Source organism: Taudactylus pleione, unplaced genomic scaffold (assembly GCF_031769625.1).
Source record: "Taudactylus pleione unplaced genomic scaffold, aTauple2 ptg000393l, whole genome shotgun sequence".
In the NCBI taxonomy this organism is placed as follows: domain Eukaryota; kingdom Metazoa; phylum Chordata; class Amphibia; order Anura; family Myobatrachidae; genus Taudactylus; species Taudactylus pleione.
Genome location: NW_028284794.1, coordinates 1278981 through 1423159, shown reverse-complemented (window position 1 = coordinate 1423159; position 144179 = coordinate 1278981). Strand labels below are relative to the sequence as shown.

Here is a 144179-nt window from a genome sequence, read left to right as displayed (position 1 = left end):
AGATAAACAAAAAATTGGCAATATGCCATTCACTACACTAAGTGGCAAGGAAAGGATAAGGCCTTGGCCCTACTTTATGAATACTGCTGTTTCTGATTCTGATAGCCATTTTGAAAAAAACCTGTGTGCCCTGAGAAATCAAAATCACAAATCCCCGAGGAGAGTGCGTGTGTCCACGGTTGCCATATGTGAGCCAGACCTAAATACTAGTGTACTGGAGGATCCTCCAAGTTCCAACATTTGTGTGCCCTCTGTAAATGTGGGGAAGGGCAGTACACATCTTGCAGACGTAGTCATCGAGAATGCTACTATGGAATTGCACATGGAGGAGGAATATATTTTGGGGTAGTTGAAGGTTCTAAGGATGATGAGGATGTTGGATGAAGAAGATGTTGGTGATGAGGATGTTGATGCTGAAGATGTCCTTTGTGTAAGTAAGGCAACAGCTGTTGCAGATGGATTGAAAAAGCCAAAGCCCATTGTTGTCATGCCAGGACAAAAGACAAAAAAATCCACTTCTCACGTGTGGAATTATTTCCACCCCGAAATGAACAACAGTTGTCAAGCCATATGTGCGCGTTGCCAAGCAAGAGTGTGTAGAGAGAGGGACCTAAACCACCTAGGAACCTCCTCCTTGTTACGTCACTTGGAGAGCATTCATCAAATATCAAAGTGTATGTCGCCAAGTTCCAAAACTCAAAACGTGATAAGTTCAGTGTCAACTTCCTGCTCCCTCTCTGTGAGATCCAAGCGCCTTCGATCTCCAACACCAACACCTGCATCATCAACATCCTCATTCATTATTGGGAGTAGTCCTGCTGCATCCAATGTTGGTATTTGAAGCATGATTGACTCCTCCCCTATCCATTATTCCTCAGAAGGATCATTGATGACTATGCCTGTTGCTGCTACTGTTGCTGTGAGTGGATCTTCATCCCAGAAGGGGACCAGGAGGAAGACTACTTGTAGCATATCCTCTGTAAAACAATAAACTGTTAAAGAATTGTTTGCAAGGGCATGCAAGTATGACAGCAATCACCCACTTGCACAGCAGATTACTAATGCCATAACAGTATGCTGGTATTAGATGTGGGTCCAGTATCCGCCATTACTGCAGTGGGTTTTCAACAGTTAATTAAGGTCCTGTGTCCTTGCTACCAGATCCCTTCTAGATTCCACTTCGCTAGAACAGCAATTCCAAGTCTGTACAAGGACATTAAAAAAAACCTTATAAATGTCCTCAGAAATGTTGTACCCATTGCCTACAATAGTAACAGCATCAGCAACATCTACCAAAAGACAGATGACACAGAGGCAGGCTACTCTTTGTATAACTGGTTTCACTAAGAGGCATACCACTGAGAACCTGTTAGAAAAACTCAGGGAAATCATTGCTAAATGGCTTACCCCACTTGGACTCTCCTCGGGATTTGTGATTTCGGACAATGCCACCAATATTGTGAGACCATTACATGTGGGTGAATTCCAACATGTCCCATGTTTAGCTCATACAATTAATTTGGTGGTGCAACATTTTTTTAAAAACTGACACGGTCCTGCAGGAGATGCTGGCCCGTAAAATATCCAGACATTTTAGTCGAAGATTGCCTGACCAGCAGGTACTGTTAAATTTGCTCTGCCATCAGCTGAAGCAAGAGGTAGTAACTCGGTGGAATTCTACCCTCTATATGCTTCAGCGGATGGAGGAACAGCAAAAGGCCATCCAGGGCTATACAATGGCCTATGACATAGACCATGGAGGGGGAATGCACCTTACTCAAGCGCATTGAAGAATAATTTCCATGTTGTGCAAGGTTCTCAAACCCTTTGAACTTGTCACGCGTGAAGTTAGTTCAGACACTGACAGCTTGAGTAATGTCATTCCCCTCATCAGACTTTTGCAAAAACAGCTGGAGAAACTGAAGGAGAAGGTGAAATGGAGCGATTGCGCAAAGTATGTCGAACTGGTGGATCAAGCCCTTGATTCACTTCACCAGGATCCAAGAGTCGTCAATCTATTGAAATCTGAAAAATATATTTTGGCGACCATTCTGGATCCTAGGTTTAAGTCCTACCTTGTGAGTTTTTTTCCAACAAACACAAATCTAAAACTGTGCAAAGAGCTGTTGGTAAAAAAATTGTCAGCTGCAGCCGCATGTGAAATGCCATCATCTCCTCCTTCAGGTTCTGCAGCTGCCAGGAAAAAACTAAACTTTCCATACAGAATGCCTGCTGGTCACTGGTGATATCAGTAGGGCCGCCCACAAATGGCAGGCGTTCCTTCAGGAATGCCTCCGTTTGTCCAGCCACCCCCCCACCCAGCCTATAAAATGGGGCGAGCTGTTGATCAGTGCTGGTGGCAACCTTGTCAGTGATCAGCGTAGGAGGGTACTACCTCAAAATGTGGAAAAGATGATGTTCATTAAAATTTATTACAAATTCCACGAGGGAAGACATCTACCAACAATTACATGAAAAAATTACAGAGGCACCTATGGTGGATTCCAGTGGGGATGAATTAATAGTGTGTGAAGGAGAGGATGTACACACTGATGGGGATGATGAGGACGATGACAACTTGTAATGTAAAGCCAGTTTGTGTATGGGATCATTTTCATTTCCATGTCCAATGCACATTGGCAGCTTGTTTTATGGGGGTCCAAACAAACTAATCATTTCAGCTACAATTGGCAGTCCTTGTCGCTGAAATGATTGGTTTGTTAAACTGTCCTGATTCGTGTACAACATAAGGGTGGGTGGGAGGGCCCAAGGACTATTCCATCTTGCACCTTTTTCTTTTCCATTATGTGCTGGTTGGGGTATTGCTGCCTGACATTTTAAATTAATGTTATGGTTGGTTTAGGATAGGAACCAATGATTTATTTTTAAATTAATTTGTTATCAATTTTACAGCCAGGGGCAGTACCAATTAATTGCTTTTTATTAATTATTCAGCCAGGGGTTGCACCCAATGAATAGTTTTTTAATTAATTTATTATCAATTTTATAGCCATGCACTGCAACAACTATCAACTATAAATTCTTTAATCCCCTGGCTCACGGTGAAATACAGATGCAACTGACAGGCCAGTGACTGGCCCGGCGGGGGCCTCACTGCCACAAGCGCACTGTGTCTGCCCGTGCCCACTACTGTCTCCTCGGCTGGGCCCCGCCGCAAAATAGAGTAAGTGACTCGTGAGTCACATTTCACACAGCCGCCCTCCCGCTCCGCCTCCTGGCTACAGCGTTGGTCAGGGACGGCATTCCCTCTGTAAAGTTTTTTTATTTGACCGCAGAAGCCAGCACGTCGTGACATCATGACATCACACCGCACTGCTGAATGACAGAGGAGCCGGCGGCGGGCGGGTGATGCAAGGAGTTGCCAGAAGCAGACTGACAGACAGACAGAAGAAGGAAGAAGCGAACTAGCAAGCAAGCAAGCGAGGTAAGTTAAGTGTGTCACTCACTCACTTACTATTTGTCTTTTCTCCCAGAGTCCCAGACCCAGGCTATTGATTTAGTTTTGATTTCAGGCTGTCCCTGCTCCTGGTGCTCCATGAAATTCTCCCCGTGCTGCCAGGCTATTTTTAATTTACTTTGCTGGAATATATATAGTATTCTGAAAAAAATATTAAGAATAACTGGTTTGTTATATTGCTAAAACCTGCAGATACATCATATATCCAAAGGTAGGATATCTGCAGAAAGTTTATGTATATATTTTTTAAATGTTTTATCTTCCTTACCAGTTGATTACGGATTATATTATATGTACTGTTGATTTTGAACTAGATATGCGGAGTGTGAAGAGTAGCTCAGCTGCACTTCTCCCACATACATAAAAACAGGAGACACACTATAGGCTCGATTCAATTCAAAGCAAATTGAATAACGTCGGGAAGGAGCTGCCGTAGCTATTCAACTCTGCGCGCAGTTACTTCGGGGAATGCCCATTCTCCCACCCCTCACGCCTTAAACAGGGTGTTTAGTCGCGAGAACGGGCATTCTCCGACTAAACTTCACGGCACGATGCTGTTTCCGCCACGCTAAGGGCAGAAAACGGCATCGTGCCTGGACTTTTATCGGATTTCTGTGAGAAGAAATCCTTAGTCGGGCTTAGCAGAGCACTGAATTGAATAGCTGCAGGAGCTCATTCCCAGCGCTATTCAATTTGCGTTGAATTGAATTGATCCCTATATGCTGGAATTTCCAGGAATTTACTGAATAGGCACAAACCATGATAGGAGGGATTAAAAATATTCCTGGTCTCTTGACAATAATAATAGGAATTTTAGTATGTGGATTTTAGATATTTTCACGATGCTCATATATTAGTACCGACACAAATAATTCACCAAACTTAGGGTTACTGGTAATTTGAACTATACAATGTGGGGTACAATATCTGTTGTAGGAGCCATGAGTATTATTTAAGGGATATTTTCCATGATTTTATACGTAATATTGTTATATGTATATATTATGTAGTGTATCACATTTTGAGGGTGACATTTATTTTATTCATCACAATAAAGGTTATGTTTTAGTTTTTTTTTCATAATTCATATAAAAGAGTGCACCAGAAAGCGAGCGTTTTATTTTGCTGGACCGGTGGTGGGGTCCCTCACATTTTTTGTTTAGTTATTTTTGAGAATAAGGTAGCGGGAGTTGTGGGGGGGCCCTGCCTATTTTGCCAGTCCTGGGCCCCACAATCTCTGATGGCAGCCCTGGCTGTATGGGGCACACTGCGCAGGTTACAGCTGGCACTGTGTCCAATAATTAAAGAGAAGCTGAATACAAAAGCATAAAATGGCAGTGGTGATAGCATTATGAAAACTACTGTAAAGATAATCAGTAATTAAAAATAGTGAAGTAAACTGCAACAAGACGCGTGACTTAGCCTGTGCCATGCATCTCTTTTGCTCAAGTGTGTGGTCTTGTCATATCCAGCAGTTTGTTGAGTGTGATTGAGACTGCCTCCAAACCCAGTATCAGGTGGAGTGCAATGGAGGGCGGAGTGGTAACATTCCCGAGCTACAGTGTTTAGAAATTGACAAGCATGACAGAACAGTGTTTATCTTTGACCAATGAGTTTCATCTTTAAATCACTTTAAGAATCTGGATCCCACAGACCCAAGGCCTTTCCTCATGGCAACAAAATGTGGGGGTCCTTATCAATAAGATATACTGGCAATGTTATTAAAAAGTAGGGCTGAGCGGGATCAGATTTACTCGGATTTACTTGGTTCTCAAAATGGCATTTTATTGGCTATAGGCTATCACGTGTTTTGGATAGCCAATAAAATAACTCCGAAATAATCCAAACTTGAGGTAAAGTGGCGAAAAGAACCGAGTAAATCCGAACCCGCTCATCCCTATTAAAAAGTCAAATAAGTAGATACTCCAAGTACTACAACTGTCTTAAGTACACTGTAGTGCCCCCAGTACACATTATGCTACACAGAAACCCCAGTTCACATTATGGCACAATGCACCCCACATTGTTGATGTAGCTCTGTGTGTGTGGGTCTACATCCTAGATGCCCTGTTGTTAAAGGCTAATGTTTCAGTATCCTCAACAGAAATATGTGCACCTGCAGCACATAGTGATTGGGTGATTGAGCGGGAAGGGTAATGTACCATTTTACCTGTGTAGCAATTTAAACATCAAGAACAATAATAATATTATAAATACATAGCTCTACCTTCATTTACACTACAACAGCATTTTAAATGCTGATTGTAGCAAAAAGGGGACATTATCATGTTGAAAAAACTAATGTTGTATATATGTACTGTATGCATTAATTATTGAATTTGTTACATTGTGTATTAGTAAAGTATATAAGAAGTATAATTTATATTATGATTTCATAAAACAAAGAATTGGTCATAATTGATCATCTTAGTTACAAACCATATCTCTCTTGACGTTCACCCCAAGTGTGAAATATTTTATAGTCAGAATATCTGCACATAAAATGCTTAATGGCCAAGTATTGCATTTGAAACAACTGTTGGTTTCCATCTAATACTGTTTAGTTAATTAATTAATTCATTATTTATTTACTGAAACCTTCTAAAACCTTCCAAACTTTAAAATATAATAATAATAATAATAATCATAATAATCATAATAAAAATCATCATCAGCAGAATATGTATAATTACATTATTATTATTATTATTATTATTATTATTATTATTATTATTATTATTATATATAACACTATTTTATTATCATATGACATTTTGAGAGTCTATAGTTATTGTTTTATAGAGTAATGATAAAAAAATATGGGGTCAGTGGAGGTAAAATACTGTAGAGGGCTACTAAAATGGCATATAGGCTATAAAACAGAACCTACAGTATAAGGAAAGAATAACGTTAACGTGTTGTCTAGATGAGGGAGGGGATGAAGACAATAATTTACAGTAGATAGAGCAAAATAAGGATATAAACATAATTCAAGAATGCAGAAAATATAAAAAATAATAGAATTTGAGGAACACAGGGGTCTAGATTATCTAAAGGCTCTTTGCTATTTATCCAATACTACTGCTACCCGTGGTTACGGGCAAGTATCGGGAATGTGTTTCCACTGCAGTGTGTGACCTAGATCATGCATGCGTAGATGGGGGCTCTGACTGCCTGGTGATATGATCAGTCTCTGCCAGTATCACCAGGCAGCGGAGCATTGTTGAGCTGCCCGAGCGATTTATTCAATGATAACTCAAATTTATATTGTTGAGCAATAAAGAGGCACCATAGAGTGAGATACAGATGTGTCCCTATGCAATGAGCACCATAGAACGTGAGACGTCCAGCCCAAGTGAGATGCTCATATAGGTGTAGCATACTGCATTTTTCTGTACACATTGCACCAGAGATGCTGAGCTGTGATAATTACTGAGCAAGAAATGGTTTTGCTCACCTAAAAAGTCACAGATGAAGCAGAACAGAAGTCGGCGTGAGGAAAAGCCGCGGCAGCCGCATCGGAGCGCTTCTTACACAGATTCAGACTCAGATGCTCACAGATGTACCAATGTCTCCCATCACACAGATAAATGTAAGCTATACAGTACATGTAGTTTTGTTGCTTCTACAGTACAGTAAGTGTATTTATATTTGCGAATGAGGAAGATGCTATAGAGGGGCTATTTGCCATGACTGACGCAACAGTAGGAAAGGTCAGATCTGTCATGCTAGTTAGCAAACTCCCATGTAAAGTAGGCACTGAAATAAACATATTAGACTGACCAATCAGTTCTCTTCTGCCATGAACTTCTATGTTTCTATGGAGAATACATGTTGCCATTTGAATCAGGAGGCAGATACAGTACTGTATATAATTAAATAAATCTGTAATATTGCATATGATAAACAGAACATCAAATGTAATAGATACCGAGATAAACACATGACCCTGCACTCATTGAACATTATTTGGTCACATTAAATATTATCTCTTACACTATCTCTATGTTCAGTAGACATCTATGTTTAAGATCAAACTTAAAATAAGGTCATTGGCCATAACGCTCATTTTGGGATTACATACAGGCACAGAATTGGCATCTAGGTTACCACTGGCACATACAAATGCCCAGTATACAGGACTGGCATGCTATAGTAAGAAACATATTAGAAAAGGAAAACATCTATTTTATTTTCCATAACATCTGAAATCCATTCCTCAATCATCTATAATTATTATTATTATTATTATTATTATTATTATTACTACAGGTTGAGTCTCCCATATCCAAATGGCATGACTGAGATAGTGAAACCTTTGGTTTCTGATGGTTCAATGTACACAAACTTTGTTTAAGGCACAAAATTATTAAAAATATAATATAAAATTACCTTCAGGCTGTGTGTATAAGGTGTATATAGAACATAAAAGCATTCTAAGTTTATATTGGGGTCCCATTCCCAAGATATTTCATTATGGTATGCAAATATTCCAAAATACGGAATATTCTGATATCCAAAATACCCCTGGTCCCAAGCATTTTTGATATGGGGTATTTGGATTTGGGCTAATTATCTGTGTAATAATTATATGTATACAGTACTGATTATATGTATACTAATTATGTGTACTGATTATATGTATACAGTACTGATTATATGTATATGTATACTGATTATGTGTACTGATTATATTTATACTGAATATATATATATATATATATATATATATATAAAGCGGAATGGAATGGGCACTCACCAATCAGTAAAAAGATGCTTTTAATTACTCACAAGTCACATAGTCGTGACAGAGCTGGCTGTTTTGCATCCAGTATTGCTTGGCAACATCCCACGTGATCCTTTTAGTTGGGTCTGCCCCGTCACTTCCAGGTTGCGGTGCATTCCACACTGTGGAACGCATGGCATTTCCGGGCTGTGACGCTGCAGCGGTCTTCTTGGTAAGTACCTTGTCGTGGTCTTTTAGATGTTAGTAGAGTCAGCGTGCCACTTTCCCATGACAAGCCCATGAAGATATACACCCGGGATTGTCAATCTTGGCACCGCATATGATATGTGGTTTGGTTCCTACTTCACTATTTCCGGGTTGGCCTAGTGGTTGTGGCTTAGTTTATTGATGTGGCTATAGAGTTGGGATTAAATGGGGCATGGATCTCTCTGGTGGTAGTGTGGTGGTCTTCCTGTCTTGACAAAGGTCTGATTTTGACCGAAACATCGACTACGATTATGTGACTTGTGAGTATGTAAAAGCATCTTTTTACTGATTGGAGAGTGCCCATTCCAATCTGCTTTATATTTGGACTTGATTGTCTTTAATGGAACACCCTGAATTAACTGCTCTGAAAGTGTGAGTGCAGCTTGCTAGATTGATTATATAAATATATCCAAATACGACCCAGCACTCACCAGTCCTTTGAGCTGTAAATGGCTCCGGTGTCCTCCAAAGGGCTACTGCTCCCCCAAATTAGTACACCAAAAATAAAGGCGGCACTCAGAGGCTTCAGTATCAGGTGAACCAAACACCCACTGTGGGGTGACTTTAATGAGACATCAGACAAGGGTCAACGTTTCGGGGACCATATCCCCGAAACGTTGACCTTTGTCTGATGTCACATTAAAGTGGGTGTTTGGTTCACCTGATACTGAAGCCTCTGAGTGCCGCCTTTATTTTTGGTATATATATATATATATATATGTGTATATATATACATTGTGATAGGATCACTGGTAAAGTGGTCTGTGGCAGGTACATTTGTCCCAGATTCCAGTCTTATGTGTTTTAAATCCCCAGGAGAAAGTCTGATGTGTAGCAGGCTTGAGTCTCGGCTTTTTGAAAAGCCGGTTTGGGACCTGGGGGTTGTGGGTGAGAGGAGAGGGAGGGCTCCACCCACGGCCACTCCAGGTTTTGGTTCTCTTAGCCTGGTAACAGGCTTGTTAGGGTTTCCACCTGAGAGTGGCCAATATAAGCCTAGTGTGTTTAGGGCTGAGTGTCTCACCTGGGAGAGCAGGCAGGGAGTTTGCTCAGAGACACTTGAAAACCTAACTGTGAGTGTTGTGCTGTGCCTTTGTTGCTGGTGAGGGCATTAGGCCCTGCCAGGATCTGGTAGTGAGGGAACCACCTGTGAAGTTAGTGCCCCGACAGGGCTAGGATTTATGTTTATGTTTTCTTTGTTATTTCTGTTTTGCACAATAAAGACTGGCGCCGACCAGCTTGTACTCGAATCCAGTCTGGCGTACTGTTTCCCGGCTGCTGTGTGTGTAAGGAAGGAGTCCTCTACCCAGGAGAGGGACCACTAATCTGACTGTGTCACAATATGGTGGAGAATGCGGGCAACCACACACACTGAAGTTGCAGCAAGAGGAAAACTTTCCATTTAAAAATTAAAGGGACAGACACCCAATTTGTGAGTGTGGAAATAGTGGGTGAGTGTCCTTGGAGTCCCATAGAGGAGGCGTCAGCCAATGCTCAGAGAGGCAAGGTTCAGTTTCCAACCTACACCCCAGGACAAAATGGAGGAAATTATTAAGGCCTTGCTCCAAGCTACAGCAGCTCAGCAGGAGACTAACAAACTTCAACAGGTCTCCATCGAGGAAAACAGACAGGCCATAAAAGAGGTGTTACAGCACCTGGTCGCCCAACCCAGAGATGTTAATACTGGTCCTCCCACCACCACTCACTCCGTACGAGCCAGTCACTTCCTCCAAAAGATGACTTCGGGCGATGATGTGGAGGCCTATCTCGCCGCATTTGAAAGAACGGCCGAAAGGGAGAGTTGGCCCAAGGAGCAGTGGGCAAGTCTGGTGGCACCTTTTTTGTCTGGGGAGCCACAAAAAGCATATTTCGACTTATGCCTGGCTGATGTCAAGGACTATAAAAAACTAAAACAGGAGATCCTAACTCGCTTGGGAGTCACCACCTTTGTTCGTGCCCAACGGGTCCACCGCTGGGAGTTCCATATGGACAAGCCTCCACGTTCACAGATGCATGACCTCATTCATCTGTCCTCAAAATGGCTACAGCCCGAGACGCTGACAGGAACACAGATCATGGAAAGGGTGGTGATGGACCGGTACCTGCGATCATTACCTGTGACTCTGCGCAAGTGGGTGAGCCATGCAGACCTTAATTCCATGGACCAGTTGGTTGAGCTGGTGGAGAGGTACATGGTGGCTGATGAGCTGATGAGTATGCCCCACCGAGCCCCGATGGTGCACCGGCAAACTCCCACAGACACTGGTAAAACTGTTCCAGGGGAGAAGGGTGCTGGGCGGTGGAATGTACCTAAGATTTAGGGTGTAGAACCTGGAGACAGGCCTACCAGGCCAGGAAGGTTCTTGCCCCGTAAACGAATAGACATTAATATGACTCAGTGTTTCTGATGTGGTGACTTCGGCCATATTGCTGCTAATTGTTCACTTACAACTGAACCTATGCAATGTGATACTGCTCGTGTCTACCGCAGGGCGTCTTTCTTTGCACAGACAGCCTGTACGGCTGACCGGCAGGCTGAGACTGATAAGCACATGTATGTACTCACTGTAGATGGCAACCGAGTAGAGGCACTGTTAGACTCTGGTAGCTTGGTGACACTTATGAAAGCTGAGCTGGTGAACCCCTTGAGGCATAAGGGGAAAACTGTTGGTGTGACCTGCATACATGGGGATACTCGATATTATGTTACTGCTGAGGTGAACATCGAGACACCCTGTGGCTCTGCTATAGTTTCTGTGGGTTTGGTGCATGGTCTGATGTACGATGCAATATTGGGGAGAGACTTTGCTCACTTCTGGAAGTTGTGGGAAAGCCGTTTTGTTCCAGAAGTGAACAACCCCGGTCCATTTGAGAAGGTTGTCGATGTAGTGGAGGAGGGAGTTTCTTATGAGTCAGAGTTATTCCCTTTTTCTACTATGATTGGCAAACTAGAGAATGCGGAGCGTGACGGTGGCCCGCCAACTGATGTGCCTCCCATTGAGGTGGGAAGTGTTGTTGGGACAGTGGATCGTCTGCCTGATTTAGAGGTCAGAAGAGAGGTCTTTGCCGTGGAGCAGTTGAATGACCCTACTTTGGTAAAAGCCAGGGAGAATGTAAAAGTAGTTGATGGTAAACCCATAGACTCTGATAGTCCTTTGTCCTATCCCCACATGGCAATGTGTCAGGGTTTGTTGTATCAGGTGACTAAGAAGGGGGAAGATACTGTGGAACAACTAATAGTTCCCAAAGCCTACAGAAGAACAGTGTTGGATCTGGCCCATGGTCATATAACGGCAGGCCATCTAGGGGTAGAGAAAGCCACTGAGCAAATAATGCAGAGGTTTTTCTGGCCCGGGCTCCGTAAAGAGGTATCTGACCTTTGTGCATCCTGCCCTGAGTGTCAGTATCATGCTCCCAGACCACATTTTAAGGGTCCACTAGTTCCATTGCCTATTATAGAAGTGCCGATAGTGAGAGAGCACCTGGAACAGGCTCAACAGGCACAGCAGAGGGTATACAACCGCAATGCTCGGTTACGCAGCTTTGCTCCTGGGGACAGAGTGTTAGTGTTGGTTCCCACTGTGGAAAATAAACTTTTGGCTAAATGGCAAGGCCCCTTTGAAATCTTAGAAAGAGTGGGACAGGTCAATTACAAAGTTTACCAGCCGGGGAAAAGAAAGCCGGAACAGAAATACCATATAAATCTGTTAAAGCACTGGAAAGATAGAACGGTACTGTCGGCCGTCCGAGCCCCTCCAGTAAAACCAGGGCCCTTAGTTCCCGAAGTGACAGTGGCAAAAACCCTGTCGGCAATTCAACAACGAGAGGTCAAGGAGTTTCTGATCAGAAATAGGGTGCTGTTCTCTGACATACCTGGGAAAACCTCGGTCATTAAACATGACATAATCACTGACCCAGGGGTTAAAGTTAATCTAAAGCCCTATAGGTTACCAGTAGCACAAAGAGAATCGGTGTCGAAAGAAATTAAAAATATGCTAGAGTTAGGGGTTATTGAAGAATCACATAGTGAATGGTCAAGTCCCATTGTGTTGATTCCAAAGCCCGACGGGAGTGTGCGTTTCTGCAATGACTTCCGAAAGTTGAACAGTGTTTCAAAATTCGATGCCTACCCGATGCCACAGTGGAGAAGGAGGCGTTGGCCATAAAGTGGGCGTTAGAGGCACTCAGGTACTACTTGGTTGGAAGAAAGTTCAAATTGATCACTGATCATGCCCCTTTGAAGTGGATGTCTGAAAATAAGGACAGTAATGCGAGAATTACGAGATGGTTCTTGGCGTTACAAACTTTTACATTTTCAGTGGAACACAGGCCAGGAAGCCAGCTGGCCAATGCTGACGTGTTGTCACGCGTTCATTGTTTGGGGGCTTCAGTTGTTCCGCCCCACAGGTCGAAACAAAGGGGGGGGATATGTGATAGGATCACTGGTAAAGTGGTCTGTGGCAGGTACATTTGTCCCAGATTCCTGTCTTATGTGTTTTAAATCCCCAGGAGAAAGACTGCAGTGTAGCAGGCTTGAGTCTCGAATTTTTGGAAAGCCGGTTTGGGACCTGGGGGTTGTGGGTGAGAGGAGAGGGAGGGCTCCACCCATGGCCACTCCAGGTTTTGGTTCTCGCAGCCTGGTAACAGGCTTGTTAGGGTTTCCACCTGAGAGTGGCCAATATAAGCCTAGTGTGTTTAGGGCTGAGTGTCTCACCTGGGAGAGCAGGCAGGGAGTTTGCTCAGAGACACTTGAAAACCTAACTGTGAGTGTTGTGCTGTGCCTTTGTTGCTGGTGAGGGCATTAGGCCCTGCCAGGATCTGGTAGAGAGGGAACCACCTGTGAGGTTAGTGCCCCGACAGGGCTAGGATTTATGTTTATGTTTTCTTTATGTTATTTCTGTTTTGCACAATAAAGACTGGCACCGACCAGCTTGTACTCGAATCCAGCCTGGTGTACTGTTTCCCGGCAGCTGTGTGTGTAAGGAAGGAGTCCTCTACCCAGGAGAGGGACCCCTAATCTGACTGTGTCACAATATATATATATATATATATATATATATACACAGTATATATATATATACATATACTGATCATATGTATACTTATTATATGTATAATGATTTTATGTGTATTGATTGTATACATACTGATTATATTTATACTAATTATATATACTGATTATATGTATACTGATTTCTCAGTCTACTGTATACAGGATAGTTATCTCTGAATATATTATTTACTACTTAAAGCCGAAAGTAGGTTCAGGAGAAACGTACCTTATTCTAATAGTATAGAATAATTAATATAATTAATAAAATACCATATTAATTTAATTTAAGTAGTGGCCGCTATAACTAGATTTTATTTTGGGCCATTGGAACTGAGCTGATAGATTAGGATAGAGGAGGATGGAAGCAGCAGCTCACACACAGTAACTACATGATACATCTCCCAGTTCTACAGTCTGATTTACTCTCTGCCCTCTATAGCTGTACCTGGAAATAAAGAAGGATATTCTATATAAAACATAAAGACCCCCATTTACCATATCACCAAAACGAGTGATAGACAGAGCAGGAAGCTCTCCTCTGACATCACTGGTGATGTCAGTGGTGCTTCCCACAAACGGCAGGCGTTCCTTCGGGAACGCCTCCATTTGTGTAGCCACCCCCCCTCCCCGCCTACAAAACGGGGCGAGCTTTTGATCAACATCGACAGCCATCCCTTTTGTAGTGAGTCCTGGAGCGAGAGAATTTCTCTCTCGCTCCGGGGCTTGCACATGCGCATGGCGCGCGCCACGCGTGCGCAGTACCCCACCATCGTCCCGCTTGCGAGCACTATGCGCTCGTGAATGGATCTGAATCAGGCCCTGTGTGTGAATTGTTACTTGTGCTCTGTTTATAATTTGGTTACTGTATTGTAATGTAATGTTCTGTTTACCCTTTACTGTATGTATGTCACCGCGGACCACTTGTGGCATCCTATAAATAAAATGTAATAATAATAATAATAATAATAATAATACTAATAAAAATAATAATAATAATATTTACTTTAAATAGGGCTTATCTCCAGCTGGACTCAAAGTCAAAAGCATCAAAAGCATAGCACAGAGGTTTTAGTATTACAGCAAGAAGAAAACAAACTGAAAAACAGTGAACATAGGGCCTGATTCAGACTCAATCGCAAGCGCTGAGCACTCACAACCGGGCCGATGGTGGCCCACAGCGCATGCGCATGACGGAGACGGCTCAGTCAAGCGCATGCGTGAGACCCGACTAGCGACGGGCAATCCATCGCAATCCATCAGTGGGAAAGCTTTCGGCTCTGTTTGAGCCAAAAGCTTTCTGGGGCTTGCAGCCACGAGACCCTACCACAAGGGTCTCGTCGCAAGCCCGATGGTCGCGATGGTCTTGACCATCGCGACCATCATCCTGGCCGCTCGCATTAGCTGTGGGTGGCCGCTCCAAAAAAAAAAAAGCCCGGCCCTGATTCAGAGCGAGCGCTCTGTCAGAGCGAGCAGCCCATAGGCCCTGAACCAGTGGCGCTCGCAAAAGGTGAGTGCTCGCTCTGAATCAGGGCGGCCACTATTTATTTTAAAACCGGCCTCCTGGCCGCTCGCTAAGGTGTGGGTGACCACCCACACCTTTTGCGAGCGGCCAGGTGATGGTAGGCTTGCGATGGTAGGGTCTTTGTGGTAGGGTCTTGTCCACCGCAAGCCCCAGTGAACTTCCTGCTCTAATAGACCAGGAAGTTCACTACTGACATCATGTGTGATGTCAGTATGGCCACCCCCAAATGGCAGGTGTTCCTTCGGGAATGCGTCCACTTGGCCAGCCACCCCTCCGAACCCGCCTACAAAATGAGGCGAGCTGTCGATTAACATCAACAGCTGCCCTGATTGTAGCGAGCCCCGGAGCGAGTGAATTTCTCACTTGCTCCAGGGCTCACGCACACGCATTGCGCATGCCGCGCATGCACAGTGCCCCACCATCGACCCGCTAGCGAATGTCTGAATGAGGCCCATAGTGAATAAGGAAAATTAACTTCATGCAGTGTTAGTGCTGCCATTTTGGGTAATAAATTCGACAGGTTACATAACCCATCCATGTAAGGTACCAGGTGAGGCAGCCATTTTGGGTACGCTACATAGGTTACCCTGGGTGCAATAAACAACATCTAAAAGAGATGACACAAAATGGGGAAGTTGCAGTGTACTAAAGTTAGAAACAGAACCCTTACAGAAAACAGAAAAGCAGAAAAACAAACAGCAGCCATCTTGGTTAGGTATTATGCTTCAACAAAATAGCATTCATGGAGTCATTGTGGTAGCACACTCCATATTTCAACAAGAATGACTGCAAGGTTCAGCAAGCCTTCCTCCTTCAACTGGGTCCATGCAGGTCCCATGGATGTGTGCAAGCTTATAGCAGAATGACAGTGATGTAGTACCTCCACCTTGCTGGCAGAACTAGGCTAGGAACTACTACAGCATTGACACAAGCCTGGATGTGATACACAGGAGTCGCCAATGACAGACCAGTATAATGATGTACATGTGGCTGTTATTGTACATTTAATGCAGTATGACTTTGCTAGCCCTCACCTAAAAGCACTATAATTGCTATTAGGGATGAGCGGTTTGGATTCTGTGAAATCCAAATTGCTCCGAACATCGGCAATCCGAGCACATCGCGCCATGCATGGTATGAGTCGTACACCCGCTATTGGGTACATACACTGCATTTACACCCGCATCTCCATAGGACTGCATGGTGCTGACGCAGCACTTGGTATGGTGTACCGTGGTGCATGTGGCCACGGCTAATTGCGTGGCCCAATGCGTGTGCACATTTGCAGCATGAGCAGCGAAGATACAAGAGGCGACATCTGTATATGTAGATACTGAATTGATGCTTGAGTACCTTTAAGTGGACAGCTGTATTCATCATCAAGATACAGTATGCCTAGCTGGCATAGCCTACAGTTCCTTCTTTATACTCACAAATCCTCCTGAAGACACTTTGCAGATGTATGAATGCTTACAGTTGTTTTGTCCAGTTACACCCACTCAGCCTCAAGGGAAGATATGGCTGAGTTGTGTATCACTCTGAATTGACCATAATTGCTCTTAGCTTGCTATCTTGTCTTGGATGGAAGCGCAGCGTGAAAAAATCACAGGAACTGGTCTTATGTGCAAATCTGAATCAGACCCAGGATATTTAACAGCTGCTTCTAATCACTGAACACCACTTCTCACCACTGTCTACTGCAGGTCATCTCTGAACACCACTTCTCACCACTGTCTACTGCAGGTCATCTCTGAACACCACTTCTCACCACTGTCTACTGCAGGTCATCTCTGAACACTACTTCTCACCACTGTCTACTGCAGGTCATCTCTGAACATCACTTCTCACCACTGTCTACTGCTGGTCATCTCTGAACACCACCGTATACTGCAGGTCATCTCTGAACACCACCGTATACTGCAGGTCATCTCTGATCACCACTTCTCACCACTGTCTGCTGCAGGTCATCTCTGATCACCACTTCTCACCACTGTCTACTACATATCTTCTCTGAACACCACTTCTCACCACTGTCTACTGCAGGTCATCTCTGATCACCACTTCTCACCACTGTCTACTACATATCTTCTCTGAACACCACTTTTCACTACTGTCTCCTGCAGGTCTACTCTGAATACAATTTCTAACCACTGTCTACTGCAGTTCATCTCTGACCACCACTTCTCACCACTGCCTACTGCAGGTTATCTCTGAAGACAACTTCTCACCACTGTCTACGGCAGGCTATCTGTGATAAGACGCCAGTTATTCATCCCCTGTTGGGATTGCACAGTCGGGAAGCTGAGGGTTGTAATTTCGACCTTCGGCTTTCTAACTGCATAACCTATGAACACGACTTCTCACCACTGTCTACTGCAGGTCATCTCTGAATACAACTTCTCACTACTGTCTACTGCAGATCTACTTTGAACACCATTTATCACCACTGTCTGCTGCAGGTTATCTCTGACAAGATGCCAATTATTCGTCCCCTGTTGGGATTGCACAGTCGGGAAGCCGGGGGTCGTAATTTTGACCATCGGCTTCCTGACTGCATACCCTCTGAACACCACTTCTCACCACTGATTACGGCATATCGTTATTGAAGAAAGGTTTATTAAACTCGTCGCTATTTAACATTGGTTACTTGGATATTTCTATGTAATAAACCATCCTAGAGTAGTTATTGGCAAACAGCAGTGAGCAGCTATATTGTTTACAACTTAGTAAGAGGACAACAAAAATATATACAGTAATTTATGTTATTTACATTATTTGAAGAAGAACCAGTTTATAACATATATTCGATTATATACAGTTTTGTTTAATTACTTTTTCTTTATGTAGATTGAAGCCACTACTAACAGTAAAAGGAGAATGAAGAATTTGATCCCAACATAAATGGCAATTATTGCAAATTGTGAAAGTTGAAATGAGTTAGTCGGAGTTGGATCTGTAAAATAAGAGAAGGAAACAGTAGTTAGGGAACAGGCATAATTCAGTATGTCACACAAACATATTAACCTCAGAATGGGTTCTTCTCAGAAAGCTGCTATACCCCACTTACAGTATTTAACATTGTAACTGCCTAATATTAAGAAAAAATTATCTGAAAATTGTTATTTTATATATATCACAGTGACTTTTTTTTAAACTGTATAAAACGACTTCTTGTAGGACTTCACAGCCAGCAGTAGGGAGGTCATACTTGAAGATCGCCTATCTCTGCTGATGAGCTTCTTGGAAGACAATGTAGACTGGCGGAAAGTGCAACTGCAACAGGGAGCTCACACTGTGGGTGATCTTGGACAACTTATTGGTTGAAGGATGACCAATATCTGGGAAGTTGACTGTGACCCAAGTCAGAGGTGCGTAATCTAACACACCGGTGGTTTCCCCAGTGAACCCTGCAATGGGATTTGGGCTTGGCTACGCCCGATCTGCATGTCACTTTCCCCTGCTTGGGTTTCCCTATCCTAGGTTGAGGTAATGAGAACACTCTGGCTATAGCTGTATGTTTGTGGATGGTAATGGAACTGAATAGGATTCAACAGGATAGGACCAGACTAGATACACCGGAATAGGACCAGACTGTATACTGGAATGGAACCAGATGGATGCACCAGGATTGGACCAGTTTGGTAACACTGGAATGGAAGTGGACTGGATGCACAAGAAAAGAATCAGGTGGGATTACCAAAATGGAACTGGACAGGATTACCAGAATTAAACTGGATAGCAACTGGAGCCAGTGTTGCAATCTGCGCTGAGTAATGGAGAATTTCTGCTGGAACTGAGATGGAACCTCTTAGCCAGACTGAAAACAAAATTGCACTGACAACTTGCAAAGTGCTGGGAACTTCCTTAATACCCTGAGTTAGCCAGGGATGGGGTAATGGAGGCAGGTGATAGCAGACTTGGATTCCATTGGCTGCGAGTTATTCACCTAATTAGGAACAACATGGCTGCACCCAGCAGCAGGAGCCGGCGTGATTGAATCCTTGTGGGACACTGGGGATGTTGTAGTATGGCTGCCTGTGGAGTGAAGCAGGACGCGGTCAGTGGGAGAACAGAGAACAGTGCTCAGACTTGCCGCTGCTCTGGCTGGTGACGGTCAGAAGTTCATCCGCTGTGGCTGTGGATGATGAATGGAGATGCTGAGATCTTCTGTCACACCAGCACATACTCCTGACAGGCAAGTGGTGGGGTCTGGTTTTGGGATCTCAGACAAGGTTCATGACAGTTTCTATGTTCTATTGAATATTTCTTTATAACAGTTCAATGTCATGATATAGCCTATAATGACACACATGTTCCAAAGTGGGCTCCTCAGTAATCACAATTGTGTAAGCAATTATAAGCTGTTGACTTTTATAAGAGGCATGAAGGAAGGAGAAGTCTAATGAGCATTACTTGAAACACATGAAATCAGGGCATGTAAGAGGTGGTCTAATTGACATAAAATTACATATATAGAAGTCTGAAGCATGTGAGGGGATCTGATGGGCATCATAAAGGGTCATTAAGGAGGTCTGAGGGCATGTGAGGGGATCTGATGGGCATCATAAAGGGTCAGTAAGGAGGTCTGAGGGCATGTGAGGGGTCTGATGGGCATATAAATGTGGGGGAACTTTTGCCGTAGGAGTGCCATGAGAATCTAGGGTGTACCAATCTGAGAAAGATTGGGAACTACTGAAGTAGAACAACTGCTATCTGTCAATATTCTGGTTAATTGCCATTGGGTGTAAGTGATATAAGCCTAAATAGTGGATTCCACAATTTTGTGTCCATAAAGGGCATAATTTGGGGACTATTGTTATATTTTATTTGGCATCCTCCTTATGCCCCTCAAAATAGACTTTTTTATTTTAGTACATATTCTCATTTCCCAGGAGAGAACGTTGGTAGCTGTGCTGAATTTCATTATTTTGATTATTGCCATTGACATCAGGTTGCTGTGACTGCACAAACATAACCTTCATGATACACGTACTTTTCTCACTGTATTATTGACTGAAGAGTTTGTGTGTTTCTACTTATTCCTTGATGTATATCAGAATGGGGATGTAGTTATGAGATCAGCAGCTGTATGGCCACCGCTCTCAATCCCTACACTGTAATCCCAGCAAGGAATTTAACATACGCATCAAAATACTTTTTAAAATGGGTCAGTGATTAATGAATACACCTGTGACCTGGAAAACGTGAACTGTGTGGGGTCCTAAGGACCGAGTTTGAGAACCACAGAGATAGGTGAATGGAGGTGACTAGTTTTGCGAACAATGCGGTAATCGGATTTGACTTTATGGAATAAGAGCATTTTATTGCAGTTCCCTGCACTGCAGAAAGACATAAGCTCCGTACACATGGAGTGATCAGACAATGATCAGATATCATTATCTGATCATCCAGCATGTGCTGGATGTTTGATATCAATGCACATGCATCAACCCCCAAAAGACTATAACGACATACGACCAATGATTGTGGGTCCCTATAGTAACCAGCCAATCTGGGGGGAGTGGGTACTAATTACCCGGCCTTGCTGGAGGGACCCGGCGGGGGCCCGGGTCCAGCAACGCTTCCCCTCCCTCTTACGTCACAGCAGCCCAGCACATGCTGCTGTGTGCTGGGCTGCACTGGTAGACTGCTCGCTGCTGCTAAAGCAGCAGCCGGAGCAGTCTCCTATGCCTATGGGGGGAGTGATCATGCTGATCGTGCCCCCCATTGGCCGTGCTGCTATCTATCATGTTTATGTAATAGTAGAGATGAGCGGTTCGGATTCTGTGGAATCCGAACCGCTCCGAACATTGGGGATCCGAGTCCACCCGAACTCTGTTCAGGTGTTCACCGCCTGACTCGGATCCCCATTCACTAGAGAATCTGACATCAGGGCTCCTATTGTGTAGGGCAGAGCGCTGTGATAGCGCTCTGCCCTACACAGACACAAACACACTGCCGCCAGCGGCAGCTGTGTGTTTGTTACAGCAGCCAATGAGTGTCACACAGACTCTCATTGGCTGCTGCACGGAGGGAGCCGGCTGGAGCTCACACATGAGCTCTGTCTTCCGGCTCCCTCCTCAGCATGAGACAGCAGAGCGGACGGTGCTGGAGCGGGGATACAGGTAAGTTTTTATTTTTATTTTTTTTACTTGTGTAAGGGCCAGGGGTGCTACTTGGGGGGTCTGCTACTGGGGGTGCCTGCTACTGAGGGTATTACTGGTAGGGGCCTGTTACTGGGGGGGTCTGCTACTGGGGGGCCATACTACTGAGGGGCCTGCTACTGGGGGGGCCATACTACTGGGGGGGGCATATTACTGGGGGGGCTTGCTACTGGGGGGGCCTACTACTGGGGGGGAGCTGCTACTGGGGCAGCCTACTACTGGGGGGGGGCTGCTACTGGGGGGGCTACTACTGGAGGGGGCCTGCTACTGGGGGAGCCCTACTACTGGGGGGCCATACTGCTGGGCGGGCTACTACTGGGGCAGCCTACTACTGGGGGGGGCATACTGGGGCAGCCTACTACTGGGGGGGCCATACTACTGGGGGGGGGCATACTACTGGGGGAGGCCATACTACTTGGGTGGCCATACTACAGGGGGGGCTACTACTGGGGCAGCCTACTACTGGGGGGGCCTGCTACTGGTGGGCATACTACTGGGGGCATTCTACTGGGGGCACTGCATAGGGGACCCTTCTACTAAGGGGACTGCATAGGGGGCACCACTGCTGGGGGCTTGTGTAAGGGACACCAGTATGGTGGGCATTGTGTAAAAGGGGCACTACTGTGGGCATTGTGTAAAAGGGTCACTATTGTGGGCATTGTGTAAAAGGGGCACTACTGTGGGCATTGTGTAAAAGGGTCACTACTGTGGGCATTGTGTAAAAGGGGCACTACTGTGTGTCATAACATAAATAAGAGACACTACTTTATGGTGTAATGTGAATGAGGCTCTATGTGCGGTGTAATGTGAATAAGATTGTGCACTGTGACTCCTTGGGCCATAGCCCACTATGTAAACTAGTACTGTGACTCTGCTGGCCGTACCCCACTGGGTGGGTGCACTACTTTTCATTTCTGCCACTGCTGTGAGGCAATGTGTCATAGATGTGCTTTATACTGTGGTGTCTGTGTCGTTGTGCCGCTGCTTTGTCGCTTGGTAACCAGTCAGCTCACTGCAACCTTTGGCCAATAATGGTGTAAACATATTATAAGCTGTGAGGTGGTCTAAATTGACTGGAAATTAATGTTATTTAGGTTAATAATACTCTAGGAAGAAAAAAAAGACCAATTTATGTGATTTTAGCTTTTTTTGTCAATTTTTGTAAAAAAAAATCCAAATCCAAATCCAAAGCCAGTCACCGCAGTTTGGCAAATCCAAATCCAAATCCAAAGCCGGACGACGAATTAGAACCAAATCCAAATCCAAATCCGGCAAAAATGGTCCGGCGCACATCCCATGTAATAGTAATTTTAGATTTTTTTCCTTTTATATTCCTGGGGTTTTCGTGCAATGGAGTTATGGCTTTATGTCTGGACACTTTGAGAATTGTATCAATGGACTGTCATCCGGAGCATTGTACTAATAATGTTCCAAGCGTTTTGTATTTATATCACGTGACCGCAGCAAGGAGAGCGAGTGGAATGCAGCACATGACTTCCGGGTAGCGTGGAATGCACCCATACATCCGGCAAGAGACGTGACAGTGTAGTTAGAGGAAGCAGTATGAATAGGGTATATTAGGAGTGACTGATTTGAGCCCAACATGCTTCTGACGAAGGACCGCAGTGTCTGAAACGCGTTAAGCTTGGCTCATTGTTTCTTGGACTCCTGGTGGAAACAGTGCAGGTGGTGTAATCCCTAAAGGTGGACCTGGATATCCGGTCCTGGGACCACACCTACCCTTGAGTCATCTGGGACTGGGGACTAGCACCCGTTTGATGCCTGTTGCTGTACTTGACCAGTGGAGATCTGTTACATGCTATTATTTGTCTTTGTCCTGTAAGTGCAATCTGTGATTAATACTGTCAAATTTTAAAGCGATCTGCAATATCTTTCCTCTATTTTTTATGTATCTTCCAATACCCCAATTTTTCGCGTTGAGAATATAAGGGCTGGAAGGCACAATTATATTACAGATATACACCATTAGGAATGGAAGAAGTACCCTGGAGGGAACTTGGACTGTGCCTTGTTTGAATATAGAGGACACATGTGAATGTATGATTTACTTCCCAGACTGGGAAAAAAAAGGATTTTTTGATCCAAGGTTCTAGAGTGATTATTTGTCATTACTAGATGTGACACACACCTTGGTGACTATTATGTAAATATGGTACTTTGAGAGCGCTTGGTACATACTTTTTTCATTGTTGACACTTGTGATTCCCCAAGTGCCATTTTGTCCTGGTAGACTTGCTGGGACCAGTTGTCCTCCTGTAAAGAACAATATTGTTACTACTATTAATTATTACCTCTGTACCCACCAGCCTAGGGTATGGAGAATCTGGTTGTCCTTATGGAGGGGTAACCCCATGCTGCATGTCTCTCTGCTATAGGTCCCAGCTGATTTAGCCTAGTCCTGGTTATTGAAGGTTTGAGGGGCTCTATGCCATTTCAACTGTGATTTTTCCATTATCAGCTTAGGCTTAAAAACATAAGTCTCTCTATAAATTTGTGGGGATCCCTGACCTGTTTTTTTTATTATTATTTTGCAGTTTTTTCATATTTATTTGTAACAAATGCTCTACAAAGATCCTATGGATCTGTGTAGAGCTTGAAGATTGTAGTGGATTTATGGTGTATTCTTATCAGTTTCTCAGTAGGATTATGTTGGAATAGAGTCTTAGAAACCGATGGGCATCAATGGTGGTTTTAAATATAAAGTCAAAACCAAGTCTTAGTAAATGCTGTATTTCCAAGCTCAAAGTTGCAAGCGGTGCTCTTTGAATTTGAATTGACAGCAAAACAGATGCTTAGTAAATTTACCCCAAGGACACTAATTTTGATTGCAAACACTTGTGATATTCAGTACATCCCTACATCTCGGATCTCCTGTTTATTACATCAAATGCCCATGATTTCTTCACAGCCTGCTGCTATCTGATGTTCATCACCAGTGGCTCTGAATTTAGAGGACGATCAGCAATGGACAATACAATGTGGCCACGGATACAGAGAACCTTCCAGCATTCTATAGGGCCTATTTATTATCAGGATTTAATAATAATTTAATAATCCAATAATTATAATTTATTTTCGCCACTATTCCCTGAAATAAGAAGTATTAATAATCATATGCATGGTCAGATAGGAGCCCATCCTTACAAAGGGTAAAGTGATCATGGGTGCAATCACTTTACTTTGTGCTGCAGAGCCCCCGGGGCAATACTGCACATATGTAGTCATCAGACTAACACCGGGAGGGGTAATGATCTGATGACCATTAATGTGAAAGGAAAGTTGGCTTCTACTTTGTTGGAGGGACTCAATAGTTCTGTAAGCTGTACACTTCCGGTCTAAAGCTTTACAACACCCTAAATTTTTTTAAGTTTTTATTGCAATTTAAGCAATTAAAGTCCTGAAAATAGCCTGAAATAGTAAGCTAAGGTGTAAGCTGTTAGAACTTATTTAAAAAGAAGTTTACGTTAGTAAAAAAATGAAAAAAGGCTTTTTTTGGGGAACAAGTAATGGGTTAGGTAATTACAGCTGTTCTGCAGTAATGAATGAAAGGCTTGTCTTGGACATTAAGGCCCTCATTCAGAGCCGCTCGCTAGCGGCCATACGCTCGTTCCGAGCGATGTTCGCACATCTGTGCATGCGTACGGTTTTTAGTACGCATGCGCGAACCAGTCAGTGCGGCCGAAAATCGTTTGTACGCTATATAGCGAGTGCCTGCTATTTTGAGTGACAGAATGAGGCGTATGTGGGTGGTAACAGGGGAAGGTGCTTGTAAACGGGTGAGTGGAATTCGAACGCAGGCGTGCTTAAAGGTCAAAACGGGCGTTTTAAGGGTGTGCATAATTATTACAGCAGCGTCATTGACCACGTCACTTGGTTTTTTTAAACTCAGAACTGCTCGCAAAATAGCGGTTGAAAAAACCAACCACAAGAATAGCGAGCAGTTCATACGCTGGTCGATGTACTCGATTAATCTAATAAATAGCGGACATGACGTATGGTGCGAGCGGCCAGGGGGCGTTTTTAACAAATAAACGAGAGTATGTTTTGCACGCTCGTTCAGACTTAGAGGTGTGAACAGACTGCAATTTGCGAACGGATCATTTGAATAGCCACCCCTTGTTTTTGAACGAACGACCGCAAATAGCGAACGGCTCTGAATCAGGCCCTAAGCTCCATCAGTGGACTACTGAAGTCTGGAAGAAGGTGTTATGGACCGAAGAATCAAAATGTGAAATCTTTGGTCCATCATACAGGGATTTTGTACAATGTTGAGTAGGCTAAAGGATGGTTTACCAGTGTTTGGGGTTTATTTACTATTAAAAGCATTGCTCTTTTAAATGTTGGGCATAAACACACTGGAAAGCGTTGATTTTTAAAAGCTGCCACTTAGTGTATAAACAGGGGGGAGGAGGAAGAGTAACAGAGAAGCTGTGACATGGCCTAGCTGTCTCCCATGTATTTGCAAATGCATGCAACTAATATCTCTGAATTTCTATGACCATATGTCTTCATATATTGTTGCAGGTATTATTCAGTGTTCTGAGGTACAATAGGGGGTTAAATCCCCCTCCCTTTTTCTACTTAGTATGACCCTTCCCTTTCCTGCACCTGATTAGTACTGCTATATTGATTGAGCAGCTGCCATTTTTGTTTGATCCTCACAGAATCACAAGTTAAATAATTAGCTCCACCTGTGGATCTTTAAGATGTGTCAGTGAATAATGAGTACACCTGTGCACCTGCTGGGTGACCTGGAAAACGTGACCTATGTGGGGTCCTGAGGACCGAGTTTGAGAACCACTGCCTTAGAGTATCAGCATTGTTTTAACGGCACCGCTAAGCCAAAAATGTGTTATTTGGAAAAAAATGTAGTAAAGTAAATTGTGTTTACCTGTCACCCTTAGTTCAGTTATGTGGTGGTGGACAGGTTTGTGCTTCTGTTTGTCCACATATTTACATTACATTGACCATAAATAATTTGATTTAGTGCTGGACCACAAACCTGAGGCACCCCTGCAAGTGTCCTGAGGCATCCCAGAGTGCCACGGCGCACAGTTTGGGAACCACTGCACTATACGATAAACTGAACGATATGGGCAATAACTATATAGTTATTGTTCATAGCATTCATATCGTCCAGTGTGTATGCACGATATCATTAATGATGCGCGCTCCCTTGATTTGCCTGAACTTGCAGGTCAACCTCATGATATCATCAGGCACTGCATGTTTGGTGAATGGCAGGATGACGTCACTGAATGATATCGTTACCGATATCTGCAATTCTGGGTGCTGGCGGCCCCACCCACTATGTGCAACATCATACGCAAATAAATAGGGGCGGCACCGGGCAATTAAGCCCTGTTACGGCCCTGGGGATATTCTACTATAAGCACTTTATTCTATTGCTCAGCTCCTTGTGAATTTTTTATTGATAAATAGCCCTGGAAATTATTTGTGTCGGTTCTTGTACGGTTGTGTAAGGCCTCTAGAGCCAAGGAGAGTATCTTCCACCAATAACAGCCACCCATTGTTCCCTTAGTGATTCATACTCACAGCAGTACTTAGGTGGCTGCCTGGATTTAAACCTCCAGCCGTAGAGGCTTACACAACTGATGAGAGACCGCAGGACTGCTGACAAGAAACAATGCATCTGAGTGGCAATCCTTCCATTACTGGTACTAGCTGGAGTGAGGATGCAGGTGAATGGTACTAGAACAGGTGTGATGGACAGGGTACTCTAGCAGCGACATATGATTGGGTCTCAGGAACATCTAGGGACTATAGTGCAGCTGGGTTGTCAGGCAAGGAGTGACTAGACAAACAATACAGGCTGCACAGCAGGAGTGACCTGGACTGTGATATTGCAGCATTTCATACAAAGATTAAAAAGGCAAGATAACGGACAAGGACTGGACAGACCAATAACAGACATGAACTAGACATACAAATAACAAACAAGGACTAGACAGGCCACGCACAATAATGGGGCAATGGCTCTGGCTGAAGTAGCAGACAAGGATCAAGGTACGGACTTGTGGGTTGACATGCGACAGTAACCACATAGAGTGGCCTTGAGGGCCAAGGAGCAGCCTTGGGGGCCGAGGTGTGACTAAAACAACACAGAGTGGCCTCGAGAGCTGAGGTGCAGCTTTGAGGTATGACAGGAACAAGACAAAGAAGCCATGAGGGTCAAGGTGTGACAGGAACAAGATGGACAGCCTTGAGGGCTAAGGTGCTGCTGGATCAACACAATGTGGCCTTGAGGGCAGGGATGAAACATGAACAACACAGAGCGGCCTTGAGGGCTGAGGTGTGACAGGAACAAGACAGAGTGGCCTTGAGGTCTGGGGTGCAACTGTTACAACAAGATGCAGCCTTGAGGGCCAAGGTGTGGTCTTGAGGGCCAAGGTGTTACAGGAACAACATGATGCAGCCTTGAGGGCTGAGGTGTGGCCGTGAGGGCTGAAGTGTGGTAAGAATGAGATGGAGCAGCCTTGAGTGCCAAGGTGCAACTAAAACAACATGATGCGGCTTGAGGGCAGAGGTGCATCCTTGAGGGCTAGGTGTAACTGGAACATCAAGGCAGACAGGTGCACTCAGGCATGGCATGAACACAGGCTAGATGAAGCGAGGTTGAGAACACTGCAGGCTTGTATCGGCTGGAACAGACTGACGTAACTTGACTGGACTGTGGTATGTAAATGCCATGGGAAGCAGAAAGGAAGCCCGCCATTGCAGAAGTTACTGCCCTGGGAAGTCCAAACAGCAAGGATGTGAACAGATGGAACTATGGCAGAAGACACAGAGGCGAATACAGATCAAGTAAACAGGTACTGGACAGGAACTGCAGAACTAGGTAAGACTCAGGCTTCTGAGGACAGGATAACATACATAGGATGTCAGACAATATCACCGGCATGGAGTGTAGGGCTGGCTGTAACTTATCAGATGCAGGGTCTATTCAGAGCAATACCTGCAGAGAGCCTCCCTAATGACAAGCTAGTGTGCAGCTGGGTTCTGCACACAAACAGATAGGCAGGAATACAGCAATGAGCTGCACATAGACAAGACAGGATTTCCGCTGTCTGCAAAAGCCGGAACATGGAGCAAGACATGATGAAGTGTCCCAGTCGCCTATTATGGATAGGGCCACCAAGATTATCCGCTGCCATGGATCCTAACAATTTGATTGAATTGCTAAATAGCTTCCTTAATGAGTAAAGAAGAGTAGCAGCGGTGTATAATACCGGAGAGATAGCTGTATACAAACAGAATGGATATGTTGCACTATATTGTTACAGATGTCTGATTATTTTAGTTCTGATAAGTTACTTTTTATGTAATTCTATATCAATAGTTCTGGTTTTACCTGTGTTCAGTGTTGTTTGGTTCCCATATTGGATTACTGAGCTGATACTGTTTAGCTCATCACAGAATTTGAGCACCACAAAGCAGTAATAAGTATTATTGTCTGTTTCTCTGACCCCCTTTATATGGAGATCAGCCAGTCCTCTCAGCTCTGTCCTTCCTTTGTACCTGGGATGAACCATCTCTTTGGAGGGGTGGTAGGCATACACATCACTTGGGCTACCGACTCTCCAGTAGATTCCAATCCACATAGGGTCTCTGTCTGGTGGTAGGGAGTATGAGCAGTTGAGGGTGACAGAGTATTCTGTGCTCCCTGATGGCTCAAACTGGAAGATTTTTACATCATGATCAAAGTTAGAGGCTGAAAACATAATATGAGCCATTAATTATTCCATAAATTATAATTGTTAATTTGTTATTATCACTATTGAATATACACAATTTTTACACTGAAATAGCATTATAATGGGTTGTTAGATCATGGGAGAGTTATTTTACAACATTGTATTCTTTAACATTAATCAGTGATGGACAATCTCATGGATGTTGGGGGTCTCAGTATATTTAAGCTGCATTCACTGCATGTGTGTATTCCAGCAGGGAATGTTATTTGCAGGAAATGGGAATGTCTAGATAATCCAATCAGCACATGCCTAATTCCTGTACTCTGCACAAACCATAGCAATCTAAAAATACAATTTTACAATTTCACTAAATAAATAATATTTAACTCAGCACCATGTGGAGTTGTATATAAGGGGTCACCATGGGGAGCTGTATGCTAAGGGGTCACTGTGGGGAGCTGTATGCTAAGGGGTCACCGTGGGGAGCTGTATGCTAAGGGGTCACCGTGGGGAGCTGTATGCTAAGGGGTCAACATGGGGAGATGTATGCTATGGGGTCAACATGGGGAGATGTATGCTAAGGGGTCAACATGGGGAGCTGTATGCTAAGGGGTCAACATGGGGAGCTGTATGCTAAGGGGTCACCATGGGGAGCTGTATGCTAAGGGGTCATCGTGGGGAGCTGTATGCTAAGTGGTCAACATGGGGAGCTGTATGCTAAGGGGTCAACATGGGGAGATGTATGCTAAGGGGTCACTATGGGGAACTGTGTGCTAAGGGATTACCATGGGGAGCAGTATGCTAAGGGTTCATCATGGGGAGTAGTATTCTAAGGGGTCACAATGGGGAGCTGTGTGCTATAGGGTTACAACAGAAAACTGCATGCCAATGGGTCAGCATACTAAACTGCAAGCATACTAAACTGCAAGCTAAACTGCAAGCTTGTGGGACAATACTGAGAGATAATTGCTTAGGGCACATCAAGAGCAGTTGTATGCTAAGAGGTCACAATGAGAAACTATATTTAAAGTGGTCACCAAGGAGACCTGTATACTAGAATATGACCACAGGAAGCTATAAGGTAAGGGGTGACCATGGGGAGCTGTATGGTAAGAGGTGACCATGGGGAGCTGTATGGTAAGGTGTGATGGTGGGGAGCTGTATGGTAAGGGGTTACGGTGGGAAGCTGTATGGTAAGAGGTGACTATGAGAAGCTGTGTGGTAAGAGGTGACCATGGGGAGCTGTATGCTAAGGGGTGACCATGGGGAGCTGTATGGTAAGGGGTGACCATGGGAAGCTATATGGTAAGAGGTGACCATGGGGAGCTGTATGGTAAGGGGTGACGGTGGGGAGCTGTATGGTAAGAGGTGACCATGGGAAGCTGTATGGTAAGAGGTGACCATGGGGAGCTGTATGGTAAGAGGTGACTATGGGAAGCTGTATGGTAAGAGGTGACCATGGGGACCTGTATGGTAATGGGTGATGGTGGGGGGCTGTATGGTAAGGGGTGACCATGGGAAGCTGTATGGTAAGAGATGACCATGGGGAGCTGTATGGTAAGGGGTGACAGTGGGGAGCTGTATGGTAAGAGGTGACCATGGGAAGCTGTATGGTAAGAGGTGACCATGGGGAGCTGTATGGTAAGGAGTGACAGTGGGGAGCTGTATGGTAAGGGGTTACGGTGGGGAGCTGTATGCTAACGTGTCACCATGGGGAGCTGTATGCTAAGTGGTCACCATGGGATGCTGTGTGCTATGGGGTTACAACAGAAAACTGCATGCCAATGGGTCAGCATACTAAACTGCAAGCTATTAAGTTACCTTGTAGGACAACACTGAGAGATAATTGATTAGGGCGCATCAAGAGCAGTTGTATGCTAAGAGGTCACAATGAGAAACTTTATTTAAAGTGGTCAACAAGGAGACCTATATACTAGAACATGACCACAGGAAGCTATATGGTAAGGGGTGACCATGGGGAGCTGTATGGTAAGAGGTGACCATGGGGAGATGTATGGTAAGGGGTGACGGTGGGGAGCTGTTTGGTAAGAGGTGACCATGGGAAGCTGTATGGTAAGAGGTGATGGTGGAGAGCTTTATGGTAAGGGGTGACAGTGGGGAACTGTATGGTAAGGGGTTACGGTGGGGAGCTGTATGGTAAGAGGTGACCATGGGAAGCTGTATGGTAAGAGGTGACCATGGGAGCTGTATGGTAAGGGGTGACAGTAGGGAACTATATGGTAAGGGGTGACCATGGGAGCTTTATGGTAAGGGGTGACAGTGGGGAGCTGTATGATAATAGGTGACCATGGGGAGCTGTATGGTAAGAGCTGACCATGGGGAGCTGTATGGTAAGGGGTTATGGTGGGGAGCTTTATTGTAAGGGGTTACGGTGGGGAGCTGTATGGTAAGAGGTAACCATGGGAAGCTGTATGGTAAGAGGTGACCATGTGGAGCTGTATGGTAAAGTGTGATGGTGGGGAGCTGCATGGTAAGGGGTGACCATGGGAAGCTGTATGGTAAGAGGTGACCATGGGGAGCTGTATGGTAAGGGGTGACGGTGGGGATCTCTATGGCAAGAGGTGACCATGGGAAGCTGTATGGTAAGAGGTGACCATGGGGAGCTGTATGGTAAGAGGTGACCATGGGGAGCTGTATGGTAAGGGCTGACAGTGGGGAGCTGTATGGTAAGGGGTTACGGTGGGGAGCTGTATGGTAAGAGGTGACCATGGGGAGCTGTATGGTAAGGGGTGATGGTGGGGAGCTGTATGGTAAGGGGTGATGGTGGGGAGCTGTATGGTAAGGGGTGATGGTTGGGAGCTGTATGTTATGTGGTCAGATTTTGGATCTGTATGCTACAAAGAGGTCACCACAGGGAGCTGTGTACTAGGGGGTCACCAGCTATATGCAAAAGGTAAAGCATGGGGAGCCATATGCTCTATGGGAGCTGTATGCTGAGGGATCTCTATGGGTATCTGTATACTAAGGGGTAACAATGGGGATATTTTTGCTAAGAGGACACATTATAGATCTGTATATTAATAGGTCGCCATGCTAAGGGTTTACCATGAAGAAAAGTATGAAATGGGATCGCCAGAGGGTGCTGTATGTTAAAAAGGTAACCATTGGGAACTGTATGCCAAGGGGGCACAACAGGTAGCTGCAGGTTACGGGGTCACCAAGTGGAGATGTATGGTAATGGGTCACCATGAAAAACTGTATGCTAAGGGGTCACCATGAAGAACTGTATGCTAAGGGGTCACCATAGGGAGAAGTATGCTAATGGGTCTCTACAAGCAGCTGTATGCTAAAGGGACACAATGGGAAATAAATATGCTAAGGGAGCAATATCCTGAGCTACATACTAAGGGGACACCTCAATAGCGGATTCAGGGAGGTGCGATTGGAGCGATCGCCTCCCCTAGCACAGCCAGTCCTTGATCATCTTTCTCCTCCTGCACTGAACACAGGCTGTGTGCCCGCCCCTCCCCCTAACTGTACACTGCTTCTACGAGTCAGCCTGCTGTGTGCATGTGCTGTGATCGGAGATGGGGGAAGAAGTGCGAGAGCTGTAGGATACTGTAAGTCATTTCTGTGTGAAGCCGGCTCCCAGCCTATGGTCAAAGGGCACATACTATAGCTCTTACACAGTGTGGGTGGGCTTTTCCAGGGGGTGGGATTGGGTCAGGTGACAGGGCAGGCTACTGAAAGTTTCATTCACGGAGAGGGTCAGCTGCAGATGGCAGAGACTGTGGGACAAATTGGGAATGTACAGTAGTAGCAGGCAGCCAGCAGCAGCATCCTGTCCTCTCTCTCCCTCCCTTCACACTACCCTGTATCTCTGCACAGTGCACACCCAGCAGCATGTACTCTCAGACTACTTTTAGCAGGGCATGTAGTTATGAGACTGGCGGCCACATGGCCTCCAGTCTCAATCCCAACAGCATAATCCCAGCAAGGGATTTAACATAGGCATCGAAAAACCAATGCCTATGTTCAGTGGCGTCACAAGTGGTGTGCGTGCCGTATCCGGGTGTTACCAGCCGAGGGGTGACACCAAGGTGCAGGCTCCCCCTCAGCATTAAGTGCAGCACTTGGCTCCTGTCACAGTGAGGGAGCCTGCACGGCCCGCACCTCCGGCACCCCCCACCACTCCATAAATATACCCTTAGCCCAGGGATGGGGGGTTAGGTTTGGGGACCCCCAGGGGGATTTAGGGTTATGCACCCCCCCTGGGAAGGTTAGGTTTATGGTGCAGGGAGGGGGTGTTAGATTTAGGCACCCATGGGGGGAAGGTTAGGGTTAGGCACTAGAGGGGAGGTTAGTGTTAGGCACCCCTAAAGGAGGATTAGAGTTAGGGGGGAGAGTGTTAGGGTTATCTTTAAACCTTACCTTGTCAGCATCTTCATCTTCTGCCTTCTGGCATCGGTGTTAGGATCCGCAGGTAGCGAATCATCTTGGTGGCAGGTCCCAGCCATAGTTGCGACTGGGATACTGCATCTAATCTTGTCTTGTCTGTGTATGGCTGGGTACAAACTTAAAGATTTTCTATCCAACCATCCAACTAGTTGATTGGTTGGAATGAAAATCTGGTAACGTATGGGGATAAATGATGATCAGCAATTTGCTCCTAAATTGCCAAAAGTGCAAACTAAGCTTTGACCTGGAACTCCTACATTCAGCTATTGTCGGTTCTCTGAGAACCGGACTCGCACATCTCTAATCATTATGTGTTGCTGTATGCTAAGGGGTCACTAATGGGATCTGTATGCTAAGGGGTCACTAATGGGATCTGTATGCTAAGGGGTCACTACTGGGATCTGTATGCTAAGGGATTACTTCTGGGATCTGTATGTTAAGGGATTACTTCTGGGATCTGTATGATAAGGGATTACTACTGGGATCTGTATGATAAGGGATTACTACTGGGATCAGTATGTTAAGGGATTACTACTGGGATCTGTATGTTAAGGGATTACTACTGGGATCTGTATGATAAGGGATTACTTCTGGGATCTGTATGTTAAGGGATTACTACTGGGATCTGTATGATAAGGGATTACTACTGGGATCTGTATGTTAAGGGATTACTACTGGGATCTGTATGTTAAGGGATTACTACTGGGATCTGTATGATAAGGGATTACTACTGGGATCTGTATGCTAAGAGATTACTACTGGGATCAGTATGCTAAGGAATTACTACTGGGATCTGTATGATAAGGGATTACTACTGGGATCTGTATGATAAGGGATTACTACTGGGATCTGTATGATAAGAGATTACTACTGTTATCTGTATGCTAAGCGATTACTACTGGGATCTGTATGATAATGGATTACTACTAGATCTGTATGTTAAGGGATTACTACGGGAATCTATATGATAAGGGATTACTACTGGGATCTGTATGATAATGGATTACACTACTGGATCTGAATGTTAAGGGATTACTACAGGAATCTGTATAATAAGGAATTACTACTGGGATCTGTATGTTAATGGATTACTACTGGGATCTGTCTGTTAAGGGATTACTACAGGAATCTGTATGATAAGAGATTACTACTGGGATCTGTATGATAAAGGATTACTACTGGGATCAGTATGCTAAGGGATTACTACTGGGATATGTATGATAAGGGATTACTACTGGGATTTGTATGATAAGGGATTACTACTCGGATCTGTAACATAAGGATTAATACTGGGATTTGTATGATAAAGGATTACTACTGGGATCTGTTTGCTAAGGGATTACTACTAGGATCTGTATGTTAAGGGATTACTACAGGAATCTGTTTGATAAGAGATTACTACTGGGATCTGTATGATAAGGGATTACTACTGGGATCTGTATGTTAAGGGATTACAACAGGAATCTGTATCATAAGGGATTACTACTGGGTTCTGTATGATAAGGGATTACTACTGGGATCTGTATGCTAAGGGATTACTACTGGGATTTGTATGATAAAGGATTACTACTGGGATCTTTATGCTAAGGGATTACTACGGGAATCTATATGATAAGGGATTACTACTGGGATCTGTATGATAATGGATTACTACTAGATCTGTATGTTAAGGGATTACTACGGGAATCTATATGATAAGGGATTACTACTGGGATCTGTATGATAATGGATTACTACTAGATCTGTATGTTAAGGGATTACTACAGGAATCTGTATAATAAGGAATTACTACTGGGATCTGTATGTTAATGGATTACTACTGGGATCTGTCTGTTAAGGGATTACTACAGGAATCTGTATGATAAGAGATTACTACTGGGATCTGTATGATAAAGGATTACTACTGGGATCAGTATGCTAAGGGATTACTACTGGGATATGTATGATAAGGGATTACTACTGGGATTTGTATGATAAGGGATTACTACTCGGATCTGTAACATAAGGATTAATACTGGGATTTGTATGATAAAGGATTACTACTGGGATCTGTTTGCTAAGGGATTACTACTGGTATCTATATGTTAAGGGATTACTACAGGAATCTGTTTGATAAGAGATTACTACTGGGATCTGTATGATAAGGGATTACTACTGGGATCTGTATGTTAAGGGATTACAACAGGAATCTGTATCATAAGGGATTACTACTGGGTTCTGTATGATAAGGGATTACTAGTGGGATCTGTATGCTAAGGAGTCACCATGGGGAACTATTTGCTAATAAAATGAAAAATAAAAAAAAATATGACCAGAAAAAGACAAAGTCACCTTATGTTGGTATGTATATATAAGAAAGTGACACTTTTAATAAAATAGTTGTAGCAGTTTCCTTTCTCCAATGTTATATGTAATACACACTATTATCAACAGCGTTATATTAAAACCACATCTGTTAAGAAAAAAAGCAGAAATCTCTGCTAAAAATAATAGGGTGTATGTGTAACATCAAAAAATAAATAAGACCCCCACACCCCATGACCTGGGGGTCACCATGGTGGTGGTGTTGGGGTCCTTCTATCCCCTGGTTACTCATACCAACCCATTCCCTCTGAACCATCCCTTAAATTCTCTACATTTGAAGTCCATGCTATTCGCCTCTTCCATCCAGTATACCTCCAAGTAGCATTCATTTACCATCCCCCTGGCCCTCCCTCTAAGTTCTGTGACAACTTTGCTTCCTGGCTCCCTCACTTTCTCTCCTCAGACCTTCCCTCCATTATCCTAGGTGACTTCAATATTCCAATTGTTTTCCCCACAGAATCATCTTCCTCCAAACTCCTCACCCTCACATCTTCCCTTTGTCTCTCCCAATTGACCTCCTCACCCTCCCATGTGAGTGGCCATTTGCTTGGTATTCACTCACCGTTGTGATATTTCTGATCACCTCAATTCCCACTTTCTGACCATCACCTTCTCTCTCTATCCCTCTCTCCTTCTCCTCCTCTACCTCCGAAAGCCACCATTATTAAGCATAACATTGATGCTATCGACACAGTTTCCTTTTCTTCCCTGCTTGACTCACTTCTCTCCCCTATACTCTCTCTCTCCTACCCTGACCAAGCCACTTCCCTATACAATGCCTCCCTTACTTCTGCTCTGGACTCTGTCACTCCGGCGATCACTACTCACACTCGCCAATCTACTCCTCAACCCTGGCATTCCAAATGCACCAGATACCTGCAAAAGTGTTCCCAAACCGCCAAGCGACAGTGGAGAAGATCACACTCTAAGGCAGATTTTCTCCATTTCAAATTTATGCTCTCATCCTATACTGCTGCTCTCCCCCTCTCTAAACAGTCATATTTCAAGATCTTCATCTCCTCTCAGTCCTCTAATCCCCAGCGTCTCTTCACCACTTTCAACCCCCTCCTCGTCTCCCCTCCTTGCTCTCTGCCCTTGACTTTGCTACCTACTTTATATCTAAAATTGATTCCATATGTCAGGACATCTTATCCAACCAGTCCCCAAGCTCTCCACCTCCTCCTTTCCCAGATCACCCCTCCCCATCCATTTTACCTACAATGACATCCTTCTCCCCTGTATCTGGAGAGGAAGTAATGTCCCTCATCCGGTCCTCCCCCCCTTCCACCTCCCCCTTGATTCTATACCCTCCCACCTCCTCCGCTTCCTCTCTCTTTCTGCCTGCTATTAACCTCTCCATCTCATCAGGCACTGTTCCTTCTGCATTCAAGCATGCCCTTGTCTCCCCCATTCTTAAAAAATCTACCCTTATCCTAACCTTATTTCTAACTACCGACCCATCTCTCTCCTCCCTTTTGCCTCCAAACTCCTTGAGCGGATTGTCTACAACTGCCTTACCACTTTTCTTTCCTATTTATAGATAGGGGAAGGGGGAGGTAGGGAAGGATTGATTGCACTTGTCCTTGACAAAGCCCCGGCAAAACACGTTGGTCAGCCTGCTGGGGGTTCCTCACTGCGCACTCTGGACCCCCACACCACGGTTACCACATATGAAAGGAGACTAAGTATCAGGTACTTCCTATTACTCTCATTACCGCCAGCCGCTGGGACTCCCTGTGCTGCTGTTAAGCAACAGGGACAACAGTGTGAATTAGCTTTAAAAGCAGAAGCACCTTATCTTACTTCATTGTGCCAGTACTGGGGACTCTCATTTTCTGGCCTCGGTATTTTTATAAGACAGGAAACAGCAGATCCCAGGTGTATAAGTACACAACTCTTTCATCTATATCTATCATAATTTTGTTATACTTAGTCTCATGGGTAGAATTGAGGGACACCTCTACTACCAATATTAATATATTACTGTGGTTATCCGTGGTGTATAGCAATTTTAATTGTGTGGATTTTTTTCACTTTCATATGATTTATTATCTATTTATTATTTCGCCCTTTTTTGCACTCTTAAAGTGCTCATTTTACTTTAATATGCATGTGTTTTATTGCTGTTACCACACTTAGGAAGATTCACTGTTTATTCCTCTACTGAGAATGAATGCATAGCAGAAATCTGCTCAGAGGCAATCCCGAATACCTGCATTGCTTAATGCTATATATATATATATATATAGATAGAAGAAACAACTGTGATCACCAATTGTTATATATATTTCAATATACACAGGAAACAATTGTGATTGCCAACTACATTCAAAACTGTATATTTCAATACTAAGGGACTGATTCAGACTCAGTCGCAAGTGCTGAGCGCTCGCAACTGGGTCGATGGTGGCCCACAGCGAATGCGCACGACGGAGCCGGCTCCGTTGTGCGCATGCACAAGACCCGGCTAGCGACGGGCAATCCGTCGCTCCGGGTCTCGCACCAAAGGGGGCGAGCTGTCGATGTTGAGTGACAGCTCACCCCCTTTGGTGGGCAGGCCCGGGGGGTGGCTGCCCAAATGGAGGCATTCCCATGACAACGCCTCCGCTTGGGGGCGGCCCCACTGACATCACGAGTGATGTCAGTGGAGAGATTCTGGCTCTGTTAGCCACAAGGGTCTCGTCGCAAGCCTGATGGTCGCGATGGTCTTGACCATCATCATGGCCGCTCGCAATAGCTGTGGGTGGTCACCCACAGCTATGTGAGTGGCCAAGAGGCCGATCCAAAAAAAAAAAACCCGGCCCTGATTCAGAGCGAGCGGCTCTGAATCAGGCACTAAATGTCCTGTCCTGTGGGTTTTAAAGATATTAACATGATAAATATACTTATTCCATAGTTTTTGACTAAATATACAACATTAATTGAGGTGATTGCAAACCAGGAATCAGCTTAGAGGCAATCCTGAATGCCTATATATATATATATATATATATATATATATATATATATATATATATATATACATACATATACATATATATATATATATATATATAAGAAACAACTGTGATTATCGACTGTTGTATATATTTCAACACATACAAGAAACAATTGTGATTGCTGATTACATCCAAATTGTATATTTTAATACCAAAAGTCCTACCTTGTGATTTTTGGAAGAGATGAACATGATATATTTTTTTCATAGGTATTGACAAGAAATATACGACACAAATTGCAGTAATATTGCAGTGTATCTCCAACGATTGGAGAATTGTTTGTTTGTCTGTTTGTATTGTTCAAACCTGATAGGTGTTTTTGGCCATATTTTTTCTCCTTTCCTTTTTTAATGAATATCAATAAAATTTATTTTTTATAGTGTGTTAATTCTATAGTAGTGTGCCCCACATACGGAGTCCTTTTACTCTCCTCTCTGATATACACTTTTCTTTCCTCCCACTCCCTCCTTGACCCTTTTCAGTCTGGCTTCCGTTCTCTCTACTCCACTGAAACTGCCCTCACGAAAGTCAGCAATGACCTCCATGCTGCCAAATCCAAGGGCCACTACTCTCCTCTCATTCTCCTTGATCTCTCTGCTGCTTTTGACACTGTGGACCACCCTCTCCTGCTGCATATCCTTCACTCCCTTAGTTTACATGACACTGCCCTCTCCTGGCTGTCGTCCTACCTCTCTGACTGATCTTTCTCAGTTTCCTCTAATTAGTCCTCTTCCTCCCCACAGCCTCTTACAGTAGGTGTTCCCCAAGGTTCTGTTCTTGGACCTCTCCTATTCTCCCTCTATACTTCCTTTCTAGGTGAAGTCATCAGCTCTTTTGACCTCCATTATCATCTCTATGCTGATGATACTCAAATCTATCTTTCCTCCCCTGATCTCTCCCCCTCTCTTCTGACTCGTATCTCCAACTGTATCTCTGCTATCTCTTCCTGGATGTCCTAGTGATTTCTTAAACTTAATATGTCTAAGACAGAGCTGATCGTCTTCCCACCCTCTTTCATCCCTGCTGGAAATTCCATGGTCAACTGTATGTGATATTATTAGAAATTGGAAGCATTTATGAACAACAGCAACTTAGCCATGAAGCAGAAGACCATGTAAATTCACAGAGCGGGGTCAACGATTACTAAGGTGCATGGTGCACAAAACTTGCCAACACTGCTGATTCCATAGTTGACATGTTCCAAACTTTCACTGGCAGAATTGTAAGCACAAAAATAGTGCGGCAAGAGCTTAGTGGTATGGGTTTTCATGGCCAAACAGCTGCATGCAAGCCTCACTAAACCAAGTCCAATGCCAATCATCGGATGGAGTGGTGTAAAGCACACCAACACTGGACTGTGGAGCAGTGGAAACATGTTCTGTGGAGTGATGAATCATGCTTCTCTGTTTGGCAGGCAGATGGGTGAGTCCAGGTTTGGCAGATCCTGGGAGCAAGTTCCTGCCTGACTGCATTGTGCCAACTTTTGAAGTTTGGTGGAGGAAGGAAAATGGTATGGGGCTGTTTTTTAGGGTTTGGGGAAGGCCCCTTATCTCCAGTGAAGGGCAATATTAATGCTTCAGCATACCAATACATTTCAAACTTAGTGGCAACTATTTGTGGAAAGCCCTTGTCTATTCCAAAATGACTGTGCCCCATTGCACAAAGCAAGGATTAAGAAAACATGGTTTGATAAGTCTGGTGTGGAAGAACTTGACTGGCCTGCACAGCACCCTGACCTCAATCCCATGGAATACCTTGGGATGAACTGGAACAGAGATTGTGAGCCAGGCCTTCTCATTCACTATTAGTTCTTGACCTCATAAAAGCTCTACAGAATGAATGGGCACAAATTCCCAAAGAAACCCTCCAAAATCTTTTTGGAAGCCTTCAAAAAAGAGTGGAAGCGGTTATAGCTGCAAAAGTGGGACCAACTCTATATTAAAGTATATGTATTTGAATACAATGTCATTACAGTCCCTGTTGGTGTAATGGTCAAGCGTCCAAATACTTTTTTTCCATATAGTGAATATATGCTTGAATTAAAAAAGGATAAATACCAGATAAAGGTTTTTTGTGTATAATAAACATATAACAGACAAGAACACCAAACATTTGAAGGAATTCTATAAAAATAAAAAATTAAATGTATCATAGCCATGTATGTAGATTTTTGCTGTGATGCTCAACCCACTCCCACTGCTCAAAGAACAGAGTTGTCTATGTAGGGACACATGTTGCCCCCATTGCTGTCCCTGTGATTTGGATATAATAGCAGAAGCAATGAAAGCTAGGCCAGTTATAGAGCAGGAAATACAGTTGTGAGTTCATAATCAAGCCAAATTCAAGGGAAGGCAGCATATTTTATGTGACTAGCCAGGAGCCATAACTAGGAACAAGGGACAAGTACTACACTGCAGGTATTTGGAAAGTCTATTGAAATCACAAGGTTTGTGTAGGCTCTCGGATAGAGTGAGATGTGTCTGGACATGAGCAATGATATAATTCACTGTAGTGCAATAGTGTGCATACCAAGCACATTAAGTTGCTAATGTGCGACCACATAGAAACATGATTGGTTGGCCACACAGGCAAAATGCATCTAAAAATGTAGAAAAGTTATCCAGCACAAAACTGGTATGATGTACAGGTAATTCATTTATTTGAGGCTAGGGGAAGGCAGAGGGAGGGAGCTGGTGTTAGGTATTAGGAGGAGGATATGGTAAGACAGAGGTATGTGGGGCTGGTGTTAGTCATTAGGAAGAGGGTTAGGTATAGGCAGAGAGGGGGGGCTAGTGTTAGGCATTAGTGGGAGGATATGGTAAGGCAGAGGAAGTGGGGCTGGTGTTAAGCATTAGAGGGAGGGTTAAGGTTATGCAGAAGGAGGGGGCTGGTGTTAAGCATTAGAGGGAGGGTTAAGGCTAGGCAGAAGGAGGGGGCCTGGTGTTAGGTATTAGGGAGAGGGTTACAGATAGGCAGAGGGAGGGGGCTGGTGTTAGACATTAGGGAGAGGGTTAGAGATAGGAAGAGGGAGAGGGGCATTAGGGGAAAAATAATGTAAGGCAGAGGGAGGGGGACAGGGGCTGATGTTAAGCATTAGAGGGAGGTTTAAGGTTAGGCCGAAGGAGGGGGGCTGGTGTTAGGCATTAGGGAGAGGGTCAGAGATAGGCAGAGGGAGGGGGGCTGGTGTTAGGCATTAGGGGAGGATAGGGTAAGGCAGAGGGGGGGCTGGTGTTAGGCATTAGGGGAGGATAGGGTAAGGCAGAGGGAGGGGGCATTAGGGGGAGGTTTAGAGATAGGCAGAGAGAGATGAGGGCTGGTGTTAGGCATTAGGAGGAGGATAGTGTAAGGCAGAGGTAGGGGGGTTGGTGATAGGCATTAGGAGGAGGATAGTGTAAGGCAGAGGGAGGGGGGTTGGTGATAGGCATTAGGATGAGGATAGTGTAAGGCAGAGGGAAGGGGGCTGAGTATAGGCATTAGGAGGAGGATAGTGTAAGGCAGAGGGAGGGGGGCTGATGATAGGCATTAGGAGGAGCATAGTGTAAGGCAGAGGGAGGGGGGCTGGTGTTAAGCATTATTAGGATGATAATGTAAGGCAGAGGGAGGGGGGGCTCATGATAGGCATTATTAGGAGGATAGTGTAAGGCAGAGGTAGGGGGGCTGGTGATAGGCATTAAGGGGAGGATAGTGCAAGGCAGAATTAGGGGGGCTGGTGATAGGCATTAAGGGAAGGATAGATTAATGCAGAGGGAGGGTAGGGCTGGAGTTAGGCATTAAGGGGAGGGTTAGAGAGAGGCAGAGAGAAGGGAGGGCTGGTGCTAGCCATCAGTGGGAGGGTTAGACATAGGCAGAGAGAGGAGAGGGCTTGTGCTAGGACTAGGTGAGGGTTATGGCAAAACAGAGGGATGGGAGGTTAGGGCTAGGCACTAGAAGGACGGTTAGGAGTTTGGATTAGTCATATTTACCACCAGAAGCCCCACTGGATCTACCAGAGTACTGCATCACCTGATTTCCAGACCCAAAATATATCACTAAAGCTGCCAGACCAGACCACCCGGCCATCCCAGACCACCAGGGACATTTTGTTGATATTCTAATCATTTTGACATTTTAGCAGTGTTGACACGAATGTTGAAATGATTAATGTTGACATGCAAATTATTCCAACTACTGAATGTCGACATTATGACCATGTTGACATTCTCATATTGAAAATAGAAATGTCTGCATGATAAATGTCAATAAAACATGACATACAGTAAGCACTTCTGAGTACTTCTGTCAAGTACATGGTAAGAGAATAAAGAGCCTGCCCACAAGAGGGCATACTAAGAAAAGTGTGTCCACTAAGAGGGGAGCCCACTGAGAGAGGAGCCCACTGAAAGAGCAGAGTCTGCTACAAAATAAAGGCCTTGGCATGTGCCTTCCTACTTTATCCATCACCTCTGAGTCAATACTTCCTAACCTGGCAGGATCCCTTTGTCAGAACCCCTAAGGCTTGGTACACATCAGAACAATATGCAAAAGATGTGTTGGTGGTTCAAAATTTCTGTCATCCCAAAACCATGTAGATCACTGGCAGCTCAGGTGTTGTCCAGAGGAAAGATTGGGCCAATATAACTTGTGGTCGTCCGGCTGAGCGTACACACTGTGCAGTGTGCACCACATCATTCACATCATCTTTGCATCTGACAAGCAGCACAAATGAAATGGATTATATGTCATTCCAATTTACCTCAAAGTGACAAATCGTCCATAATACTGCCTTACTGCTGTACCCACCTGATAGAGGCCCTGTACCTGCACATATCAGCCGGCAAACACAAATGTGCTCATGATGATTTCTGGCTTTTTGTCAATCTATAGCAGCGTGTGCCAACATTGGTCATTAGGGTTCTGCTGTGGTGTTTTCACATGGGTGCTGGATCTATTGAACTGTGATTGGCTGACTGTGACTGCCCTGCTGATTAAGATATCTCTGATGTCACCTGCATCGGGTATTTATTAATTCATCCTATACTGCACATGAGTTACAGGACTGATCAGCTAAATATGGGCGGAACATACTAAGCATCTCATCCGCAAAGCTGTACATTCCACCAATCATCAGGTACATCCCGGTGTTAATTACTGAGAAATGCAGTCAAACTGCATTTCATGGGTTTGTCAGCATTTTTGCTCTGAGTACATGCTACCCTATATAAGCCCATAATGGTGAAGAACTTCCAAACTGATCCAGATCTGAATGGAAATGGAAAACATAGTAAGGAAGCATAGTGTTAATGCTGATCTCAGTAACTGAAGAAAGGTACAAAAAAATAAATATCATAGCACATATGACATATTTTGTTAAACTACTTATTTTATTATTTTTCTCTATAGCTCAAATATGTATGTATTTATATTACTGGAAGAAACATGCATTGTGGGATATTTACCAGACTTCAGTTCCGTTACCTGCAATAACTAAATCTGTACCACGTTCTGATCCAGGGACAGGACTTCCTAGCGTTGTCCTCACATCACAGCAGTACCGGTTACTGTCATCTGATGTCACATCTCTTATATGTAATGAGAGATCCTCAGGGAAATTCACTACTGACCATCGTCCAATCTTCTCTCTCTTATTCTCCTCTGTCCACATAATAATATTAGAGGAAGAACACCGGATACTTGTTCCCATCCTCCAGATGACCTCTCTTATATCATTAACAGGTTTATTATGGACATAACATGGTATAGTTATATCTTCTCCCACAGTAGCAGGGACAACATCTGGCTGTTCCACAAAAAACTGATCTATAGAGAGAGGAGAGAAATAGTAACACATACAGAAGGGAGCTATGAGCCTGTCCCTCCCCCTGCAGGGTGACACAGTGACACAGACAGAAGGGAGCAATGAGCCTGTCCCCCCCCTGCAGGGTGACACAATGACACAGACAGAAGTGAGCTATGAGCCTGTCCCTCCCCCTGCAGGGTGACACAGTGACACAGACAGAAGGGAGCTATGAGCCTGTCCCTCCCCCTGCTTGGTGACACAGTGACACAGACAGAAAGGACCTATGAGCCTGTCCTTCCCCCTGCAGGGTAAAACAGTGACATAGACAGAAAGGAGCTATGAGCCTGTCCCTCCCCCTGCAGGGTGACACAGTGACATAGACAGAAGGGAGCTATGAGCCTGTCCCTCCCCGTGCAGGTTAACACAGTGACACAGACAGAAGGGAGCTATGAGCCTGTCCCTCCCCTGCAGGGTGACATAGTGACACAGACAGAAGGGAGCTATGAGCCTGTCCCTCCCCCCGCAGGGTGACACAGTGATACAGACAGAAGGGAGATATGAGCCTGTCCCTCCCCCTGCAGGGTGACACAGTGATACAGACAGAAGGGAGCTATGAGCCTGTCCCTCCCCCTGCAGGGTGACACAGTGACACAGACAGAAGGGAGCTATGAGCCTGTGAGTGGGGAGTATACTGTTCCCTGTGAGAAGCCCGGGGAGGAGAAGCAGGTGGGGTTGATAAAGGACAGGGTTTGTTGCTTTGCATCATTAAGTCCTGCCCCCTCGCTGTAAATTGCCACAATTAGCACATAGCTAAATAAGGGTGGGCCACATAATGCAATTCTTGTAGAGTTGTGTCATTATGCCCCTCCTCATACTTGGAGACCCCCGAGCGCCGGGGAAATTCTCAGCATTCTTCCAATTTCACTAGAATGTGGTCAGGATGCAGGAGAAGTGTCTACTCTACCCAAAAAATCAGGATCCTCCAAAGACTTCCAGGACAGTAGGCCTGTATGGTGAGGAGTTTTACCTTTGAAGTAAATAAATGTTCCATGAATATTTTGCCACTCTTCTGGTTTATTTGTGATTCTTTTATTTTCTCTATGGACCCGGCAACAGAACCTGGAACCATCTGTCTTCCTCAGGTCCTGGATTCTGATACTCATTGACCTTTGTTCTTTGGGGTTTTCCACCGATGAGATCCGTCCTCTGTAGTCTTTATGTATCCAGCTGTCTGTGTGATCATAGATGATGTCCCCATCCCAACAGTGGCTGCTCTTTCCCTGTTTCCAGTACACTCTGACCTTTATGGAGCTGTCCCAGTCCTTGGGAAAACTGAAGTTACATGGAAGAGTCACTGGTCCTCCGTCCTCCACCAGTATTATTCTCGGTTGTTCTATGCAATATGCATAATCTGGGTCACAATAGGCTCCTACTAAAGGGAGAAAGAATAATTTATTTTCTAAAAATGGATAACATTTTCTTACACATCACAACTCTTAGGCCCGTATTCAATTTAAGGCGAAAAGTCCGGATCCACGATACTTTTTCGCCGATGACGTCATTTTCGCCTGTTTTGACTTTTCTCCGTATTCAATTTGAAAGACTTTCCGCCTAGGTGGAAAGTCAATGCAATATAATAGGCAGAAAAGTTTCACCTAAGAATGGGAGGCGAAAAAAGTGCAGAATTGGGGTTTTGGGGTGCAACATTGCGGGAACCCCCATGCAGCCTTCAGACAGTCCCCCAAAGGTAAAGTGTGTCAAAAATTAAAAAAACACTTAAGAATACCCCAAAAAATTACTTTGAATTTGGGGGCGTAAAAAAAAAATGTTGGGGGACAAAGTTAAAAACTAGTGAACTTGACTCTGGGTGGGTCCCCAAGTATGCCCCAGGTGTTTTTTTCATTGCAGGGGCTGGCGGCAGGTGGATTTTTCACAATTTTTTCAACTTCAACTTTTAAATATGCTGACCCCCATTTTCAAGTACCCCAAATTTGCTGGGATAACTTATTTTCTGGAAAAAATACTGCTGAATACTATTCTGCATCACATATACAAAAACGCTATTTAGCAGCTATTGACCCGTTTAAAGACAGCAAATACCTTCAGCAAGCCAAATCAGGGGGTACCATAATGAACCCCCATGTCAGAGCATCTTTTGGGGGGTGTCAGGCTGATTCCCCCAAATCCGCCTGTTTAAGTTTCGCCGGGTCCCGTTTTCGCCTGCTTTCAAATTGAATCCGGGGTAAAGCGGACACGCGCGTGATACATTTCCGCCTACTAAACAGGCAAAGTAGGAGAAAAGTCCGGGATGCAAAAAAGTATCGCTGCTCGGCTCAAATAGAATACGGCTCTTAAACTTTTATTCCTATTGTCATTATTTAGTATTACTGCACTATGGGGATGATTCTTAGATGCATCTTTTGGCAATCGCCAATCTGGTATACAGTCATGTGTATGAGCACATTTAGCACCTGCAGACACTGTAATCATGCTTGGTGATTCCTTATATACCACCATAAATCTCACCATTGAAACTAGCTCCAGCACTATGCTAGGAGCAAATATTCTCTCTGAGTATGGACTTCAGTGTTAGCGATGAAGGGTCAGTATCACTCCCACCATACCCCCAGATTACACCTATAAGAAACTGCATCTCCATGCATATGATTAGCCACCAACCTGTCAAATGCTGCTGGTGAAAACACTGCTGCGATTATGTATGGATACATGGCCTGATTCAGAGCCGGACGCTCTTTCAGAGCGCTCGCTCTGAATCAGTGCCCGCCTATTGTATTTTTAGAGCGGCCTCCTGGCCGCTCGTATAGCTGTGGGTGCTCAGCGCTCATGAGCAGGTCTGAATCAGGCCCTCAATCAGGATGCCTGCGTGGTGTGACATAGGTGCCATTTTCTGGGATGCTCCCGCTGAGATGGGTCCACCGGATCCCTCCCATCTCACCCAGCGGCCAGCGGCTTTATGCGCATGCGTAGAAGGAACCAGAGGGACTTCTGGTGTCTTGGGGCATTGCAAAGGACAGTTCTTATTGGGAGAGCTGTCCTTTGTGAAGTACTTCGATTTCTAGGTACATACCACAGTAATAAACCGCATTATGTACCCGAAGAGAGTCGGGATGTACCGCATAGCGGATGTGATGCTTAGTACATCCCGCTCTCTTTGTCTTCTCTAATGAGGGGAATCATTATCATCAGGACCATTCATAGTTTTGTTGTGTTTATTAATATGGTAAGATATATTATATAACTCTGTGCACCTTAGTGAAGTTCCTTTTGCCTTGAAGGAAATACTGGGGCTTTATGTTGGTAGGATAGTAAATATAGACATGTGTCCTCTGTTGTCTAGCATCCATTCATGTACTGCGCCCAGCTAGCCACATCTTATAAACCTGTGCCAAGATGCAACATACCGTATTCAGTGGCAGCATAGTATACTGAGATATCGCATAGTAAAATACAGGTTTATGTCCACCAGATGTCACTGTTGATAAATGCCATTGTGCATGCGTGAAATGTTCATTGTAGTGAAATAATCACGTAGAGTATAAACAGTCACAGGTGTATAGCTGCACAGTAAACTCACAGTAATTGAAAGTCGCACTTTCATGATGAGACTTGGATGCTAGTTGAATGCTGCTCCGGTGGGACATCAAGGCCCATAGTAAGTGCGGACACATGTTTTGCTGTGTGCTTTTCGGTGATAAAGAAATGGGAGAAATACATTTTATTTTTTATTAATTACACAGCGCAGATGGGCTCCTTTTACTAACGAGTTTCTGCTGCAGTGTTGTGTTCTGTTTTTGCAATTTTTTTTTTTTACTTGTATTTAACAATGACGCACTTGCTGGTGAGCGCTAGTGTAAACAAACTGGGCAGCGCTGTTTTTCTCCTACCAGCAGCGCTAATGGATTAAGTTTTATTTTTTCTAAAATCGTTTCATGCGCTATGTGTCTTCTTTTCCTTGCACATGTGCAGCGTCTCTGCCCGGACCTATGGCCACCATTACAGCTAAGGTAAGTTTTTCTTTCTCTTATATATCTGTTTTTTTAAGCTTTTTTGAATGTGTAGGAGGGAGGGTTTTTATTTTTCTTCATTGGGATGAGCTTGTGCACCCAGTCACACTACTGCACAATGTAGTCCAGGGGAACCTGCAGTGAGGGGTCTAATACAGGCATACTCAGGAATCTGAGGTGTCCAGCTGGTAGGGGTCTGGGGGAAGCCCCTTATACCAGTCGGCAGCAGCAGGCAAGACATGGCAGTGCAGGCAGAGGTAGTGCAGTGGGCACAGGGCTTGATGAACCACACATGGGTTGTGAGCACTCTGCTTCTCTGCGGTTGCTGTAGGTGAGGTGCCCTTAGAAGGTGGCATGCAAAAATATGCCTTCCACCTTTCCTCCCACGTTCTCCCCCCCCCCCCCGCATCTTCTCCACCACCCCCATAAGTCCTAGGCCCCGTGCTTGTCATGTGTCACTGTGATCAACAGGACCGGCTCAAGGCATGTTCGACCAGTGCGGTCGAACAGGGGCGCAACCCCATAGAGGGCACTCCCCTCCAGAAATCCTGATTTCAGCGGGACAGCACTGTTCCGCTGTTAGACCAGTGGGCCAAAGTGTCCTGCGCGTGGTCTAGTTGGGAGGTTGGGTACCCCCACCGCCATGGCTGTGCTGCGGTGCTGGACCCTGGAGTAGCTGAATTGATGCTGTAAGGATGTGCATGGCATCCATTCAGTGCTGGGAGAGGGTTGGGGGAAGCTCAGCTAGTGACAAAGTGCTGGGATCACTGCCAAATAATGTAATTTGGGGCGTGGCCTGTAATAATTAGGCCACACACCCATTTTTGCTCGCAACTAGAGAGCAACCATTACCCGGGTGGCCCAGGGCATGGCTACCCCTGGAGCCGGCCCTGGTGGTCAATGAGGGTGTTGCATGCTGGCAGTCAATGAGAACAGATAGAGGCCCTCATTCAGAGGCGCTCGCAAAATGCGAGCGGTCGCTCTGAATGTGGGTGGCCACTTGGGTTTTGAAGTGCGGCCTCCTGGTCGCTAGCTAAGCTGTGGGTTACCACCCACAGCTTTAGCGACCGACCAGGTTGATGGTCGCAATGGTCAAGACCATCACGACCATCAGGGCTTGCAACGAGACCCTAAGGTTGGGTCTTGGCAACCGCAAGCCCCTGGGAGCTTCCTGCTCTGATCGAGCAGGAAGCTCCCCCCTGACATCACTGCTGATGTTAGTGCGGCCGCAGACAAAACGGCAGGCTTTCCTTAAGGAATGCCTCAGTTTGTAAAGCCCCCCCCGCCAGGCCTACAAAAAGGGGCAAGCTGTCAATCAACATCGACAGTTGCCCCTTTTGCAGTGAACTCCGGAGTGAGAGAATTTTTCTCTCACTCCGGGCGTTGCGCACGCGCAGTGCGTTCGCTGCGCATCCGCAGGGCCTAAACATCGACCTGCTTGCGAACGCTCAGCGCTTGAGAGCGGGTCTGAATGAGGTCTGGAGTGTGTGTCACCTTGCTGCTGGCTGCAAATTCACAGAGGCAAGACCCTGACAAGATGAAATGAAGCCAATGAGCGGTACGTAACAAATACTGCTTGTTGTTAAATACCAACACTAACACATTTCTTGAGCACATGTAATACCCCAGAACTGGTTACCCTTATTTTAGGAGTGGGGTCCCTGGGTTCTTTCTTGGTTTACAGAGAGGTAAAGAGGTAAGCAGACTGAACTTTGGACGATTGTTCTGAGTGATTTATTACACTAAAGAAATCATATAATAACAATTTGCAATTTTAAAATGGCAATTACTAGTTCAACTACCATCACAATGCACAAAAATGCATTCGGTATGAGTAGACGACTGCCGCATTACCGGCAGTTCGATTCCCGGCAGCGGCAGCCCGACAAAACAGCAGAGCCCAGCAGCGGAAGCCCGACAGCGCTGGAAATCCCGATCATCCCAAAGGTAAGTACTTACTAATCTAACCAACCCCCCAAACCATAACCCTCCTTAGGGGTGCCTAACCCTAACCTCCCCCCAAGTGCCTAACCCTAACCCCCCCTTCCCCGCTGCCTAAACCTAACTCCCCCGGGGGGTGCCTAACCCTAAGTCCCCCCCAGGGGTGTCTAACCCTAACCCTCCCTCCCCCTAGCCTAATCCTAACCCTCTTGAGAGAGTGCCTAACCCTAAGTCCCCTCCGGGTGCCCTAAACCTAACCCTCCCCCCCGCGGCTGTCCGCTCGCGGTGCCCGGCATCACTACGATCGGGATGCCGGGCGCCTGTCTCCCGGCACCAGGAAAATGACAGGCGTCTAGATTTCAGACACCGGTCATTTATCCCTAGGCGGGATAGAGGATTCGGGAAGCCGGCTGTTGGGATTGCGGCCGCCGGCTTCCTAAATGTATCCCCACAAAAACAAAGCAATGGACAATTTTTATTATTCTGGAACACAGCCTCCTTTTTAATCGATAAATATTCTTCTTGTCCTGCTGATTCCAAAAGATTAATGCATGCAATATTCTTTAACAACAATTTATCTTATACACCTATAATCAATATCATCAGTATATTTATCAAACAGTAGTGACAAAAAGTAATAGTCTTTAATTGGATATCCTGTAAATAACCTTTTCTTAAGCTTTTCTGGACAGAAAACTAATAGTTCTTGAACTAATATAGCGCTAATGCCCCGTTGGTGCACACTGCATTACCCGGGTTTATAGTTAATCCTGTTGGTAAACTGCGCCTGATTCGGACCCGCTCGTGAGCGCTGTTCGCTCGCAAGTGGGTCGATGGTGCCGAAGTGCACATGCACACGATGGAGGGAGCTCCGTCGTGCGCATGCGCGAGACCCAGCGAGCGACGTCGCTCGGGGTCTCACACCAAAGGGGGCGTGCTGTCGATGGTGACTGACAGCACGCCCCCTTTGTGGGCATGCCGGGGGCGTGGCTGCCAGATGGAGTCCGGCCCCACTGACATCAGTAGTGATGTCTGTGGGAGTGATTTTGGCTCTGATAGAGCCAAAATCACTCCAGGGCTTGCGGCAGCGAGACCCTACCGCAGGGCCTCGTCGCAAGCCCAATGGTCGCGATGGTCTTGACCATCGCGACCATCATCATGGACGCTCGCTATAGCTGTGGGTGGTAGCCCACAGCTATGCGAGCATCCATGAGGCCGCTCCATTTTCAGGTAGGAGGGTCCTGATTCAGAGCGAGCGCTCTGGTCAGAGCATTCGGCTCTGAATCAGGCCCACTGTCCCAGTTTGGAATATCTCCCACTGAATATCCTGGCTGACAGTCTCAGCTACTTTGTTATTAAAGCAGAAATATGAGGTAATCAAAGGCACTTCCATTAGCTACAACTATTGCAGTTTTGTTGTTACAGACAGATCTAATTGGATTCTCCTGACTGCAGTTGCCTTTGTTACAAATGTACGGAGTTCTCTGAAGTCTGCCCAAGTGCTCGGCTTTTATTTCTCTATGATAGCCAAATTTTACAGTTATATTAGGCTGGCTCTTCCCTCGGACAACTTCTTATTACAGTAAGTCCAGAACACTGTGTGTCACTCTGCCGCTAATATTTCCTAATGTGACAGTCACTGTGTAAATGTGAACAGCAGTTTGTACTATCACAGTAAGAGGTTTCCTAGGAGGCTTTTAAGGTATGGTAATGCCGATGGGGTTGCTGAGTCCAACTGACTGCCGATAACTGCGGTGGACAACTACAATGGGGGTGTGTGCTACCACCCGGAATCAGCCTTGATCCTCCCTGTCTCCTCTCCTTTGCTGCAGCGTTAGTCACTGCCTCCAACTGTCCTGGACTAGCCACACCTCCGCTATAATGTTGAGCCACCAGACTCCGCCTCAGCCGCGTCTTCCCTGACAGAGTTTCCACTTCCGGTTATACGCCTCCTCCGGCCACCACGATATCTCCGGAACACCATTAGAGGCTCTCCTCAACTCCTGGATTGTCCACCAAGAACTTCAGCCATTTCAGATACGAGCAGCATAACAGGGACTTCCTTCACCACCGTTACCTCAGGGGACAACTGCGTAATAGTCGGCCGTGCAGGGCCTTTTTCCCTTAGGCTCTATCCCTTGAGGTCACTCGTACAAAGCTAACGCATGCGCAGAATGCAACAATCGGCCAATTGCATGTGTAATCACAGTTGCGATCCAAGCTGAATCAGGCCCATTATCATGTTAAAAGGAATGTAATGTTGTATGCAGTAATTATAGAATATGTTACATTGTGTATTACTATAGTATATAAGAAGTATACTGTGTATTATAATTTAATAAAACAAATTGGTCATTATTGATCTTCTTAGATACAAACCATATTTCTTTTGACCTTGACCCCAATAAAAATGTTTGAAGGTATGAAATATTTTATAGTCAGAATAATTGCATGTAAATTGCTTAATGGCCAAGTATAGCATTTGAAGCAACTGTTGGCTGCCATCTATTACTGTTACATATATTTATTTTCTAAAAAAATCTAAGACTTTTAAAACATTAAAATATTATAATAAAATAGTATAATAATATTATTATTAATAATAATAATAATAATAATAATAATAATAACTTCCCAATGGTGATCAAAGGGCGATCCCTGAAGGTGATAGCTGCAGTAGCCACTAGGCTACCCTACCTATTGGTCCTAGGTCAGGACTTTCCATTGTTACAAGAGGTGGTTACGTGGCATGATGACAGCCGAAGGCCCATATCAGAGGTGTCCCAGGAGCCAAGCTCTGCTGTTTCCCAAGGTTTGGTGGCTGTATCGCCCTCCTTAGCCATTGAACAGCCAGAGGGGAGTGAGACCAAGACACAGTGGGTTCCCACTGGCAAGGAAGTGTCCTTGCAGGACTTTGGCCAGGATCAACAGAATGATGGGAACTTGATAAATGCATCTGAATATGTTGTAGAGATAAATGGTAGAGTAATCACGGCTTTACCAGCAGAAGGTGTACCATACTTTGCAATTGAATAATGATTTGTTATATCATGTAACCTATTTGCAGGGTAAGAGAGTAGACCAATTGTTGGTTCCCCGGAAACACGAGCAGTTGGTGTTAAGGGCGGCTCATACACACATGTGGGGTGGCCATTTGGGGGAGGAGAAAACTCTCCAGCATATTAAGTTAAGATTCTTCTAGCCTGGCATTCATGCAGCAGTAAAAAGGTATTGTCAGGAATGTCCAGTATGTCAGAAGACATCACCCCGGCCAGGGTTTTGGGTACCCTTGATTCCCCTCCCTGTCATATCCGTACCTTTTGAGATAATTGGTATAGATCTGATAGGGCTGGTGGAAAAACCTGCTCGTGGGCATCAATACATATTAGTGGTGGTAGATTATGCCACAAGGTACACGGAGGCCATCCCACTTCGTAACATGAAATCTGGCACTATTGTCTGGGAATAGTTGATGTTATATACCCGCTTGGAAATACCAAAGGAGGTCTTAACGGATGAAGGTACCCCTTTTGTCTCTAAACTTATTAAAGTTATGTGCCGACTGTTAAAGGTGGATAGAATTACTACCTCAGTTTACCACCCACAAACAGATGGGCTTGTTGAATGCTTTACCCAGACCCTTAAACAAATTAGAAAAAGGGCGGTGTCTGAGGAAAGGCGAGATTGGGACTAACTCCAACCCTATTTAGTATTTGCAATGCGAGAGGTACCCCAATCCTCTACGGGATTTAGGACCTCATTCAGAGTCGGTCGTTGCGGCCGCACGGTCGTACGCCACTGATGTTCGCTAAACTGCGCATGCGAAAAGTTCGCAATGCGCGTGCGCAAACTAGCTGCTACGATCAAAAAATTATCTCTTCTTGAACACAGCCAGGTCGGTAGTTTGAGTGACAGATTGAGGCATTTGTGGGTGGTAACAGGGGAAGATGCTTGAAAACGGGGGAGTGGAGATCCGAACACAGGCGTGCCAAATTATGCAAATGACATTTTATGGGAGTGCATAATTAACAAAGTAGTGTCATGGCACACGTGACATGGGAGGTTTTACACTGACATGATCGTAGAGCTTAAGAGAGGGTATGGTCAACCTTTAGCTCTACGATCATTTCTGATGGTTTCCAATGCTCGCGATTAATCCTTATTTGGCCGGAGATGACGTGTAATGCGTACGAGATGGGGGCGTTTTTTTAGCTATCCGACCGCATCCTCCCCTTGGTCGGCCAGCTAATGATCCGACCTTAGAGACGCAACATGCGAGTGCATCATTTGCATATCCGGCCCCTTTTCCAGTACGACCGTGCGGCCGCAACTAGGGACCTCATTCAGAGACTTTCGACTCTGAATGAGGTCCCTAGTCCCTTTGAACTCCTTTATGGGAGGCAACCTAGAGGGATTTTAGATCTGCTGAAAGAAGGATGGGAACAACAGTCAGGCCAAGATCCTAATATCATTCAGTTTGTGTCCCAATTGTATGGCTGTTTAAGGTAAATTGCGCCACTCATGAACGAGCACATGGATAGGGCACAACAGTGGCAAAAACGTCGATATGACATGACCGCGGTTAATCGGTCTTTTAAACCGGGAGAAAAGGTACTGGATCTGGTACCCACCACTGAAAGCAAAATGTATGCCCAGTGGTGAGGTCTTTATGAAGTTATAGAGGCAGTGGGACCTGTTAATTATAAGGTTCGACAGGAGGGCAGAAGGAAAAAAGTGCACATCTACCATGTAAACCTGTTAAAACCCTGGAAAGAGAGTGCTGGCCAGCCCTCTTTGTTTGCCAAGAAAACCCTAGAATGTCAGGTACCCATTGAAGTTACCCTTAATCCCCACCAGAAACAGGAGGCGGTGAGTTTAGTAGCACGGCACCAAGATGTGTTCTCTGCCATTCTGGGAAAAACCCAAATTATTCAGTATGATATAGTTACTCCTCCCGGGGTGTTATTAAAACATATACCCGAGGCAAAGCGGGCAGTAGTTAAACAGAAAGTAGAGGGAATGCTGCACCTAGGGGTCATAGAGGAATCAAATAGCGAATAGAATAATCCCATAGTTTTAGTGCCTAAGCCTTCAGGTGCTTTAAGATTCTGCAATGAGTTTCGCAAAGTAAATTAAGTGTCACAGTTTGATTCCTATCCGATGCCCCGGGAGGATGAGCTGGTGGAGAATTTAGAAAAACAGCCAGTATCTCACCACCCTAGATTTGATAAGAGGGTATTTGGAGATTCCTTTAACTGAAGCTGCTAAGAACAAAACAGCCTTCTCTACCCCAGAAGGTTTGTTTCAGTATAAAATGCTGCCGTTTGGTCTGCATGGGCCCTGGCAACTTCTAGAGGGCTATGAACAGGTTGCTGCGACCTCACATGGAATATGCAGCTGCATATCTAGATGACCTAGTCATCTGTAGCCCCAAATGGGAGTTGCACATTTCAAGAGTAGAAGCAGTGTTGCAATCTTTACGGGCACATGGGTTTACTGCTAATCCTGAGAAGTGTGCCATTGGAATGGTGGAAGCAAAATATTTGGGATATATTGTAGCCAGATGGCAGGTAAAACCTCGCCCAGTAAGGTGGTGGCGGTCCTCACATGGCCTAAACCCAAATGTAAATCCCAGCTCAGAACATTCCTTGGCCTAGTGGGTTACTACCACAAAGTCATTCGTGATTTTGCCACTTGAGCAGCACCATTAACTGAGTGTCTTAAAAAACAGTCCCCAGACAAGATACTGTGGTCTAAAGCATTAGAAGCTGCATGGCAGGATTTTAGGTGTGCCTTGTGTGCAGAACATGTTTTGCAGGCTCCTAACTTTAAAAAACAGTTTATATTGCAGACAGATGCCTCAGGTATGGGATTGGGAGCAGTCCTTTCCCAAATTGTAGAAGTGGAAGAGAAACCCATCCTCTACCTCAGCCGGAAATTGCTGCCCAGGGAGCGCAAGTACTCAGCTGTGGAGCAAGAGTGCTGGGCAATCAAGTGGGCAGTAGGCTCGTTAAATTATTACTAGTTGGGATGGGAATTTGAGTTGGTTACAGATCCTGACCCTTTACAGTGGATGCACACAAGCAAAGAAGTGAATGCTCGTGTAACCCGCTGGTTTTTGTCTTTGCAGCCATTTAAGTTTGAGGTGCAGCATCATCTGGGGAAACAGCAATTCAATACTGATGTCCTTTCCAGGAAGTTTGTTGGGCCCGATCCTCCAAGCAACCCTATGGTGAAGCTAGAGAGGGATGAGGAAAAGGGTCAGGATGGCGAACTGTGGAAAATGGCAGATAGCTGTGTGCTCAAACAGATGGCACAAATAGATGTGAGCGAGGCAGATAGCTTGCCTGAAAGTGTTTTAGCTTCACCAGGGTGGTTGAAGCTAAGGGGGGATGAGTGTGACAGGGTCAGCATGATTCCACTTGAGGTAAATGTGGAATATCCATATCTCCCAGGTTTGGCAGAGTAAAGGCATTAGGACTGTGTAAAGACCAGTTCAGGTGTTGCCTCAATCAGTGTCTGGGAGGCAGCTGATTAGACACCTGTGTGAAGCGGTCTTAAGAACAGCAGAAACACTGGGGAAGCTGTGCTTGATGGTAAGATAGTGGCCCAGCTTATAGGGCCGTCGGTGATTAGTGTTAGGGTTCCTGGATCTGCGAATCCACTGAAGAAACATTGCTATATTGGAAGACTTTGTGACATTTGCCTCTAAAACTGCCTTATAACCTGTAAACCTGCCTGTGGTGAGCAATAAAAGCTGATGGATTTTACCCTGTCTATGCGATTCTTGTGACAATAGGTACTCAAAATACATTAACTTAAGGTGTTTTGCTATTTATCTAGTACTACTGCCACCAGTGGTTATGGGCAGGTATCTGGAATATGCTTCCACTGCAGTCTGTGACTTAAGTCATGCGTGCATAGAGGGGGCCCTGACTGCCTGGTGATATGGTCAGTCTCAGATTATCACTCGGCCTCAGCCAGTATCACCAGGGAGCTGAGCAACGTTGAGCTGCCCTAGCTATTTCCTAATGATAAATCATATTTGTATTGTTGAGCAATAAAGAGGCACCATAGAGTGAGATACAGATGTGTCCTCATACAATCATACGGTGTGAGAGGCCCAGCCTTACTACGGTGCTCCGGGATGAGTAGCGTACAGTATATTTTTCCATTTTGCATCTTAATCGCATTGTAGACACAGCAAAAAGCCGCTCACAGTGCACCTGAGATGCTGGGCTGTGCCATTACAGTAGGTGCACAGGAATTGGTTTTGCAAATGTCCAAAGTCACAGATTAAGCAGAACAGAAGTCGATGTGAGGAAAAGCTGCAGCAGCTGTATAAGAGTGCTTCTTACACAGACAGATGCTCACAGATCTACAAATGTCTCCCATCACATTGATCAGTGTAAGCTATACATGTAGGTTTGCAGACCCTCCAACATGACCCATTCCATTAGGTACAAAATGCTCTGCTCCTGGACTTCCTTCTTAATTGATGATTGCAGTCACCTGCGTTGCAACACCCGTCTCATCAATTAACCAGCTCAACACAGGTGGCTGCAATTATAAATTAGGTGGGAAGTCCAGGAGCAGAACATTTTGTACCTGATGGAAGGAGTCAAGTTGGAGGGTAGGCTAAAGCTGGCCACACACTAGACCAACTTTCATCCAACCAGCCAACTAGTTGATTGGTTGGAATGAAAATCTGGTAACGTATGGGAGTAAATGATGATCAGCAATTTGCTCCTAAATGCCAGAAAACAGATGAAAATAGACGTCAGACAAGTTTGTTAAATGTTTGATCAAAACAATTTGTTCAAACAGTTTTTAGTCCATTTTCCGGCATTTAGGAGCAAATTGCTGATTGTCATTTACTTTCATCCCTTACCAGATTTTCATTCCAACCAATCAACAAGTTGGCTGGTTGGATGTAAGTTGGTCTAGTGTGTGGCCAGTTTTACATTCACATGTAAATGATCCCCAAAGCAACTAGTAAGATCAACTTGTTGATGAAAAACTCACTGATACCCTACCCTCCAACATGACCTGTTCCATTAGGTACAAAACACTCTGCTCCTGGACTTCCCACCTAATGTATGATTGCAGTCACCTGTGTTGAACTAAGTAATTGATGAGACAGGTGTTTCACCACAGGTGGCTGCAATCATAAATTAAGAAGGAAGTCCAGGAGCAGAGTATTTTGTACCTCATGAAATGGATCATGTTGGAAGGTCTGGGGTTTGTTGATTCTAAAGTACAGTAAGTGTGTTAATATTTGCAAATTAAAAAGATGCTGGGCACATCAGAGGCGCCAAGAGGGGCTATTAGGAGCGACTGAAGCAACAGTAGGATAGGTCACACCTGTAATTTATTTATCAACCCCCCATGAAAAGTAGGTGCTGAAATAAACATATTAGACTGACCAATCAGTTCTCTTCTGTCATGAAATTCTATGTTTCTATGGTGAATACATGTTGGCATTTGATTCAGGAGGCAAATACAGTACTGTATTTAATTAAATAAATCTGTAATATTGCATAAAATATACAGATTAACAGAAACCTAGATAAACACATAACCCGGCACTCATTGTACAATATTTGGTCATATTAAATATTCTCTCTTAAGGTGCATACACACGTAACGATTTTGTAACCAACGTTTTTCTGTCAGATTTTCCCTTGAAAAAATGAAAGATTTTTTGAAGTGTAATGAACAATTTTTTGAACGATGAATGAATAATGTTCTTTCCCTTAATGAAAATCGGCATGTTGGACAGTCTGAAATAGACGATGAACGATAACTAAAAACTATAAACAGGAGCGTGCTTGAACGATTATCGTTCATTATTATAACTCAGAAACGTAATGATTTTTTGAACGATAATGACGTCGTTAACGACAAATTGTTCAAAAAATCGTTACGTGTGTGTGTATGCACCATTACTCTATCTCTATGTTGAGTAGACAATAATGTTTAAGACCAAACTAAAAGTAAGGTAATTTGTCATAAAGCTCATTTTGGGATTACATACAAGCACAGAATTGGCATCTAGGTCCCCACTGGCGCATACAAATCCTCAGTATACATATTAGAAAAACAAAAATACTATTTGATTTTTCCATGATGTCTGAAGTCCATTCCTCAATCATCTATATTTTTTATGATTGTGTATTAATACTTCAAATACATATTATTGTTACAGAACTTTAGTTATCCCAAAGAGAAGACTACGTAGCGACAGAACAGCAGTTATCTGATGTGTATGTGTACTGATTATATGTATACTGATTATATGTATACTGATTATATGTGTACTGATTATATGTATACTGATTATATGTATACTGATTATATGTATACTGAATATATATATATACTGATTATATGTATACTGATTATATGTGTACTGATTATATGTGTACTGATTATATGTATACTGATTATATGTGTACTGATTATATGTGTACTGATTATATGTGTACTGATTATATGTATACTGATTATATGTATACTGATTATATGTGTACTGATTATATGTGTACTGATTATATGTATACTGATTATATGTGTACTGATTATATGTATACTGATTATATGTGTACTGATTATATGTGTACTGATTATATGTGTACTGATTATATGTATACTGATTATATGTATACTGATTATATGTGTACTGATTATATGTGTACTGATTATATGTATACTGATTATATGTGTACTGATTATATGTGTACTGATTATATGTGTACTGATTATATGTATACTGATTATATGTGTACTGATTATATGTATACTGATTATATGTATACTGATTATATATACTGATTATATGTGTACTGATTATATGTATACTGATTATATGTGTACTGATTATATGTATACTGATTATATGTGTACTGATTATATGTATACTGATTATATGTGTACTGATTATATGTGTACTGATTATATGTGTACTGATTATATGTGTACTGATTATATGTGTACTGATTATATGTATACTGATTATATGTGTACTGATTATATGTGTACTGATTATATGTGTACTGATTATATGTGTACTGATTATATGTATACTGATTATATGTATACTGATTATATGTATACTGATTATGTGTACTGATTATATGTATACTGATTATATGTGTACTGATTATATGTATACTGATTATATGTATACTGATTATATGTGTACTGATTATATGTATACTGATTATATGTATACTGATTATATGTGTACTGATTATATGTATACTGATTATATGTGTACTGATTATATGTATACTGATTATATGTGTACTGATTATATGTATACTGATTATATGTGTACTGATTATATGTATACTGATTATATGTATACTGATTATATGTGTACTGATTATATGTGTACTGATTATATGTGTACTGATTATATGTATACTGATTATATGTATACTGATTATATGTGTACTGATTATATGTGTACTGATTATATGTATACTGATTATATGTGTACTGATTATATGTATACTGATTATATGTGTACTGATTATATGTATACTGATTATATGTATACTGATTATATAAAGGTTCAAAAGAAACATAAGTTATTTTAGAATAATTAATATAATGAATAAAATACCTGTACTACATTAATTTAATTTAAGTAGTGGCCGCTGTAACTAGAGTTTATATTGGGCCATTGGATCTCAGGCTCAGCTGATAGTTTAGGACAGAGGAGGATGGAAGCAGCAGCTGACACAGTAACTACATGATACATCTCCCAGTACTACAGCCTGATTTACTCTCTCTATGGCTGTACCTGGAAATAAAGTAGGATATTCTATATATAACATAAAGTAATCACTGACCTTGGAAAGAGAGTAACAGCAGAAGGAGATCGGTGACTTCCATGTTTGGGTGAATGAAGCTACTGACAGATTCTGTATTTCTAAAGGTGTTGTGATAAAATTAAATGTATTTCCTGGACATCAGTATCTGTGGTCAGATCGTTCTTCTTACTAGTTCTTCTTTCTTAAATTACAAATGTGACCACACTGATATACAGAACTGCAGTTGGAGTTAAAAATATTGTTTCATATTTACCTGTATTCCATACAAATAGTTGTTACAGCAGCCTGTAACCGAGCATTTATGTTAGCTAATAATAATTGTATTAACTTTATATAGTGCTTATCGCCAGCAAGACTCAAAGTCAAAAGCATCAAAAGCATAGCACAGAGGTATAGTATTACAGCAAGAAGAAAACAAACTGAAAAACAGTGAACATAGGGCCTGATTCAGACCCACTCGCGAGCGGCTGTACGCTCGCAAGTGGGTCGATGGTCTGCACTGAGCATGCGCACGACGGAGGGAGCTCCGTCGTGCGCATGCGCCAGACACGACGAGCGAAGGACTTTCCTTCGCTCGTTGTGTCCGATCAAAGGGGGCGTGCTGTCAATGTTGATTGACAGCACGCCCCCTTTGGTGGGCGTGCCGGGGGCGTGCCTCCCTGACGGGGGCGTTCCCACAGGAACGCCTCCCGTCAGAAGCCGGCCCACTGACATCACTAGTGATGTCAGTGGGAGTGATTTTGGCTCTGATAGAGCCAAAATCACTCCGGAGCTTGCGGTTGAAAACCTCAACCGCAGGCTCCGGCTCGCAATTTCGATGGTCGCAATGGTCTCGACCATCGCGGCCATCAAAATGCACGCTCGTATAGCCTGTGGGTGGTGACCCACAGCTATACGAGCGTCCAGGAGGACGCTCCATGAAAAAGGAGCCCGGCCCTTATGCAGAGCGTGCGCTCTGCTCAGAGCGTACGGCTCTGAATGAGGGCCATAGTGAATTGGGACAATGAACTTAGGGGGTCATTCAGACCCACTCGCGAGCGGCAGTACGCTCGCAAGTGGGTCGATGTTCCCCACTGCGCATGCGCACGATGGAGGGAGCTCCGGCGTGCGCATGCGCGAGACCCGACGAGCGAAGGACTTTCCTTCGCTCGGAGTGTCTCATCAAAGGGGGCGTGCTGTCGATGGTGACTGACAGCACGCCCCCTTTGGTGGGCATGCCGGGGGCGTGCCTGCCAGACGGAGGCGTTCCCAAGGGAACGCCTACCATCTGAAGCCGGCCCCACTGACATCACTAGTGATGTCAGTGGGAGTGATTTTGGCTCTGATAGAGCCAAAATCACTCCTGGCCTTGCAGTTGAAAAACCCAACCGCAGGCTTTTACTCGCAGTTCTGATGGTCGCGATGGTCAAGACCATCGCGACCATCATTTTGCACGCTCGTATATGCTGTGGGTGGTGACTCACAGCTATACGAGCGTCCAGAAGAACGCTCCATATTAATGGAGGTGGGCCCTGATTCAGAGCGAGCGCTCTGGTCAGAGCGTCCGACTCTGAATCAGGGCCTTAATGCAGTGTTAGTGCAGCCATTTTGGATAATAAATTTGACAGTTTACAGAACCCATCCATGTAAGGTACCAGGTGAGGCAGCCATTTAGGGTGTTGTATAGGCTATACTGGGTGGAATAAGCAATGTCTAAAACAGATGACAGAAAATGGGGAAGTCGCAGCATACTAATGGTAGAAGCAGAGCCCTTATAGAAAACAGAAAACCAGAAAACCAAACAGCGGCCATCTTGGTTAGGTAGAATGCTTCAGCTAAGGAGCATTCATGGAGTCAATGTGGTAGCACACTCCATATTTCAACAAGAAGGACTGCAAGGTTCAGCAAGCCTTCCTCCTTCATCTGGGTCCATGCAGGTCCTTTAGATGTGCTTAAGCTTATATCAGAATGAGAGTGATGCAGTATCTCTACCTTGTTGGCAGAACTAGGCTAAAACCTACTACAGCTATGACACAGGCCTGGATGTGATACACAGGAGTCGCCAATGACAGACCAGTATAATGATGTACATGTAGCTGTTATTGTACATTTAATGCAGTATGACTTTGCCTAAAATCACTATAATTGCTGTATTAACCCCTACACTGAAAAGTACTTTATTCACTGTTGGTATTGTATACTTTGTATTAGTAATCCTTAAATATTACCTTACTGGATGGTTTCCTGTGTGTGAGATATTCTCCCCTATCCATAATAAGGGAGAGAGGTGTTTATGGTAAAAGTGTAATTGCTGATTTCTGTATAACCTTTGAATAATATTTGAATTATCGTGTGACCTATCCAGGGCTGCCATCAGAAGTTGCGGGGCCCGGGACTGACAAACCAGGCGGTGTGTTCCAATCCCCCCCCCGCTACCTTATTCATACCAGACCCCCCCCCCCGGTTATTAAGTCCAGTCTCCATCCAGCTTTTTTTTTAACACCTCACTCCCCCCCCCATCCTGTTAAATCCAGTCTCTGCCCAGTCTTATTTTGTTTTTACCACCTCACTGACCCCCCCCCCCCCTTCGGTCCGGTTAACTGGACAGCTTTTTTTTTAACACCTCACTCCCGCCAGCCCTCTTCCCCCGTTTATAAAGTCCGGTCTCTGCCCAGGCTTTTTTTTTTACCAGCTCACTCCCAACCCCTCCGTTTTATTCCCCACTTACCTTATTTTCGTGAGGAAGGAAGGATCAGGCTTCTTCCGCCAGCACTGCAGACGCTGCTCCTCTTGTTCCGCGGCATTGATGATCTCTCCCTCCAGCGGCGTGCCGTGACGTCAGATGTCGCGCGCCGACTGTCAGGTAAACTGATGGAGGAGCAGCCCGAGCTGCTTCCTCCTCCAACTCCATCCATGGGGACCGGGTCAACGGGCGACAGCAGTGGCGCCGGCGGTCAGGCCCCCTTCTTTTCAAGGGCGTAGTTAGGGCTGCAGGCTCTGCAGTGGCAGTAGAAACGGCCGGGCCCCCCACTGTTCAGCCAGGGCCCGGGCCTCCAGTCCCGGCAGTCCCCCCCTGATGGCGGCCCTGGACCTATCCATGTTATGACAACCACACTGTGACTTTATCACACTACTGAGAGTTTCTCCATTTATTTCATGTTAGCATCAAAGTCTCCTCCCCTACCTGATAAGAATCACCCAGTAAGGAAAGCTTTGCGTGTACCCACAATATTACATAATCTGCTCACTACTAATGGCAGTGTGCTTACAGGTGAGAAGGAAGGATAAGGTGCGCCTGTCGACCAATTAATACAATGCTTCCAAACTGGCAGCTTCTAATGGCGGTCATCCACTAGACGATCTTAGCAGGCGATTGAACGATAACGATATCGTTATCGTTCAATCGTTTAAAAATCGTTTAAAAATCGTTTGCAAATCATGCAGTAATTGTTTCTAACGATGTACGATGTGCGCTCCCGCTGGTCGTTTCATCGTCTCCTCTATCGACCGAACATGCAGGTCAATTTCACTTGATTGCTTACAAATCGTTTACACATCATTTACACATCGTTTACGCTGAACGATCAAACGATGAACCACTATCTGCCCACTATAGCTGAAAGCTGTCAATCACAGATTGAAACAACATAGTTTATCGTTAGATCTTTTGCAAATCGTTTGTAAATCGTTTGCAAATCGTTCAGACTGAAAGATAAAATTTCAAGGGAAAAAATCAAGGGAAAATCGATTGGACAGGGAGTAGATCGTCTAGTGGATGTGCCCCTTAACAAGCAGGATCTGCTACCTGCTGGGTAAGAATATGAACAAAGAAGGTGGAAGGAGCGCTTGTTTGTTAAGAAAAAACAAAAATTGTAGTAGAACAAACAATGATTTAATAAATACAAATTTACACTGAGATAATAAAATGAGCAATGGCTCTGTGCATGAATACCAGAACGTCATTTCCTTCTGCACTATGAAAACCAGTGGTTAGTAGATGGATAAAATGTCCAATTCATGTAGAATTAATAATCCAAATGGATAAGAACAAATCCTGTTACTTTCAGAGAAAGCAAACAATGGCCCTGATTCAGAGCCGGATGCTCTGACCAGAGCGCTCGCTCTGAATCAGGGCCCTCCTCCATTAATATGGAGCGTCCTCCTGGACGCTCGTATAGCTGTGGGTCACCACCTACAGCATATACGAGCGTGCAACAAGATGGTCGCGATGGTCTTGACCATCGCGACCATCGAACTTGCGAGTGAAACCCTGTGGTCGGGTTTCTCAACCACAAGCCCTGGAGTGATTTTGGCTCTATCAGAGCCAAAATCACTCCCACTGACATCACTAGTGATGTCAGTGGGACCGGCTTCAGACGGTAGGCGTTCCCATGGGAACGCCTCCGTCTGGCAGGCACGCCCCCGGCACGCCCACCAAAGGGGGCGTGCTGTCAATCAACATCGAAAGTCCTTCGCTCGCCGGGTTTCGTGCATGCACGCCCCCGGCATGCCCTCCAAAGGGGGCGTGCTGTCAATCAACATCGAAAGTCCTTCGCTCGCCGGGTTTCGTGCATGCGCACGACGTGCATGCGCAGTGGGGACCATCGACCCACTTGCGAGTGTACTGCCGCTCGCGAGTGGGTCTGAATGACCCCCAATGTGTCCTCTTAATAGAGAAATGGTTATTTGAATTGCAACTGTAGCAGCAATGGTGGAAAAGCTACTGCAGGGAGCCGCTAGATGTAAGTGGAAGCAATGTCTATCCAGTGCACACTGACCCCAATAGTAGCTGGGGAATGAAAACCTCTACAGCTTATTAGCGGGAGTGTGAGACCTGTGATGTAGGTATAATAATTACCTTCTCGATCTCTGGTGGCTGATGACCCGCACTCGGGAGTAACAGAAGCGTTCCACCGCTCGTCAGCGGGAGCGAGGGTGCTGGATGAATTAGCGCCAAGTACTCTGTCCTCCGTGCCTGGCTGTAGTAGTCGGTTGGTGACAGCTGGCAAAGGGCTAGATAGCAGTGTCACAGCAGGCTCCCTGCTCGATAGAGTTGTAGCGATCAGAGCTCCAGTGCACAAACAGTCTGGTGTAGTTAATGCAGTATGTTCCTTGTAGCGGTTCTCTGGGCAAAATAAATCTCAGTTTCCTTCTCTAGTAAGAGGACACATTGTTTGCTTTCATTGAAAGTAACAGGACTTGTTCTTATCCATTTGGATGATCAATTCTGCACGAAATGGACATTTTATCCATCCACTAACCACTGGTTTTCATAGTGCACAGGAAAGGACGTTCTGGTATTCATGCACAGAGCCATTGCTCATTTTATTATCTCAGTGTAAATTTGTATTTATTAAATCATTGTTCATTTATTACTATTTTTGTTTTTTCTTCACAAATAAGCGCTCCTTCCATCTTCTTTATTAGCGTGCTTACAGTGCTTCATATAATGGGAATGATTCAGAGATGGGCAGTACTGCACAGCCGCTATGTCTTTCTATGCTGTAGCTGTGCTAAAATATACATGAATAGCCGGAGGAGTCTGTAGAAGAAAGAAACTCACTGCCGGCTTCTGTGATCCGCTGCTGCATCCAAATTTGCAGCATTGGATCATCTGTGTGACTATTGGTCATCTGAGTAACTCTCAGTAACCCGCTGGTGTTTCCATGTTGCTGACCCCAGTGAAGCTGCATCGGGAGATGCAGGCACAGGCCTCGACACACCTAAAAAACGGGGCTGACATGCTCCCATTTTGTAAAACACTTCTTAATTCCACCTCCTCACCGCCCCCAAAATGCTGCAGACTCTCACTCACCTGACATCTGCAGTCCCACTACGTCTGACGATCAGGGGAGTATTTATAATGGGTGAATGGTGTGTGGTGCACACAGGCCCCTGGTCCTTGGGGGCCTACACTGCACACCCTGAACCCATATTATTCTTAACTCACCAGAGTCCCACATTGGCTCCGGTGTCTGCGCTGCAAAAAAGGCTGGAAAATGGCCACCTCCAGCCATTTTCCCATTGTTTTGTGAATACACAGTACAGGGAAAATGGCTGCTGCTGCCATTTTCCTGGGGAATAGTGCATGCGCTTTAGACTCTGGGCACACTCTAGTTTATTCTATAAGTGCGGTGCCAGCCACCGGACAGAGAGGAGGGGGCCCGTGACGGAGACTGCACATGGGCCCCTTCTCTCTAGAAATGCCCTTGCTGATAATGAAGGATCTTATCTGCCACTGCGCAGTATGGGTCCTGCGCACACGCAGATCAATATATATTGGAGATGTTCATCCATCTCTGAATTAGGCCCAATGTTAGAATGAGATTGTCTGTTGTGTCTTATACAGATATGCTTTGCTGGTCTCCCCTTTTTGACTCTTTCACACAAGAAAGATGTAATATACATAAGAGAGGGAAACAGCCTATGACATCAATTATACATTTATTATATAATAAAAGACAATCAGAATAAAACATAAGATATAGATAGTACTCATATCAGATTCCAAATTTAAACTGGATAATGTATACAATGAATGTACTCATATTGGATTGTGACTATAAAACAGCGTGGTACAGGAGATGGTGGCTCCTTGTCCTCCACTTCTCCATTGGGCTATGAGATGCAGTCTAGGCATTAAGGAAACCTGGTAATGAAGTAGATAATTCCAAAATGTCCAAAGTAGATAGATAAGTCCACAAAGGAGCACCAACATGTTTTGAGGTTTAAACCTCTTCTTCATAGTCATGTGAACTGTTGTGGACTATGCTGGTTATATAGGATTGCAATAGGAAAACTCCAGTTATGATGCCATCCAGAAACCATAAGTGATGGCAAATACCAGAAATTTGCAGCTACTCTAGGTAAAGCAGAAGTGGATGGCCACATGCTTGAGGCCGGATGTGGTGTCTGTCTTTAATAAATGTTAATGCAGATGTGGTATATTTTGTATATAAGACCGGAAGTGAATGTCCATTTTGCACAAGGTAATGAAGTATTGGCTGGATATTCTTGGCTGTCTTTATTATATGTATATGTACTGTAGATACTCAATTTATGCTTGAGACAGTAACTTAAAGTGGACTGCTGAATTCATCATCAAGATATACATAACTTGGCATACAGTAGTCTGCAGTTCCTTCTATATACCCACAATACACCCTGAGGACACTTTGCCGATGTACGAATGCTTACAGTAGTTTTGCCCAGTTGCACCTATTGAGGCTCAAGGAAAGATATAGCTGAGTTGTGTATCACTTTGACTTGACTCTAACTGCTCTTAGCTTGGTATTATGTCTTGGAAGTAAGCACAGCATTAAAAATCACAGAAACAATTATAACAGGTCTTATATGCAAATTAGAATAACACCCTAGATATATAACAGCTGCTTCTTATCACTGAACATCACTTCTCATCACTGACTACTGCAAGTCAGCTCTGAATATCACTTCTCACCACTGTCTACTGCAGGTCATCTCTGACCACCACTTCTCACCACTGTCTACTGCAGGTCATCTCTGAACATCACTTCTCACCACTGTCTACTGCAGGTCATCTCTGACCACCACTTCTCACCACTGTCTACTGCAGATCTTCTCTGAACACCACTTCTCACCACTGTCTACTGCAGGTCAACTCTGAACACCACTTCCCACCACTGTCTACTGCAGGTCATCTCTGACCACCACTTCCCACCACTGTCTACTGCAGGTCATCTCTGAACACCACTTCTCACCACTGTCTGCTGCAGGTCAACTCTGGACACCACTTCTCACCACTGTCTGCTGCAGGTCAACTCTGGACACCACTTCTCACCACTATCTACTACATGTCATAACTGAGCACCACCTCTCACCGCTGCCTACTGCATATCATCTCTGAACATCACTTCTCACCACTGTCTACTGCAGGTAATTTCTGAACACAACTTCCCACCACTGTCAACTGCAGATTATTTGTGAACATAACTTCTCACCACTGTCTACGGCAGGTCTACTCTGAACACCACTTCTCACCACTGTCTACTGCAGGTCATCTCTGAACACAAATTCCACCACTATCTACTGCAAGTCATCTCTGAACAGCACTTCTCATCATCATCTACTACAGGTTAACTCTCAACACCATTTCTCACCATCGTCTGCTACAGGTCATCTCTGAACACCACTTCTCACCACAACCTACTGCATGTCATCTTTGAACTATGCATCTCACCACTGTCTACTGCAGGTCAGCCCTGAAAACCTCTTCTCACCAACATCTACTACAGGTCATCTCTGAACACAAATTCTCACCACTGTCTACTGCAGGTTATCTCTGACCACCTCCTCTCACCACAGCCTACTGCAGGTCATCTCTGAACTACGCATCTCACCACTATCTACTGCAGATCAGCCCTGAATACCACTTCTCACCATCATTTACTACAAGTCATCTCTGAACACCACTGTCTATTACAGGTCATCTCTGAACACCAATTTTCCCCACTGTCTCCTGCAGGTCATCTCTGCACACAATTTCCACCACTATCTAATGCAGGTTATCTCTGAACACAACTTCTCACCACTGCTGTAGGTCTACTCTAAACACCTCTTCCCACCACTGTCTACTGCAGTTCTTCTCCGAACACCACTTTTCATCATTTTCTGCTGCAGGTCATCAATGAACACAACTTCCCACCACGATCTACTGCAGGTATCTCTGAACACAACTTTCACCACTGTCTGCTGCAGTTCATCTCCGACAACCACTACTTACCACTGTTTACTGGCCTCTAATTGACATTAGTTACTTGGAAATTTAAATTTAATAAACCATCCTAGAGCAGTCATTGGCAAACAGCAGTGAGCAGCTATATTGTTTACAACTTTGTAAGAGGACAACAAAAATATACAGTAATTTATGTTATTTACATCATTTTAAGAAGATCCAGTTTATACCATATATTAGATTATATATAGTTTTGCATCATTACTTTTTCTTTAAGAGGATTAAATACACTACTATCAGTAAATTGAGAATGACGAATTTGATCCCAACATAAATGGCAAGTGTTTCAAATTGTGAAAGTTGAGATGAGTTAGTCGGAGTTTGATCTGTAAAATAAGAGAAGGAAACAGTTAGGGAACAGGAATTATTCAGTATGTCACACAAACATATTAACCTGAGTATGGGTTCTTCTTAAAAAGCTTCTATACCCCACTTATGTAACCTCCTATCTGGCTAATATTTAAAAAAAAATTACTGAAAATTGTCAATTTATATATATCATAGTGAAGTTTTTTTGTAGAAAAATTACAGGACTTGACAGCCAGCAGTAGGGAGGGCATTCTGGAGGATCGCCTATCTCTGCTGCGTTGCTTCCTGGAAGATGATGGAGAGACTGGGGAAGGTGCAGCTGCAACAGGGAGCTCACGCTGTGGGTAATCTTGTTAGGATAGCTGATCACAGTCTATGAGCCACTTGAGTCTACACTGAGCTTGGTCTGCAAGAAGATTGTCTTCCTGCAACTTCTGATGGGTGATCCTGTTAGGATCACCCTTGACTGTATTCAGGGTGGGAATGGGGATTGAGGGAGGTGGCCAAGGCAAAAGAGCAGCCATCAGTGTCTGTGGAGCCCGCAGATTACCATCCAACAGTTCCCGATGCAACCATGTCAGGGAAAGCCCAGCTTGGCATGGTTGCTTCTGGCGCGAGCACATCCGGCAAAGAGTTAAGACTTCCCCCAATTTTTGAAAGTTGTATTTTTAACAATTTTAGTGATGATTGATCAGTTTAAAGACCTGATTATAAGCCCAGGTTCTATTAAAATTAAAGGTGTAGGTTACACCAGAAATAAAATTTGTGCCAATTTGCCCAAGTTTTCCTCACCCATTTTTCATAACAAAAATGGTTGAAAAATATTTAGAAAACATAGAAAGTTGCCTACAATTGCAGTCTCCACCACTTCTTCCTCTACAAAATGGAATCTATGTTTTGCACTGTAGGCCTGATCAGAGATGTATGCTAATCTGATGGTGGGAGGACTGCGCATGCACAGCACGTGTACTGCACATGTGAAGCCCTCCGACTGCGAGTCCACTCATCTCCTAGCTGCAGCCTGATTGACAGGCCGTTTGACTGAAACCCAATTCAGAGGTGCGGAATCTAACACACCAGTGGTTTTCACCGGTTAACCCCTCAAGGGATTTTGGCTTGGCTGCACCTGACATGCTGGTTGTGGTTCCCTGCTTGGGTTTCCCTGTACTCGGTTAAGGTAATGAGAACACTCTGGATATAGCTGTATATGTGTGGACTGGAAAGGAACTGGATAGGATTCAATGGGATAGGACTGGACTAGATACACCAGAATGGGACTGTAGTGGATCCAGTGGAAAAGAACCAGACAGGATACCGGAATGGAACCAGACTGGATACACCGGGATGGGACCGAACTGGATACACTGGAATGCAACTGGACTGGATGCACCGAAATGGAACCGGACAGTATTACCAGAATGGAACCAGATAGGATTACCGGAATGGAACTAGATAGCAACTGGAGCCAGCAATGCAGCGAGATGGGAATTTGCACTGAGTAACAGAGAATTTCTGCAGTAGCTCACACAATATCTGTCAGCCAGCCTGAAGACAACATTGCACTGGCAACTTGTTGTCTAATAGGCATACAATGACATATATAGAAGTCTGAAGCATGTGTGGGGATCTGATGGGCATTATAAAGGGCCATTAAGGAGGTCAAAGGACATGTGAGGGGTCTGATGGGAATATAAATGTGGGGGAACTTTCACTGTAGGGGTGCCATGAGAATCTAGTGTGTAGTAATCTGAGAAAGATTGGGAACCACTGCACTAGAACAAGTTCTGTCTGTCAATATTCTGGTTATTTATCATTAGGTGGAAGTGATATAAGCATAAATAGGGGATTCCACAATTACCTGTCCATAAAGGGCAGAATTGGGGGATTGTTATCTTTTATTTAGCATCTTCCTTATGCCCCTCAAAATATACTTTTTTTTATTTTAGTACATTTTCTAATTTCACAGGAGAGAACATTGCTAGGTGTGCTAAATTTCATTATTTTGATTATTACCATTGACATCACATTGTTGTGACCACACAAACATAACCTTCGTGATGCACTTAATTTTCTCACTGTATTATTGACTCAAGAGTTTGTGTGAGTCTACTGATTCTCTTTCAGATAATGCAATAAATTAGCCCATATGATCTGCCATTTTATTTTTCTGAGGTGTACGCACATGCAGAGTAAAATGGCTGTTATTGGCGAGTGGAAGAAGGTTGTCCTAGGTCAGTGGTTCTCAACACCAGTCCCCGACAGGTCATTACAATTTGCAGCACCAATCCCGCACCAACCATCTTTATGTAGTTTATAGTTAACTGTTTTGTTTGTCCTCTCTCCAATTCGCTTTTACTCAGTTCATCTGTATCTACAGATTAAATATAAAGTTTGCTGAGGTGCTGCCCACTACTTAAACATTATAGAAATCACATTTGCAAAGGAGAAAAGTAAGACAGGTTGAGTCTCCCATATCCAAATATTCCGAAATACGGAATATTTTTAGCATTACTCACAGTGAAGCCTTTGCTTTCTGATGGTTCAATGTACACAAACTTTGTTTAAGGCACAAAACTATTAAAATTATAGTATAAAATAACCTTCAGGCTGTGTGTATAAGGTGTAAATGAAGCACAAATTAATTTCATGTATGTACACAATTTATTTGATGCACAAAATTATTAAAAATATTGTATAAAATTGCCTACAGGCTGTGTGTATAAGGTGTATATAAAACCTAAAAGCATTTTGTGTTTAGATTTGGGTCCCATTCCCAAGATATTTAATTATGCTATGCAAATATTCCAAAATACAGAATATTCTGATATCCAAAATACCCCTCATCCCAAGCATTTTGGATATGGGAGACTCAACCTGTAGCTTTGACGGGTGCACTGGGACCCACGTTGGTAGTTTAAAATGTTATATTTTTAATAGGTATGCATTAAAATATCTCACAGTATTAAATTTGTTAAGATGTTGAAATATATAAAGATAGAATTATGCATAAGAAATGAAAATTAACATGTATAATAAAATAAAATGCACAACTAAATCGTTGTCAATTTGTCATTCTTTCAATACAATCAGTGTTTAGTGACACAGTGGTTCGTTTCTTATTAGCGTTTATTCTGTTATTTATGTTTGCAATTAGTTCTTTCCTGAGGCTAAATGCCTTCATCAACTCCTTAAAAAGAAGTAGCAAATTGTATCAAACAATGCAGTGACTGATAATGTGTACTGTCTGTATTCCAAACTGATATAGTGTATTCTCTTCCTGTGCTTAGATGTCTTATACTTATGTATTGCCATGCAATGCTTATTGCAAATATTCCTTAGCTATGCAGTATATACAAATATATGTTGCAATTCTGAGTCTCTTAGCTCCCCATGAAGGGTCCATAGTATAAGGTTTAAACCCACACAGCAGGTATACTGTGTTAGCATAGTATTAAAGGGTCTCCACTACATGTGGTATATATTAGTAACCCCCATTATATTGTGTGTGTGAATCACATGCCATAAAAAAGGTTTCATAAGTCAAAATATTAACCTTTGCAGCTCTGAGTATTCATGTACTGGGTATTCATGTACACAATAATGGAACTAAATCTTTAGGCAATTGCAATAATTCCCAGTTCTGCATATAGCACATGTATCATTTTATACTTGGACATCAGTAACTGGAGCATAGGCCTCATATGTTTAGCATAGTTTTCAATAATCATAGGTAATAGCAATTAGTCTCAGCTATACAACATATATCATTTTAACTTAAGCTGGCCACACACATGGCAATCTGCACATGATCTCCACACAACCTGCACACAATTTGGTGTCCAATCTTCAAACGATCACTACTGCATCCAGACTTTCACAGTGTATCGTGTCCTAGATTGTCAGATCTGCCCTACTGCACGGCAGATCTGAAGATGCGATGTGCAACCAGTGGGGACGCGCATCGCATCGCATCGTGATCGTGAGTGGGGACTCACGATTTACTCAGGATTTGCCCATATTTTACATGATCTGTCGTTCCAATGTGTCGGAATCGGCCAGATCGGGTAAAATATTGCTATGTGTGTGGCCAGCATTAGACATCAATAGCTGGGGTTTATGTACATTTAGCAACAAATTAACATTTAATTTAGTTACATGACATTAACAATCGGTTATAGATAGCCTACGGCCGTTTCACCATCAGGCTTTCTCAGGATTTCTGTCAGTGGAAACAGGTGGAATAATTACTGACACTACATATAGATCATCTCACCTGTGCATGGTTAAAGAAATCTAGAATACATGCCCTGTTGGAGTTACTAGAGGACTGGATTTGAGAGCCACTCCTCTAGGCAATAGGCTACATTTTTTGGAGTGAAGGTGTTCCCCTGGTATGTACAGAAACAGTAGGTCACAGGTTATCAAACTCATTCCTCACTACCCCAAACAGTGCATGTCTTCCAGGTCTCTTCACAGAATCATAAGTGAAATAGTTAGTTCTACTTGTGGATCTTTTAAAATGTGCACCTGCTGTGTGACCTGGAAAATGTGACCTGTGTGGTGTCCTAAGGACCGAGTTTGAGATCTACTGAAATAGGTGAATGGAGGTGACTAGTTTTACTGAGCAATGCAGTAATCACATTTGACTTTATGGGTTAATGGAATAAGAGCACTGTATTGCTGTTCCCTGCACTGCAGAAAGACATACATCTATTTACACTCAGCAAAAAGTCATTTTAGCACCATGTTATAGCTAATGGAGATCAGTGTCTATGTTTATTAAACTGCAGCTTTTGCAAGCCACTGCTTCTCTGTGGGTTGGAGCTGAAAAGTTAGGCAGCACTAACATATGGTGTAAAGTACCATTTGTGAATATAGCCCCAGATATCAGCTTGCACCTTTATTGTGATGCAACTCCTACCTTATATTGGCATTATAAATATGCTTGCCATCCTTTGCAGAGCAGCTCCAGGAAGGCTTAGTGGCATTATTGTGTTATCATGGCTCTGCCCTCTGCTGTTGTATGCTGTGATTTGTAGCAATTTGAAGCATGGGTGGGGCTAGACATCATCATGACCCCACCCCCTAGGATCTGTGTAACACAGAGGTCACTTGGAGACACTCTCATAGAATGAATAGTGTTGTACCAGTTGGTCAGTATTGGAGGCATAGATAAGCTCTAAACAATCAGCACATCCTTAACAATTTCTTTGAGAGTGTACTCTCAGTCATCTTGGAATCCCAGGTCTTGTTTTTATTTTTTTGCCAATACCCATTGTTGACTTGTTCCATTGATGCATAAGTAATAAATTGGAGAACCAGTGTTATGGGGGTGTCTTTATTTAATAAATATTAAACATTCAGTATGTATGTCATGTCCAAGAACAGGCTCCTTGGATCAAAGAACTGCCCAGTGCGCTCCACTGTGAGGTTTGAATAGGACCCCAACCATTCCATTTGGCATCTCAGACCAATTGCAACCACTCTGTGAAGTTTTAATCTAGTAGAAATCTCACAACAGGCTCCCTGGGTCAAAGTTCTGCACAACGTACACCAATGGAAGGTCCAACTGGGGCCTCAACCCCCTAGTATGTCTTCTGGGATCCAATGTTACTACTCTGTGAAGGTTTCATCAACTTTATGTGATGTCATCCAAATCCATTCAGTCGAAGGTCAAGAGCAGGCTTACTGTGTTAAATTTCTGCCCAACGCACTCTACCATGATATTTGACCGGGATCCCAACCACTACATTAGGCACCCCAGGCTAAATTCCACCCCTCTGTGAAATTTCCATCCAAATCCATCCAGTAGAAGGCCCAGAACAGGCTTCCCAGGTCAAACTTCTACCCAAAATCCCTGGGTCAAAGTTTTGCCCAGCGTATACCAACGGGAGATCTGTCTGGAACCTCATACTCATAGTTTGTCTTCTGAGACGAAATGTTACAATTCTATGAAGTTTTTGTTCAAATTATGTGATGTCATCCAAATCCATCCAGTGGAAGGCCCAGAGCAGGCTCTCCGTGAATCTGTCAGCAGTGAAAGCTGCTTATTGGTTTGCGCCACCGTCAGTCATCGCTGGGTCCCACTAGCGCATGCAGGGGGGGTTCTAAGTACCTAGAGACCCCCCCTGACAGACTGATTCACCACCTACACGGTCTGCAGTGGGGCAGAGGGAACACAGCAAGCTCCGCCCCCATATAACCCGCTAATCTTGTCATTAAGCTATGAGGGGGCAGGGCTTAATGCATCTAAGTGCCAACACCTTTAACAACCTGTATCTTCAGCAGCTGCTGCCTCAAATATATAAGTATGTATGTGTGTATATGTTAGTGTGTTTGTTTTATTGTATATATGTGATAGTGTGTGTATACTCTGCATTAGTGTGTATACACTACCGTTCAAAAGTTTCGGGTCACTTAGAAATTTCCTTATTTTTGAAAGAAAGGCACTGTTTTTTTCAATGAAGTTAACATTAATTTAATTTGAAATACACTCTATACATTATAAATGTGGTAAATGACTATACTAGCTGTAAATGTCTGTTTTTTAAAGGAATATCTACATAGGTGTATAGAGGCCCATTTCCAGCAACCATCACTCCAGTGTTCTGATGGTACATTGTGTTTGCTAAGCGTATTAGAAGACTAATGGATGATTAGAAAACCCTTGAAAACCCCTGTGCAATTATGTTAGCACAGCTTAAAACAGGTTTTCTTGTTAGAGAAGCTATAAAACTGTCCTTCCTTTGAGCTATCTGGAGCATCACATTTGTGGGTTCGATTATACTTTCAAAATGGCCAGAAAAAGATAACTTTCATGTGAAACTTGACAGTCTATTCTTGTTTTTAGAAATGAAGGCTATTACATGCGAGAAGTTGCCAAGAAACTGAACATTTCCTACAACGATGTGTACTACTCCCTTCAAAAAACAGCACAAACAGGCTCTAACCAGAGTAGAAAGAGAAGTGTGAGGCCCCGATGCACAACTGTGCAAGAAGACAAGCACATTAGAGTCTCTAGTTTGAGAAATAGACACCTCACAAGTTCTCAACTGGCAGCTTCATTAAATGGTACCCGCAAAATGCCAGTGTCATCGTCTACAGTGAAGAGGCGACTCGGGATGCTGGCCTTCTAGAAAGAGTGGCAAAGAAAAAGTCATATCTGAGACTGGCCAATAAAAGGAAAAGATTAATATGGGCAAAAGAACACAGACATTGGACAGCAGAAGATTGGAAAAAAGTGTTATGGACAGACAAATCGAAGTTTGAGGTGTTTGGATCACACAGAAGAACATTTGTGTGACGTAGAATGAGTGAAAAGATGCTGGAAGAGTGCCTGACACCATCTGTCAAGCATGATGGAGGTAATGTGATGGTCTGGGGCTGCTTTGGTGCTGGTAAAATGGGAGATTTGTACAAGGTAAAAGGGATTTTGAATAAGGAAGCTATCACTCCATTTTGCAGCAACACCATGTCATACCCTGTGGACAGCGCTTGATTGGAGTCAATTTCCTCCTCCAATAGGACAATGACCCAAAACACACCTCCAAATTATGCAAGAACTATTTAGGGAAGAAGCAGGCAGCTGGTATTCTGTCTGTAATGGAGTGGTCAGCGCAGTCACCAGATCTCAACCCCATTGAGCTGTTGTGGGAGCAGCTTGACCGTATGGTACGCAAGAAGGGCCCATCAAGCCAATCCAACTTGTGGGAGGTGCTTCAGGAACTGTGGGGTGAAATTTCTTCAGATTACTTCAACAAATTAACAGCTAGAATGCCAAAGGTCTGCAAAGCTGTAATTGCTGCAAAAGGAGCATTCTTTGACAAAAGCAAAGTTTTAAGGACAAAATCATTATTTCAAATAAAAATCATTATTTCTAACCTTGCCAGTGTCTTGACTATATGTTCTATTCATTTTGCAACTCATTTGATAAATAAAACTCAGTTTTTATGTAAAACACGAAATTGTCTGGGCGCCCCAAACTTTTGAATGGTAGTGTACATGTGAAGGTATGTGACCCCATCCCACAGCAGCAGCAGCCACTGACCTCCTCCTTCAGCTCGCTGCACTCCCCAGCAGGTGGTAACAGTGGGACAGCTGACGCACGTTCAGCAGTTTGGAGAGGTTCTTTCTCTCCGTGGCCTCTGGGATGCAGTGCGGCTCCAGCTGCGGGAACGGGGCAGGGGTCTTTAGGCTGTACCTGTGACAAGTGAGTGCTGTCTCATCCTCATTTGCAGGTGCTAGCCCATCCCATGCTCCATGCATGGTGGACATGGGGAGGAAATGGCAGCCATGCGCTGGAGGATGAGACCCTGGTCATTGTATGTGCAACCCCCATTCTGCTCACTGAGCCTGTGTCTGCAGAGCATCACACCACGTCTGGTGTATTGTGAATAACAGATATTACTGTGTGGTGTAATGTGAATAAGGGGCACTGCTGTGTGGTGTAATTTTAATTGGCACTAATGTGTTGTCACACGCCTTTCCCATGATGCTACGCCCCTTTATTTTTTTGTTTTTAGGGGAGGGTCACCAGTCCCTTACTTTGCCAGGGACGCTTGGACCCCTAGATACACCTTTAAAAGAGAACCAAATCAAACCAAAAAATTAGACATGTTAATTTTTTTTTAGGAAAATGATCCAATATCACATATCTGTGAGTGGCAAAAGTATGTGAAACTTTAGGCTTAGCAGATATTTTGAAGGTGAACCTGTCCTTTTAAAAAAACAGGGATTGATCACAGTCTGATGTTCACAACACATGTTTGTGGAAGTGTATCATGCCATGTACAAAGGAGATTTCTGAGGACCTCAGAAGAAGAGTGCTTCTGCCCCTACTGTAAGTACTGTACCATAATTCTCAGAACACAATACTACTTTAAAGTTTAATAGTGATGGCACAAGTACTGTAGCAAAATTAGAGCTGCTGAGAGTGGAGGAAAGAGGTACAGCCAATACTTACTTGGCTGGGGAGGGATGTTGGGCTCAGATGCCCCGTCCTCTGCCTTGACCTCCTCTGCCTCAACCTCCTCAGGTTCTGGGCCTGTGTAAACAAAAAAATAAATCATGTACATTACAGTAGCAAACACATAACAGAGCACAATTAACAGTTAGTAACAGGAAAGAAAGGTACAGTAAGCGAGAAGTAATCAGAGAAGCGTGGACCTGACTCCAATAGTGACAGCACAAGTACTGTATCAAAGCACCAGTCATTGGCTACCGGAGAGGACAGGAGGCAGTGTGTTAGGAGATGAGGTTGGAGATGTAAGGAGCAGTGTAGTCTTTGGAGTACAGGAACAAAACACTGCCCCTACTGAAAGTACTGTACCATAATTCTCAGAAAACAATACTACTTTAATAGTGATGGCACAAGTACAGTAGCAAAATTAGAGCCACTGAGAGTGGAAAAAAGTGGTACAGCCAATACTTACTTGGCTGGGGAGGGTTGTTGGGCCCCACAGCCCTGTCAACCTCCTCAGAGGAGGAGGAGGATATCTGGCGAATGCTCCATTGACCTACTACAGGGAAACTAAATACTATAATGTATGTTCTCCTTAACACAATTTAAAAAAAGAAACTCATGGAGACACATACAGAACTTACTTGGCTGTGCATGCTCCCCCTCTTCTGCCTGCTGCTGTCTCCTCTGATGTACTGTAAAAACAAAAACAGTGCAATGTATACTAAAGTATAGATAGTAAAAAGCTCGACAATGTTTAGATAGACACAATATGTTAGACATGTCGACCATTTCCATGTAGAACTGTAGACCCTGTCGACAATTTGTGCTTAATGTCGATAAAGAAAGCAATCACACCAGTTTGTGATATACCCTTTCAGAAATATTTGTTTAGCCACTATGGTTTAGTATCTGATATAGAAAAAAAAGAGATAGTTGTATGGAGCACCAATCACATTTATATGAACTCATAAAATATAACTTTTATTAATTCTCAAATAAAAACTTATTCCAAAAAATGTGGTGAAATATTTTTATTACTGTTTTAAATCTTATAATTTTCAATCTCTGGGGTATTGAATACACAAACCTCGTTACAAGTCTTTTATATATATGTTGCAGTAATTTCATGTATCATAACATTACTATCTACAAGAGATGAGCGGGTTCGGTTTCCAGAGATCCAAACCCACCCGAATTTAGCAGATCCAAGCCGGCTCGGATGTTCCCGCTTTACTCGGATCTCTCAAATCGAGGCAAAACCATAGAGATGAAATCTCGCAGTTCGCAATATAGTATATAAGGGACCACACAACGGACACCATTTCACTCCGGCTGTGGAGACTGAACAGGGAGGGTGGGTACTGTAGGGCTGGGAGAGGTGCTGGTGCTGTCTACTGTGTCCTGGGCTGGTGACTGCTGATCCATTCTGGGCTGGTGCCTGTGACAGCTGTCACTGTGCTGTCTGCTGTGTCCGTCTGGGCTGTTGCTGATCCATCTGGGCTGTCTGTGCTGTCTGCTGTGTCCTGGGCTGGTGCTTTTCATGTCAGCTGTGTCCATCTGGGCTGGTGCAGAATTGCAGATACATCTGGGCTGGTGCAGTGTCCATCTGGGCCTAAGTTCTGGACTAAAAAAAAAAATTATATATATATAGTCAAAAAAAAAAATCAAAGTGTCTTTGATATTTTTCTGTGTGTGTGTGTGTGTGTGTATACGTGCGTGTTAGGCTTAACCGCAGTACCGCACAAGATCCAGCCAGCAACGCAAGTTGCAACCTAGTGCTGCCCGATTACAGTCGTGATCAATCTGTGCTCTCGGCCCAAGTCCTGGAGCTGAAAAAAAAATAAAAATCAATTGTTTTATTTTTCTAATAATTGTCTATGTGTCTGTGCGTGTTAGGCTTAGCCGCACAAGATCTAGCAAGTCGGCAATGCAACCTAGTGCTGCCCGACTCCAGTCGTCATCAATCTTTGCTCTGGGCCCAAGTTCTGGACCCGAAACCCCCCTCAAAAAATAGTGTCTTTTGTCATCTATTTATTTTCTGTGTGTGTGTGTGTGCGTGTTAGGCTTAGCCACACAAGATACATCAATGCAACCTAGTGCTGCCCAACTCCAGTCGTCACCAATCTGTGCTCTGGGCCCTAGTTCTGGACCCGAAATATAAATAAATAGTGTCTTTGTATATTTTTTTTCTGTGTGCGCACGACTGCACGTGTGTGAATTTTGTAACCGCACCTTGGCTACACTATTGGTGCTTGTGACACTGCTTCAAGACTGCAGAAAATATGGAGGGCTGTCACATGACAGGAGAGCAAGGCCAAGAACCACATGTTGTTACTGCCGCTAGCAGTCTTGCATAATGCAAGGCCGCCAACTTCCTTGTCCTCTATGAAGGCCCATCCCTTCAATCCTCAAGGGTATCCCAACCAACATCTTTGCACAGTCCTCAACTCTATTAATAATTATATCAATCAGTTTTGAGCCAGCAAGCTGGATGCAACCTTTTGGCCCTTTAACTAGATGGAAAAAATCAATATTGTGAGCTGTGAGGTAACCAAAATTTATTGGAAATTACTGGAAATAAATGTTATTGAGGTTATGAATACTGTAGTAACAAAAAAAGGCCCATTTTATGTGATTTTAGCAGTTTTTTTTATTTTTTAAGAAAAAAATCCAGATCCAAAACCAAAATATGAAAACAAAACACGGAGGTGAGGTTTTGGCAAAACTAATCCAGATCCAAAACCAGGGTAGATCCAGATCCAAAACCAAAACACAAAAACAAAACACAGAGGTGAGGTTTTGGCAAAACTAATCCAGATCCAAAACCAGGGTAGATCCAGATCCAAAACCAAAACACAAAAACAAAACACAGAGGTGAGGTTTTGGCAAAACTAATCCAGATCCAAAACCAGGGTAGATCCAGATCCAAAACCAAAACACAAAAACAAAACACAGAGGTGAGGTTTTGGCAAAACTAATCCAGATCCAAAACCAGGGTAGATCCAGATCCAAAACCAAAACACAAAAACAAAACACGGAGGTGAGGTTTTGGCAAAACCAATCCAGATCCATAACCAGGGAAGATCCAGATCCAAAACCAAAACACAGAGGTCGGCGCACATCTCTACTATCTACATGTTACATTTTGACAACTTGTTTTGAATACTGCACAGATACTCAAAAGCTATTTTCTGTGGCTGAAGCCATCCTTACTTTATTTAGTATCTAGTTACAATGTGTAATCAGCTAATAACATAAAATATTGATATGAGAAATCTGTGTATTGACCTGCTCGAATAACATGCACTTTAGTTCCTATACCGTAGAATAAAATGTATATTATGTATCATATGCATTATCTGTGTCTATTATCTTACTTCCGGATACAAATGTGATCTCTTATAACTAAAGTAAATTGTATTTTTGACTCAATTTCTCACTTGTGGAGAGTGTATTGCTATTGCAATTATATAAATTACGTGGCTACAATTATTATTGTGCTTATTTAATAAAAGTGTAACACTTAATATTAACCACTGATTTGCCACATTCAAAACTGTTAGTTGCTCCCATCAGGAGATTCATACGGGCACAAATTAATTTATTGACACTGTGGATATATTAGGTAATTATTCCTTGATTCAATTAGACTAATCCTGGATAATGATCATGCATTTGCTTTAATAATTATTTAGTACCACCAGTCATTCCATTGTGACTGAATAACTCAGCATAAATACTAATTTCTGTTTGCTGCAGCATGCATTCAGCCTAATTATGTATTAGACAAATAGCGCTGATATATATGGGTCACGGAGACCGAATCAGCATATATTTTATTCATGGAATTGCTTTCACAGTCTGCGCTGTTTAACCTCAGCTACTGTTTGTAAAAACATTGGGCCTGATTCAGACCCACTCGCGAGCGGCTGTCCGCTCGCAAGTGTGTCGATGTTATGCACTGAGCATGCGCACGACGGAGGGAGCTCCGTCGTGCGCATGCGCCAGACGCAACGAGCGAAGGAAAGTCCTTCGCTCGTTGTGTCCGATCAAAGGGGGCGTGCTGTCAATGTTGATTGACAGCACGCCCCCTTTGGTGGGCGTGCCGGGGGCGTGCCTCCCTGACGGGGGCGTTCCCACGGGAACGCCTCCCGTCAGAAGCCGGCCCACTGACATCACTAGTGATGTCAGTGGGAGTGATTTTGGCTCTGATAGAGCCAAAATCACTCCGGAGCTTGCGGTTGAAAACCTCAACCGCAGGCTCCGGCTCGCAATTTCGATGGTCGCGATGGTCTCGACCATCGCGGCCATCACAAAGCACGCTCGTATAGCCTGTGGGTGGTGACCCACAGCTATACGAGCGTCCAGGAGGACGCTCCATGAAAATGGAGCCCGGCCCTCATTCAGAGCGTGCGCTCTGCTCAGAGTGTACGGCTCTGAATGAGGGCCCTTGTCACAATTTGTGCTTGTCAACTTTTGTACATGTCAACCGTTAGTGTGTCGACCTTTGTCCATGTCGACCTATTGACTGTGTAACATCTATCTAGATACTGTCAAACTTTTTACTGTCTATGTCTTAATCCACACCTAGGCCCTCATTCAGAGCCGCTGGGCGGCCGCTTTTGTTTTAAAAGCTGACCTCCTGGCCACTCGCTAAGTTGTGGGTGACCACCCACAGCTTTAGCAAGTGACCAGGTGATGGTCACGATGGTCGAGACAATCACGACCATCGGGGCTTGCGGCGAGACCCTTGCAGTAGGGTCTCGTCTTCCGCAAGCCCCAGGCAGCTTCCTGCTCTAATAGAGCAGGAAGCACCCTACAGATATCACTGGTAATGTCAGTAGGGCCACCTACAAATGGCAGCCGTTCAATCAGGAATGCCTCCATTTTTCTGGCCACCTCCCCACCCCACCTACAAAATGGGGCGAGCTGTCAATCAACATCAACAGCCGCCCCTTATGTAGCGAGCCCCGAAGCGAGAGAATTTCTCTCTCGCTCCGGGGCTTGCGCACATGCCGTGCGCAAGCGGCGCATGCACAGTGCCCCACCATTGACTCACTTGCAAATGAGGTTCTGAATGAGGGCCCTAATATTAAGTTATGGACTATAGATTGTTAAAAGGCTGACAATGTTTAGATATACACGATATGTTAGACATGTCAACCATTTCTGTGTAGAACTGAAGATCCTGTCGACACCCCCTGATTGCTTATACTTAACTACTGTAACTTTACAGTTATACTGTACTAACTACACACAAGGCGCTGCCTGAGCCTCTGAAGCTGTGGGACATCCCTCCACACCAGGTCACTAAACCGGTGCTGTACAACTATCCGGCATTTGTCTGCATTGCAGAGAAGTGGATGATCCTTCCCCTCAAAGAGGATCTGCAACTCCCTCTTGCAATAGGGATGCTGCCTCACAGCCATTTTCTAAAACATACATTACTAGCAACATGCAGGGCACAAGACGCACGATGCCGGATATTAATGCATTGGAGCGCATGCATGCGTAGGACATTAATTTTTTCTGTAGTGCTGCACTGACTGGCACTTTCTGCTATGTGTCAAGTAGTGAAGTGTTGTACAGTACAAACTTCACTGGTCATACATGGCATCTCACAAGCATCGCAAGATCCCATGTGCATCCCCAGAACTGGCAGCCACCAAAGCACCGATTTGCTGACAATGCTGCAAGTGTGTGGCTTAAAATGCACAGTCAGTTTGTAATCCAGAGACCCCTCTTTCACTCAGACCCCACTACTAGTTTCTAAGTCATTAATTCACTATAGTATCTTTGTCTGGGACAGTGCTGCCAGTGATGCTAATGTGCAGCTTAAAAAGCACAGTCAGTTTGTAATCCAGAGACCACTTTCAAACAGAACCCACTGCTAGTTTCTAAGTCATGAAATCACTATAGTATCTAAGTCTGGGTTGCACTGTGTCGCTCCTGACTGGCTCCACTAGGCATGCGCAGTACAGTAAGACTCCATATGCCACAGCATAGTGTGACTAGCAGGGCACTACATGGTGTATGGAGTGGCTCCACTGGGCATGCGCTGGAGATCCCATTTGCAACCCCCGCAGCTGGAAGCCACCACAGCACCTACGTGCCGACTGTGCCACAAGTGTGCATTTTAAAATACACAGTCAGTTTGTAATCCAGAGACCCCTCTTTCACTCAGACCCCACTACTAGTTTCGAAGTCATGAAATCACTATAGTATCTAAGTCTGGTACAGCGCTGACAATGCCGACAGTGATGCAAGTGTGCAGCTTAAAACGCACAGTCAGTTTGTAATACAGAGACCCCTCTTTCAAACAGAGCCCACTACTAGTTTCTAAGTAATGAAATCACTATATCAAAGTCTAGGATGCAGACTTAGATACGTGCATGCAAAATATGTTTATAAAAAAAGTACAGGACTCAAATACTTAATGTAATGGTTTAAATCTTTATTAGACAATCTTCTATAGCTCTGATTCCATGAGGAAAACATTGTACTATAGTGTACCAAATCACAGCTTCTGTCAGTCATCATCGGGCAGTGATACAGAAAATGCATTAGAAAACTGATGCGTGCACTGTGTAGTTTAGGAAAGTGACATCACGTTATGACTTTTTTCCACTGCTACACTATGTTCCATTATGAAACATTCTGTGTGGCGTGACTCAAGGCATGCAGTGTGGCGTGAGATGCATGGTGTGCTACATGGCATATGAAGCAACAAACTAGCCGTGCCCATCTGTACTTTTAATCTATTGGATGACAATCAGGTCTGAGTGGACAACCTGTCTTTTTAAAAGAACAGTGATCTATCAAACTCTGATGTTCACAACAAATGTTTGTGGAAGTATATCATGCCATGTACAAAGGAGATCTCTGAGGACCTCAAGAAGAGCGGTTTATGTTCATCAAGTTGGAAAAGGTTACAAAACCATCTCTAGAGTTTTGATTCCACCAATCAGCAGTCAGATGGATTGTATACAAATGGAGGAAATTCCAGACCATTATTACCCTCCTTAGGAGTGGTCAACCAACAAAGATCACACCAAGAGCAAGGCATCTAATAGTTTGCAAGGTCACAAAGGAATCCAAAATAACCTCTAAGCAACTGAAGGCCTTTCTCACATTAGAAAAATGATAATGTTCATGAGTCCACCATCAGGAGGATACTGAACAGCAATGTTGTCCATGGCAGGATTGCAAGGAGAAAGCCTCTGCTCTCCCAAAAAATCATTGCTGCCCATATGCAGTTTGCTAAAGTTTACCTGGACAAGCCAGAAGACTGTTGGAACAATATTTTGTGGACAGATGAGTCCAAAATAAAGCTTTTTTGTTTAAATGAGAAGCGTTATGTTTGGATAAAGGAGAACACTGCATTCCAGCATAAAAACCTCATACCGTCTGTGAAATATGGAGGTGGTATCATGGTTTGGGCCTGTTTTGCTGCATCTGGCCCAGGATGACTTGCCATGATTGATGGGTGAATGAATTCTCAATTATACCAGAATATTCTAAAGGAAAATGTCAGGACATCTGTCCATGAGCTGCGTCTCCAGAGAACGTGAGTCACGCAGCAAGACAATGGCCCAAAGCACACAAGTAATTCAAACAAAGAATGGTTAAAGAAGAATAAATATAAAGTTTTGGAATGGCCATGTCAAAGTCCTGACCTTAACCCATTTGAAATGTTGTTAAAGGACCAGAAGCGAGTAGTTAATGGAAGGAAACCCACCAACAGAACAGATTTGAAGCTGTTTTGTATGGAGAAATGGGGTAAAATTCCTCCAAGCCGATGTTCAGGACTAATCAACAATTACCGGAAATGTTTGGAAGTAGTTATTGCTGCAAAAGGGGGTCCTACCAGAGACTGAAAGCAAAGGTTCACATACTTTTTCCTCTCACAGATATGTGATATTGGATCATTTTCTTAAATAATAAAATGAACATGTCTAATTTTTTGTCTCATTTGTTTGGTTTTATTCTCTTTATCTACTTTTAGGACAGAATGGGTATGAAGTTCAGGTGGCCGGTTCATATCCCAACGCTGACAACCCGAAGGGAGAAGATCATGACAGAGCAGGTAAGTACCCTATTCCTACCCCTCTCCCCCCTTACCCTCCCATAGTGGTGCCTAACCCTAACCTTCCCCACTAGAGCCTAACCCTAACTACCCCTTACCATACCCCAAACCTAACCCTCCCAGGGGGGTGCCTAACCCTAACCTCCCCCCAGGGGTACTTACTGTAAGCCTAACACTCACTTCCCCTAGCCTAACCCTAACCCTCCCGGGTGGGTGTCTAACCCAAGGCTCCCCGGGGTTGGCTAAAACTAACCCTCTCCCCCCCCACAGCTAACAACTACAAAGCTCCACTTACCTTTGGTCGGAATGCTGGCTGTCGGGATTTCATTGTCTTTAGTCTCGACTCGGAATTCTATCATCAGGATTCTGACGGCCGGGAATTTGGCCGCCGATAAATTAATTACATCCCTTTTAGGACTTGTGTGAAAATCTCAGTTAAATTTCAGCAGAAATATAGAAAATTCTGAAGAGTTCATAAACTTTCAAGCACCACTGTATATGTCTTTATCTCATGTGAAAGTACACCCTTCTGAAGAAATTCCAATAGGGAAGAAATGCGATAGAGCTTTTTGAAAGAATCCATACAGCACAGCAGTGGTCAAATGCAGCCAACCTTGTGTATCTCTACTCTGTTGTTCCAGCACTACTAATTACAAGTCGCTATTTAGATGGTATTGAGTTCTCCCAGAGAGTCAGACTTGCCATATATGTATGTGGTTTTTACGTGTGCCTCACTGCTAATACCGGATTCCCCCAGCCAGCACTTTTGCACCACATGTGCTCTTTGTAGCAACACAGAGTTGGAGATCGGGAGTCCTGCTAATTACACCGCACGTCTCTGGCCAGTGCTTCTGCACTGCATGCCCTCCCCACCAAGTGACGGAGACCGAGATTGGGAGTCCCATCAATTACACCGGACCTCTCCGGCCAGTACCTTTACACTGCATGTCCTCCCCACAAACTGACGGAGATTGGGAGGCACATACAGCGCATCAATCCGGTGGATCCCTTCGCAGCTAAATGGAGGAGAAGAAAAATGGTTATTCCACTCTTGTGAAAGCTACATAAATAAGCAGCTGTTACACATCATCTGGCCCGACACCGAGAACCAGATACAGCTTTCCAATAACATCAGTTGCAAGAATAGTAAATGTCTTTTTTTACTAACAAGAGCTGGAACAATATTACTATTCCAGCAACAATCTTGCTCTCATGACTAATTGTTACATGTACATGGAACATTCAACTATTGTTTCCATGTAAGAAAATAGAGGTATACAAACCTTTGGCTCTTAACAGTGTTCTCATAAATTTACCTTGTAGGAACAACTAATTGCTATTGGCTGCTGGAGCAAGAATTCAGCTTATTGTGCATATTTCTACAGTATATTATATGCAGATTTGTACTAAGCATTTGCCTATCCAAAAAAAGTGATTTATATCTACATATATTTTAGGACTATAGAGGTCAAATTGCAATTCACTGTTTAATGAATGCTATTTAATTTTACTATACACATTGGTATATTTTTTATTATTTATGATAAATGTTCACCTCATCAGCCCTCTCTATATTTATAGTTCATGTGAAAGGAAGGTTGGCTTCTAATTTGTTGAAGGGCCAATAGTTCTGTAAGCTGTACACTACTGGTCAAAAGTGTTACAACACCCCTTAACTTTTTTCAGTTCTTATTGAAATTTAAGCAGTTCAAGTCCTGAGAATAACCTGAAATGGTACAAAGGTAAGAGGTAAACCACTAGACATTTTTTTTAAAAAAAGTTTATGTTAGTAATAACTGAAAATTTCAGTTATAATAAAAAGGTATTTTTTTATGAACAATTAAGGGATACGAACTTACAGCTGATCTGCAGTGATGAATGAAAGGCTTGTCTTGGCCATTAAGCTCCATCAGTGAACTATTGAAGACTGGAAGACCAATTGACAAAAATGTGAAATTTTTGGTTCATTTTTATCTTTGGTTTAATTTATGGTCCATCACGCAGGGATTTTCTACATCGTCAAGTGGGCTAAAGGATGTTTTCTCAGTGTTTGGGATTTATTTACTATTAAAAGCATTGCTCTTTTAAAGTTTGGGCTTAAACACACTGGGAAGCGTTGGTTTTTACAAGCCGCCACTTAGTGTATAAATCCGTGTTTATTTAAACATGAGAGAGGAGGAGGAAGCATGAACTTACTGTACATTCAGGCTATGTCACAACAATCATTGAGGAAAAGAACACAATGGTCTGCTTCCAGTCATGGAATGGCACAGTCAGTCTCCAGATTTACACCCCATTCAGTTGATTTGGGATGAACTGGACAGAAGGGTGACAGCAAAGCAACCTAACAAGTACTACACATTTGTGGGACTGTCTGTAACAGTGTTGGCAAGAACTTCCCAAAAAAATATTTGATTTCCATTGTATGAAGAATGCCACAAGTGTGTTCGTGGTTATATCTGCAAAAGGTGGCTAAATTTCTACGTTGTCAAAAATGTATTAGATTACATTTTCGGAAACAAAATTACACATTAAACTGCATAAATTTCAATTAAAAAATGTAAAACTGGGTGGGGATCAAAAACTTTTGACTGATATGGGATATATTTACTAAAGTGCGGTTCATAGTGTACAGTACATACATATATATATATATATATATATATATATATATGTGTGTGTGTGTGTGTGTGTGTGTGTGTGTGTGTGTGCGTGTGTGTATATATAATATACTGTAAGATGATCATTGTTTAGTTTATTGCTGTTTTTCACTTTTGTGAATTAGGGGGTGTATCAATCTTCTACAGAGGAGAAGTTGCATATGCTGAAGCAACCAATTAGCTTGTAGCTATTATTCTATAAAATGATAGCTAGGATCTGATTGGTTGCTATGAGCAACTTCGAGACTTGTCTTTTTAGAACGTTTAAAACATCTCTTACTAAGTTTCAAAATGGAAATATTCAGAGCTGTAACTAGGGGTGTGTGCGACCGGCGCCTGGATCTGTGGGTGGCACCCACTGCTCCAAGGCCTTTGCTTCCGGCTAGCAGGGTGCCTGAAATGGCACAGTGTGGCCACCACCACTGTGGCAGTGCCACACATAGCATCCTTTGTACGCTACAGGTTGACACCCTGCTGTGTGTACAGCTCTCTGTAGTGTCTTCAAGATGCTCTGGGCCCTACTGCACGTCGGTGTGCTGGCGGCCCCTTCTGCGATGTGCAACATCATGCACAAAGACCCAGGGTTGGCGCAGGGCACTGTTAAGCCCTGTATTTTCTACTATGAGCACTTTATTCTATTGATCAGCTCCCTGTGAATTTTTTTTATTGATAAATAGCCCCAGAAAATATTGATGCTATTGCTAAATAGATTCCTTCACAAGTAAAGAAGATTAACAGCAGTGCATAATACCTGAGAGATAGCTGTATACAAACAGAATGGAGATATTACACTATCTTGTGACAGATGTCTGGTTATTTTAGTTCTGATAACCCAACTCTATCAGCAACTTTCTATGTAACTATATATCAATAGTTCTGGTTTTACCTGTTATTTGTGTTGCCTGGCTCCCATATTGGATCACTGATCTGATATTGTCTGGACCAACACAGAATTTCAGCACCATAAAGCAGTGATATGTAGCGTAGTCTGTTTCTCGAACCCCCTTTATATGGAGATCAGCCAGTCCTCTCAGCTCTGTCCTTCCTCTGTAGCTGGGATGAACCATCTCTTTGGAGGGGTGGTAGGCATAAACATCACTTCCGTTACCGACTCTCCAGTAGATTCCAATCCACATAGGGTCTCTGTCTGGTGGTAGGGAGTACGAGCAGCTGATGGTGACAGAGTCTTCTGTGCTCCATGATGGCTCAGACTGATAGATTTTGAATTCAGGATTCATTTCAGAGGCTGTAAAGAGAGTATGAGACAAAGAACATTCCATAAATTTAGAATTGTTAGTTTGTTATTATCACTAATGAGTATCCACCATTTTTTTTTACAATGAAATAGCATTATATAGGGTTGTTAGGTCATGGAAGAAATATTTGATGACATTGACTTAGGGGGTCATTCAGACCCACTCGCGAGCGGCAGTCTGCTCGCAAGTGGGTCGATGGTCCCCACTGCGCATGCGCACGACGGAGGGAGCTCTGTCGTGCACATGCGCGAGACCCGGCGAGCGAAGGACTTTCCATCGCTCGGGGTCTCGCACCAAAGGGGGCGTGCTGTCGATGTTGATTGACAGCACGCCCCCTTTGGTGGGCGTTCTTTGGACGTGCCTGCCAGACGGAGGCGCTCCTATGGGAACGCCTACAGTCTGAAGCCGGCCCCACTGACATCACTAGTGATGTCAGTGGGAGTGATTTTGGCTCTGATAGAGCCAAAATCACTCCTGGCCTTGCGGTTGAGAAACCCGACCACAGGGTTTCTCTCGCAAGCCCGATGGTCGCGATGGTCAAGACCATCGCGACCATCTTGTTGGACGCTCGTATATGCTGTGGGTGGTGACCTACAGCTATACGAGCGTCCAGGAGGACGCTCCATTTTAATGGAGGTGGTCCCTGATTCAGAGCGAGCGCTCTGGTCAGAGCGTCCGGCTCTGAATCAGGGCCTTAATTCTTTAAGATGTTCTGTTATATAGATCAGTGTCGGTGTACACCTCACATTTATTTACTTAGAGGGTAAGGAAAACTTTTAGCAGTGATGGACAATCTCACGGCCACCCCTGACAGTTTTATGGAGCTGCTCAGTATATTTAATCTGCATTCACTGTATGTGTGTATTGGATGTGTACCTACAGTATGTGCCTAGATAATCCAACCAGCACATGCCTACTCTCTGCACTTGGGAATCACCATAGCTATCTAAAAATCTAATTTTACTAAATAAATAATATTTACAAACTCAGCACAAGGAGCTGTATGCTAAAGCATCACCATGCTGAGCTAATTTTTCACCATGGGGAGCTGTATAGTAATGTGTCACCATGGGGAGCTGTATGCTTTGTGGTAACCTCGAGATGCTATATGGTACGGGGTCACCATGTTATTGTGTATTACCTAGTGTGTTTCTAGTTATCGCTCAATATGTGAATTATTTTTAAATCACCTTTGTTTTTAGCAAACTACATTCTTATAATTAGTATAATTGTATATATTTGTTTTAGACCTTTTTGAACTGTCTTTTTCTAAGCATGTCAGATTATTACATGTACTGCTACTGTCTAACAAGTTCTACTAAACAATCATGTGTTGTATTGCTTCTAACAGATATGTATACAGTATATATATATATATATATATATATATATATAAAATCCACACTCAACTGCTCCTTTCAGAGAATATTCCAGGACTTGCACTCCACCACAAAAGAAACGGGTTTAATTCAATATAAAGGTTACATAATACAGACAAATGCAGAGGCCAAACAGTCTGTTTCAACTGCTCACAGGTAGTTTCATCAGGGGCTAACAAACACATCTCGTGTGAGCCTATTTAAGGGCTGCAGTAGAAGTCAGACAGCCAATCACACAGCCTGAGTAATATCCTATGTGCACCTGTGATTCAGGTAAAGAGCAGGCTGATCAAGGCAAACCCTGTGGTTAACTATAGGTTCAACACTCTCACAGAGTGGGATTGCTGTCACTTACAAAATGGTGGAGCTGCTAATTCAAAAGAATTGTGTCCTCATTGGAATACACACATGCAGTCTATGCAACTGAGGTTTGAGCAGAAGATAGAGCTGCACAGATGGGATAAGAGTTGAGTGGATGGAGGAAGACAGAAAAAACAGGGTGTCAGTCCTAGGACTTCAACCCAAGAACTCTAGATGGGGGAAGAGACAGAGCTGTGGTAATGGGGACAGATAGGCATGGAGAGTGGGGGGGAATTAAGCAGCACTGATGGGAAGGATCCAAAGTGATGCAGGTGGGTGGAAAACAGTGGTGCGAATGCGGGGGAGACAGAGTTGCAAGTTTTGGGAGAACAGAGCACAATCTTCACATTGGATCACCACAACAATCTCACTGGGTTCCAACATCCTTCTCACTCCATACATCCATCTTATTCAGAATACACATTTATCTCCCTAATTGCTAAAACTATCATATTCTGTCTATATGCCTCCATGCTGCTATATCTTCCCCAATCCCTACTGCTATGTGGTCTCCCAACTTTGCTAGTCTATGTTCCCTCATCAGCATCATTTAGTCTTTCCCGTCCACACCGCCCTGTCCTCTTGCATCCATGCCACTCTGTTTTCTTCCATCTACACCACTGCCTTTCCACCACCCACGCCGCTCAGTCTTCCTCTCATCTGTGGCACTCTTTCTTCCTCCATCTGCACCACTCTGTCTCCCCCCACCTGCACACCTGTTTTCCACCCATCTGCACCAATCTGTCTTCCCCAATCCCTACTGTTGTGTGTTCTCCCATCGTGCTGGTATATATTCCCACATCTGCACCAATCTGTTTTTATCCATCTGCACTGCTTTGTCTTCCCATGTCCATGCCATTCTATACCATCATCCATGTTGCTTTGTCCTCCCAAACCATGCCACTCTGTTTCTCCCCCCATCTGCACCACTGTTTTCCACCCAGCAGCATCACTTTCGGTCCCCCCTGTACTGCTTAATGTTCAACCCTCTCCATGCCTATCTGTCTCACCCATCCACACCAATCTGTCTTTTTTCCCATCCACACCACTCTTATCCCATCTGCACAACTCTATCTTCTGCTTAAACCTCAGTTGTATAGACTGCATGTGTGTATTCCAATGAGCACACAATTCTGTGAATTAGCAGCTCCACCATTTTGTGAATGACAGCAATCTCTTTCTGTGAGAGTGCTGAATCTGCAGTTAACCACAGGGTGTGATGGCATATCATATCTGTATTGTGCAAGGAACATGTCCATTAAGGCGTCAGCCTTAATGATCATAATTTCATTGCTTTTTGAAGTTTGAGTGGCAGAAAATCAATAGGTTTTGTGAATTTTTAGATCATATTTAAGCAGCCTTAATGGGACATGTGAAACCATAAGAGTTTGTGTTTATGAAATTTGTGTGCGTATAAATTACACTGGGTGCTGCTAGCCAAATTTCAGGTCAAAAACATAAAAAATGAGGATTTGGGAGTAATCTAAATTTCCAACTGTCAGTTTTTCCTGACACTCTGAATTAGGAACACTTTTCTGCTCTTCTCTATGTTTTTTTGGGGGGGGAAAGTATAACTCAGGGTAGGGGGAAATTTCAGACTTGGGGTTTGTTTTATTAGATAGCTATTGTTCCTGGGTAGGTGCTTTTGGGGTTCAGGTAAATTAGAAAGTTTCAGTTTTTAAACTTTACCTCACGAATGTGCCATTATATGGATAGGAAGCTTCAACTTGTTGTGCTGCCACAGTAGGAGCCTTCATCAGGGGTACTCACTGTGGCTTCACTTGGGTGCACAAAGATGGCTGGCTAAGTGCAGGTATAGCAGTTGTGGTCTTGGGGGAAATACGTGGGTGTTAGATGCAGCTGGGACATGGGGAGTAGTGGGCGTTAGCTCAGCTGGTGTGTTTGGTGGTGCGGGCAGCAGTGTAGGTGGTGGTGGTGTGGGCTGCAGAACCCACGTGGAGGTAGCAGCAGACAGATGCAGGTTTGGATCAGGATGATCCATGATACCTGTGTCTGTGTATAAATAAACATTGACAGATACATGGACGGGATCAGTGAGACCGGGCTGTGCTTCTGTGTTAAAAAAAATTAAAAACTATGTAGAAAAAAAAATGGCATGCCCTCCCCAATAGGGATCCCTTGTACTAAGCACAACCAGCACTGGGTTTTTCAGAACCAGTCCTGGTTGCCAAAATACAGGGGAAAAATGACATAGGCATCGCCTGTATTCAGCACAACCAGCACTGGGCTATGACCCAGTCCTGGTTCTGGAAATACAGGGGAAAAAATACATAGGGTTCCCCTGTATTTACCAAAACCAGCACCGGACCCTCTCTAGGGCAAGTGGTAATGAAACAGCCAGGGGAGCCCTTTCACCAGACCCCCCCAGACAAAGCATCACCCATCTGACCACTAGTCAGACCAGGCTGGGGTTCTCTGGGAGCTAGGGACCCCCCAATAAAGGGGTCCCCCTCTCCAGGGCACTCCAGGCCCAGGCTGATAGCCCAGGGCTATCCCCAGCACCCCTGTTTTGTAAAGTGCAGTGCAAGTAAAGAGTTAAAAATATTGTCTCTTGCTGTATAACTACAGCTCCCAGCCAGCCTCCCCCACATGCTGGTACTTGGAGAACCACGAGTACTGAATGCAGAGCATTATGGGCCGGCTGTAACTTATAGTTCCACAGCACCACCCTACAGGTAAAGACGCCTTGGAAGTCCTGGGGGAGGTGGCGATGAGTACTGTAGTTCTGTGAAGGATGTGTTACTCAGTTGAAGCCATTAGTAAGAAGTGTGCAAGGAACTGCAACTCTCAGAAGACCTAGCATGCAGCACACTCACCTGTCCTAAATTTTTGCAGCCTTATTTATTTATTTATTTATTGTGTCAATGTCATCCTTGGGCACTTGGTGATAGGAGAAGGATGGAGAAATGCATGTATATATTATATTATCTATGTGTATTGTATGACTGTACATTGCTGCTGTGTTGCTGGATGTGTACTGTGCAGCTGTACATTGCTGGTGTTTTGCTGGGTGTGTACACGCTGCTGGTTTATGCCACACATGGCCTCTTTGTCAGACATTAATTTGCATGCCTAGCAATCCCATCCTACCCACATTCACTGCCTGGCATAGTGTGTGCACCCATTATATCAAATATATGTTATGACTGCTCATACAGAAATTATACTGGAGGTACATGAGTGAGCTGGTTCTTGATAATATAGGGGAACCCTACGCATTTTTTTCACCTGTATTTCCAGAACCAGGACCAGCTCAGAGCCCAGTGTTGGTTGCAATGAATACGGGAAACCCCTACGTCAATTGCCCTCCGTATTTTGGCAACCAGGTCTGGTTCTGAATTGCCTAGTGCTGGTGGTGCTTTGTACAGTGTTCCCCTACATCATTGTCCCATGTATTTAGCACAACTAGTACTGGCTGCAAAGCCCGGTGCTGGTTGTTCTTTTTTGGAGGGGAAGCATGGGATTTTTTTATTTTAACACTTCCAGTTTTTGAACACAGCAGCACAGATGGATATCAATGATCTTTCCATGCATCTGTGTTTATTTTATCACACACAGATGCAGTCATCATGGATATCCCTGATCCAAGCCTGCATCTGTCTGATGCCGGGTCATGCTGCCAACTCCCGCTACCCCACCTCTGGATCCTGGCTGCAGCTAATGCCTGCTACCTTCCCCCGAGTCCCACCACCGCATCCACTCGCACTGGCCAGCCATCTTTGTGCACCCAATTGAAGCCATAGTGAGTACACCTGCTAAAGGCACCAACTGAGGCGGCGCAACAATTTGAAGCTTCCTATCTGTATAATGGTGGATTCATGAGGTGGTAGTTTAGAGAGAAAAACTGACAGTTGGAGCTTTAGATTACTCCCAAATCCTCATTTTTTATGTTGTTGCCCTGAAATTTGGCATGCAGCACCGATCGACAGTTCGCCCCTGCCAAATTTCAGCTCTGTACCTCCAATAACTTTTGAGGTGTAGCCCCTTAAACATAATAATCCCCCTCGGGAGTTCTCTATGGAAGAATTCCATTTTTTTTCAAAAGGACCCCTACATTGTTTGTTTCCTGTATATTGGCAACCAGGGCAGGCTCTGATTAGCCTGGTTCTGGTTGTGCTTAATACAGGGGTCCAAAGCCCTCTGCTGGTTGTGCTGTGGGGGCACGTCAATTTTTTTACATGACACATTAATTTTTTAATAGATGGATTGATCTCACTGATGTCCATGCATCTGTGTCTTACTGATATGATTTTGTCAGGTGCATGCCCAGCACCAGTGAGTCCCTGCAGATGCCCCTGTGCATGGCCCTATTGCTGCCACTGCTTCGCACCCCACTGCTGCCACTGCCCCACACAACTGCAGCCTGCCCCCACAGTCGTCTCTCCCTCTGCACCCTTAAAACACCTCCTGTGTGCTATTTGCTTCTCCACCCATGTTAGTGTAACTATTTGTTGTCTTTCTGCCCTGCAGGTGGCCCAGTTTGCTCCTCCAAACCCTGAAGGTTAATAAATTATAAAAAAAGCAATGAAATTCCATAGACAAAAAGCTTATGGTTTCATATGTCCCAATAAGGCCACCTACTGCGCAGCAAGTTGAACTTCCCTATTTTTAAAAAGGGGCATAGTTAATTGTTAACAAACTTTAACTTTCTCAATTACCTGAACCTCAAAAGGCCCTACACTAGAACAAGAGCTACCTAACAAAATAAACCTCAGTTCTACCGGTCCATGCCAAAATTTCAGCTCAGTACATCCAATAGCTTTTGAGATGTAGCCCCTCAAACACCATGCCCCCATCTCAGGAATTCCATTTATTCGATTCAGCCTTAATATAAGGGCACGATCATGCCCTTTTCATAAAGCACTTTTGAATTTTTTAATTTTCTGCTGACTTTTCTCCTCTGAATAATTAGTGACATCATGATCACAAGCTGTATCAGACTCCTCTGGCACCGCTCGAACCAAAAAATTAAACTCATTAATGTGAGCAGTGCAAGGGTTAATTACTGTAATAATGTGCCCACACCAACCCAAAACACCCCCCTGCCCCACTGTATCACAAAAATGTATGTAATTCTCCTCCAGTTACCTAATAAAAATGGGATGTGGGCTACAAGGCAGCCATGGTTGTACACCCAAGTGAAACCACTGTACACCCCCCTGCAGGAGGCCACCAACTGACATTGCTCAGCAAGTTGACATTCCCTATCTCTATAATGGGGAATTTGTGAGGTTAAAGTTTAAAAACTGTAACTTTCTCAATTATCTGAAACACCAACCCTGGATCAAGAGCTACCTAATAAAATAAACCCCATGTCTAAATTCGCCCTGCACCCATGCCTTGCCAAAAATCCCCCATAGAGAACAGCAGAAAAGTGGTTATAACCGTCATACCTCTTTTCCACCAAAAGCCCGGGCTGACCTGGATTTTCAGACATGGTTCCAGATCCGAATTTAGACCTCATGGGTAAAATTGTGCCCATATATATATATATATATATATATATATATATATAAAACCACTGCACTCGCCACTACCAGATTGGGATGCGAACCTGCACTTGCCATTCCTAGGCCTGGGATGCAAAGTGGCTTGTGACCATATTGCTTAATTTTTAATTAACCTTGTTGTCATCTGAGCTTTTTCATGCACCCCTGTGCAAGCTCATTTATATTAACCTGTGTAAGCTGCCTTTTTGGTAGTATGATAGAAGCTACTGTATGTTTGGTGACTGTATTACCTTTAAAAGCTATAAGTAATACCCCTTTTCCACCTAAATTCTGGGTCTGACCCGGAGTTGGAACAAAGTTCCTATCCGGATCAGACCCGGAATTTTGGTGGCGCCGACTCGGGATATTCCCGAGTCAGCGCCGCTCACACCGCAGTCGGGTCTGCATAGACCCGGCTTTTGCGGAGTGAAAGTGGTCGCTTGGAGATGACGTCATATCCAAGCGCCACTGAAGCTGGACCAATCGGCCGGCTAGCACCGCACTCCAGGTCATCGTGACCTGGAGTGCGCTGTTCTCACAGCAGGGTTTCACGGGCTGCGCCCGTGTTAAACCCTGCTAGTTACCTGGGTTGGATTGACGGGTCACTCGACCCGGCAATCCAACTCTCTCCCCTTTTACACCAGGGAGCTGCCCGGGATAACCCTTCAAAACCCGGGTTTTAGCTCCGGTGTAAAAGGGGTATTAGTTGGCAGGTGAGCGTTAAATCAGGTAACGTGTTCAGTTTAAACTCTGTGATAGCAGCTACCAGGTTTCCATAAGTATGATGGATAGTGTAGGACCTGCAGAGAAATAGGGTGCCGTGATGTGGGCTGCAGGCTAAAATGCATTGATCAATCCATGAACCAAAACCTCATTATTTATGTATTATGTGAGTGATTTAACAATGGTGAGTGTTGAGTTTTGTGTTTTTGTTTAATTAAACAATGTGGTCTCAGGCCACTTTGCACCCCAGGCATGAGAATGGTGAGTGCAGGTCTGCACCCCAAATCTGGGAGTGGTTAGTGCATTGGTTTTTTGACTTTGTTTAATTGGTTAATTTTAATTAACCTTGTTGTGATCACAGCTTTCTCATGCACCCCTTGTGCAAGCTCATTTGTTTTAACCTGTGTCAGCTGCCTTTATGGTAGTATGATAGAAGCTATGTTTGGTGACTGTCTAAAGGTGCATACACACTAGGCGATTTAAATGAGTGAATATCATAATCATTCAATCGTTCATAAATTGTGCACTATAATGTTGAAAACGACCAGTGATGTGCGCTGCCGCTGGTCGTTTTCGACGTCAATCATTGCCTGAACATGCCAGTCATTCTGCCGATAACAACAGGTTGTGAATGTTTGGGTATAAGGGAGGGTGCCTGCACTGAATGACATATCATTCAGTGTAGGTACATTTCCCCCCTGCACAGGAAGATGAGCGATTGTACGATTACAATGTCATACTGATACAGTTGTTACTCTATCACCCAGTGTGTACGCACCTTTAAAAGCCATAAGTTAGTTTGCAGGTAAGCTTTAAACCAGGTAACGTGTTCAGTTTAAAACACTTTGATAGCAGCTACCAGGAATAAATATGACGGATAGTGTAGGACCTGCAGAGAAATGGGGTCCCATGATTTGGGCTGCAGGCTTAAATACATCGATCAATCCATGAACCAAAACCCCCATTATTTATGTATTATGGTGAGTGATTTAACAATGGTGAGTGCTGAGTTTTGTGTTTATAGAAACATAGAATTTGACGGCAGATAAGAACTACTTGGCCCATCTAGTCTGCATCATTTTTAAACATATTGTTTGGGAGGTTATTCCACTTGTCCACTACCCTTTCTGGGAAGTAATTTTTTCCTCAAATTTCCCCTGAACCAAACACCCTCCCCATGTGTGCTTTCAAAGAGGAGGAGGCCTGTGTTCAGGCTCCGATCGGGCCCATTTTTCTCTGGTAGTGCAGAGACTCTGGCATGGCCTCCAGAACATGATGGCAGAGACCAGTTTCTGGGACATGTCATTGCGCTTGCGTGAATCACTGTAAAATGGCCTCAGTGGCCATTTTCCTGGTGATTTCTGAAGCCAGTTCTGGGCCAACGGATAGATAAGTATAATTAAAAGGCTGCAGGGTGTGTGGTCTGTGTCCCCCCCTGGACCCAAAGGCCTGTGTGCACCACACACCTTGCACCCATTATAGATATGCCCCTATAATTTTATATATATATATATAGTGGGAGGCAGCCACAAAAAAGAGCTAACACAGGCTGCCGACCCACTAGGCAAATACACCGAAGCCCTGGCGGGTTGGCACCCACCAGGCAAAGACACCGGAAGTTCTAGTGGGAGGCAGCCAAAAAAAAGAGCGGACACAGGCTGCCACCCACTAGGTGAAGACATTGAAGCTCTAGCAGGTTGGCGCCCACCAAGTGAAGATGCCGAAGCCCTGGCGGGTTGGCGCCCACCAGGCAAAGGTATCATAAGTCCTAGTTGGAGGCTGCCACGAAAAAGAGCTAACACAGGATGCTGCCCACTAGGCGAAGACACTGAAGCCCCGATGGGTTGGCGCCTGCCAGGCAAAGATGCCAGAAGTCCTAGTGGGAGGCAGCCACAAAAAAGAGCTAACACAGGCTGCTGCCCACTAGGCAAAGACACTGAAGCCCTGGTGGGTTGGTGCCAGCCAAGCGAAGACACCAGAAGTCCTAGTGGGCGGTAGCCATGAAAAAGAGCTGATACAGGCTGTCGCCCACTAGGTGAGGACGTTGAAGCATTGGTGAGTTGGTGCCTGCCAGGTGAATACACTGAAGCCCTGGTGGGTTGGCATCTGCAAGGTGAAGACGCCAAAGCCCTGGCAGGATGGCGCCTGCCAGGCAAAGTTACTGAAGCCCTGGTGGGTTGGTGCCTGCCAGGCGAAGAGAACTAAGCCCTGGGGTGGTGGCGGCCATGTAAAAGAGCTTAAGGCTGCCATCCCCCAGGTGAAGACCTGTAAAATAAAATATTACAATATTAAAGTGTGTTGTGTTATTTTAATATTTTTTTTATAGGTGGACTACAGGTGACAGTGCGCCCTAATGCCCAGCATGCTGGTACTTGTGGTTTTCCAAGTACCAGCATGCAGGGAGGCATGCTGGGACCTATAGTTCACCTGCAAAAGAAAATATTCTTTATAATGCACCACATCACACAATCAACCTGTAACCCACCGCCCAGGGGTGCTGGGGAATGCGCTGGGCCTAGGCCTGGGGTGCCCTAAGGAGGGGGACCCCTTTATAGGGGGGTCCCCAGCTCCACAGGGATCCATGGCCTGTACTGACTAGCAGTCAATGTTGATGCTGCGGCTGGGGGCTCCGGTGAAATGGATCCCCTGGCTGTCATCAGCCCCCCATTAGAAATAGTCTGATGCTGGTCCTGGAGAATACAGGGGGACCCTACTCATTTTTTCAACTGTATTTCCAGAACCAGGACCGGATCAGAGCCCAGTGCTGGTTGCACAACTTACGGGTGACCCCTACGCCATTTGTCCCCCATATTTTGGCAACCAGGGCAGGTTCTGACTAGCCCGGTGCTGGTTGTGCTTAAAAATGGGGCACCCCTATGTTATTAGCCTCCTGCATTTAAGCACAATCAGGACTGGCTGCCTGTGTTTAAAAAAAAAAACTAAAAAAATGGCTTGGTCCCACCCCCCAAAAAACAACCAGCACCGGGATTTGGAGCCCCAGTACTGGTTGTGCTAAATACAGGAGAAAAAAGACATATGGGTCCATCATTTTAAGCACAACCAGCACCAGGCTTTTCAGAACAAATGATGTAGGGGTACCCCGTATTTAGAGCAACCAGCACAGGGCTCTGAGCCGGCCCTGGTTCTGGAAATACAGGGGGAAAATATGCATAGGGCCCCCCTGTATTTCCCAGAACCAGCACCGGACTCCTTCTAACGGGGGGGTGATGCCACAGCCAGGGGAGCCCTTTCACCGGGCCCCCCAGGTGCAGCATCACCCCTGACTGCCAGCCAGCCCAGGCCGCGGATCTCTGGGGAGTTGGGGACCCCCCCAATAAAGTGGTCCCCCTCCTCAGGGCACCCCAGGTTCAGGTTATCCTCAGCACCCCTGGGCGATGGGTGCTGGGTAGAGTATGTAAAGTGTGGTGCATTTGAAAATATAAATATTTGCTTTTGCTGTGGAACTACAGTTCCCAGAAAGCCTCCCCTGCATGCTGGTACTTTGAGAACCACATATACCAGCATGCAGGGCATTTCGGGGGTTCTGGTAGCTGTAGTTCCACAACAAAAGCAATGTTAAAAAAACACACAGCACACACCATAGAAAAGTATAATTTTATTAAAACATACATGCACACACACATGTACTCACACATGCACACACTATCTCACATACTCAGCAAGTATCCCTGAAGCCAATCTGTCCTCTTCTCCAGTAGGTAATCCAAAGGTGTACCTGTAATAAAAATTCCATACTCACCTCCTCCTATGCGTAGATCTGTCCTCTTCGTTCCAAAGTAGGCAAATCCTGGGTCTTGGAAAAAAAAACACGAATTACCCGGACCCACGGACATTAATGGTGTCCTCTAAGGACACTACTACCCGAATGACAGCTCCGCTGTGTGATTTTGGTCCAGAAATCCGGGAGCATGGCCAGAACAATCCGCCCAAGATCAACCTGAAATGGCAAGATTGGAATGTAAGGCTTTGGACCCACCCCAAAAGAAAATTAAAAACAACTTAGCTTGATGATACCATCCATTGCTGCTTACATGCCGGGGTATTGTCATGATACGTCCAAACTGAAATTAATCACAAAAATAATTTGACAAATTTCACTCTGCATTTTTGTTTCTAAATTTTGTGCTAGACAAAACTTTAAATATGCGAAACACACATTTGGCAAAAGAGCAAAACGACATTGCACACAGTACATCAAAATGGGTTGAAATGTTTGCCAAAAAAGCGAAAGGGCAACCACAAAAAATTTTACAGGATTAATAAGCATTTAAAAATGCGCTAATTAGTTCGCAAATACAAGTCACAATAGTAAGTAGTAAAAATGCGCTAATTTGTTCGCAAATACAAGTCACAATAGTAAGTAGTAAAAATGTGCGAATTTGTTCGCAAATACAAGTCACAATAGTAAGTAGTAAAAATGCGCTAATTAGTTTGCAAATACAAGTCACTATACAAACTGAGAAAAATGCGCTAATTAGTTCACAAATACAAGATAAAAAATGGACTTACCAAGAGCAAATATATAAGAGTCCAAATCAAAAGGTCTTTGGGTCTGAAATTAATAAAAAGCTAAAATATATGAAATTATGGATCCAAAAATTAAAAACAAGAAGAAACACAATGAGACAACAATTGATCAAAAGTTAGACTTCACAAAACTTACCAAATCAAGAAACGAGGCCAAAAAAAAAAAAACGAAAAAAGAGAACGGAAAATAAAAACGCAAATCTAGCAAACAAAATAAACTCCAAACGCCAACTCCTTTATCCGCAAACAAGAAACTCCAACCAAGTTAACCTCCAACAATCCAAAAACGCCACCTCGACTTGAGACACACCAAGCCATAAATAGTGTTTCGTTTCCCGCACAAATTAAGGAGGGATCATAGGAACGCACAATCAATGATGCGGCCGCAAAATAAGGACGCATGTATAAATACGTCACGAAAACACATTAAAATTCTGGTGTATTTCTTGTTTGGACCTCAGACATGGCGACAGACCAGGGAAACAATGCCCAAGAGTCAGGCGGTAAGTCTTTCATGCATTTTGTATCAATGATTAATTTGAAACATAAGATTGGGCAAGTTGTGAATTTGTGAAATCTGAATATTTACACAAATAGGTGAGGAGGATGACATGGAAGAGGCTGCTGGGCCCAGTATTCCGGCCAAAGCTGCCAAAAAAAATGGGCAGCCACATTTCACAAGAAAGGAGATGGAGGTTTTGATACAGAAGTGTGTGGACATCCTGCCACAGGCAGACAGGAATATGGGTCTAAGCCAGAAGGGGAGAATGTGGGAAGAGGTAGCCGTTGCTGTCAATAGGGTGGGTGATTATGTCCGTCTAGCCCGGGATGTCAAATGGCGGTAAGTAAACACTTGCCCCCCCTAAAATCAAACACCATTTTAAACAAAAGGATAATGGCTTCCATTTTTTCCCACAGATGGGGCGACTTCAAATATCGCCTAAAGCAAAAACTCGCGGACAGGGCTAGGCATGCAAGGGGGACAGGTGGGGGTCCCACCCCTGTGTCATTGGAGTTGACGGATTTAGAAGAGCTGGCACAGGGGTGTGTGCAGCCTGTGGAGGTGTTTGGCGTGTCCAACATGGATACGGACATGCCAGACTTTGCGGCTCCTCATGTTGTCCCAGGTAAATCTTTTGATGTCACCAACTCTGAAATGTTATTGTGCCAATATGTAGATTCTAATGTGAGTCTTTTCTCTTTTTTCCTAACAGAGACACAGGCGGATGAGTCTGCTCCAGAGGGGAGCCTTGGCCGCCGAATTTCTGCTGGCTCGGCAGGGGAGGAACCAGTACATCCGGCTGAGGACCCTGCAGAAGCCAGTCCAGGGCAATCCCCCTCGCAGGCAGTGTCACAGAACTCAATTTCAAATCGGATTTCCATACGGAGATTCTGCAGAGGATGGACGCCAGTCTGCTACGGGTAGCTGAGGCCCTGGAGCAAAATGCTGCGGCCAACATGACCATTGGTCAGGCCCTGGCGGAAAATACCAGGGCCAACATCCGCATCGCCAATGCCCTGGAGCAGCTCGTTCGCCAGCACATGGTGGAGCCGACCTCCCTTCCTGCCGGAACATCAGGATCCTCCACCTCTGGCACAACATCAGCCAATCCTCCAAATGTGCCTAGCCCTGTGCCTAGTCAAGAGGCCACAACATCTGCCTCTGGACAGGCCAGCCCGATGACATCCCGGACCCGGTCTGGCGCCCTCCCTCCCCCATCCAAACGGGTGAAAAAACGGTGACAGCAATGGCGACTTTTCCCACAATCCTTCTGTGCTTGGCTCATATTCCTTTCTGGTCAAAACTTCCCTCTCCTTTCTTGTGAAATGTTTTTAATTTTTTGTTGTATGTTTATGTCAACAGTTATGTTGGGCCAATTTGTTTGATTTTGGGACAGATCTTTGCCAAAAAAAGATGTCCCCAAATTTTTTATTAATTTATTTTTTGTTTGACCAATAAATTGACACCAAAAATCTGACATTGGATTGTGAAATTATTGTACAAATGGGTTACATTTAATCCTGGACCAAAAGGCAAAAACTTGCCAAAAAAATTATAAATTTTTTTTTAAAAAAATGGGCTATTTAAGGAACGTTTAAAAATTCATATAACGAGGCAAATTCAAGAGGCAAAAATAAAATGGTGAGAAAATTAAAACATGATGACATTATTGTTACAATAGGCCCTAACCACCAAATTGAGGCCAAAATAAACCCCCACAAATGTACGCAAATTGATTGTGTCATCCTGACATTAGCAGCTCTGATTTCCACCTGCGTACGGTTTTGTGCTATCCCAAAAAACTGATTTCAAAACACATACCAAGCCGGTTTTCAATCCAACACTAATTGCTTTTCAGACCTCCCGCGATTAATCGCAACAACATCGTGGAGTCCCGGGACGGAGGAGAAGGCCATCGCCAATGTGGTCGAGTAATCCAGACCCTAAGCTGTGCGAGCATTTTGAAGGGAAAGAGGATCATCCAGTGACGTATGAGTCGGTCCGAACACATTTTACGCTCGCATCTGCTAATGTATGTAAGCCCCAAAAACGCCTCGCCACGCCTGCGTTTTTCCATCTCCACCCCCGTCAACACCCAAAAACGCCCTGTTCTGTCAATCACATTTGACATGTCACTTCCTGTACGCTATTTGATGAACGAGACCAAAAAAGCTCGCAATCTGCCGTACGCACATGCGCAGTGTTACACCGACACATGCGCGGTTATTCAACATCGGAACGCGACGAGCGTACTGCTGTTTGCGAGTGGCTCTGAATGAGGGCCAATATTTTTATATTCATATGCACAACACAAATCAACCCAACACCCACCTCCCAGGGGTGCTGGGGATAGCCCCGGGCTATAGCCTGGGCCTGGGGTGCCCTGGAGAGGGGGCACCCCTTTAATGGGGGGTCGCCAACTCCCCTGGGATCCATGGCCTGGGCTGAATAGCAGTCAGGCGTGATGCTTCTGCTGGTGGGTCCGGGGAAAAGGCTCCCCTGGCTGTGGCATTACCCCCCTGCTAGAAAGGATCCGGTGCTGGTTCTGGGAAATACAGGGGGGCCCTATGCATTTCCCCCCTCTGTATTTCCTGAACCGGGACCGACTCAGAGCTCAGTGCTGGTTGCGCCAAATACAGGGGACCCCTACGTCATTTGGCCCCCGTATTTTGGGAACCAGGACTGGTTCTCAAAAGCCTGGTGCTGGTTGTGCTTCAAACGGGAAACCCCTACATTGTTTGTCCCCTGTTTGTAGCACCACCAGTACTGGGAAGCCAGTTCCTGGTTGTCATCTAGGGGGAGGGGCTACACTTTTTTTTTACTAATTACATTTTTAAAAGATGCGTAGATGAATCTCACTGCTGCATTCGTGCATCTGTCACTTGTTGATTTGATTTTCTCAGGCACATATGCACTACCAATGAGCCCTCTGTCACCCACAGATGCCCCCTTTGCACTGCACAGCTGCCACTGCTCTGCACCACCACTGCTGCCACTACCACATATGCCTACAGCCATCTCACACTCTGCACCTTCCAAAATAACCTCCTGTGTGCTGTCCCCTATTCCACGTGTGTTAGTGTACCATATTGTTGCCATTCTCCCCTGTAGGTAGCCCGGTTTGCTCATCCAAATCCTGATAGTTAATACATTTTAAAAAAGCTATGAAATTCCATAGACAAAAAACCTTACGGTTTCACATGTCCCATTAAGGCTGCTTAGACATGATCTGAAACTTCACAAAACCTATTGATTTTCTGCCACTCAAACTTCAAAAAGCAATGAAATTACGATCATTAAGGATGACACCTTATCCTTGCGCAATACAGATATGGTATGCCATCACACCTTGTGCTTAACTGCAGATTCAGCACTCTCATAGAATGAGATTGCTGTCACTCACAAAATGGTGGAGCTGCTAATTCACAGAATTGTATGCTCATTGGAATATACACATGCAGTCTATGCAACTGAGGATTGAGCAGTTATGTGGCTCCCACATCCCACTCAGTGCCCACCATCTTCCCATTTGATCACCAAAACAATCTCACTGGCTACCAACATCCTTCTCACTGCATACATTTATTTAATTTAGAATACACCTTCAGCTCCCTTATTTTAAAAAATATCATACTCTGTCTATGCATGTACACTTTCTTCCCCTATATGCCTCCATGCTGCTATATATTGTCGAAGTTGAATAATTGAGTGAGACAAGTTCAGTTTAAAATTTAATCGCAGCGACGCCATCTTGCGAATGGCCGCAAGACTCCATTTTGGAAATTAGATCGCAAGACATCATTTTGTGTGGTCAGCATTAATTCAAGTTATAACCCAGGAGCTAAGAACAGATGGCAATGTTTTTGTTAACCTACCAAGGGCAACGGGAAAAACCAGCTTTCTAAGTAGAAGTAAATAAGAAGAGACAATGGGTATTTTTACATACAAATTGGGAATCCCTGGATGCAGATAAAGTATAGTTGTGGCAACTGTAATATAATATCTACACAATTGGATTTGCCTGAATCCTAGACAAGATGGCTCCAAATCCCACAGTTTGAGGTGATAATACATTTGCACTTCACACAAGAGTCTGTGAGAACAAAAGAGGTTTTGTTTTCCTTTGAACACAGCAGGTGGGGGCCTTCTGACAGAGGGCATGTAGAATTACAACCCTCAGCCATCCACACTGCTGGATGTTCACTTCGTGTATGAGAGATTATGCACTTAAATCTCACCCATTAATAACTAGCGTCCTTATATAAAACCCCGAATACCCACACACTACATAATCGCACATAAGGTTCCATAAGCATCAAAATGTATGATTCAAGTTGGTTAAGTTAGTTTAAATGCTAAGAAATAGAGGTTTTTGATATCTAAGGTATTATGCATGATAAGCAAGGTATGTTTGGTCTCGTTCTGATGCGTACGCTTTTTACAGAATCCCGGTGTTATCGGTGGAGAGATCGCATCATGCAAACTCAAGTTACGGATCAAAGAACTTATAAGCAACAAAATGTTTTAGTTGATGGAATGTTACAGGAGGCGTTACCAGAAAGACCCCGGCTGTTAGAGGCAGGGAAAGTCTATTTGAAACAACCTGTTAAATGTGTCGTTACATATGCTCCTCCTCTGGGAACCAATGAGATCAGCAGGAAGTTTCCCCTTTGTTCTGTTTCAGTCTGGGGGGGAATAAATACATGTGTCCAAACACTGGTTTGCAAGTTCATGCTGAATTTAGGGTGAACTGAGGATATCTAGTCAGAAGTCTATCTCTGGGTCCGGAGGCGCAGCGTATGTATAACCGTACTTGGTCTGTATTATTTCCTTTTTACGCCAAAATTATGTATGTATAGATTGCGTGTAACTGACTGTACTTTTACCTGAATAATACTTGTGTGTTGGAAACACAGATTCCACTCCTGTCTTTATTTGCAGTTAAACTGCGTACGCAATTAGCATTCTGTTTAGAGGTTTTAGGCAGGGTTTTGTCTTAGAGGTTCTAGGCAGGTGAATCTTAGAGGTTTATAGGCAGGTTTTGTCTTAGAGGTTCTAGGCAGGTGAATCTTAGAGGTTTATAGGCAGGAATGTATTAAAAGGTTTATTTACAAATTTAACAGTGGGGGCTCATCGGTTTATCACACTATCTGATACACGATAACACTCCGTCAGTCCTCTCTCAGCAAAAGGGTGGAGGCGCCTTTTGAAAGACGCATTAGTCTTTCATTACCACAGTGTTGCTGAGAGCGTACTTCCGGTTATTGTGTAGAGGAAGCGCTGATTAGAATCCAGGGACAAGAGAGGAAAAAATTTGTTTTCCTCTGTTGATAGAACCTTGTGTTTAGAGGGGTGCTGCAGTATTGAGTATGCGGCTGATATGCATTTTTGCGTACGCAGTTAAAAAGTCATTATACGCTTGTGTGGTAGTCGCATAATTGTGTATGCAGCCGGTCGCACTCTAAGCGTATACGCACTTCCGGTTCTGCTGCCACGTGTTTGAACAAAGCCATTAAGGTTTAAATTTTTTTCTATCTACCAATATCCGGGTTAAACGTTTATTTTCTGCGCAGAGAAAAAGTGTGTAACAGTGAATATGTGTTGGATAGTTAAGGGTATCATCTGATCCTTAAGGGCTAGGTGCAAGGGTTAGCCTAGCCGCTCGGTAAGCAGCTTACCGTTCAGTATACAGAGCAGGTGTATGGTTTCTTACTTTTGTTAGGGACCGGCTCTCAGTGTGACTGCAGTGTTCAATAAAATTTGAGCATTGTAGTTGAGCCGCACTAGGTGTGATTGTGAGCTGAGAGATAATAGGTGAGCGTGGTGCATCTAGAAATTTTGTCCGTAGGTGAGCATGGCGCATCTAGAAATTTCGTCCGTAGGTGAGTGTGGCGCATCTAGAAATTTCGTCCGTAGGTAAGTGAAAGTATCTTGATTGTCTTTCACCAGTTTAAATTTTTATTGAAAAGCGTAGGAGTTGTCTCAAAATGGGAGCCACGCAAACGGTAGAAATGTTAAGCAATGATGTGCTGCTAATGGAGGCTCCAATTGGATCAGCCCGTCATATTATGCATACTAAGTATGGTACTTATGCAATAAGGTATTGTGATATATGGTTTAATATGACGAGAAAGAGTGTTAGACCATTTCCCAGACTTGGTAGTTTTGATAAAAATGTGTTAGACAATGTCCAGGATCACATCAGTATGGTGCGATCCCGAGAGAAAAAGATTAAGTATTTTGAATGTTTAAAGTAGCGTCGTGGAGAGTATTGCCAGCAGTTCATGCTCACCTCCCCCACCTTATGTGGATGGAGGTGCAAGTACGGTTACCAAAAATACCAATAAAAATGTAACAAGCAACTTGTACCCTCTCTTAAGCAACCATAAATAAAGTGTTTATGATATGGATGATGAGCCTATTGTAATGTCTGCCATTTCCCATGCTGTGCAAATGATAGATGCTGCATCACCACAATCACGGGTGGTGCCGCCATCTCCATCGGTAACAGCAAGGGAAGTGTTAACACACTCTGCACCCATAGAGGAAGTTGTTAATACCATACGTAGCAGCAGCAGATTAAACCCCCAGCCAGTTAACCAGGTCAGAGGTAGCAACGCTGCTGGTCTGCATCCCATTCGGACAATAACTGTTCCGAATGGAAATGCAGATGCAAACGGTGTAGTGCCCACGAGGGAAGTAGTAATGCATTGTCCATGGACAAGAGCAGAAATGAATTCCATCATAAATGATTTCCCCAATCCCAAAAAGGAACTAGCCAAATGTCAAAGATTTTTGAGAAATTTGGGTAGTTCTCATGAGCCCACTAATAAAGATTGGCGTGTAGTGTTAAGGGCCTGCCTGCCACACAATACCGACGTGACAAAATTTATCATGGACTGTGTATTGGATGGAGATGTTTCCTTAACAGACCAAGTAAACCAAGGTAACATTTCCCACATTGTGACTCAATTGGGTGTATATTTTCCAGTAGTAGTTAACTGGAACAAAATCTTCACAATTAAGCAAAAGGAGAGTGAAACTGCAGAAGACTATTGCGACCGGGCTCTGCAGGCTATCACCCAGTACACTGGGATAGAAGATATTAAAGATAGCACTCACCACAGGGGAATGATAGTCACGGAACTCATGGACGGTCTGAAAGACGATTTAAAGATTCGGATTCAGACCTCACAACCTGGCTGGAGGGGACTTACAATAGATAACCTCATAGAGTCTGCCATAGAACATGATAAAAACATCTCCAAAAAGAGAGAGACCCAGAGCGAAAAACTAATGGCTGTCAGTATACAAGCTCTGGAAGGAATGACAATAACATCACAGCCAACCGACACACCTGCACCTGAACAATTACACGTCCTCACCAATCCCACACCACAGCAAACATATCCTTACCCCACATATCATACACAACCACAGGTCCCATACTCATATCCCCCGCAATATCCTTACCCTCCCTATCCTTACCCATACCCACCACCTTTCCCTCTTGCTCAAATCCCACAACAATCTTTTCATCCACCCCGTTCAAAATTATGTTTTAACTGTCACCAAGTGGGACACATAAGTAAGTACTGCAAAGCGAAGAACACCACGCAGGAACACGAGTTTCCCATGAGTTCATAGGTAACCCCAGTATCTTCTCCCAGGCCTTATATGACTGTTTATAATTTTTTTCAACCTATCAATGGATCTGTTCTAATGTAAAATGTGGATGATTTATTGTTGTATTTTGGGTCATGTTTAAATGATATTAAACTGTTGTGCTTTATCTCCCACTCATAGGACACAAGGTTGCTAAGGATAAAGGTCGACTACTCGGAAAACTATCCAACCCAGCGGCACAGGCATTATTTAGAGCAGTAGCTATTAATAACAAGATTTAATTGCAGATACTATATCCCTAGAATTATTAAAAGTGATAGGGGGACTTATTTTACAGGTGACGTTTTCAAGAACATGCGTAAGATGATGGGTAACAACACTAAGATTATCCCAGACTGTCTTTTCCTTTATTTGCCCCCCTTTGAGATACTGTCCAAATAGGCAGCCTCATGTGAAAAATTGATAATGAGGTTACTGTGCAGGGTCTCACGAAGATGAATGAGAATAACCGAAATTGGAAGTGTTATTAACTAACATGTCTAATGCAACCTGTCATGATGTCAAATCTGGAAGAATTTGTTATGATCCAAATTTTTTTTAGCTCAGGTTGTTTGACTGATCGGTGGAAAGGTCCGTATCTGACGATACAGCATCCTCCAAGGGTGGCCAGGGAAGATACGTGGATCCATTCCACTCACTATAGGGAGGTTAACCAACCGGTGGAGATACAAGGCAGAGACAAGGCCGATAACATGGACCTGTCGATTGCGAGCCTGTGCCGGAAGGATTAAAAAGGTGACGGTGAGATATCTGAGCTAAAGAAATGTGTAGATCAGTGCTTCAAGCAATGGAGTGGTCTGCTGTGGTCATCCTAGTTCTTTTTTTTTTCCAGAGTTTTATTTTTTTTTTGTCATGATGATCTGTTTGGGGATGCTCGGTGTCTGTGATGGGGGACCAATAAAGGAGATGTGAGCTGATGGCGGAGCTGATGGAGTGGAGTCAGGAGGAGGAGTGCTATACCAAATCAGGGGAGTGCCGGTCCAATTTCAGTACAGTAAATTGTTGTGAAAATGTGAATAATAATAATAAGGAAGAACTGTATTTCAATCCTGAGTTATGACGTAGTGTATAACAATGTAGCCTGAGTTTGAGTGGTCGTGCATGGATATAATACTTGTGCGTTGGAAACACAGATTCCACTCCTGTCTTTATTTGCGGTTAAACTGCGCACGCAATTACAGTAGCGTTCTGTTTAGAGGTTTTAGGCAGGGTTTTGTCTTAGAGGTTCTAGGCAGGTGAATCTTAGAGGTTTATAGGCAGGTTTTGTCTTAGAGGTTCTAGGTAGGTGAATGTTAGAGGTTTATAGGCAGGAATGTATTAAAAGGTTTATTTACAAACTTGACAATATTCCCCAATCCCTACTGCTGTGTGGTCTCCCAACTGTGATAGTCTGTGTTCCCTCATCCGCACCAATGTTTTCCCCAGCCGCACTGCCCTGCATCCGTGCCTTCTCCACAGCCATGTTGCTGTCTTTCTCTCATCTGTGGCACTCTTTTTTCCTTTATCTGCACTACTCTGGTCCCCCAACCATGCAACTCTGTCTCCCCCCACCACCTGCAACTGCTGTGTGGTCTCCGAACTATGGCAGTCTGTGTTCTCTCATCCGCACCAATCTTTCTTTCTCCATCTGCACTGCCCTGCATCCGTGCCACTCTGTTTCCTTCTGCAGAACTGCCTTCCCCTAAGCCACACCGCTGTCTTCCTTTCCTCTGTGGCGCTCTTTTTTTTCCTCCATCTGCACCACTCTGTCCCCCCCAACTGTGCAACTCTGTCTCATCCCCCCACCTGCACTACTCTGTCTTCCTACCCATCCACACTAATCTGTCTTCTCTAATCCCTACAGTTGTGTGTTCTCCTATTTGTGCTAGTCTGTATTCCATTATCCGCACCAATCTATCTTTACCCATCTGCACTGCTCTGTCTTCCCATGTCCGTTCCACTCTCTTTACCCATCCACATTGCTGTCCCCCCAAACCATGGCCACTCTGTTTCCCCCCATCCGCACCACTGTTTTCCACCCATCTGCATTACTTTGGCTGCTCCCCCTCCTCTGTACTGCTTAACCTTCCCTCCTCTACATGCCTTTGTGTCTCACCTATCCACACTGCTGTGTCTCCTCCCCCCATCCACACCACTTTTATCCCATCTGCAAAGCTCTATTCTCTGCTTTGACCTCAGTTGCATAGACTGCATGTATGTATTCCAATGAGCACAAAATTCTATGAATTAGCAGCTCCACCATTTTGTGAGCGACAGCAATCTCATTCTGTGAGAGTGCTGAATCTGCAGCTAACCACATAGTGTGATGGCATATCATATCTGTATTGCGCAAGGAACATGTCCGTTAAGGCATCAGCCTTAATGGTAGTAATTTCATTGCTTTTTGAAGTTTGAGCGGCAGAAAATCAATAGGATTTGTGAATTTTTAGATCATGTCTGAGCAGCCTTAATGGGACATGTAAAACTGTAAGGTTTTTTGTCTATGGAATAATATATATAGATATATATATATATATATAAAAATCTATAAATGAAGCAAATGAAGGGGGCGCCAATAGTGCATTAAAAGATATAACAGTTTATTAAACATACAAAGACTGACTGTAAAGTGCACTCGTACCAGATAAAGCGGTTGAACTACCGCAAGTGTGACAGCATGAATCAAGGTTGCTCCGGCTAACAGCACATCCAAATCCTTGCAATCCTTGCTTCCACGTCAAGCCACGCCCATACGCATTTCGTCACCAGGACTTCGTCAGTGGGCAGGCTTATGGTTCCTGACGTGTTTTCTTTATACTCGGCAGTATCCAATAGTAACCATAATTCTACAACATCTTTTTAGTCGGCATCAAATACATGATCAGATCAGCTGTTATTAATTTAGCTGTTCATTGACAAGCTGTCTTAGTTATATAAAATCTTAAAATTATGATTTTTGTACATGTACCACAAACAATCTAATTAAAATTAGATACACTAGAGTTACTTACAAATGTATATACAACAATTAGTATAAATGTTACATAATATTACATAACATTCTAAGATATTTAAAATATATATCAATTCCATTTACCTTAAAATTACCAATTCAGTATACCTAAAAAACACACATATATATAAAAATATTGAAAAATATTTTAAACAAAAAGGAAATATTTCAAACAAACATTTGGATTAAGCATATATACAAATAATAGATATATGACCCTATCCCTCTAATTTCAAGGATGGCAAACCCAATACATATATATAAAAAAAGGTTCAGCGATCTATACTAATTCTTATGAGACACAAAAGAGGATGAAATAATCAAGATATGTATATCTTATCCTTATTAATAATGCGATTCTAAAATGAAAACCTAAAATGCATGATTATTGTTCAAGATAAGGCGTGATCTCGAATCCTTCATTTAATCACTGCGGATGAAGGGTGTTTAGAGTAATTATCCAGAATGTCTCTCTCCTCCCCAACTTATTCAACCTGTCTCCACCTCTTTTATCCATCACTACATGTTCAAGACCCATAAATTTCAGTGACGATGGATTACTTTGATGGCATTGCTTAAAGTGTCTAGGGATACTATGATTCTCCACCATGTTCTTTATATTCCTCAAATGTTCTAGAATGCGGATCTTGAGCGGTCATTTTGTTTTTCCTATATAGCGTTTCCCACATCCGCATTCAAGAAGATAAATGATAAAGGTGGTGTTACAATTGATCATGTCATTCATCTTGAATACCTTTGAGGGTTCTTGTTTACAACCAAACATTCTTTTACCTTTTAACCCATAAGGGCAAACTTTACAATGGCCACATGTGAAAAAGCCATTCAGCTTATTCATCTGTCTGCCATTCCCATCTACTATTTCAGGCAACAAACTAGGTGAAAGAACAGCTTTCAGGTTTTTTGCCCTTTTAAATATCACATCCGGACCTTTTGTAATATGAGGACAAAATACTGGGTCCATACATATAATGTGCCAATATTTCCTAAGTATATCCTGTATATAGTTACTTACATTATTATATTGAGTTACAAAAGGGCAGAAAAAGTTTTTTTCATTATCATCCTTAATCATCTTAGAAGGTTTCTGGTATTTTAATAATTCTGTTCTACCCAAATCTCGTGCTTTGTCTATGGCTGATTGAATCAAAGAGCTGGGATATACCTTTTCCATAAATCTGACTCTATAAATCTCTGATTGTTCATTGTATTTCTCAACACTAGTACAGTTTCTCTGAAGTCAGACTAATTGAGAGAAGGGAAGGTTTCTTTTCCATTTTTTATGGTGACAGCTAGTATAATCCAATTAACTATTGCTGTCTACCTTCTTAAAACAAGTTGAAGTCTCTATTGCATGAATCCCAGATATAAATTTTTTTGTACTGAGAGTCAAATCCAAGAATTTTATTTCCTCCTTTTGATAATTTGAAGTGAACTGAAGGTTATAACTATTTATATTCAGGTATTTTACAAATTCTAAATAATCTATTTCAGATCCATTCCATACCACCAATATATCATCTATGTAACATTTTTTTTTTTTTTGGCTTTTAAAAGTAATTTTTATTGATTTTTACCAATATAACATCCAAAAATTATATATATATATATATATATATATATATATATTCATATACATACGTATACATACACCAATACACAAATACAGATATATATGGAAATGACAGGTATAAATATAGTATTCCATATGATATAAAGGACAAAGTGTATATTACTAACAGAAATACACGTAAATGAGATAGCAGTAAAATATAATTGTACTTTAACCGGGACTAGGAAGTGACTTTGTCTGCATCTCAGAACATACAATCTATAATATTTTCTAAAATACTATATATTACATAGAACAATTTTCAATACTTGTTATCTGAATTAAGTGAGAAAAAGCACTAACAAGGAATGGGTAACACATAAGTAAAGTCAGGAAAAACAGGGAGAAAAGAAAAAAGAGGGGGGGGGAAAGAGGAAGAAATTAAAGAAATATGTCAAAATAAATTAGACAACATTGTCTTTATCAAATTGACTAAAATTAGAGTCTAATAGTAGTCAAAGCAACGATATGAAATGGATAGGAACTACAAACCCATACCTTTTCTATTCTTGTCTCTAGGAAGAAGATAAACGTCTAAGTAGTATCCAATCCGTATTTTCAAATAACTGAAAAATGTAGTCTTGAGTGGATTTATTCAATGTAATAATACAAGGTTCCCATTTATCATAAAACTTTTTCACTCCCTTATTTATGTCAGGTATAGTTGATCTTCTGTCATAGTATACTAATTGTAGTAATTTATGATTGACTTCCATCAAAGAAGGAGACGATCTATTAATCCAATGTACTAAAATTACTTTTTTTGCTACCGTAACTATATTAATAATTAATGAGAGTTTTGACGTTTTATGTGTTCCTAAATCCCAGTGTTGGAAATTAGCACATAAACATGCTAATGGGTTAGGTGATATTTAGTGTAAATATATTATTAATCATTTGGACAACTTTGTTCCAAAATTTCCGTACTTTTCCACATTCCCATATGCAATGGATAAATGTAGCATCTGTCATGTGACATTTAGGGCAAACACCAGTTTCAGGCTCAACCATGTATTTACGCTGTGCTGGAGAAATATATGCCCTGTGAATCGTCCGTAAGTGTACTTCTTGCAAATATGATGATTGCAATTTTCTTAAAGTAGAATCTAGATGCATTGTTAAATCAGAAAGGTCAGGTATTGCCATCACATCTTTCTTCCATGTATTATGTAATGATATCCACTGAGCAGCAGATAAATTATTAACCAAATGTGCATATAACATGTTAATTTTGTATGGGACATTAACTAATAGTTTTAAATGTGATCTAAGAGAGATAGGTACAATGTCATCATCAGAATCCAAAGGAGCAGTAGATATATAGTGTCTTGTTTGCAAATACATGTAAAAATGTTGTTTTGGTAATTGATAATTCTGTTGTAAGTCAGCGAAAGACAATAAGGAGCCACCTGGATCAAAAACTTTGGTGATATTTGATAGACCTTTCTCTCTCCATCCAATATAGTTGCTGTTAGTCAAAGAGGGAGGAAAGGCTGGGTTACCCCATAAAGGAATATATGGGGAATGTAAATAATTACTTCGTAACTTTTTGTTAATAGAAATCCACGCATAATAAGTATCTTTGAAAATATAATTTTGTAAAATAAGAGGAGGGATATCTTTAATTTTGGAATGTATTAATGCACTAGGGGAATATGGTGAGAATAATGCCCAATCCAACCGCTTATCTGTATAAACTTCTTTGTCTAATATCCAATCGTTAATATAATGGAAAAATATGGATAAAGAATAGCTCTTTAGATCGGGAAGACCAAAACCTCCTTTAGATCGAGTATTAGTCATCCTAGTCTGTGCTATACGAGGGCGTTTACCTTGCCATATAAAATGTAAGAAATTTTTGTTAAGGATTTTAATGTCTTTTAAGGACAGACCAATCGGTAGCATTTGCATCAAGTAGAAAATTTTTGGAAAAATTATAGATTTTATTACTGCTAATCTCCCTAATAATGAAAGGGGAAAGGATTTCCAATTATCTAGCAATGAATTCATTTTGGCTATTATTGGTATATAATTGGCCTCATATAAGTGTGATAAATCTGAAGTAATGTGAACACCTAAATATTTAAATGTGTTTGAAACACCAGAAAATAATTGTATAAATGGTAGAGAATTAAAGTAAGTCTTTGATCCACATATAGGCATTACCTCAGATTTATCTAAGTTAACTTTGTGCCCCGAAATCAATCCAAAGGAGGATATGAGATCCATAACTGCTGTGAACGATTTATGGGGGTTAGAAATGAATAGCAGCATATCGTCAGCAAAAAGCGCAATTTTCAAAGTGACATCACCAATTGAAATTCCCTCTACATGCGGGGACATTCTTATTGCTATAGCCAAGGGTTAAATGGCCATAGCAAATAAGAGTGGAGAGAGAGGACAACCTTGCCGTGTTCCTCTATATATTTCAAATGGTGAAGAAATATATCCATTGCTAGAGACCTGTGAGAGTGGGTTCGTATATAATGTTTTTAAAATATCAACAAAAGATAAAGGGAAACCAAATTTAATTAATGTTGAATAAAAATGTTCCCAAATCACTAGGTCAAATGCCTTTTTGGCGTAAAAAGAAACTATCATATGGGGATTAGAGCATTGAGAAAGTCGAAGATGTTGAACTGCAGCTAATAGTCTTCTAACATTTACTACAGAGTGGCGTCCCATAATAAATTTGGATTGATCCGTATGTATGATTTGTGGAAGGATTTGTTTCAACCTTTCAGCATAAATTTTTGTCAGTATCTTATAGTCGATATTAAGTAAATATATCGGTCTGTAAGAACCTGGAAACGATAAATCTTTACCAGTTTTAGGTAAAACTTTAATTATTGCAGAATTAAAGTAAAGTGGAACTGCTTTAGTGCTGATAATATGATTATAAAATGAGACCAATGTGTCTCCAATCCTTGGTAAAAGGATTTTATAGAATTCCGATGATAAGCCGTCCGTTCCGGGGGCTTTAGAAGACTTCAGCTGCTGCACGACCCTCATGACCTCCTCAAGTGTTATAGGTTCTATTACAGAATTTGCTAAATCTGTTTGTACTTGTGGGGATGAGAGATTATCCTACCAAGAAGAAGTAATATTGTTAGATTCAATTGAAGTAACATTAAGAGAGTAAAGTTTGGCATAGAATGATCTCATAACCTCCGTAATTTGGCTACCTGAGGTGGTCAATGAGCCATCATAAGTTTGTAATGGGTTAACAACCATTGGTTTCCTGGTACCTTGTAATAAATTGGATAACAATTTCCCAGTTTTGTTGCCAAATTTATGAAATTTGTAATTAATCAAAAATAAATGTCTATCTCCTTTATTTTTCATGTATTCATCAAAATGAACTTTAGCTTCATTATTTGCCACTTTTGATGAGGGAGTCGGGTTTGTTTTAAATAATTGAAAAGCATTAGTGAGTCTATTTTGAATATCTGAATATGCAACAGCTAATCTCTTATTCTCTGCCGAAACATATGAAATAATATTGACGCGGAGGACTAATTTCACTGTTTGCCAAAATAATGACGGATTAGACTCGGCATGAGAAATATTAGTGTGTTTATAATCCATCCATACTGTTTCTAATTTATTACGGAAAGAAATAGATTGCGAAAGGTATGCTTGAAATTTCCAATGTCGATATGGTCCTCTATCTAGAGTTGTCTGAACAATCATCCAGACTAACGCATGGTCAGATAAAACTATAGACTCAATATTTGCCTTTAAAACTTGTGGAAAGAGGGAGTGAGATGCTAAGATGTAATCTATTCGTGAAAGAGTGTGGTGGGCTGCAGAGAGACGCGTATAATCTTTTTCAATAGGATTAATAGCCCGCCAAACATCGACTAATTGAAGTCTAGAAGCTACAGTTGGGACTCCAAACTTAGGTAAACATAATGTAGAAGAGGTTTTCTGTGATCTGTCTAGATATGGGGATGAAATTAGGTTGAAATCACCACATACTATCATTGAGTCAGAATCATATACCAATAGTTTAGTTAACAGTGACTGAAAAAAGGATTTTTTATATATATTTGGAGTATATATATTACAAAGCACATAATTAGTCTCATGAATACATATTTTAATTATGACATAGCGACCATCTGGATCAGCGTCCATAGAAATAACAGATAAAGAAATGGATCTTTTGGCTAAAATAACCCCTCGTGATTTAGAATTAAAAGGAGCAGCTGCTATTAATTTCCGAAGCATTTGTAATTTAGTTGTCTCCTCTGCTGGCAAGTGGGTCTCCTGAAGACAGGCAATATCTATTTGCTGTTTAGAGAGATACATAAGAACTTTACATCTCTTCACAGGAGAATTTATTCCTCCTACATTCCACGTGCCAATCTTAAGCGCCATAATGACTCACAGAAGGTTATAATAATTATAAGAATAAATCTTATATACATGAAGTCATAAATTTCCATTCCTCTTAAAATGATATAAAGTAATGGGGTATGAAAAACCACAGGGGAAGAAAAACAGACAGACAAAGACAGGGGAAAGACAAGGCATATTATACTCCATTTGATAATATAGTAATAAACTCTAGCCCAAAAATTATTAGGCAAAATGATATTTGAATCAATAAACCAAGAAACATATTTAAACAATATTAAATAAGGGTCTACAGAGCCCCTTGTTATAACCCTCTAAAAATTATTAAACATGAGAGCTAGTATTATAATATTCATATCACTAAGGTAAATAGAAAAACAAAAAACCAAAAAAGCAAAAAGAAAATATTTCTATAACCTAGTGGAAAATCTTTTAAGATCACATAAGAATAAAGATCAATCAGTAATCAAAGTATACTTATCCAATGATGAAATAATTATGCAGACTATTTTTTAGTATATCAACATCTATTGAACCGATTGAAATGGCATCAGTCGAATCCTTGTCCACCTTTTATAAGTTTGGCCAGTTTAGTTAAAATGGGATCATTTTGACGTAGCAGTAGTGTCAGATATATCATGAGAAGAAGCCTCTTGTTCCTCACGGATGTAAGCCATAGCATCTGAAGGATTGGTAAAGTCTTTGTACGTTGAGCCTTCAAAAAGTCGAAGTCTAGCTGGGTAAATAAGGGCAAATTTACTTTTATCTGCAGCTAGTTGTGAACAGACAGGGGAAAACGCTTTCCTCACTCTAGATAATTCCACAGAATAGTCTTGAAAAAGATAGAGCTTCTTGCTCTCCCAGAGGATTGGCATAGTTTTCTTCTTTGAAGCCGCCCAAAATGCCTGTTTATGTAGGTAATTAAGACATCGAAAAAGGACAACTCTTGGGTGCATGTTAGATGAATTGTGAGCTTGGCCCAGACGATGAACTCTCTCCACCACTAATGTTATTTTGACGGGACCTATTTTCTAGGTCGTCTAGTTTGTTCCATAAATGGTAGTTATCTTGCTCTAATTTCTTCACTGTGTGCTTTAGTTGTGAGACATCCTGAAACACTTCTCCCATCCTTTGTTCTGTTACAGTAACTCTATGTGTTAACTCTTTCAACTGTGACGTGATGTCAGAAACAGCTTGCGACAAGAGTGGACCCATTGTTGTTTTAATGGCTTCCACCACATCATTATAAGTAATAGGAGCATCTGGCGCACTGCGACTCTGCTTAGAAGACTGAGTGTCTTGAGGTAATATTGCTTTCTTAGCTGCAGGTGATGCAGGATCTTTATCTTTTCCTGGAGACATTGGGCCTGATTCAGAGCCGTTCGCTATTTGTGGTCGTTCGTTCAAAAACAAGGGGCAGCTATTCAAATGATCCGTTCGCAAATTGCAGTCTGTTCCCACCTCTAAGTCTGAACGAGCGAGCAAAACATACGCTCGTTTTTTTGATAAAAAAGCCCCCTGGCCGCACGCACCATACGTCATGTCCGCTATTTATTAGATTAATCGAGTACATCGTACAGCGTATGAACTGCTCGCTATTCTTGTGCTTGGTGTTTTCAACCGCTATTTTGCGAGCAGTTCTGAGTTAAAAAAAACCAAGTGACGTGGTCAATGACGCTGCTGTATTAATTATGCACTCCCTTAAAACACCCGTTTTGACCTTTAAGCACGCCTGCGTTCGGATCTCCACTCCCCGTTTTCAAGCACCTTCCCCTGTTACCACCCACATATGCCTCATTCTGTCACTCAAAATAGCAGGCACTCGCTATATTGCGTACCAACGATTTTCGGCCGCACTGACTGGTTCGCGCATGCGTACTAAAAACCGTACGCATGCGCAGATGTGCGAACATCGCTCGGAACGAGCATACTGCCGCTAGCGAGTGGTTCTGAATGAGGGCCATTGTCGTTTCAGCTCGACGTTTTTCCTGTCTCTGCTGTTGCGGCTTCAGCATGGCCGATGCAGAGAAATATTTTTCCATAGAAAATATATATATTATAAGGCTTTATATTCTCAGTAATATTAAAATAAAGAAGTTGCGGGTAACAACGGGGCTCTGTATAAGAGATATTCTCTACATCAGAGTTATATTGAGAGTATGGAGTGTAAATTCAATACCACCTGGATGGTGGAGTAATCATGAAAAATGAATATGACCTGTCCAGCAGGGCCACTTATTGTTGATATCTCATCCAGTGGTTGTGGGGGAAAAGCAGGGTGATAATAGCTTTTTGGATCCAAATGTGTATCCAGGAAGACCCCTCCTGTCACTCAGGGCCTGAATGTTATCCAATATGGCTTGCTTCACTACCAGCCTTATGTATTACACCACAGTAGTGTATCATCAAATGTAATAGTCTGGGCCCCCTTGTTTTGTCACCAGAACTATTCTGCTCACCTTGGCAGCCCGATTATGCAGTGCCGCAGATAGAGAGCAGTACATAAAGCAGCGTCTCCTCACTTCTGGTTTTCGTCGCGATCGTGCTGGCCTGAAATTGAGGCTGCAGTCTCAGCCTCAGTGCTAGGCCTGATCAAGGACTGATGATGTATATGCCTCAAAACGGCTCAAACCATGCGGCCAGCTCCGGATGACTGCCGCTACATAAGGCAATCGCTCACCAGTCACGGGAGCGCCCATGAGCCCCTCTTTTATTACTGTTCGCCGGGAGCGCTTTCAAGAGCACATCTTTCCGGATCCACATCCAAGCCACGCCCCCATCTATGTAACGTTTAAATAAAACAATCTTGTCAGAAAATGGATTATTATTCAGAACATATTCCTTCTCCCATGTATAGTCCCCATTGCAGTACTGCATGTCTGCAAAAAGAAATCATTCATAAAAAGGAAATAATTATGTTCTAATACATACTGTAGACAATTAATTATAAACTCCACTCTCTGTATATCCATTTCAGGATCATTATTTAGTACTTTTTCTATACACTTAGGGCCTGATTCAGAGCCGGTCGCTATTTGTGGTCGTTCGTTCAAAAACAAGGGGTGGCTATTCAAATGATCCGTTCGCAAATTGCAGTCTGTTCCCACCTCTAAGTCTGAACAAGCGAGCAAAACATACGCTCATTTATTTGATAAAAACGCCCCCTGGCCGCACGCACCATACGTCATGTCCGCTATTTATTAGATTAATCGAGTACATTGTACAGCGTATGAACTGCTCGCTATTCTTGTGGTTGGTGTTTTCAACCGCTATTTTGCGAGCAGTTCTGAGTTAAAAAAAACCAAGTGACGTGGTCAATGACGCTGCTGTATTAAATATGCACTCCCTTAAAACGCCCGTTTTGACCTTTAAGCACGCCTGCGTTCGGATCTCCACTCCCCGTTTTCAAGCACCTTCCCCTGTTACCACCCACATACGCCTCATTCTGTCACTCAAAATAGCAGGCCCTCGCTATATTGCGTACCAACGATTTTCGGCCGCACTGACTGGTTCGCGCATGCGTACTAAAAACCGTACGCATGCGCAGATGTGCGAACATCGCTCGGAACGAGCGTACTGCCGCTTGCGAGTGGCTCTGAATGAGGGCCTTAATCCCTAAAGAATGCGGGATCAATGTATATAAGGCCTGAACATCGCTGGTCCCCCAACTGTATTTTTCATCCCAGCTAAAAGAGTCCAATAATTGTATAACATGTGTTGAATCCTTCACATAAGTCTCTAACATAGGAACATATTTTTTTATAAATATGTCAACATATTCTGAAATCCTTGCAGTCAAACAATCGATGCCCAATACAATTGGGCGGCCCGGTGGCCTATCCCGATTTTTGTGGGCAACGCTATATAGGAAAAACTAAACGACCGCTCACGATCCGCATTCTAGAACACTTGAGGAATATAAAGAACATTGTGGAGAATCATAGTATCCCTAGACACTTTAAGCAATGCCATCAAAGTCACTGAAATTTATGGGTCTTGAACATGTAGTGATGGATAAAAGAGGTGGAGACAGGTTGAATAAGTTGGGGAGGAGAGAGACATTCTGGATAATTACTCTAAACACCCTTCATCTGCAGGGATTAAATGAAGGATTCGAGATCACGCCTTATCTTGAACAATAATCATGCATTTTAGGTTTTCATTTTAGAATCGCATTATTAATAAGGATAAGATATACATATCTTGATTATTTCATCCTCTTTTGTGTCTCATAAGAATTAGTATAGATCGCTGAACCTTTTTTTATATATATGTATTGGATTTGCCATCCTTGAAATTAGAGGGATAGGGTCATATATCTATTATTTGTACATATACTTAATCCAAATGTTTGTTTGAATTATTTCCTTTTAGTTTAAAATATTTTAAAATATTTTTAAATATATGTGTGTTTTTTAAGTATACTGAATTGGTAATTTTAAGGTAAATGGAATTGATATATATTTTAAATATCTTAGAATGTTATGTAATATTATGTAACATTTATACTAATTGTTGTATATACATTTGTAAGTAATTCAAGTGTATCTAATTTTAATTAGATTGTTTGCGGTACATGTACAAAAATCATAATTTTAAGATTTTATATAACGAAGACAGCTTGTCAATGAACAGCTAAATTAATAACAGCTGATCTGATCATGTATTTGATGCAGACTAAAAAGATGTTGTAGAATTATGGTTACTATTGGATACTGCTGAGTATAAAGAAAACGCGTCAGGAACCACAAGCCTGCCCACTGACGAAGTCCTGGTGACGAAACGCGTATGGGCGTGGCTTGACGTGGAAGCAAGGATTGCAAGGATTTGGATGTGCTGTAGCCGGAGCAACCTTGATTCATGCTGTCACACTTGCGGTAGTTCAACCGCTTTATCTGGTACGAGTGCACTTTACAGTAAGTCTTTGTATGTTTAATAAACTGTTATATCTTTTAATGCACTATTGGCGCCCCCTTCATTTGCTTCATTTTTAGATTTATATGTACCTGACGGGAACAGGTTACGATTGGGGAAGACACCAACCCTTTTTGGGTTTGATGCAGGTGGAATACTGACATTGATTTTCTGCTGGAAATCTTTCCACTTTGTGGAACTGACTGGACTTTCATTCATTTCTTCCATTTATATTGAGGGTCTAATTCATGATTAGCGCACCTACAGACTTCAACATATATATATATATATATATATATATATATGTAGATCAGAGAAGGTAGCACTCATTCATAATAGGCAAGGAGGTGCATAGTCCTAAACAAACCATAGACCACTAACACTTCCTAAAGCAGCAAAGTGTAAAAACCAGCACTCACGTTTAGTAGGTAGAAATGTTCAGGGCCGCTGCTTACACTAGGCAAGCTTAGGCAGCACCCTAGGGGTACCGGCCACTAGAAGGCGTCCGGCCCTCTGATCACCCCCTCATTTGCTGGGTGCCCACTATGATTGTGTTACCACTTGGTACCCGGCTCCTTCTCTACACCCCCCGGCAGCACCCGGCACTTGACCCACCCCTCCCCCCCGGCGACTGCGGAGGATGGAGCTCACTCCAGAGCTCCTTCTTCCAGGTCCCGCAGTGCACTATGGGTGTGATGCCATGACGTCACTCCCATAGTTCCAAGGAGTGGGCACCAGAGACGGACGGCAGCAGGCACAAGAGCAGGGTTTAAGGTAAATTTTGTTGTTTATTATGTGTGTATGCGTGTGCAAGGGGGGGCTTACTACTGGGGGCATTACAAGGGCCGCACTACTGGGGCACTACAGGGGCCTTACTACTGGGGGCATCATATGGGGGCACTATAGGGGCCTTACTACTGGGGGCACTACAGGGGCCTTACTACTGGGGCACTACAGGGGCCACACTACTGGGGGCACTGCAGAGGCCTTACTATTGGGGGCACTACAGGGGCCTTACTACTGGGGGCACTGCAGGGGCCTTACTACTGGGGGTATCATATAGGGGTGCTACAGGGACCTTACTATTGGGGACACTACAGGGGTCTTACTACTGGGGCCTTACTACTGGGGGCACTACTACAGGGGGCATTACTTTTAGGGGCATTACTACAGGGGGCATTATTACTGCTGGGGGCACTGCATAAGGGGCAACATTACAGTGGGCGTTGCATAAGGGGCACCATTACATGTGGGCATTTAGTGTTTTAGGGGAACTACTACTGTGGGCATTGTGTAAGACCTAAGTTAGGGTGGCCCCTTAAAAACATTGCTATGGGGCCCAAAAAGTTCTAGTTACGCCCCTGATACTGTATGTGTGTGTATATATATATATATATATATATATATATACATACTTCTACCTGCGCCCCCCTCTTTTGTACTCATTTAGCCCCTCAGGTGAAAATGACTTTGCACAGGTGGAGTGGTGGATAAGTTTTGTGTTATATATATATATATATATATATATATATAAATATTTATTTTTAACACAAAACTTATTCACCACCCCACCTGTGCAAAGTCATTTTCACCTGAGGGGCTAAATGAGTATGGGGGTGGCAATTTTGCCACCTAGGGTGCCTAGAAATCTAGCACTGGCCCTGGAAATGTTCCTTTATTCACATAGTGATAGCAGTTCTGCAACAGCCCGACATCCTACTAAACGTGAGTGCTGGTTTTTACACTTTGCTGCTTCAGGAAGTGTTAGTGGTATATATATATATATATATATATATATATATATATACTGTATATATATACACAGAGCATCCGGAAATTATTCACAGCGCATCACTTTTTCCACATTTTGTTATGTTACAGCCTTATTCCAAAATGGAATAAATTTATTTTTCTCCTCAAAATTCTACACACAATACCCCATAATGACAACGTGTAAAAAGTTCTTTTGAGATTTTTGTAATTTTTATAAAAAAAAACCCCTAAGAAATCACATGTACATAAGTATTCACAGCCTTTGCTCAGTACTTTGTTGATGCACTTTTGGCAGCAATTACAGCCTCAAGTCTTTTTGAATATGATGCCACAAGCTTGGCACACCTGTCTTTGGGCAGTTTCGCCCATTCCTCTTTGCAGCACCTCTCAAGCTCCATCAGGTTGGATGGGAAGCGTCGGTGCACAGCCATTTTCAGATCTCTCCAGAGATGTTCAATCGGATTCATGTCTGGGCTCTGGCTGGGCCACTCAAGGACATTCACAGAGTTGTCCTGAAGCCAATCCTTTGATATCTTGGCTGTGTGCTTAGGGTTGTTGTCCTGCTGAAAGATTAACCATCGCCCCAGTCTGAGGTCAAGAGCGCTCTGGAGCAGGTTTTCATCCAGGATGTCTCTGTACATTGCTGCATTCATCTTTCCCTCTATCCTGACTAGTCTGCCAGTTCCTGCCGCTGAAAAACATCTCCTCAGCATGATGCTGCCACCACCATGTTTCACTGTTGTGATGGTATTGGCTTGGTGATGAGCGGTGACTGGTTTCCTCCAAATAGAACGCCTGACAGTCATGCCAAAGAGTTCAATCTTTGTCTCTCATGGTCTGAGAGTCCTTCAGGTGCATTTTGGCAAACTATAGGCGGACTGCCATGTGCTTTTTACTAAGGAGTGGCTTCCATCTGGTCACTCTACACTCTACCATACAGGTTTGATTGGTGGATTGCTGAGGAGAGATCTGCTGTCCTTCTGGAAGGTTCTCATCTCTCCACAGAGGAATACTGTAGCTCTGACAGAGTGACCATTGGGTTCTTGGTCACCTCCCTGACTACGGCCCTTCTCCCCCGTTCAGTCAGTTTAGACGGACAGCCAACTCTAGGAAGAGTCCTGGTGGTTCCGAACTTCTTTCATGTATGGATGATGGAGCCCACTGTGCTCATTGGGACCTTCAAATTAGCAGATATTTTTCTGTACCCTTCCCCAGATTTGTGCCTCGAGACAATCCTGTCTCGGACAATTCCTTGGACTTCATGCTTGGTTTGTGCTCTGACATGCACTGTCAAGTGTGGGACCTTATATAGACAGGTGTATGCCTTTCAAAATCATGTCCAATCAACTGAATTGACCACAGGTGGACTCCAATTAAGCTGTAGGAACATCTCAAGGATGATCAGTGGAAACAGGATACACCTGAGCTCAATTTTGAGCTTCATGGCAAAGGCTGTGAATACTTATGTAGATGTGATTTGTTAGTGTTTTTTTAATTAAATTTGCAAAAATCTCAAAAAAAAACTTTTTACATGTTGTCATTATAGGGTATTGTGTGTAGAATTTTGAGGACAAAAATGAATTTATTCAAGTTTGAAATAAGGCTATAACATAACAAAATGTGGAAAAAGTGACGGGCTGTGAATACTTTCCGGATGCACTGTATATGTATATATATATATATATATATATATGTATATATATATATATATATGTATATATATATATATATATATATATATATATATATAATTTATATATACATATACCCACATGCATACACTCATATATACAGGTTGAGTTTTCCATATCCGAAACGCTCAGGCCCAGGAGTATTTTGGCTATGGGATTTTTTTCAGTATTTACAATATGTGGGGGTCCGGCTTGCGTTGCGGGGTTCAGCGGCATCCATGGCAGGGTGCAGGGGTCCAGCGGCATCCATGGAGGGGTGCAAAGGGGTCCAGCAGGGGTGTGGGACCATCAATAGTTTGCGAACCGATGTTAAGGAAACATCTGTGGCTGTGGCCTGAATCAATCAATGGTTTCTATAGATAATTGAACCCATTGGCCAAAATTGCAATTTTTATGATATACAGTGTTTTTTTTTTTTTAATTATTAAATTTTGTTGGATACGTTTTAAAAAAGATGTTCCTTAATCAGTCATAAAAAAACGACAATTTCTGCTCGGTTTTTCTGAAAAAAAAATTTTCAGTTAACTGGTTAAGGAACGAGATTAATTTATTTAAACTCCAACCTGTCCATATTTATGACCATGCCTTTTGTTGAAACCTGGAGTGTGTATACACGTCAAGCACACTCTTTTGTCATACAACCCATGTACCTACCAGTATGTTAACTATTATCTACTGAACCTCCCGATATTAGTATGGCGTGCGGTAGGCCTGATTTACACTTTAACTATCACCAGGATTTAGAGACCGTGGGCCGGATTCAGCAAGCAGCGCATTTGTATATACGCACGCAATCAGTCGATTAATTTGCATTGCAAATGCGTATGCGTCGCAGTGCACGGGCGCAAACTAGCAATTGCGAAGGGAACTGCGTTTGCAGAGGCTATGCAGACTCAGAGCAGAGGATTGACAGCGAGTACCATTTGTGGGTGGTGATGGGCAGGTGGTTGGGCAAACGCAGGCTTGCCAGTGCATTGCAATGCCGTTACAGGGGCGTGCATAAATTAGCTATGTCTGCCTTTAGTCTGCGTGCATCTCTGATGTTATTCGATGTTCCCGATGTTTTCTCAGCCTTGCGTATTTAGTACGGATCTTAGCGGAGGTTAAAGAGGGTGGTATTATGTAGTGCTGGGCGTCTGCATCTTTGAGCAGCGCTTGCCGTGCGTATGGATTCATTAGTATATTCTCGCAGTGGATGGGTGTGTGTGTGTGTCTGCATCAATGTGTTCCTTGCATAATCGGGCCCTGAGTCCTGGGGTCTCTCCCTGCATTTAAGAAAATTTGTCAATAGCACAGAGATGGAGTGCCGTGATAATAATGCTGCACGTCCACCTCTGCCAGTGGGCTGCTGGAGTGACACATGGAGGGGATGAAGTGATACATGGGGAGTTGGATTGTACTGTGTGAAACTGTTTTTTTTTCAATGTATTTTTTGTAGATGTGGCTTTTTTAGTGTATTTTATGTGGCTGTGGCTTTTTCAGTATATTTTATGTGGATCTGGCTTGGGTCATTGTATTTTATGTGGATCTGTTTTTTTCAATGTTTTTATATTGTTCTGGCTTTTTCTTTCCCTTTAATAGTTATCTCCACAGTGATTGTGGGCATGTGCTTTTACATGCTCCTACAAAAATCATACCAGGGGCGTGGCCTAGCTGGCACAAGGCCACACCCCTTTTTGCATGTGTGCCTGCGGCACGCACATGATCTCGGCTCTTTGACATACCTACAGATATTTTTGGGCTCTTTGATTCTGATTGGTTGGCCACCCCTGCACTAGGGGGTGTGTTAGGATTAGGATAGTAGAGGTTAGGTGTAGGCACTAGGAGGAGGGTTTAGGTTGTCATTAGGTAGGGTTAGGGTTAGGCACTAGGAGGAGGGTTTAGGTTAGTCATTAGGTAAAGTTATGGTTAGGCACTAGGAGGAGGGTTTAGGTTAGTCATTAGGTGGGGTTATGGTTAGGCTAAGAGATTATAGGTTTGGGTTAGGCACTAGGAATCACTTCTGAAGTGCCATCTAGAGCATTCTATGGGTGCTTTATACATGCACACTGCAGCCTATATAGCCCCCCTTGAGCATCCTGAGGTCATGGCATTATGTCCTCATGGTGGCATGGCCCTGGGCCCTGTGCCCTGTGCCAGAGAGAACATTTGGCGCCCCCCATTTTTAAATATTGACATAATATAGTGCACCTGAAAAAGGGCCATGGTCTCAGGGGGAAGGGCCAGGGAAGAGATAGGGGAGGCCAGGAGATGCTGTGGATGAAATAAGAGGAAGCTATAAGTGAGAATGATCATAAACAGGAAAATTGACAGGCCCAAACAGCGCCCACTGCAATGCAGTGCCCTGTGCCATAGCACTAGTTGAACTACCCTAGTTATGGCCCTGCTAATATTACTTACAGAAAATATGCATTATAGATTGTTTATCAGAATTTGATGCTGTTACCTGGAACAACTAAATCTGTGCCACGTTCAGATCCAGGGACAGGACTTCCCAGTTTTGACCTGACATCACAGCAGTACCGGTTACTGTCAGATGATGTCACATCTCTTATATGTAATGAGAGGTCCTCAGGGAAATTCACTAATGACCATCGTCCAATCTTCTCTCTTTTATTCTTCTCCGTCCATATATGAAATATATTATTCTCAGAACACAGGACACTTGTTCCCATCCTCCATATGACTTCTCTTATATAAACAGGATCATTATGGACATAACATGGTATAGTTGCATCTTCTCCAACTGTAGCAGGGACAACATCCGGCTGTTCTACAGAGAACTCATCTACAGAGAGAGGAGAGAATTGTCACACAGACAGAAGGCAGCTATGAGCCCGTCCCTTCCCCTGCAGGGTGACACAGTGACACAGACAGAAGGGAGCTATGAGCCTGTCCCTCCCCCTGCAGGGTGACACAGTGATATAGACAGAAGGGAGCTATGAGCCCATCCCTCCCCCTGCAGGGTGACACAGTGATACAGACAGAAGGGAGCTATGTGTCTGTCCCTCCCCCTGCAGGGTGACACAGTGAATCAGACAGAAGGAAGCTATGAGCCTGTCCCTCCCCCTGCAGGGTGACACTGTGACACAGACAGGAGGGAGCTATGAGCCTGTCCCTCCCCCTGCAGGGTGACACAGTGACACAGACAGAAGGAAGCTATGAGCCTGTCCCTCCCCCTGCAGGGTGACACAGACAGAAGGAGCTATGACCCTGTCCCTCCCCCTGCAGGGTGACACAGACAGAAGGGAGCTATGAGTCTGTCCCTCCCCCTGCAGGATGTCACAGACAGAAGGGAGCATTGAGTCTGTCCCTTTCCCTTGCAGAGTGACACAGACAGAAGGGAGCTATGAGCCTGTCCCTCCCCCTGCAGGGTGACACAGTGACACAGACAGAAGGGAGCTATGAGCCTGTCCCTCCCCCTGCAGGGTGACACAGTGACACAGACAGAAGGGAGCTATGAGCCTGTCCCTCCCCCTGCAGGATGACACAGATAGAAGGGAGCTATGAGTCTGTCCCTCCCCCTGCAGGGTGACAGAGACAATTGTGAAATATGATATGTGACTGATGACTTTCACCTTTGAAGTATATAAATGTTCCATGACGATTTTGCCATTGTTTTTGTCTTCCATTATTTTCTATCCGGACCAGACAGCAGAACATGGGACCATCTGTCCTCCTTAGGTTTCGGATTCTGATAGTCGCTGTCCTCTGTTTCTTGGGGTTTCTCACCAATGAGATCCGTCCTCTGTAGCCATTATGTGTCCAGCCTCCTGTACATTTGTAAATGATGTCTCCAGTCCAACAGGAGCTTCTGTTTCCCAGTCTCCAGTACACTCTGACCTCTGTGGAGCTGTCCCAGACCTTAGGATAACTGAAGGTACATGGAAGAGTCACAGATCCCCCTTCCTCAACTATTACAGTTCCCCGTTGTTCTGTGCAATATGCATTATCCGGGTCATTGTAAGCTCCTCCTGAAACAAAAAGAATCATTAATTTATTTTCTAAATAATTTACCGCACATCATTTAATTTTTATTTGTATTCTAATTGTCACAATTGTAAATCCACCCTTAGGCTCACTATCCTGATGTGATTACATAGCAGCTACCGTGTTTCCCCGATAATAAGACCTACCCCGAAAATAAGACCTACCCTTAATTTTGAAACCCGGTCCAAATTAAGCCCTACCCCGAAAATAAGACCTACCTGAACTCATTTTCAGCTGGGAACGCTGCAGAGACCAGAGTTCCCAGTCATGCAGTGCACGGGTGACGTCATGACGTCACCCGCGCGCTGAGGATCCTGTGCGGCCGCGCCAGCTGGATCATGTTAGATCCAGTCAGCGCGCAGGTGAGAGCGACATCCCGGACGGCGGCGAGTCAGGTAAGTTCACTACAGTAAGGGATACTGCTACAGGGGGGGACCTGCATAAGCGGCACTTCCACAAGGGGGCCTGCAAGGGGGGGGCATGCATAAGCAGCACTTCCACAAGGGGGGGCATGCATAAGGGGCACTTCTGCAAGGGGGGGGCCTGCATAAGGGGCACTTCTGCAAGGGGGCCTGCAAGGGGGTGGCCTGCATATGGGACACTTCTGCAAGGGGGGGGCCTGCATAAGGGCACTGCTGTCAAAATTAATATAAGACCTACCCCGAAAATAAGCCCTATGGTGTTTTTGTTAACAAAAAAAAAAATAAGACAGTGTCTTATTATCGGGGAAACACGGTAGTACCTCCACCCAAGCTCTATCTCTCTCATCATCACTGTATAACTAGGGCTTACTTGGGTAAACCCTGCTTAGTGATCTATTCTTGGTGATAAACTGATTGGCATAATAATATGATATTATTACAATGTATATATTATCTATAATAAGTGATAAATAAGTTGTCTTACTTTATTTCTCAGGAAGACTTCTTCATTGGACATTCATGAAGAGTCCACTTATAGCTGGGTTTTAAAATGAGAATGCTGATAGGCAATATTACTTTTCTTTAAACATTCATTGATGCACAGTTACCCATGTGTACACATTAAGGGGTAAATTTACTAAAGTGAGAGTTTTTAGAAGTGAGTTTTAAAAGTGATGTTGCCCATAGTAACCAATTAGATTCTAGCTATTATCTTCTAGTAGGTGCTAGTTAAATGTTAAGTAGAATCTGATTGGTTGGTATGGGCAATATCACTTTTAAAACTCACTACTAAAATCTCTCACTTTAGTACATATAACCCTAAGAATTTAAGACATCATATTACCATTGCAATAACTTAAAAAAAAAAAACATTCCCTAAATTACTGGTTGAGCCACAATAACTGTTATTTATATTTACACATATAAATTATTTATACACCCAAGTGACATATACTGTATATCCCCATTTCAATGTAACAGAATGTCTTTTTCCAGAAGTTGAGGACCTAAGACTGCAGTCTAAAGGTGCCCATCCATTAGTAGATGCGGGGATGACGACACGATTACGACATCGTAATCGTGCCATTGTCCCCCTAGGGGTGAAGTGCATCGATCATCCCCGAACATGGCAATCTGACGACTGTCATCAGGATGGCCGTCATGTTCTGGTGATGATTGATGTTAAAAACGACCAGCAAGCACGCGCATCGCTGGTCATTTTTAACATTTAACTGCCCGATTTGCTGGCGATTACTGAGTGATTGCATGATTACCATGTCATAATTGTGATATTGCTCAGTTTAATCACCTAGTGGATGGGCACCTTAAGCTATACTGACTACACAATTCTCCCATGTATTGGCAATGTGGCTACTTCGTTGGTGCATATAGATATACTTAACTTTTTCCTTGAGTAAAAACGTTCATCATCTAAGTGCAATGTCTTATAACTGCAGATTGTGTACAGTAACGCTTTCTATATAAAGTTCATTTGGTAGCACTTTATATCAAGTATGAAGGAGAGCAATTTTTTCCAGTATATTGTCACTTCACATTTAATGGGGGTTTATGTACTAAGCTTTGGAGAAAATTAAAGTGGAGAGAGATAAAGTACCAACTAATCAGCTCCTGATACATTACAGGCTATGTTTGAAAAATGACAGTTAGGAGCTGGTTGGTTGATACTTTATCTCTCTCCACTTTCTCTCTCTCTAAGGCAGGGGTTCCCAACCACGGTCCTCAAGGCACACTAACAGTCCAGGTTTTAAGGATAACGTACTTAAGCACAGGTGACTTTAATAGTACCTCAGTTATTTTGATTTAACCATCTGTGCTCAACCATGGATATCACTAAAACTAGGACTGTTAGTGTGCCTTGAGGACCGATGTTGGGAATCACTGCTCTAAGGCTTAGTACATAGACCCCTGGGGAGTTTCTTTATAAAGCACAGTTTCTGCTCTCCATCTCTCCTTACATCTGACCTCCTCTCTCTCCCTCCCACCCTCTCTCTCTCTCTCTCTCTCTCTCTTTCTCTCTCTCTCTCTCTCTCTCTCCCTCCCACCATCTCTCTCTCCCTCCCACCCCCTCTCTCTCTCTCTCTCTCTCTCTCTCTTTCTCTCTCTCTCTCTCTCTCTCTCTCTCTCCCTCCCTCCCACCCTCTCTCTTTCTCTCTCTCTCTCTCTCTCTCTCTCCTCCCTCCCACCCTCTCTCTCTCTCTCTCTCTCTCTCAATCCCTCCCACCATCTCTCTCTCTCTCCCACCCTCTCTCTCTCTCTCTCTCTCCTTACATATGACCTTCTCTCTCTCTCTCTCTCCCTCCCACCCTCTCTCTCTCTCCCACCCTCTCTCTCTCTCTCTCTCTCTCCTTACATATGACCTTCTCTACGATCGTGATGCCGGACGCCGGTCTCCCGGCGTCGGGGAGATGCCGGGCGTCTACATCTAGACGCCCGGCATTTCACCCTTGCTGGGCTATGACATTCTGGAATCCGGCTGCCGGTAATTAGGCAGTCGGCTTCCCGATTGCATACTATTTCGGCTATATATTGATGTTTCAGGAGAAATTATTTATATTGCTGTTTTACCCTGCAAATTTATTCTATCTTTATCAAGGGAAAAGGGAATAGGGTACTGTAATACCTGCACTCTGTCATATGATTCTGAACCCCTATATGATCTTGATATAATATTTCATATAGTCATGGGGGTGCAGCCCTAATCAACTAAATTAAATAATTTATTGGGAAAGAAAAAGGAGTTGATGATAATGGGCACACAAGTGAAGTGAATAACAAGATAAAATGTAACTTTTAATGGTTATTACCTAAAATGAATATCCCCAATAAGGGAGAATATACAGTGAAATATAAAGTTTAAAAGATTGATATCAAACCAAACACACATATAAATAAAAGAAAGGCAGATCCACTGATGTGTTGTTGTGCAGTATATACTAATATCCAAACATATTGTGTTGGGAGGAAACCTTAAATACAGTAAATTACTAGTATTAATTAATTCCTCTCCATTATGGATGCTATGATACATATGCGGCAGAAAACGTTCTCCTTAACCTCGGATTGTTATCGTGATATTCATCAGATCATAGCCTTGGTATTATTAAACTTATCTGGTAATCAAATTTGCTGATGAGAACTATTTCCTATTGGATGGAGATTCATTGTGACATTAATCATTTATTAATACACTAAGGAACAAATTTTTGCACCTTTAACTTTAGGTGGATTATTAACATTATTTGAAGTGTCAGTATCTGTATATTATCTATTCACAATTGATACCTGTGGATAGATGTAAGATCTGGATTGTCAATGTATTATTGTAGTATTATATTTTTTACTTACCGGTTAATACATTGATTGCTCGTTTTCACTGTCTGTTTACAAAATAGACCGAAGGACACACCTCCCCTCCGATTGGAAGGAATTCCGATCACATGATCGGTACTACCTTCTATGACCCTCTGTATAGATCATGTGACAATAGATGAGATTGCTGATGAGTACTATCCCCTATTGGTTGAGGATTCCATGTGACATAGCACACCAATATGATTGGAGACTCATTTTTGAATAAATAGCTAGCCGAGCTGTACAATCGGGTTCAGCCTTGAAAAAGCCGCTGACAGTAAAACGCGCATCAGCGTTACGGGCAGCTCCATGTTGTTTGTATGTTGCGTGCTAAAATCATGATTCTATCATAATAATATGTGATGCTATACTGCGGCGTACACAGTGTTAATTTCCGTTGAGTACGTTAAACTGCTCCAGGATGTCTATAGACAAATAGTCTTGTAATATATATTTGATATCAATTATTACTTAATTAGTTCAATGTATGGCAGAACTGACAAAGTAACGCTAATATAGTGAAGAGTGCAGTGTGCCCTTATACAGGGATTAATTACACGTACAGCATGAATTATGTTACAATCTAACAAACTGATACGTGCTAGAGTGTTGCAAAACAATCCACTACCCTCTCCTAACCTACGGGAGCATACAAATTGATACCAATTTGTTGAGAATTAATGTGGATCTTAAGCCAATATATGACATTTAGTGCTGTGAATATCTTTTATTTAAATGTAATATATTTAATAGCAGCAAACTACTGACACCATTGTGGACTGGATTATAACCAGCCTATAATAAAAGTCAACAAGACAGTATATAAAGCTGTCGGTGTCTATTATTTGGGTGTGACATAATCAGTAACAGCAGTAAATTGCTGATACTTGGGAAACAACCACTTTATTACAGCAATATAGGTATTACTCCAATTGAAGGATTATGATAATCGTATAACAAGAGATACCTTTTTGATGTGAGACATAACACCCTGATATATTGGCATCAGCCAAGAGGTGTAAGCAGTAACACTACGATAAACCTGAAGTGATGAACAGACAATAGTAATATAATCAATCTATTTATTCTGTGGCACACTTATTATAGTGGATGTCATATTTACCAAATAAGTTTGATAATACCAAGGCTATGATCTGATGAATATCACGATAACAATCCGAGGTTAAGGAGAAAGTGTTCTGCCGCAATTGTATTATAGCATCCATAATGGAGAGGAATTCATTAATACTAGTAATTTACTTTATTTAAGGTTTCCTCCCAACACAATATGTTTGGATATTAGTATATACTGCACAACAACACATCAGTGGATCTGCCTTTCTTTTATTTATATGTGTGTTTGGTTTGATATCAATCTTTTAAACTTTATATTTCACTGTATATTCTCCCTTATTGGGGATATTCATTTTAGGTAATAACCATTAAAAGTTACATTTTATCTTGTTATTTACTTCACTTGTGCGCCCATTATCATCAACTCCTTTTCCTTTCCCAATAAAAAATGTATTCTATCGTCAGATACTTATTAAGTCGCTATAAACAATGTATCTTACTGTTGTTTGTTATTGAAAAATTCCAATAAACAGATGTTTAAAAAAAAAACCTTCATCAGACCACACACTGGGAATGGATTATGGTTTTACTTGCCTATAATGCAACTTTAACACATGGGCTTTTCTGTATCAGTCACTGATATTCCTGTTACCTTCCCATTAAGGTGACCTAAACTTCTCTGGTTCTATAGACTGTAGGTCAGATGTCATCATCGCATAACACCATTGGTGGTGTAGGATACCTGTAGCTATCACAGTCCCTCTTTCATACCGTACAATGCACTTTCCTTTTGTGTGCTGGATTCTATAGCCTCTTTCTATAACCTCTTTCTTCCAGAATACTTATGACTATGAGGTTTGTCCCCATATCTAGTACATAAAGCACAACTGAGATCTATGTGACTTTGGTTCGTGTCCCTATTTTCAAAAGGATAGTGACTGTCTCCACTTTATTATCTATAAACACTTAATTTTCAATTCCTTTGATCTAGGATCACACATGTTCAATGCAGTGAACCAATTTTTATTACAACTGAAATGTCTTGTAGCATTTGAGTCAATATACCAGGAATCCTTTCTGTGATTCCCTGTGATAATCAAAGCTAATCTGTACATTAGGCCTGATTAGAAGAGTTATGCAATGCAGATATTTATGCAGATTGAGCAATTTTTTTTGGCATGGCATCTGCACGAATGCCAAACTGCCACGTTGTGATCATGCTTGTACAAAGAATTTACTTGCAAAGTGAGTGACAGGTAGTCAGCATTTGGGAGAGGTAAAGGGGGAGACTAGCAAACACAGTTGTGACAGGACCATTTACATTTAAACTATGTTTAATGGTTATGTAAATTAACCATTGCAATTGCCTGCACAGAATGAGATTTCTTTACTAGTGTCAGGAGAGCTGCAGTGTTTGAGGCTGGTCAGATTTCACTCAGAAGCTGTGTGGCTGCTGGATCTGTGTCAATGGGCTCTATTTATTAACTTTATTTTTACTAAAATAAAGTGAAAAGGCGTGTTTTCACACCCTTTTCACATTATTTTAGTATCACCTAAAGTGAGGGCAATTGGAGTAGAATTTGAAAAATTCTACACCAAGCCCTAATTTTCACATATTTTTAGTAAGCAGATCACATTTCCCATAAAATTGTAATGGGAAATGCGATATGTCTGGTAGTTACTAAAAATAAAATGTGAAAAAATACCGGGGGAAGCCCTGTGATAATAACGCCACCTTGAGGTGACGTTATCCAGGATCTCCCCCGGTTACCGGACTCTTGCTCCACTCTAACAGACAGATCAGAGCCCTAAGCTGGTCCAGGTGATCAGCTGTGAGGTCTAAACAGACCACATGCTGATACACTGCCAAAAAAAATATATACAGTATATATAGTGAAAAGAAAAACTTACCTGAGTCCATGGACTGGTGATTGGGGCTCCGGCGATGTCCTCCGTGGCTCCAGCCAGCTGGTCTCCCATCCTGCACTGGGACCCAGTCAGCTGACCGGGTTCCAGTGCAGGATGGGAGATCAACTGACCGGAGCCATGGAGGACATCACCGGAGCTCCGATCACCAGAGGTAAGTGCAATTAAGAGAGGGGGGTTGCGGGAGGTTGGTCATGATCATGGGGGGTGGGCTGAGCGGCACTTGTCACTGTATTTTTTGTGAAAATACTGTGATAAGTATACGTAGGGGATAGCTTAATCGCAAGCTCTGTCCCTGCAAGGGATATTTAGTAAATCCCTGTGATATTGCCTGAATTTGCAATGCGAATTCAGTCAGTAATATCACACTACAATCTGCATTCTAAATGCGGATTGTAGTAAATAGAGCCCAATGTGTCAATGTTTCCTCTTACAGTAGTGTACCCCAAGGTTCTATTCTTGGTCCCCTCTTATTCTCCCTCTATAAGTCTTCTCTAGGTGAACCCATCAGCTCTTTTGGCTTCCAATATCATTTTCTATGCTGATGATACTCAGATCTACCTTTCCTCTCCTGACATCTCCCCCTCTCTCCTCACTCGTATCTCCAACTGTCTCTCTGCTATCTCCTCCCGGATCTCCCAGTGATTTCTTAAACTAAACATGTCTAAGACTGAGCTGATCATCTTTCCACCATCCTGAATAACCTCACTTCCCACTATCTCTTTATCAATTGATGGCACAACTGTTTCCTCTATCCCCAAAGTGCGCTATCTTGGATTTATCCTGGACTCCTCCCACTCCTTCAAATCACACATTCAGCACCTCTCCCAGTCCTGTCATTTCCATCTCAAAAATACTGTATATCCAAGATCAGACCCTATCTCACCCAGGATGCTACTAAAACCCTAATATACTCACTAGTCATCTCCATATTGGACTACTGTAACCTCCTATCTGGCCTCCCTGTCTCCCACTTTTATCCACTTTAGTCTGTCCTCAATGCTGCTGCTCGGCTCATCTTCCTCCACAAACATTCTACATCTGCCTCCCCTTTCCTACAAGCCCTACACTGGCTCCCCTTCCCCTTCAGAACCCAATTAAAGGTTATTACACTCACTTACAAAGCCCTCAACTACTCTTCTTCCATTTACTTCTCTGTCCCTTTACACTCCCACCCTCAATGCACACGACCACTCCTGCCAACTTATTACTTTCTACCACCTCCAATATTTTATCCATGCTGCTCCTCACCTCTGGAACTCTCTCCCTCTTCCCAGTGGCGTTCCTCCCCTCGGTGTCACACGGTGCGGGGCGGGATGCTGTTGTGCTTGGCTCAGCCACGCACCGCCGAAAAGGGTGTGGCCTTATGGAATGGGGGCGTGGCCTCATGGGCAGTGGCGTGGCCTTGCTCCCTGTCTGCAGTACTGGCTGGCTCCCTCAGTGTCAGGAGCCGAGTGCTGCACTTAATGCTACAGTGCAGCACCCGACTCCTGTTAGTGAGGGGGAGTCTGCACCTTGCTGTCACCCCTCGGTGGGTGACACCTGGGTGCAGACCGCACCCCTTGTGATGCCACTGCATCTGCTCATCAGACTCCACCTCTCTACAAATCTTCAAACAGGCTCTCAAGACCCACTACTTCATCATAACCGTCCAGCTCTCATCTTAACCTGCTGCTACAAGCTCCTTCCTCCCTGTCTACCCCATCTGTGTCACACCTGTATGTCTGCCCCTCCCCTTTGGAATGTAAGCTCTCATGAGCAGAGCCCTCTACCCTCTTGTGCTTCTCCTTACTTATACTTTCATCTACTCCTTATCCACTAGGGCACCTAACACTTAGACTCTTATTTGAGTGTAATTATCGCTAATTCACCATCGAACACTTGTAGTACCATATAAATAAAGGATAATAATAATAATACTTATGCTGTTGCACATCATCAGACGGATATGAGAAGGCTGCAGCGGGCGTCTCTATACTCGGCTAAGCTTTAGAAGGCATTAACATATTTTTAGTAAATGCGATCTGTAGGAAATTGCAGTTGCGATTGCATTGCGTTTGCATTAGCGTAAATCTCAGAATCATGCCTTCAGCGTGGTGTAGCGGGACTGGTAGCAGGGGAATGGCTGGGACCTGGAAACGGCTTGCACCACCTGCTCCTGCAATACTTACACCAATTCTCGGAAATCATAAATGCAAAAATCATCGCTAATGTCATTTTTGTTGGTAGAGAGTAGGGATGTGCAGGCTCGGATAGGTTCGAGTTTGCACGTTGAGTTCGGATTTTTCCCTCCAAAAAAACGGAACTCAGAAAGAGGCAAAATGTCATCTTGCATGGACGAACATCATCATTCCTGGACTTTTATAACATTGCACTATAGAGCGCACACCATTGCTCTCTATGGGGTAGATGTATGATAGCGGCACTTACAATGCCGCTATAATGCTTCCCGCTTCGCCTCTTTACCAAGGCGAGCAGGAAGCACTACCGATGAGATGTATAAACATCTCATTGGCCGGAGAGGGGGAGTGTTAACTCCCCCCTCCGGCGCTACCCGCTAGAGACAGCAGCGCGTCAGCCTAGTGCTGATGCGCTGCGTCTCTGTCCCGGCCGGCGAGATCCCCGCACGCAGCCAGGAGCCGGCAGCAGCCACAGCAGGGACAGCGCTGTGGGTATAGGCTACCACCAGGCTGTAGCTGTCGCTACAGCTGGCTGAACGGTTATGCGGCATGACCGTTCGTACATGGCCCTGCCGCTCGGCACTGCTATCTTGTAGATAGCAGCACCGATAATGACAGGATGCATAGCGCCCCTGTCATTTACCATCCAGACCCCCCAATCATACATCAGGGAGAAGCGGTATCAGCGCACATAACGAGCGCTGATACCGCTTCTGGGCTTCATACATCTCCCCCTATAGCTCTTAATGATTTCTGCTATTCAGGTGGCAGAAAGAAATTAAAACATACTTAAAAGCATAGGAAAATGTTCAGGCAGCCTACCCCCCCCCTCCCAAACCAACACCATCACACCATGACCACAATAGAAATAGTACTACAATTGTTGCTAGTTCTGCATGTTCTTCTCAGTATCAGAAATGAAATAATTAGCTCCACCTGTGGATCTTTTAACATGTGTCATCCAGTAATGAGAAGACCTGTGCACCCACTAGGAGATCTGGAAAACATGCACTATTAGGTGTGCAATGCTATAAACCATCAATAGGATTACTTATTAATACTGTATAATAATACACTATCTAATGCATAATGTGACCAATATGTACATATATCTCTAGGGTAGTGCTAGGTTCTTATGCTGCTCCCCCAGACTCCCGGACTTACTCCCATGCTCTGGAATATTGCCTGCATCTGAAATAAAAACATTCAGCTCAGGCAGGATGGCCATACTGCTGCATCTAATGGCTTACTGTGATCGCTGGTCCTGTATATGCTGGAGTTATGACACACACTGTACTTTGTATGATGCATATTAGAGCTGGTCAAGTGCTAATTATGCCCTCTAAATGGACGGTTCACACTCCCTCTAAAACCAGTCATTTGTAACCCCCCTTAGGAATCCTGTCTTCGCCACTGAAAGGCTTACCTTATATAATGCCATCACAGAATAGCGGCCACATAGGGGGCATGGCCTATGGTAATTAGGCCATGCCCCATTTTCGGTTGCACGCTGCTTCGCTGTACGCGACCGAATGGGGGGCCCCACACACTGTCCCCGGCCCTAATCCCCAAGATAAACTGTTTTTTTTCTTTCCATCGGAGCTGCCTGCCACAGCCCGCAGTGCCCCGCCCCCCAGCATTTGGCTCCACCCCCTTCTGCTGTTGCTGGCCAATATGCCTTTCCCTGCCTCTGAACAATACATATGGATTCTGCGCTTCTACATGAATGTGGATTGCAATATGGCAGAGAATGAAAAGGTCAAAAACTCGATCTTAAACAATGTACATTTAATGACAAATAGAATTAAACTA

The 144179-nt window shown here is 43.4% G+C and overlaps 2 protein-coding genes across 2 annotated transcripts; both read right to left on the bottom strand.

Moving 5' to 3' along the window:
- Window positions 1-28559: 28559 nt before the first annotated feature.
- On the bottom strand, window positions 28560-87776 carry LOC148506840 (sialic acid-binding Ig-like lectin 11). Its single transcript, XM_088446085.1, has 6 exons — window positions 87713-87776; window positions 79973-80023; window positions 79332-79412; window positions 45529-45933; window positions 44180-44521; window positions 28560-28960 (listed from the first exon to the last, which is right to left on the bottom strand). The coding sequence occupies exons 1-6, from the start codon at window positions 87774-87776 to the stop codon at window positions 28560-28562; spliced, it is 1344 nt and encodes a 447-aa protein (XP_088302211.1).
- Window positions 87777-89125: 1349 nt separating this feature from the next.
- On the bottom strand, window positions 89126-133405 carry LOC148506839 (sialic acid-binding Ig-like lectin 12). Its single transcript, XM_088446084.1, has 5 exons — window positions 132982-133405; window positions 131850-132191; window positions 90964-91323; window positions 89277-89344; window positions 89126-89143 (listed from the first exon to the last, which is right to left on the bottom strand). The coding sequence occupies exons 1-5, from the start codon at window positions 133394-133396 to the stop codon at window positions 89126-89128; spliced, it is 1203 nt and encodes a 400-aa protein (XP_088302210.1). The 5' UTR covers window positions 133397-133405.
- Between the last annotated feature and the right edge of the window lie 10774 nt (window positions 133406-144179).

What these genes read in the sequence shown, in the direction of transcription:
- LOC148506840 (XM_088446085.1), bottom strand. Translation starts at nt 87,776, where the DNA reads ATGATAGAATTCCGAGTCGAGACTAAAGACAATGAAATCCCGACAGCC. An exon ending in AGCCAGCATTCCGACCAAAG is followed by an intron (nt 80,024 to 87,712) that starts GTAAGTGGAGCT and finishes TTGTTTTTACAG; the next exon opens with TACATCAGAGGAGACAGCAG. An exon ending in GGGGGAGCATGCACAGCCAA is followed by an intron (nt 79,413 to 79,972) that starts GTAAGTTCTGTA and finishes TTGTTTACACAG; the next exon opens with GCCCAGAACCTGAGGAGGTT.
- LOC148506839 (XM_088446084.1), bottom strand. Translation starts at nt 133,396, where the DNA reads ATGATTCTTTTTGTTTCAGGAGGAGCTTACAATGACCCGGATAATGCA. An exon ending in AACATTTATATACTTCAAAG is followed by an intron (nt 132,192 to 132,981) that starts GTGAAAGTCATC and finishes CTCTCTCTGTAG; the next exon opens with ATGAGTTCTCTGTAGAACAG. An exon ending in CACAGATTTAGTTGTTCCAG is followed by an intron (nt 91,324 to 131,849) that starts GTAACAGCATCA and finishes CTCTCTTTACAG; the next exon opens with CCTCTGAAATGAATCCTGAA.